The 144,179-nt window shown below is 38.8% G+C and overlaps 3 protein-coding genes across 22 annotated transcripts; 1 reads left to right on the forward strand and 2 right to left on the reverse strand.

Annotated features, from left to right (window-relative positions):
- The first annotated feature begins 49,885 nt into the window (after positions 1 to 49,885).
- On the forward strand, positions 49,886 to 88,095 carry PRP4K (pre-mRNA processing factor kinase PRP4K). 18 transcript variants are annotated; one of them, XR_013441368.1, is made up of 18 exons: positions 49,886 to 50,087; positions 58,434 to 59,633; positions 62,194 to 62,370; positions 66,060 to 66,215; positions 67,602 to 67,683; positions 69,020 to 69,230; positions 72,591 to 72,664; positions 74,241 to 74,331; positions 74,988 to 75,135; positions 76,070 to 76,207; positions 76,825 to 76,978; positions 80,031 to 80,145; positions 80,739 to 80,890; positions 82,221 to 82,307; positions 83,398 to 85,303; positions 85,561 to 85,633; positions 86,087 to 86,132; positions 87,915 to 88,095. XR_013441368.1 is itself a non-coding variant. In XM_078055640.1 (15 exons), the coding sequence occupies exons 1-15, from the start codon at positions 49,951 to 49,953 to the stop codon at positions 83,599 to 83,601; spliced, it is 3,126 nt and encodes a 1,041-aa protein (XP_077911766.1). In that variant the 5' UTR covers positions 49,886 to 49,950; the 3' UTR covers positions 83,602 to 88,095. The 18 variants fall into 18 exon arrangements, 3 of the variants coding, with proteins under 3 accessions (XP_077911766.1, XP_035937389.2, XP_035937390.2); XR_013441366.1 differs by having other exon boundaries at positions 83,398 to 85,633; XR_013441364.1 differs by having other exon boundaries at positions 86,087 to 88,095.
- Positions 88,096 to 91,738: 3,643 nt separating this feature from the next.
- FAM217A (family with sequence similarity 217 member A) lies at positions 91,739 to 100,586 on the reverse strand. Its single transcript, XM_078054371.1, has 7 exons — positions 100,111 to 100,586; positions 98,979 to 99,066; positions 96,832 to 96,916; positions 96,654 to 96,667; positions 95,948 to 96,022; positions 95,794 to 95,861; positions 91,739 to 93,337 (listed from the first exon to the last, which is right to left on the reverse strand). The coding sequence occupies exons 1-7, from the start codon at positions 100,584 to 100,586 to the stop codon at positions 92,119 to 92,121; spliced, it is 2,025 nt and encodes a 674-aa protein (XP_077910497.1). The 3' UTR covers positions 91,739 to 92,118.
- Positions 100,587 to 121,694: 21,108 nt separating this feature from the next.
- ECI2 (enoyl-CoA delta isomerase 2) lies at positions 121,695 to 143,498 on the reverse strand. 3 transcript variants are annotated; one of them, XM_078055642.1, is made up of 11 exons: positions 143,355 to 143,498; positions 142,350 to 142,493; positions 140,474 to 140,627; positions 138,502 to 138,600; positions 138,059 to 138,247; positions 135,506 to 135,575; positions 129,864 to 129,966; positions 128,670 to 128,790; positions 124,539 to 124,628; positions 122,624 to 122,767; positions 121,695 to 121,953 (listed from the first exon to the last, which is right to left on the reverse strand). In XM_078055642.1, exons 3-11 carry the CDS (start codon positions 140,579 to 140,581, stop codon positions 121,798 to 121,800), a joined length of 1,080 nt encoding a protein of 359 aa, XP_077911768.1. In that variant the 5' UTR covers positions 140,582 to 140,627; positions 142,350 to 142,493; positions 143,355 to 143,498; the 3' UTR covers positions 121,695 to 121,797. The 3 variants fall into 3 exon arrangements, with proteins under 3 accessions (XP_077911768.1, XP_077911769.1, XP_077911767.1); XM_078055643.1 differs by having other exon boundaries at positions 142,350 to 142,371; positions 143,355 to 143,441; XM_078055641.1 differs by lacking the exon at positions 142,350 to 142,493 and having other exon boundaries at positions 143,355 to 143,490.
- Between the last annotated feature and the right edge of the window lie 681 nt (positions 143,499 to 144,179).

Consider the following 144,179-nt stretch of genomic DNA (forward strand, 5'->3'; position numbering starts at 1 on the left):
GGACCCTGGGATCATGACCTGATCAAAGGCAGACGCTTAACCGACTGAGCCACCCAGGCACCCCTAAAAGTCATTTTAAATACTTGAAAATAAACCTCCAGCCAAGCTGTCTGCATACCAATAGTTAATATTCAAATTAAATTTTTCATGTACTCATTGAGAAATGTAGTATAAATTAATCACTACTTTCACTTTAAAAAAAAAAGCTGCACAACTTTTTTGTAATTTAAATTTGCTTTAATTCGGAGGAGGAGGTCCTTCTCTTGCTCCCCCATCTTACTCGAAATTATCTCATGAGTGTAAATTCAAACAAGTCTGTGCAAATGCTTTGCAGTGCTCTGAAAAGTGTTAGATTGTACATGTCATTAGACGAGGCTTCAGTGGAGTGGCAGTAAGCATACAAATTGTTCCCAGGAAAAGGGAGTGTTACTGCTCCTTATCAGTAAAAGTGCATATGTTTATTATAATAACTCCGACATGAAGCTTTACATTTAAAAAACCAAACACTATATTTGAACACAACAGTCTTTCTGACTATAGTATTGCATCTTCACACATGTGTGTGATTACTGCCCAAAGCTCCTATTTAGTCTGGCCCCTGACCCAGTCTCTCCCTTCAGATACTGTACCTCCAAACTCAGCTGACATGGAGTCCAAGCCATTAACATAACATAGGCCATACCCTGTTTAATTTGCCAATCCAAGTCATTTATTCCTAATCTTAAAACATGCTTCATTTTATAAAAGCGTTCAAGGGAATAAATGCACGGAAATGAAACTTGCCCAAGAGTTTCATATGCAGGCAGATACAAAAGACATCTGTGTAGTAATCCAGGAATCAGATTACTCTACTTGTCATCATTTTTTTTTTCAAGAATGGTAGAAGGAACGGGTGTAACCATGGAAATGTTCCTTCCAAAAACACAAATCTTAAACAAAACCTCAAAGCCTAGGAACATCAAGGAAACCAAGAGCCCTAGACTTTTCAACAGAGAATTCAACATTACCATGACACAGAGTAGCTAAAAAGAAATGCTTTCCAAAACAGAAAGAAAACGCTACAAAGACAAGTCCCTTTGCTTTTACTCCAGGCAAGATGCCTTTTATTCTGTAAAACAAAACACTTGTCAGCAACTACAGAAATAAAATACGTGTCTAAAATTTTCCTAAGAAGAACTATTATTCAGTAGCTAGACTCAGCCACTTTCCTTAGATAATTGTGGTACAGCATCTTAATCCTAAAGTAAAGCAGGATATTTATTCCTCACATCCTGCTTGAAAAGGGGCTAGTCTTTGGGGGGACACGGATACTTCTTGGCCTAAACTTAACTGGAAGCAACTTAAATTTGTACAAATTTGTATAAAGACAATAAACACTCGCTTGCCAAAGTGGCTGGAGCATAAACTAACAACACTGAAATTAATTCATTAATTCAACAAATATTTATCATACACCTATTGTATAGTAAACACGATCAAGTGCTAGGCAAACAGCTGCCAAGAAAAGTAGAAAATCTCTCTAATTTTATAGAACTTACATCTAATTTAGTGAACCATTATTAAATAAAGCAAAAGGGCAATTGTAATATAGTCTTAAGCAGTGAGAAGAAAATAAAACAGGGCAATTTGATGAAGAGGATTTCTGGGTTAGGGGTGGGAGGCTACTTGAAACTGAGAAGTCTTCGAAGGTGTGACCTTTGAGCTAAGACTTGAAAGCCAGGAAGACTGACCATGCACAGATGTAGAAAACAGAGTTAGAAGCAGAGGAATAGCACACAGAATGGTTTTGAGACGGGAAGAAGCTTGGAGGATTATCATAAAAGAAAAGAGGGTGTTGCTGGAGCTTAAAGAGCATAAGAAAGAATTTAGGGAAGGCCAGATCGTGTAGTGCCTTACAGACCAGACTGGTGGATTTTGGCTCTGGTTAATGTTCTAAAACATCGCTCTGCTGCTTTGGGGAAAAGGAATAGAAGCAGAGAGACTAGGTAAGACATTTTGGTGGCTTAGACTAGAGTGATAGAAATGGAAATGAAGATAAGAGGAAATCATGCAGTATAAACATATTTTATGGTAAAGTCAATAGGCAGGCACTTGCCTTTCTCTCATCTAAGTTAATTAACGGAGGGAAAGAACATCATTGCAGTAGTAGGAGCAGGCTGACCTAGACCCTAGAGTTATTTTAAACTGTGGCGGCAACAGATCTCACCTTGTAAGAATTGAAGAAAAATTATCCTCCTGGGGCCAAAAAGACGCAACTTGGAAATTTGCAATAAAAAGTTCACAGCCAGGGGTGCCTGGGTGTTCAACTCTTGATTTCAGCTCAGGTCTTGATCTCAGGGTGGTAAGTTCAAGCCCCACGTTGGGCTCCACGCTGGGCACGGAGCCTACTTAAAAAAAAAAAGTTCACAGCCATTTCATAAATATGTTAAAAGCAACCAAACAAAGAAACCAAGAACAAAGCCTGGAGATTAGGTTAATAAAATTTTGCAGGTTTCTTTCTTTCTTTCCTTAATAAACCTTAGAGCTAAGCTGCTTATTTAAAACAGATGAAAGCTGGTAGCTAGAATGAAGACAAATGTAAAAGGTTAGATTTTACAAAATTAACCATATAATGTGAAACATGAAATTCTAGTTGAGACTGGGAAAATATGAAAGACATAGCAGAAAAACACATGTGGGTGTATTAGAAAGAGGTAAGTGAGGAAAGAAAATAAAGAAGTATAAGATAAAGCTGTACTGGGGGATGGTGATCTGTAATTACTATTACAGCAAAAAAAAAAATCATATTTAAAGAGAAATTCATTGAATGTCTGAAATATAAAGTGACATAAAAACAGTCAATTCCACCCAAATGCCACAGTTTCTGCTCTACTGAGAAGGAAATAAATTTTATGTTCTAGTATAAACTGAATTTTATATGTCCAAACCACTGCTCCAAAAAGTTATATATTATTACGCTAATGGTGGTGATACTTTCAGAGAACAATTTTCCGTGAAAACACATGGATTCCTCAAGATATAAAATTTCAGAGAAGCCAGAAGAGACTTTTAAATATATATTTAATAGAAAAATACTTTCCAATAAACAGAAGAAATTTCACCAAAAACATGGTAAATTATGATTAATTCAAGGATGATATCCAAAACCCCTGGTATGGGCACTGACCCCTCAGAAAGCAGGCTGGCCATAGAACTAGAGCAGGTTCCAGGAGGCCCCTGACATAAGCTGGGCAAGGAAGGAAGGAAGAAAGGAAAAGTGGGGAGGGAGGAATAAATCAATTCTCCATTTTCAGGACTTTCCCTGAGTGACTTGTTTTTATCTATGTGTACTGTGAATCTTCATGCTGCCACCTCACCACCACCACTACAAGGGAGTTCTGACACAAATCTGAAGATTATCTGCAAATGCATTGCCTATACTTATTTATATCCTGTTGCTTTTCAAAAATGTAAGTGCCTGTCATATAATGAATATCAAGTATTTATTATTATTATGCAATTCTTAATTTAAAAAATTTTATAAGTATGTATTTCATAATTTATTCACTTCACAAATATTTACTAAGTATCTACTATGTGCCAGATACTCTTGAAGGCCCTGGAAATACATAAATAAACAAAAAAGATAAATCCCTCCCATCCATGAAGGGCAGGATAGATAATAGGCAGGCAGACAAGCTAAAAACAAATTGGCTTTCCAGGATACTGACAAACTGGAGACAGAGGTACTGTTTGGCAACACCTGAGCAATGATTCTCCTTCTTACCTTGATTAAGAAATGGCTTTCTATTCTGAATATGGCTTGAAAACTACAGAAGTCCCGAATCTTTGATAATATTTCTTATTAGAGACACAGCTTGTTTAAATTCTTGCTTAAAATAGTGCTGTAAGTCCCAAGAATAAAATATTTTACAAACTTTCATGATAAAGACACTTAAACTAGGAACAGAAGGAACTTTCCCCACCTAACAAAGGTCACATATGGAAAACCCAAAGCTAACAAATCAAGTAAAAATAGTTAATGGTGCAATACTGAAAACTTTGCCTCAAACATCAAGAGCAAGACAAGGATATCTGCTGCCACCACTTCTATTCAACATCCTACTGGAGGTTCTGGCCAGGGCATTTAAGCAAGAAAAATAAATAAATAAATAAATAAATAAATAAATAAAAGGCATCCAGATAGGAAAGAAAGAATTGAAACTGTATTTGTAGATAATATGATCTTGTATGTAGAAAATTCTGATGAACCCACAAGAGAATTATTAGAGCTAATAAGCAACTCCAGCAAGATTGCAGGATACATGATCAATATACAAAAATTAATTGTATTTCTATACACAAGCAATGAACAATCCAAAAATGAAATTTAGATACTATTCTACTTACAATAGCATCAAAAAGAATAAAATATTTAGGGAAAAATTTAACAAAATAAGTAGAAGACTTGTACACTGAAAACTACAAAACATTATTAAAGACCTAAGCAAAGGTGTAAATACAAGCATACCCCAGAGATATTGAGGCTTCAGTTCTAGATCATTGCAAAATAAAGCAAGTCAAATGAATGTTTTGGTTTCCCAGTGCATATAAAACTATGTTTATACTATACTGTAGTCTATTAACTGTGCAATAACATTAAGTTTAAAAAAAAACAATGTACATACATTAACTTAAAAATACTTTACTGATAAGAAATGCTAACCATCATTTCTTAACCATGGTTAAGAAATGTTAACCAAATGCTAACAATTGACCAACTTGCTTTAAGCAAGTTATAATCTTTTTGTTGGTGGAGAGTCCTGCCTCCATGTTGATGACTGCTGACTGATCAGGGTGGTAGTTGCTGAAGGCTGGGGTGGCTGTGGCAATTTCTTAAAATAACACAACAATGAAGTTGCCACATTGATTGACTCTTCCTTTCAAAAATGATTTCTCTGTAGCATGCAATGATGTTTGATAGCATTTTACCCACAGTAGAACTTCTTCCAAAATTGTAGTCAGTCTTCTCAAATCCTGCTGCTGCTTTATAAACTAAGTTTAGGTAACATTCTAAATCCTTTGTTGTCATTTCAACAGTCTTCACAACATCCTCACCAGGAATAGATTCCATCTCAAGAAACTACTTTCATTGATCATACCTAACAAGCAACTCTTTATCCATTTGTTTTATTATAAGATTGCAGTAATTCAACATAATAAAGAAAATGTTTGAAATCTTGTGAGAATTACCAAAATGTGACACAGAGATTCAAAATGAGCAAGTGCTATTGGAAAAATGGTGCCAATATCATTCAGCAACTATGCCCTGAGCTCTGACCCTACACCAAGTGCTTTGGCAGGCCCAAGTACAGTGCTGAAAATAACCAAGTGTTCCCTGCTACTCTGGAGGAGAAAAGAAAAGAAAAGAGAGGAAAAGAAAAGAGAGGGAAAGAGAGGAAAAGAAAGAAAAGGAGAAGGAAAGGAAAGGAAAGAAAAGGAGAAGAGAAGTAAAGAAAAGGAGAAGAGAAGAAAAGGAAAGAGAAGAGGAGAGGAGAGAAGAGAAGAGATGAGATGAAAGAGAAGAGAAGAGAAGAAAATGGTAACAATAGCCTTGCTCAATGTAGGATTGCCACAAACCTTCAATTTATAAAACACGCAGTATCTGTGAAGTGCAATAAAATGAGGTATGCTTGTAAAAAAAAGACATAAATAAATGAAAAGACATTCTGTTTCATAGATTAGATAACTTAATATTGTTAAGATGGGAACACTCCCAAATTGATCTATAGATTCAATGCAAACAAAATTCCATCTAGCTTCCTTGTAGAAACTGAGAAACTGATCTTAGAATTCATAGAGAAATGCAAGGAACCTAGAATAACCAAACCAGTGTTGAAAAGGAAGAACAAAGTTGGAGGACTCATACTTCCTGGTTTCAAAAATACTACAAAGCTACAGTAATCAAGACTGTGTGATACTAGCAAAAGGATAGATACATAGATCAATGATACAGAATTAAGAGTCCAGAAATAAACTCATACAATGGGAGAAAGAATAATCCTTTTAATAAATGGTGCTTGGAAAACTGGATATTCACATATAAACAAGTAAAGTTGGATGTATATAAAAAATTAATTCAAAGTGAATCAGACTTAAATTTAATAGCTAAAATTTATATATTTCATAACTTTGTGTTTTATGAATTTTGTAACTCCTAAAAAAGTGTAGGAATAAACCTTTATGACCTCAAATTAGGTAATGGTTTCTTAGATATGACACTGAAAGCACAAGCAACCAAAGGAAAAAATGGATAAATTGAACTTCATTAAAATTAAAAACTTTTATACATCAGAGGACACTATCAAGATAGTAAAAAGACAATCAATAAAATGCGAGAAAATATTTGCAAAGCACATATTTGATAAGGGGTTAATATGTAAAGAATCCCTACAACTCAACAACAACAAAAACCCAAGAACTCAACTCAAAACTGGGCAAAGGACCTGAATAGATATTTCTCTAAAGAAGATATATAAATGACCAATAAGCACACGATAAGATGCTCAACATCAACTACCCATTAGGGAAATGTAAATCAAAACCACAATGAGACGCCACCTCACACCCAACAGGATGGCTATTATCAATACAAGGAAAAATAACAAGTGTTGGTGAGGATGTAGACAAATTGGAACCTTCTATCGCCATTGGGAATGTAAATGGTTCAATTGCTGTAAGAAAGAGTTTGGTGGTGCCTCAAAAAGTTAAGCCATATGATACAGCAGTCCCATTTCCAGGTATATACCTGAACTGTTTTTACTCATAACACTTCTGACAGCAAATATTCCGTGTCTTTCCCAATACCATTTCTCTCTCAGGCATCAGCAGGGTGTCCTACAATTCAATTCAATTCTGACATTATCTACCTGGAGTTATCAGACTCCACAAGTTAAGGGTTCAGGCCCACAAGACTGTCCCCACTCCAGATGACAGTCACAAGTCCCAGGTTGTCGCCAGTACTTCTAAGGACTAGCTATAAATTTAGGGGGATTCTCACAACCTCCTCCTCAGGTTCTATCATTTGCTAGAACAAGTCACAAAACTCAGGAAAGCATTTTATTTACTATTACCAGTTCGTTATAAAGGGATGCATAGGCAAGGTATGGGGGGAGAGAAGCAGAGCTTCCATGCCCCTTCTGACTGCATCATCTTCCCAGTACCTGGATGTATGCATCCACCAATGGGAAGCTCTCTGAACGCTGTCATTTAGGAGTTTTTATGGAGGTTTCATTATGTAAACATGACTGATTAAATCATTGGCAACTGACTCAATCTCCAATTCCTACCCCTGCCTGAAGGATAAGGAGTGGGACTGAAAGTTCCAACCTCTAATCATAGCTAGTTCTTTCTAGTGACCAGTCCCAATCCTGAAGCTTTCTAGGGGCTCTCAGCGACCAGTCGCCTCATTACCATACAAGGACACACTTATCACTCAGCAGATTCCAAGAGTTTTAGGAGCTGTATGCCAGAAACTGAGGACAAAGACCAAATACTTACTTCTTAATACAACTGCCCTTCAACGAAGTGGAGGTTTAGAGACTCCCCACCCCTTAGGTGAAAAGCCACAAACAACTTTTGACTCCCCCAAAACTTAACTACTAATTGCCTACTATTGATTATAAACCTTACCCCTAACATGCTCAATTAACACTTATTTTGTATGTTATATGTATTACATACTATATTCTTACAATAAAGTAGGTTAGAGAAAAGAAAATGTTATTAAGAAAATCATAAAGAAGAGAAAATACATTTATAATACTGTACTATATTGAAAAAAATCCATGTATAAGTGGACTGATGCAGTTCAAACTCATATTGTTCAAAGGTCAACTATATTATCACAATACCCAAAATGTTGAAAGCAGAGACTGTCGGGTATTTGTAAGCCAATGCTCATAGCAGTATTATTCACAATAGCCAAAAGGTGGGAACAACCCAAGTGTCCACTGATGGATGAAAGGATAAACAAAATGTAATATACACACACAATGGAATATTATTTGGCCTTAAAAAGTAATGAAATTTTTATCCATGTTACAATAGGGAAGAACCTTGAAGACATATGCTAAGTGAAATAAGCTAGACCCCAAAGGACAAATATTATAGGATTCCACTTACATGAGGTAACTAGAGACAAAAAGTAGAATAGAAGTTCCCAGGAGCTCAGGGGAAAGGAGAAATATGGAGTCATTGTAATGAGTATGGAGTTTCTGTTTGGGGTGAAAAAAAAAAGTTCTGGCAATTAAAAGAGGTGATGGTTGTACAACATTGTGAATGTACAAAATGCCACTAATTACACACTTAAAATGGTAAGTTTTATGTTGTGTGTATTTCACCAATATTAAAAGATGTGGAGAATGTGGAACCCTCATATACTGCTGGTGGGAATGTAAAATAGTGCAGCCACTTTGGAAAACAGTCTGGCAGTTCCTCAAAATATTAAACATAGAATTGCTATATGATTCAGCAATTCCACCCCTAGGTTCCCAAGAGAAATGAAAACATATGCCCACCAAAAAATTTTACATCGATGTTCGTGGCAACATTATTCATAATAGACAAAAAGTGTAAACAACTTAAATGTTCATTAGCTGATGAACAAAGTGTGGTATGTCTATACAATGAAATAGTATAGTATTCTGCAATAAAAAGGAATGAAGTACAGACACCTGCTACAACATGGATGAACCTTGAAAACATTACACTAAGTGAAAGAAGCCAGTCACAAAGGGTCACATATTTCATGATTCCATTCATATGAAATGTCTAGAATAGACAAATATATTGACAAAAAGTAGATTCGTGGCTGCATGGGAGGGACGAGAGGGCTGGGGACAAATGGGGGGGTGATTGCTAATGAGTCCAAGGTTTCTTTGTGGGGTGATGGAAATGTGCTAAAATAGATTGTGAAGGTGTCTCAGTCGATTCAGACTGCTATCACAAAATACAATGGACTGGGTGGCTTATTAAAAACAGAAATTTATTTCTTATAGTTTTAAAAGCTGGAAGTCCAAGATCAGGGAGTCAGCATGGTCAAGTTCAAGCTCCAGAATGGAGAGGGTTGTTTTCTTGACCCCTCACATGGCAGAGATAGGAAGAAAGAGCTCTCTAGAGTCTCTTTTATAAGGGCACTAACTCCATTCTTGAGGGTTCCAGTCTCGTGACATGACCATCTCCTACAGGCCCCACCTCCTAACACCATCACAATGGGGGACTAGGGTTTCAACAAAAGAATTTTAGAAGGACATAAACATTCAGTCCATTTCATACAACCACTTTGGAAAATATTTGGTGCTATTTGTAGAGCTGAACATTCACAGCAATTTTACTCTTTGGCCCAAAGAAATTACTGTTTAAGTACAACAGAAAGTAGAAAAAACTTTGGAAAAAAAACACCTAAATGTCTATAAATAGAAGAATGGAATATCTATAAATAGAAGAATGGAAAATAAACTATGGTATATCCATACAATGGAATAGTGTCAGAAGATTCCATATAGTCCTGGAAGATTACATACAACACAATTCTTTTTTAAAAAATAAAATTAGAAACAACTATTTAAAATTATGTTTTAGGAAGCATAGAGATAAAATACAGCCATGTAAAGCAAAGGGAAAATGGACAAAATTTAAGAAACGAAGAGGCCCCAAATTCAGGTAGGCAAAGAATGAGAGGGGACTGCACCATATTGCTAGGTGTGGGTTAATATTAAGATCCAGGCTGTTGAATTGGATGGCAACTTCATGGATGCTTAATTGGTATTAAAAATAAGTAAAAAATAAATGAGGGCCTTGCATGGGCCAACGGGTGAGAATGTGTCAAGAACCAGATATTAATGATCTATTTCTGTGTACCACTTGAGGTCCATTTTAAAAATACACAAAAAACAAATAAAAAGTAACAATCACCTCAGGCTAAAATTTTCTATTATTTCCCAAAATATAGGCATGTCACAGGGGAAATTAAAAAAAAAGGTAGTCTAACTGTCTGACTTGAGAGTTGGAAGTTAGATACTCAATAATTCCCAACATTGATAAAAAGATATATGTCAAATATGGCTAGTAAAAATTTAAGTACAAGAGATAAAAAGAGAACCATAATTAGTGAAGTTTCACAGGCAAAGGGGAAAAAAAATAAATAAGCAAGAATGCTTAACAAATGAAAAACATGAAAAATGTCAGAAATAAGAGACATAATTATCACGATAAATTTGTGAGAATTAAATGAGGATGAAACAAGCTCACTTATTTATTCACTTAGAAAATAACTGGAGTAGCCAAATTAAGACATGCTATTGAAATAGCACAAGATTTTTAATTTATTTTTTTATTTTTAATTGAGGTATAGGCTGACTATATTAGTTTCAGGTGTACAACACAGGGATTCAGCAGTGTGATTCAGCACAGACCATGCGGTGCTCACCACGGTAAGTAGAGTTACATATCGGCCACCATACAAAGTTATTTCAGTATTATTGACTATGTTCCCTATACTGTGCTTTTCATCCTTGTGATTTATTTTATAACTGACAGTTTGTAAAAAATTAAATGTATTTAATTGGCTTTAGAAATTATATGAATAAATGATCATTGATACATAAATATATGTTGATTTAAAAATACAGAAGTAACTACCACAGTAATGGCCTCTACTTTCCTTCATCAGACCCTAAACAGGATTTTAAGCAAATAGCATACATTTGAGACTGGTAGGTTATCGGGTTAGTTTTTTCTGTCTCCATCTTTCAGCCTCTCCAGGATACAGAATTTCAACTGTATTTATTAAAACCATTTGAAGTAGACGCTGCTCTTCCCTAAAATTTCCCCTCTTTTTTTAACAGATGAAGAAGTTGAGGCTTAGAAAGGTGAAGTAGTCTTTCCAGGTTACGCGGCTGGTATGTCACCCTGCTAGCTTTCAAACTCCAACAACTGACCCCATGGCCAACATTCAATGACTGATACCACTGATACCACTGAATATCACTGATACCATAGTCCTTGTGAGATAATCTACTGTGTTGTACAAAAACCATATTACACCATAGAAAAGATAACCTAGAAACTAAGTAAAACTGTAACGATGCCCTCTGTTTTCCCTTACTCTTGGAAGATTTCCATTACTTAAGTTTTTTCTGTGAGCCAATCTCTTGCAAGGCTACACAACAAAATCATGCTGGTCCTTTGCTGCCCCCTTATGGGAGACGTACACAGATACATAAAAGTCCCCAGCCAATAACTAGTCTCATTTGTCACAACTATTTCAGATATACCTAGCTTTAAGTGATATTGTTCTGCTTCTAGAACAAAGCAACCAGTACATAAAAGGGACTCAATGAATGTTTGTAGAATTGAACTGATAGTTTATCCACAGAATCTCTGATATGTACTAGGAGATTGATTTATAAGAATCCTATAAAAAATAACTTATTTGGTCAAATGACTACACACCTTCCAATTTAATCTTTTGGGGTATACAGATTGGCTTATATCATGCTTATTTAAAATTATAAAATTGCATCATGTAACCAATTGATGCATAATAAATAAAATCCTGAAATTTACAAAATAAATAAAAATTATAATAAAAAATTTTCAGTTCAATCACTTGTTTCCAGTACTTTTGCTTCTTTTTAGAGCCCAAATTCAAAGCAAATAGTTCAAGTTTCTTTTTTTTTTTTTTTTTAAAGATTTTATTTATTTATTTGAGAGAGAGAGAATGGGAGAGAGAGAGAGAGAGCACAAGAGGGGGGAGGGTCAGAGGGAGAAGCAGACTCCCTGCTGAGCAGGGAGCCCGATGTGGGACTCGATCCCGGGACTCCAGGATCATGACCTGAGCTGAAGGCAGTTGCTTAACCAACTGAGCCACCCAGGCGCCCAAATAGTTCAAGTTTCTTATTTCCTGCTCTTGGTTTTGTCTCTGTTGGTTGTGACCATAGTCTATCTCAGAAGAAACAAAGGGTTTTGAACTCTGCAATAGGCCAATCAAACTTCAACAAAATCTATGAAGAACAGCAGTGCTTTAAGTTTTAATGTAGGTGGAGGCACCTGGGTGGCTCAGTTGGTTAAGCGTCTGCCTTCGGCTTGGGTCATGATCTCAGGGTCCTGGGATGGAGCCCCACATTGGGTTCCCTGCTCAGCAGAGAGTCTGCTTCTCTGCTTCTCCCTCTCTCTCTGATCCTTCTCCCTGCTTTTTTTCTCCCTTAAAAAAAAAGGTTTTAGTGTAGGTAAATAGTTATCTCCCTAGCTACTTCCTCAAACTGATAAGGCTATTAATGATTACACTAAACATTAAAGCCCATAATCTTATGACTTCAAAACAGTAAGAGATTTTTGTAGCTCAATGGTAAAGGTAATTATTTCACTAATTCATGGATAAGTGGCCTTCCAAAGTCATGGATGATTTTCTACAAGGAAACCTCTCCAGGCTTTCTACTAGAATGGGGTGTTTAAATCCTTAGAATTGACTTCACGTGGCTTTCTTCACAAGTACTGGGAAAGGCTATACACATCACTGAGATGTGTGATATATATTGTTCCTACATACTGGGCAGATTCCATAAGTATCATTCCTACATGTTGGGTAGCTACCACAAATTAAAACACACAAACACACATATACATATAACAACAACAACAACAGCTGCCAGTGTACTCACCAGAAATATTTCCTGGATCCTTCCAGTAGCTCTATCAAAACAACTTACTATGAGTTCATCAGGAGCTTTCCTACTCATATTTCCCTTCCCATTCTCAATGGTACCACACTAGTACAGGCTCTTATCTTCTTAACACCCACTCACCAAATACTGAATTTCTTGAGCACTATGTACAAACATTGTGCTTGGAGCTAGGTACAGAATGATAAGCCAAAGATACATGATCTGCTATCATGTAACTTACAGTCTAGAAAGAGAAAACAGACACCAAGCAAATAAACATACAAATAAATATACTGATAGTTTGATAAGGTTTGATTAAGGAAAATAACAGAATGTTTTAAGAAGAGTTAAAAGGAAGGTAGTTCCTATTATATTTCTATTCAGACCAGGCTGTCGTTCAGGGAAAGGCCCCTCTCTACAGAACTGACATTTAAGTCAACACCTGAAGAATAGGTTGTAGTAATGAAGGTAAAAAAAGAGAAAAGAGAAATCCAGGTAAAAAAAAAAATAGCAAAAAGCTTAAGCCTTAAGATAAGAAAAAGCATGGCATGTTTTAGGATGTATATAAGGCCAGTATGGCTGAAAAATGAGACTAGACAATACAGCCTAAATTATCAGGGCTTTACGGGCCATGTTAAGAAGTTTGACTTCAAACAACCAGGGTACCATTAGATGGTTTTAAGCAGTAAAGTGACATGATCTAATTCATGCTTTTAAAAGCTTACTTCATTTTCTGGGTAGAGAATGGTTTGGAGCACAGCAAAGGCAAAAGTAGAGAAATCATAATGGAGGCAACTGCGGGCATTCCAACAAGATGGAGGCTTGGGTTAAGAAAGTTAAAATGGAATAGAAAGGAAATAGCTGAATTTAATATGTTTTAAAGGTAAAATTAATAGAACATTGATGATGGACTAGATGTTGATTGGTTTGAGCAACTCATGAATGGAGGTATCTCATATATCGAGATAAGAAAGACAAAAGGAGCCTACATTTAGTAGGGAGGGGGAATGAGAATTCAGTTTTAGGCATGTTCATGTTCAGGTTTCTGTGACATATCCAAGTAAATATGTCAAGTATTTAGTACATAAATGACAAATGATGGCAAAGGATGAAATCACTTAAAAAGATCATAGAGTGAGAATAAAAGAGACTCAAGACTAAGCTGTAAGGGGAATGAGTATAAAGGAGTAAGAGCTCCAAAGACCCAGACAGGAGGAAAGTCAGGAGAATATTATGCCACATAAATTTATACTTAGAAATTAGAGCTGCTAAATGAATACACGAACGGCAGGTTAGTCCATCTGACCATTTCTTACAGAGATCTTATAAAAGAAGTGAATGCACAAAACTGGAATGTTTTAGTGGTTTGTCTGCTAGCATTATGATCTCATAAAATGAAATAAACTGTTTTGAGTGGGAAAACAAGCCTTCTTCCTGTCTTTTGAACACATCAAATGTATCTCCTTCTCAGGGTTTTTACACTTGCTGATGTTTGGAACATCCTTCTCCCTAATGACTCCCCATTTGTATTATTCAAGGCTCAGTTCAAATAACACTTCCTCAGAGAAGCATTGGAGAACCATCCTCTAAAATGGCTTTCTCCTGCTTCATCTTTTCACAGCACGTCCTATTGCATGTTTCCTACCAAATAGAATATAAGCTACATGAGAGCAAGGATCTTATATATCTTGAGTTCACCATCATTTTCCCAAAGCCTAAACAGTGCTTAAAACAGAGTAGGCACTCCATAAATGTATGAAGTAAATAAAATTAAAATATATAATATTTTCCAATAAGTATAGAAGATCATTGTTATTCATGGTTTGAAAAATATAATACTCAAGATAGACCTGCATTAGATAAAAGTAATATGTATATCTAGAATTGTGAATCTATTATTGGAGTCTTCATCTTTCTTCTCGTCAACAAGGACTCCACTAAACCTTCATACTGCACTCCTCCTACTGACTTCTCTGAGGTCACACTTGGCAATTCACTTCCTCTCCTGATGAGTATGTCTAGCATTTCCTGGGGCCCAAGTCTAGCCTACTTATGACACATAAACATGAAACTAAGCCACTGCCTCTTTATCCAAAATCACAGCCAATACTGTACCAAAGAACCCTGGACTCTTTCCAATCCTTCTGATGCCAAAGGCTGAGGGCTCATTTTCATCAAAGAAGTTTTGTAATAGGTGATTTACTAATTGAAATATCACTTAGAGATAAACAACCTGTTTCCCAAAGCAAGTTTTACTAAAAGTGAAATTTGTAACTGTATGTATATTGTTAGCAAAAACCATGTAAACTCTATATTTCTAATTTTTAAAAATTGGTACGCATTTATTCAGAAAACATTTCCTAAATACATTCTAGATGGTCAACCATGTATTTTCAGAATGCAGAAGTGCATAGTGGGAAACAAAGTAATTTTCATTAAAAATTGCAAGTTATACTAACATATAATGGGCTTATAATTGACATTTTAAATTAATTAATCAGTATTGTTAAATTTCTCTATTTTAATATCTATTACAGCAAATATCAATAGGTATAACCTGACTAAATAAAAGTTTTCCATTAATTTTTAGGGATATAAAGGGTTCCAAAGAACAAAATGTTTGAGATCCAGAGGGGGGCGGAGCAAGATGGCGGAGGAGTAGGAGACCTGGATTTCGTCTCCTCTCAGGAATTCAGCTGGATAGGGATCAAACCATTCTGAACACCTACAAACTCAACAGGAGATTGAAGAAAAGAAGAGCAACAACTCTCTGAACAGAAAAGCGACCACTTTCTGGAAGGTAGGACGTGCGGAGAAGTGAATCCGAGGCGATATTCGGGAGGATAGACGGCGGGGGAGGGGCCTCCGTCGGCCGCTTCTGGCAAGTGATAGAGCCACGGAGCACAAAGTCGGAACTTTTAGAAGTCTGCTCCGCTGAGGGACGTCACTCTGGTGGCGAAGTGGGGGGTGGAACCCTCACGGGACAGTGTGGTCTCAGGACCCTCGGGGTCACAGAAAGACCGGGGGTGCCTGAGTGCGGCAGAGCTCCCAGGTATCGGAGCAGGGAAGCCGGCTGCAGAGACGGAGCCCAGGCGCGGGCTCTCAGCTCGGGGTTGTCATAAACCGTGATCCGCGGCACAGTCGGGCCACTGCTCCTCCAGCAGGGACCCAACAAGCGGCAGATCCGGGGAGACTCACCTTCTTCCCCCGGGAGGAGAGGTGCGGGAGCGCACCGCGGGGATTTGCTGGGTTTGGAGACTCCACCCGGGGTCAGGTGCCAGATAGAAAGGCGCGGTCACAGGCCGGGTGAGCACGGAGTGTGGCCGGAGGCCGGGGAGAAGGGAGTGACTGACTGCTTTTCTCTGGGGGCTCGCTGAGGAGCGGGACCCCGAGTTCTCGGCTCCGCCGGGCGGAGACTGGGAGGCCGCCATTTTCACTCTCCGCCTCCAAAGCTGTACGGAAAGCTTGCAGGGAACAAAAGCTCCGGAGAGCAAACCCGAGCAGATTACTTAGCCCGGACCGGCAAGGGCGGGGCAATTTTGCCTCCGGCAGAGACATTTGGGAACCACGGCAACAGGCCCCTCCCCCAGAAGATCAGCGAGAACAGCCAGCCAAGACCAAGTTTACCGATCAATGAGAACGGCAGAACTCCAGCGCTAGGGGAATACTGCACATAGAATTCATGGCTTTTTTACCATGATTCTTTAGTCTTTCAAAGTTAATTATTATTTTTTTTTTAACTGTCTTTTTTTCTTTTTTCCTTTTTTCCTTTTTTTTGAATTTTTCTTTTTCCCTTTTTCAACCAACATCTTATCAATCCCTTTTTTAAAAAAAAAACATTTTTATTTTTCATTTTTAAAGTCATATTCTATCCCTTCATAGTAGTTACCCGTATTTTTGGCATATATATATAAGTTGTTCTCTCTTTAAAATCTTGAGATAGTTTCTTCTAACAGATCAAAATATACTCTAAATCTCTAGTGTATGGTTTTTTTCTACTCCCGTGCCTGATCACATTCTCTCCCTTTTTTCTTTTTTTTTTTTAATCCTCTTCTTTCTTTTTTCAAACAACTTATCAAATCCTTTTTTAAAAAATTTTTTATAATTTCCATCTTTACAGTCATATTCCATCCCTTCATCATATCAACCCTTATTTTTGTACATATATAAGTTTTTCTTTCTTTAAAATTTTGGGAGGGACTTTCTTTTAACAGACCAAAATACACCCAAAATCTAGTGTGTGGCACTGATCTATAATCCAGCCTGATCATATTTGATCACATTCTGTTTTTGTTTTGTTTTGTTTTGTTCTGCTTTTGTTTGTTTTTATCTTTATCTTTTTCTTTTTTCTTTTTTTCTTTCCTTTTCTTTTTTCTCTCTTTCCCTTTCTTTTCCCACTGCTTCAGGTCTTTTCTGATTTGTTTAGAGTATATTTTCTGGGGACGTTGTTACCCTGCTAGCATTTTGTTCTCTCATTAATCTATTCTCCTCTGCACAAAATGACAAGACGGAAAAAATCACCTCAACAAAAAGAACAAGAGGTAGTACCGACTGCCAGGGACCTACTCAATACGGACATTAGTACGATGTCAGATCTAGAGTTCAGAATCATCACTTTAAAGATACTAGCTGGGCTTGAAAAAAACATGGAAGTTATTAGAGAAACCCTTTCTGGAGAAGTAAAAGAACTAAAATCTAACCAAGTAGAAATCAAAAAGGCTATCAATGAGGTGCAATCAAATATGGGGGCGCTAACTGCTAGGATAAATGAGGCAGAAGAAAGAATCAGTGAGATAGAAGACCAAATGATGGAAAATAAAGAAGCTGAGAAAAAGAGAGATAAACAACTACTGGATCACGAGGGCAGAATTCGAGAGATAAACGATACCATAAGACGAAACAACATTAGAATAATTGGGATCCCAGAAGAAGAAGAAAGAGAGAGAGGGGCAGAAGGTATAATGGAGCAAATTATAGCAGAGAACTTCCCTAGTTTGGGGAAGGAAACAGGCATCAAAATCCAGGAAGCACAGAGAACCCCTCTCAAAATCAATAAAAATAGGTCAACACCCCGACATCTAATAGTAAAACTTACGAGTCTCAGAGACAAAGAGAAAATCCTGAAAGCAGCTCGGGAGAAGAGATATGTAACCTACAATGGTAGAAACATTAGATTGGCAACAGACTTATCCACAGAGACCTGGCAGGCCAGAAAGGACTGGCAGGACATATTCAGAGCACTAAATGAGAAAAATATGCAGCCAAGAATACTATATCCAGCTAGGCTGTCATTGAAAATTGAAGGAGAGATAAAAAGCTTCCAGGACAAACAAAAACTAAAGGAATTTGCAAACACGAAACCAGCCCTACAAGAAATATTGAAAGGGGTCCTCTAAGCAAAGAGAGAGCCTAAAAGCAACATAGACCAGAAAGGAACACAAACAATATACAGTAACAGTCACTTTACAGGCAATACAATGGCACTGAATTCCTATCTTTCAATAGTTACCCTGAATGTAAATGGGCTAAATGCCCCAATCAAAAGACACAGGCTATCAGATTGGATTAAAAAACAAGACCCATCCATATGCTGTCTGCAAGAGACTCATTTTAGACCCAAAGACACCCCCAGATTGAAAGTGAGGGGGTGGAAAACCATTTACCATGCTAATGGACACCAAAAGAAAGCTGGGGTGGCAATCCTTATATCAGACAAATTAGATTTTAAACCAAAGACTATAATAAGAGATGAGGAAGGACACTATATCCTACTTAAAGGGTCTATCCAACAAGAAGATCTAACAATTGTAAATATCTATGCCCCTAACATGGGAGCAGCCAATTATATAAGGCAATTAATAACAAAAGCAAAGAAACACATCGACAACAATACAATAATAGTGGGGGACTTTAACACCCCCCTCACTGAAATGGACAGATCGTCTAAGCAAAAGATCAACAAGGAAATAAAGACTTTAAATGACACACTGGACCAAATGGACTTCACAGACATATTCAGAACATTCCATCCCAAAGCAACGGAATACACATTCTTCTCTAGTGCCCATGGAACATTCTCCAGAATAGATCACATCCTAGGTCATAAATCAGGTCTCAACTGGTACCAGAAGATTGGGATCATTCCCTGCCTATTTTCAGACCACAATGCTTTGAAACTAGAACTCAATCACAAGAGGAAAGTCAGAAAGAACTCAAATACATGGAGGCTAAAGAGCATCCTACTGAAGAATGAATGGGTCAACCAGGAAATTAAAGAAGAATTAAAAAAATTCATGGAAACCAATGAAAATGAAAACACAACTATTCAAAATCTTTGGGATACAGCAAAGGCAGTCCTAAGAGGAAAGTATATAGCAATACAAGCCTTTCTCAAGAAACAAGAAAGGTCTCAAGTACACAACCTAACCGTACACCTAAAGGAGCTGGAGAAAGAACAGCAAATAAAGCCTAAACCCAGCAGGAGAAGAGAAATAATAAAGATCAGAGCACAAATCAATGAAATAGAAACCAAAAGAACAGTAGAACAGATCAACGAAACTAGGAGCTGGTTCTTTGAAAGAATTAACAAGATTGATAAGCCCCTGGCCAGACTTATCAAAAAGAAAAGAGAAATGACCCAAATCAACAAAATCATGAATGAAAGAGGAGAAATCACAACCAACACCAAAGAAATACAAACAATTATAAGAACATATTATGAGCAACTCTATGCCAGCAAATTAGATAACCTGGAAGTAATGGATGCATTCCTAGAGATGTATCAACTACCAAAACTGAACCAGGAAGAAATAGAACACCTGAACAGACCTATAACCACTAAAGAAATAGAAGCAGTCATCAAAAATCTCCCAAAACACAAAAGCCCAGGGCCAGATGGCTTCCCAGGGGAATTCTACCAAACATTTCAAGAAGAATTAATACCTATCCTTCTGAAACTGTTCCAAAAAATAGAAATGGAAGGAAAACTTCCAAACTCATTTTATGAGGCCAGCATTACCTTGATCCCAAAACCAGACAAAGACCCCATCAAAAAGGAGAATTACAGACCAATATCCCTGATGAACATGGATGCAAAAATTCTCACCAAAATACTAGCCAATAGGATCCAACAGTACATTAAAAGGATTATTCACCACGACCAAGTCGGATTTATCCCTGGGCTGCAAGGTTGGTTCAACATCCGCAAATCAATCAACGTGATACAATACATTAACAAAAGAAAGAACAAGAATCACATGATCCTCTCAATAGATGCAGAAAAAGCATTTGACAAAGTACAGCATCCTTTCTTGATCAAAACTCTTCAGAGTATAGGGATAGAGGGTACATACCTCAATATCATAAAAGCCATCTATGAAAAACCTACAGCGAATATCATTCTCAATGGGGAAAAACTGAGAGCTTTCCCCCTAAGGTCAGGAACGCGGCAGGGATGTCCACTATCACCACTGCTATTCAACATAGTATTGGAAGTCCTAGCCACAGCAATCAGACAACAAAAAGAAATCAAAGGCATCCAAATTGGCAAAGAAGAAGTCAAACTCTCACTCTTTGCAGATGATATGATACTTTATGTGGAAAATCCCAAAGACTCCACCCCAAAACTGCTAGAACTCATACAGGAATTCAGTCAAGTGGCAGGATATAAAATCAATGCACAGAAGTCAGTGGCATTCCTATACACCAACAACAAGTCAGAAGAAAGAGAAATTAAGGAGTCGATCCCATTTACAATTGCACCCAAAACCATAAGATACCTAGGAATAAATCTAACCAAAGAGGCAAAGGATCTGTACTCAGAAAACTATAAAATACTCATGAAAGAAATTGAGGAAGACACAAAGAAATGGAAAAACGTTCCATGCTCATGGATTGGAAGAACAAATATTGTGAAGATGTCAATGCTACCTAGAGCAATCTACACATTCAATGCAATCCCCATCAAAATACCATCCACTTTCTTCAAAGAAATGGAACAAATAATCCTAAAATTTGTATGGAACCAGAAAAGACCCCGCATAGCCAGAGGAATGTTGAAAAAGAAAAGCAAAGCTGGCGGCATCACAATTCCAGACTTCCAGCTCTACTACAAAGCTGTCATCATCAAGACAGTATGGTACTGGCACAAAAACAGACACATAGATCAATGGAACAGAATAGAGAGCCCAGAAATGGACCCTCAACTCTATGGTCAACTAATCTTTGACAAAGCAGGAAAGAATGTCCAATGGAAAAAAGACAGTCTCTTCAACAAATGGTGTTGGGAAAATTGGACAGCCACATGCAGAAGAATGAAACTGGACCATTTCCTTACACCACACACAAAAATAGACTCCAAATGGTTGAAAGACCTCAATATGAGACAGGAGTCCATCAAAATCCTAAAGGAGAACACAGGCAGCAACCTCTTCGACCTCAGCCGCAGCAACTTCTTCCTAGAAACATCGCCAAAGGCAAGGGAAGCAAGGGCAAAAATGAACTATTGGGACTTCATCAAGGTAAAAAGCTTTTGCAAAGCAAAGGAAACAGTCAACAAAACCAAAAGACAACTGACAGAATGGGAGAAGATATTTGCAAATGACATATCAGATAAAGGGCTAGTATCCAAAATCTATAAAGAACTCATCAAACTCAACACCAAAAGAACAAAGAATCCAATCAAGAAATGGGCAGAAGACATGAACAGACATTTTTCCAAAGAAGACATCCAAATGGCCAACAGACACATGAAAAAGTGTTCAATATCGCTCGGCATCAGGGAAATCCAAATCAAAACCTCAATGAGATATCACCTCACACCAGTCAGAATGGCTAAAATTAACAAGTCAGGAAATGACAGATGTTGGCAAGGATGTGGAGAAAGGGGAACCCTCCTACACTGTTGGTGGGAATGCAAGCTGGTGCAGCCACTCTGGAAAACAGTATGGAGGTTCCTAAAAAAGTTGAAAATAGAGCTACGTTATGACCCAGCAATTGCACTACTGGGTATTTACCCCAAAGATACAAAAGTAGGGACCCGAAAGGCTACGTGCACCCCGATGTTTATAGCAGCAATGTCCACAATAGCCAAACTGTGGAAAGAGCCAAGATGTCCATCAACAGATGAATGGATAAAGAAGATGTGGTATATATATACAATGGAATATTATGCAGCCATCAAAAGGAATAAGATCTTGCCATTTGCAACGACGTGGATGGAACTGGAGGGTATTATGCTGAGCGAAATAAGTCAAACAGAGAAAGACATGTATCATATGACCTCACTGATATGAGGAATTCTTAATCTCAGGAAACAAACTGAGGGTTGCTGGAGTGGGGGGTGGGGTGGGAGGGATGGGGTGACTGGGTGATGGACACTGGGGAGGGTATGTGTTCTGGTAAGCGCTGTGAATTGTGCAAGACTGTTGAATCTCAGATCTGTACCTCTGAAACAAATAATGCAATATATGTTAAGAAAGAAAAAAAGAAGAAGAAGAATGTAGCAGGAGGGGAAGAATGAAGGGGGGGGAAATCGGAGGGGGAGAAGAACCATGAGAGACAATGGACTCTGAAAAACAAACTGAGGGTTCTAGAGGGGAGGGGGTTGGGAGGATGGGTTAGCCTGGTGATGGGTATTGAGGAGGGCACGTTCTGCATGGAGCACTGGGTGTTATGCACAAACAATGAATCATGGAACACTATATCTAAAACTAATGATGTAATGTATGGGGATTAACATAACAATAAAAAAAATAAAAAAAAAAAAAGTTTGAGATCCACTATCATAGGTTCAGGAAGAGACTAAAAACAGGAAAGAAAACCAAAAGAATGGTTTTGTGAGCATGAATGCCTGATTTAGTGTGACTATAAAGAGAAAGAATAAAATCTGATATAATATGGATTAAGAACACTAGCAGCCCTAAAATCCTAAAGACTGATGGTGCTTCCCTCACCATATCAAAATAAAACAATATTAATGCATAGAATGAATGTAAGGAATTCAAACAAATATCTGAGATTTCCCTTGTATTTCTTTTTTTCCCAGCTTTATTGAGGTATGATTGGCAAATAAAAATGTTATATATTTCAGTTATACAATGTGACTTTTTAAAAGACATACAATGTGATGAGTTAATATATGCATACACTGTGAGATGGTTACCATAATCAAGTTAACAAACACATCCATCATCTTACATAGTCAGCTTTTTTTTTCTTTTTTGTGGTGGTGGTGGTGGTGTAAGAAAAATTAAGATCTACTGTCTTAGCAAATACAGTACTATTAACAATAATCACCATGCTATACATTAGAGCCCCATCTTTTAACTGGAAGTTTGTATCCTTTGACCACCCTTCCTCAGCCCTCAGTCCCTGGCAACCACCACTCTACTCTCTGGTTCTATGAATATGACTTTTTTAGATTTCACATATAAGTGAGCTCAAACTTGTTCTTCTGTGTCTAGCTTATTTCACTTAGGCATAATATCCTCCAGGTTCATCCATGTTGTCACAAATGACAAGACTTCCTTCTTTTATGGATGAATAATATTCTACTACACACACACACACACACACACACACACACACACACACACATTTTCTTTATCCATTCACCTGTTGATGGTGAAAGCTGAAAGTGATTCCTCTAAGATCAGGAAGAAAACAGGGATGCCTACTTTCACCATTTGATTCAACATAGTACTGGAAGTCCTAGCCAAAGCAATTAGGCAAGAAAAACAAATAAAAGGTATCCAGAAAGGCATCCACATCCCAGAAATAAAACATGCTTAACAATCAGCTCATCTTTGAGAAGGACTCCAAGAATATAGAATGTTGAAAAGATAGTCTCACCTGTTATTTCAATGATCTTTTTAAAGTTTCAAATAACAAAATCTTCTGTTCACCTTGTAAACTGGTACGCTTGCTTTGACAGACTCTAAACATGTTTCAGAGGGAATATGTCCTACATCATTCTATTATACATTATTACCCTTATACCAAAACTAGTTATACAATTTACAAGAAGAGAAAATTATAGACTAATATGACTCATGAACATAGATGTAAAATTCTAAAACAAAATATTAGCAAATCTAACCCAACAATGTGTAAAAAGAATTATAAACCATGACCAAGTAGAATTTATACCAGGAATGCAAAGCTGATTCAACATTTAAAAATCAGTTAATGTTATCCACCACATCACCACGGTAAAGAAAAAAATCATATCGAAGATTGATCAAAAGATCTGAACAGACACCTTATAAAAGAAGGCACATAGGTGGCAAATAATCACATGAAAAGATGCTTACTATCATATGTCATTAGGTAATTGCAAATTGAAACAACAATGAGATACCACTACACATCTATTAAAATGGCTAAAATCCAAAAACTAATAATAACTAAATCTGGTGACGATGTGGAGCAACAGGTATTCTCATTCATTGCTGGTAGAAATGCAAAATAGAACAGCCACTTCGAAAGACAGTTTGGCAGTTTCTTACAAAGATAAACATTGTCTTTTTTTCCCTTCCAGGTTTATTGAGATATAAGTAACATATAACATTGTGTAAGTTAAAGGTGTACAACATAATGATTTGATATATATTGCAAAATGATCACCACAATAAGGTTAGCTAATGCAACCATTACCTCATATAGTTACAAAATTTTTTGTGTAGTGAGAAGTTTAAAAAAAAACAAAATACAACAACAAAAAAATCTACTCTATTAGCAACTTTCAAATGTACAATACAGTATTGTCAACTATAGTCACCATGCTATACATTACATCCCAAAACTTATTCATCTTGTAACTGAAAGTCTGTACTCTTTGACCACCTCTGCCCATTTTCCCCACCTCCTACCCCCCACCCCAACAAACTCTTACTGTATGTTATAGACTGAACTGTGTCCTCCAAAAATTCATATGTTGAAGCCTTATCCCCCAGTTTGACTGCATTTGGAGATAGGGCCTTGGAGTGGGGGGGGGGGGGAGGTAATTAAGGTTAATTGAGGTCAGAAGGGTTGAGCTCTAATCTGGTAGGACTGTCTTTATAAAAAGAGGAAGAGACACCAGAGATCTCTCTCTGGATTAAGTGAGGACACATCAACAAAGCCAAACCAGGAGGAGAGGCCTCACCAAAAACTAAATTTTCCCACACTTTGATCTTAGACTTCTGGCCTCCCTGAACTCTAAGATACACTTCTGTTGTTTCAGTCACCCAGTCTGTAGTATCTTGCTATGGCAGCTGAGTAGATTAAGATACTGCATGATCCAGTGACTGTTTTCCTACATATTCACCCGGTTGAGTTGAAAAGTTATGATCATACAAAAATCTGCACATGGATATCTCATAGCAGCTTTATTCAGAACTCACTCAATAGGTGAAAGGATAAACTGTGGTATACCCAAAGAAATATTATTTAGCAATAAAAAGAATGAACTATATTAAGCCCCACACACACATACAAAAAGACATGTAAAAAATTTAAATATGTATTGCTAAATAAAAGCAAATCTGCAAATACTGTATGATTCTAAGTATATGATATTCTAGAAAATACAAAACTATGCAGACAATAAAAAGATCAATGGCTGCCAGGGGTTCAGTGGAAGGAAAGAAAGGATGAATAAGAAGAGCAGAGGAGATTTCTAGGGCAGTGAAACTAGTCTGTATAGTGGATACATGACATTAAACATTTGTCAAAACCCTTAGAACTATATGATGCAAATTGTGAACCCTAATGTAAACTATGTACTTCAGTTAATAATAATGTACCAATATTGATTCATTGATTGTAACAAGTGTACCACATTACTGCAAAATGTTAATAGCAGAAGTTGTGCAGGTGGGGGAAGAATATGGGAACTCTGTACTGTCTGCTCTATTTTTCTGTAAATTTAAAACTATTCTAAGCAATAACATCTGTTAATTTAAAAACCATATGACTTGGAAAGGAAGAAGTAGAAGTTTTTATTTGGAAAACAAGATGTTTATATATACAAAATCCTAATAGATCTAAAGTAAAACTACTAGAAATAATGATTTTACAAAGTTGCAAGACACACAGTCTATATACAAAAATCATTTATATTCTATACACAACAGTAAACAATTAAAAATTGATATTTAACAAATACCATGGCACCAATAAATGTGAAATATGTAAGGATAAAATTAACAAAGTGTATGTAAGACTTGTATACTGTAAACTAGAAAACACTGGTCAGAGAAATTTTAAAAGATCTAAATAAATGGAAATCTATACAATGTTCATGGACCAAAAGACTCAATATTGTTAACAGGTCAATTCTTTCCAATTTGAGCTATAGATTCAGCACAATTCCAATCAAAATCACAGCAAGATATTTTGAAAAATCAACAAGTACACTTCTGTAGTTTGTAGTCAGACATATAAAGTGCTTTGAAGTTTACTCCCATCCTCACAAGAAAAACAGTAAACTGAAAATCAAGAACTCTTCTTTGATACATCTGAGAATTGAGATCACAGGGTAAACTGCTGCCCCCAAAACTGAAGAAACAAACAAACAGATACAAAGAATCACAGCTTACTGGGAACAAAGGCCTAGCAGAAGCTGGCAGCTAGAGTCAACATTACAAGAATCACTTTAAACTGTAACTGATGAATTGCTGGAGGCTTAGTGTGGGGAAACTTGAAGGTTAAAATACCTAAAAGGGCCAATTGTTTTGGGGGGAGTTCCACATTTAAAAGAGGTTTACCTCCAGGAGTCCTACCACTGTGAAGGTCAGAGAAAAATTCCCCTGTGTTTATAGGAGTGGTACTGGAAAAGGAACCATATAAAAAATGTGCCCAGAGCATTTTGTTCTTTTTAACAAGTTCTGCCCTCAAGGGAAGCTATTTTATCAGAGCATAACTGACTTGGTGGAGGGGGGTAGGTTTACCTTAGCCTCCTAAGGGGAGGGAAATAACTCCATCCTCCTATAGCCTTCAATGTGGAGGAAGAGAAATACCTAAATCACGATCACTAAAAGACTGAGACCTAATCATAGGACTATAGAATGCTTTCCCCCTCCCCCCCCGATACTTTACCACCATATCAATAGAGCTCCTGTACAATCACAGGATATTACAGCTAAAATAACTGCAACTCTCAGGACTTATTTAGGGAATCTCTAAGGATACCCAAAGACAATAGGGAACACAAAAACAAAAGTACTGAAGTAAATTTTAACCTCTGACACCACTGCTACAGCAAACACAGCCTAACTCTCCGCCAAATAAACATAAAACCTCATAATAAAGGCTTATCTATCTCATTTCAAAACCTATGAATTTCAACAAAAAATTTCAAGTCATGCTAAAAGGCAAAAAAGCACAGTCTGAAGAGATAAAGCAAGCATCAGAAGTTGAGTTAGATATGCCAGGGATTTGGGGATAATTAGATCAGAAATTTTAAATAACTATAATTAATATGCTAAGAGCCATAACGGAAAAAGTAGATAACATGCAAGGGTAGATAACGTAAGTAGGTAGATGGAAATGCTAAGAAAGAATTTTATAAAATTCTAGAAATCAAAAACACTGTGAAAGAAACGAAGAAAAGGGGCGCCTGGGTGGCTCAGTTGGTTAAGTGTCTGCCTTCCGCTCAGGTCATGATCCCAAGGTCCTGGGATCAAGCTCCGCATCGGGCTCCCTGCTCAAAGGGGAGCCTGTTTCTCCTTCTCCTGGCCCCGCTCATACTCTCCCTCGCTATCTCTCTCTCATAAATAATAAAAAATAAAATCTTAAAAAAAAGAAAGAAAGAAATGAAGAATGAATGGGCTTGTCAGTAGAATGGACAAGGCCAAGGAAAGAATCAGGAGCTTGAAAACAGATCAATAGAAACTAACCAACTAAAATGCAAAGAGAAAAAAGGATTAAAAAAATGAAACAGATGGGGCACTTGAGTGGCTCGGTCATTAAGCGTCTGCCTTCGGCTCAGGTCATGATCCCAGGCTCCTGGGATCGAGCCCCGAATCATGCTCCCTGCTTGGCCGGGAAGCCTGCTTCTTCCTCTCCCACTCCCCCTGCTTGTATTCCCTCTCTCGCTGTGTCTTCTCTGTCAAATAAACAAATAAAATCTTTAAAAAAAAAAAAGGAAACAGAATGTCCAAAAACTATAAGACAATTACAGAAGGTATAATATATGTGTATTAGAACTGCTAAGAAGAGAAAAAAAAGAACAGAAGAAATATTTGAAGTGATAATAGCTGAGAATTTTCCAAAATTAATGACAGGAAATGCAGAGAATTAGAAGCAGGATAAATACTAAAAAATATATATATCTAGGCATGTCATATTCAAACTGCAGAAAATCAAGGATAAAGAGAATATTTGGAAGAAGCCAGAGAAAAAGAATACCTTACCTATAGCAAAACAAGGATATTAGTTATATCAGATTTTTCACCAAAAAACATGCAAGAATGAAGAGAGTAGAGTGACATACTTTAAATGTTGGGAGAATCAAAAATAAAAACACCAACCCAGAATTCCACGTCAAGTGAAATTATCCTTCAAAAGTGAGAAGGCTTGGGGTGCCTGGCTGACTCATTTGGAAGAGCATGTGACTCTTGATCCTGAGTTCAAGCCCCATGTTGGGTGTAGAGATTACCTAAATAAATAAACTTAATAAAAAAATTAAAAAACGAACAAATAAACAAAAGTTAGAAGGCTTATCCTCCTATGTCCAAACAGGGAAGGTAGGTAGCAGAGTTTACTCAGGGTGAGGATTTTAGGAGGGAGAAGCTATGAAAAGCAGATAGACAAGGGAGTTAAGCACATAATCAAGAAAGAATAAGTGAAATAATGTAACATGGAATCTAAACTAGGCAGAGAGAAGAGCAAAAAGAAAAGAGAACATGGAAGGGTCAAAGAATTTAGGGATCACAATGAGATTGAAATTCTTAATTGGACAGCTAACATCATAATCAATGGTGAAAAACTAAGAGCTTTTCCCCTAAGGTCAGGAATGAGACAAGGATGTCCACTCTCACCTTTTATTCAACATAGTACAGGAAGTCCTAGCCATAGTAATCAGAAAGGAAAAAGGAACAAAAGGCATCCAAATTGGTAAAGAAGAAGTAAAACACACTATTTGCAGATGAGATGATTCCATATATAGAAAACCAGGAAGATTCCACCAAAAAACTACTAGAACTGATAAATGAATTCAGTAAGGTCGCATGATACAAAATCAATGTGCAGAAAGCTGCTGCATTTCTATACACTACAAAGCAGAAGAAAGAGAAATTAAGAAAACAATCCCATTTACAACTGCACCAAAAATAGTCAAATACCTAGGAATAAACTTAACAAAGGAGGTGAAAGACCTGTGCTCTGAAGGCTATAAAACACTGATGAAAGAAACTGAAGACAGCACAAACAAATGGAAAGATATGCCATACTCATGGATTTGAAAAAACAGTGTTCACAGGTCCATACTACCCAAAGCAATCTATACATTTAATGTAGTCTTTATCAAAATACTAACAGCATTTTTCACACAACAAGAACAAATTTCCATGGAACTATGGAAGATCCCTCATAGCCAAAGCAATCTTTAAAGAGAAAAACAAAGCTGGAAGCATCACCGTTCCAGGTTTCAAGTCATATTACAAAACTGTAGCAATCAGGGGCGCCTGGTGGCTCAGTCGTTAAGCATCTGCCTTCGGCTTGGGTCATGTTCCCAGGTCTTGGGATTGAGCCCCGCATCGGGCTCTTCGCTCAGCGGGAAGCCTGCTTCTCCCTCTCCCACTCCCCCTGCTTGTGTTCCCTCTCCCGCTGTGTTTCTGTCAAATAAATAAATAAAATCTTAAAAAAAAAAAAAACTGTAGCAATCAAAACAGTATTGTACTGGAACAAAAATAGACACATAGTTCAACGGAACAGAATAAAAAGCCTAGAAACAAACCCACAATTATATGGTCAATTCATCTTCGACAAAGAAGGAAATAATATATGGTGGGAAAAAGACAGTCTCTTCAACAAATGGTGTTGGGAAAACTGGACAATTACATTCAAAAGAATGAAACTGGACCACTTTCTTACACCATACACAAACATAAACTCAAAATGGATTAAAGACCTAAATGTGAGACCTGAAGTCATAAAAATCCTAGAGGAGAACACAGGCAGTAATTTCTCTGACATTGGCCGTAACGTCTTTCTAGCTAAGTCTCCTGAGGCAAGGGAAACAAAAGCAAATATAAACCATTGGAACTACATCAAAATAAAAAGCTCCTGCTCAGCAAAGGGAACCATCAACTAAACAAAAAGACAACCCTCTGAATGGGAGAAAATATTTGCAAATGACATACCTGAGAAAGAGTTAGTGTCCAAAATATACAAAGAACTTAAACAGCTTAACACCAAAAAAAAAAAAAAAATCCAGTTTAAAAATGGGCAGAAGACATAAACAGATATTTCTCCAAAGAAGATATCCAGATAACTGACACATGAAAAGATGCTCAACATCACTCATCACAGGGAAATGCAAATGAAGACCACAATGAGATATCACCTCACACCTGTCAGAATAACTAAAATCAAAAACACAAGAGGGCGCCTGGGTGGCTCAGTCGTTAAGCAACTGCCTTCGGCTCAGGTCATGGTCCCAGGGTCCTGGGATCGAGTCCCACATCAGGTTCCCTGCTCCACGGGAAGACTGCTTCTCCCTCTCCCACTCCCCCTTGCTTGTGTTCCCTCTCTCACTGTCTCTCTGTGTCAAATAAATAAATAAAATCTTTAAAAAAAAAACAAAACTAAAAAAACCCCACAAGAAACAAGTGTTGGTGAGGATGTGGAGAAAAAGGACCCCTCTTGCACTTTTGGTGGGAATGAAAACTGGTGCAGCCACGGTGGAAGACATTATGCAGGCTCTTTAAAAAATTAAAAATAGAACTACCACATGATCCAGTAATTTCAGTACTGGGTAATTATTCAAAGAATACAAAAAACACTAATTCGAAAGGATATATGTGCCCCTATGTTTATTGCAGCATTATTTACAATAGTCAAATTATGGAAGCAGCCCAAGCATCCATCAATGAATAAATGGATAAATAAACTGTGGCGTATATACACACAAAGAAATACTCTTCATCCATAAAGGTGAATGAAAACATAGACAGACCTCAAAGATACTATGCTAACTAAAATAAACAAGACCCAGAAGGACAAATGTATGATTTTATGATTTGTATGATTTTACTTATTTGAGGTAGCTAGAATAAGCAAATCATAGAGACAAACAGCAGAATAAAGGTTACACTAAGGCATGGGTAAGGAGAAAAGGAAGAGTTATTGTTTAATGGGAATACAGTTTATGTTGACAATAAAAGGTTGGAGATGATGAAAAGCGTTTGTGTATAATTGGTAGTGATGAGTACACAGCACTGTGGATGCAATTAATGCCACTGAGTTGTACATTTACAAATGGTTAAGATGATAAATATCATGGTATGTATATATTACTAAAATTTTAAAAACTGTTAAAAAATAAAGGAGAAATAGTTACTCAGAAAACTAAAAATTGACAAATTCTAAAATTCATATGGAAATGGAAATGGAAAGGACCCAGAATAGTCAAGCAATTTGGAAAAAATACGAAGTTGAAGGACTTACACTACCTGGTTGCAAAACTTGCTATAAAGTGGGGCACCTGAGTGGCATAGTTGGTTAAGCATCCGACTCCTGGTTTCAGATCAGGTCGTGATCTCAAGGTCGTGATCTATCCTCCACACCCTCTGCCCCTCCCCCACTCTATCTCTAAAATAAAAATACATCTTTAAAAAAAACTTGCCATAAAGCTACAGTAATTAAGACTGTGAAGTTTTGGTGTAAAAACAGACACATTGATCACTGGAACAGAATGGATAGTCCAAAAACATACCCATACAAATATATCCATCTGATTTCTCAACACAAGGACCAAGGTAATTTAATAGTGTTGGAACAACTGGATAGTCATGAGAGAAAAAAATAAAAAGAATCTTATCTTGCACTGTAACAAAAAAATCACCTGGACAAGCTAAAATTACACTATGCCTAAAACAAAACATCAAAGAAAAAAGGTTTCCTTCACTGAAAATACATTTCTTGTGTAAGAAACTGTATGTGTTATAACAGATTTAAAAAAATGGAATTAGTCACATATAGTTAATATGACTTTAGAAGAGCATTGAAACAAAAGCTGTTTCAAGGCAGCCCAAAAAGCTAAAATAAAATACTCCCCCAAAAGCAGTCAACTGTTTTCAGTAAGGCTTTCTAAGTTCTCAAAGCACTTCATATTAGATTTATTTTTACAACAAGTTTAGAGAAGTTGTAATTTTAAAAGTCTCTGTTAGATATTTACCTAAAAGCTATTATCAGCCACTTTTCTTATCAAATATTATGTCTTAAATCACAGAGCTGAAAGTAACAAACTTCCCAAGAGTGATATTTAGACAGTGGTTAGCTAAACATTTCAAAGAACAGAAAGAGGATCAGTAAGAAAATCACATAACTAAGAAGATAAACGATCATACCAGTTTTTTCTTCCATAAATTACCAACTTAAGGATAGTACAAATTAATTAAAGAAGTGGGTAGTTGTGTTGCCTCTTCCATGTTTCTTTTTTAAAGATGTATTTATTTATTAGAGAGAGAAGGGAGAAGGGGCAAAGGGAGAGGGAGAGAGAGTTCTAAGCACACTCTGCTCTGAGCATGGAGCCGGACATGTGCTCGATCTCACAACCCTGAGATCATGACCTGAGCAAAAATCAAGAGTCAGATGCTAACTGACTGTGTCACCGAGACACCCCTAAATATATTTTTAAAATTTAGAGAGATATGTATAAAATCCTAACACACAGTGGAAAAGTGACAAAATTATAGCTGTGCTGGACCATTCAATAGGAATGGTACACTGCTAAGTTTTTCAATTACATAGTAGAATACAGGTTCCCTTGGAAGGGCATTTCCTAGGACCCAGAAATTGCTCTAATTCATACAGAAAAACTGGAAGTGATTCAAAACACCTCATTATTCTCAAAACTCTTTTAATTACCATGGAGTATCAGCAGCCACTGCAAAGGAGCAGAAAGAAAAGAGAATTAAAGACAGTATGTCTTAAACAACTTGTTTTTAAATCCTGTCTCTGCCAATTTACTGGCTATGTGAACTTGGAAAAATTACCTAACATCTCTGTTTTGCAGATTTTTAATCTGTAGAATGAAGATAATATTGCCTACTGCATAGATTTATTAAGAAGGTTAAATGAACTAATATGTTTAAAGCACTCATTACAGTGTCTAGTACATAGTAAGTGTGTTTGTTATCATCATTATTACATTATTATTATTCTGGAAAATGCTAGGAAAAAGAGATTTTTCAAAATTATTTACAAAAAGTGGTTAGGAAGATCAATTCAGCATATAGAGTCCGATGCCAATTTTGATGTTTGACTATTAATAGCTTTCAAGCCCAACATTCCCCTATCCTCCTTGTCCCACATCTGAGCAAGATGATAAAGTCCAAATGTCCCCCACTTTGGTGTAAATTCAGACCACACCAGCCTGGCCCCTGGCATGGGAACTCTACCCCTTAACCACGAGGATAGCCCCAAACCTGTCTTCTTTCCCTGCTCTCTCAAGCCATTTTCAAACCAGGTTAGGAGCCAGCTATGTTCTCCCCCAGAAAGCCTCATTGTGTACATAAACTTTTTCATACCTGCTTGGCGTATTTGTGGTGTCCTCAATCTCAACATCAGAACCAAATTCTGGGTGGGGTCTATCTTCCTTCTATGCAAGGTTTTCCAAAGAGAGAAGAACTAATCCAAACAAAAATTAATTATATAAAAAGGATTGAAGAATGTTATGAGAAAGCCGAGAAGTCAACTAAAAGATTCTGAGAGACACATATTATGGTGTCAAATGTATATATGAGTATCTAAAAAGTAACTATTATAAGAATTTCAAAACCTTCTAAAATATGTTAGTATCAATAAAGTGAAAAACAACAGGCCTTGAGTCTCATTTTCATAGGTCTCAGGATTATCAAATTATTCATAAAATATACTGATTAAAAGGCAAGAGAATATTTAATTGGGGAGGGGCTCTATACTCCTATTTCCAAATTCAAGTTCCATTTTTAAAACAGTAATACAGAATATTTTAATTAAAAAAAATTTTTTTTTTTAATTTCACCCATCAAGTTTTGCCCTCCTTCACTGGTTCTACCTAAGTTTTTGTTTGTTTGTTTTGTTTTGTTTTTAAGATTTATTTTAGGGGCTCCTGGGTGGTTCAGTTGGTTGGATGTCCAACTTTTGGTTTCAGCTCAGGTCATGATCTCATGGGTCATGAGATCTAGTCCTGCATCTAGCTCCACGCTCTGTGGAGAGTCTGCTTGAAAATTCTCTCTGCTCCTCCCCTCACTCATGCTCTCTCTCTCTCTAAAATAAATAAATCTTTATTTATTTTTAAAGATTTATAAATAGAGAGCATGTGCCCACGTGCGAGTGGGGGGAGGGTCAGAGGGAGAAGGAGAGAGAATCTCAAGCATATTCCCCGCTGAGCCCAGAGCTGGATGTGGGGCTTGATCTCATGACCCTGAGATCATGACCTGAGCCAAAATCAAGAGTCAGACGCTTAACTGACTGAACCACCCAGGCTCCCCAGGTTCTGCCTAAATTTTAAATGATGAAAAATAACCTACAAAAGTGTCACATTAGATCTAAAAAAAAAAAAGAAAAAAATTAAGGAAAATGCCAAAAAAAAAGGAACTGGAAGGAAATGTACCAAAATGTTAGTAGGACAATGTCTTGGTGGGAGAAATATAGATAACCTATTTTTCACTTTATAGTGTTCCATATTTCCTAGCTTATCTCCTAATAGCAAGCCACTTACATATGTTGCTGTTATTTTGTTTCCTTCACATTCAGTGTGCAAATGTGAATAGAAATTGTAGGCATGAGCACTGAAATGCTTGAGAATCTCAGGCAAAATTTTATCTGTCTAAAAAAAGCACAGGAGTATACAGATTATCTATAATCTTCAAAATGTTTGTGAAGACTAATCTGAAATGTTATTTTAATTCTATGAATTTTAGTGACTACAGATACCATTTAAACCTGCATCTATATACTTACAGATCAATATACACTGACGATAATAAGATCAATATATCAAACTAAGTCCTTTATAGATGAAAAAAAGCACAAGAATAAAGTTACAATTTATAAAAGGGTATAACACTGAAAGATGGAAATCCAGCCTCAAATATAAAAATCATCCTTTTCATATTCATACTGACCTCATATTTCTGTTTAAGGTAGCCTCCTCTTCATCCAAGTGTTTTACCCCTGCTCTCATCTGTTTCTCTTTTACTTTGGTAACTTTCAGTAACTAGTATTTGTATATACCCTTATAGATTACAATGTACTTTTCAATGTATTGTGTAATTAAGAGGAACCACTCAGAATATCCAAGTAAAACTGACATTTATAAATTTTGTTCCTGGAAAAATGAATGAACTTATGTGTACCTAAAAATTAGAAGTGATCTCACTGGCACCTACCGGTATATATCATTTTAGAGTTTACAAGCCATTCTTATACACTATATGCTTTTAAAAAAGTTTCTAGTATTGAAGTATAGTTGGCATACAATGTTCATTTCAGGTGCACAACATAGTGATTCAACAATTGTATACATTAACACAATGATCACCACAGTAAGTGTAGTTACCATCTGTCACCATACAACGTTATTACATTAATATTGGCTATACTCCCAATGCTGTACTTTTCATCTCTGTGACTTATTTATAACTGAAAGTTTGTACCTCTTAATCCCATTTACCTATTTAGCCCTTCCCTCAGTCCCCTCCCCTCTGGCAACCACTAGTTTGTTCTCTGCATTTATGAGTCTATTTCCATTTGTTTATTCATTTTTCAGATTCTACATATAAGGGAAATCCATATGGTATATGTTTTTCTCTGTCTGACTTATTTCACTTGCATAATAACTTCTAGGTCTACCCATCTTGTCACAATGGCAGGATCTCACTTTTTATGGTTGAGTAATATTGTGTATATACATTGTGTATATACATACCATACCATCTTCAGCCATTCATCTATTGATGGACACTTGGGTTGCTTCCATATCTTAGCTATTGTAAATAATGCTGCATTGAACATAAGGGTGCATATATCTTTTTGAATTAGTGGGGTTTTTTTTTCCTTTGGGTAAATACCCAGTAGTGGAATTATTAGATCATATGATATTTCTATTTTTAATTTTTAAGGAATCTTCATATTGTTTTCCACAGTGGTTGCACCAATTTACACTCCCATAAGCAGTGCACAAGGGTTCCTTTGTTTCTACTTCCTTGCCAAACTTACTTCTTGTCTTTTTTATAATACCTATTTTGACTGATGCGAGGTGATATCTCATTGTGGTTTTGATTTGCATTTCCTTGATGATTAGTGATGTTGAGCATGTTTTCATGTATCTCTTGGCCATCTGTATGTCTTCTTTGGAAAATGTCTATCCATGTCCTCTTACTACTTTTAATGGGATTATTTGATGCTGAGTTATAGCAGTTATTTATATATTTTGAATATTAACCCCTTATTGAATATATCATTTGCAAGTATCTTCTTATTCAGTAGGATGCCTTCTCGTTCTGTTGATGGTTTCCTTTACTGTGCAAAAGCTTTTTATTTTGGTGTCATCCCAATCTTTGGGTTAATCTCTGTACACATTAGGACATTTAATACAAAGCAATTCCAATTTCCCCCAAAATACTACCTAGGACTTAAAACGGGGCAGTGCCAATCAACCAACCAAAGGAAATAGTGGACTTCCTTCCAGAGAGAACACCAAAGTTGCTACCAAAAAAGGAAGGAGCTCTCAACTGAAAAAGCAGAGTCAGGTAGCCAGTATCTCTTTCAAGATACAGGGAAAGTACAGAAATAGTTCCCTTGTAGGACTAATCCAACTCTGTAGCAGATCTCTTCACCGATAATCTATCAGATTCTCTACTAATAAGAATCAGATTTTCGGGGCGCCTGGGTGGCTCGGTTGTTAAGCGTCTGCCTTCGGCTCAGGTCATGATCCCAGCGTCCTGGGATCGAGCCCCGCGTCAGGCTCCCTGCTCAGCGAGAAGCCTGCTTCTCCTTCTCCCACTCCCCCTGCTTGTGTTCCCTCTCTCACTGTCTCTCTATCAAATAAATAAAATCTTTAAAAAAAAAAATCAGATTTTCTACTAATAATCTACAACAGGATGTCAGTCATCAGTTTAATAAGCACCAAAAGGAGGCAGTATCTATTCCAAATAGTTTGTTTAAATGGCAGAAGACTATAAATAGATGGAAAATAACTGAGGAAGCAGTGACAGAAACTGACAACATGCTTCCCCAGTGTATAAAAATGGCATATGTCCCGGAAGCTTTGATTTTATGCTTTCTTTGGTCTCGAGGACATTCGTAGTACATAGCTATCTAGCATTTCCTCACTACTTTGGGTTCATGGCTATTAGGTTATAAATTTTAACTTATGCCTAGTTCCCTACTAATTTAAAAAGTTTAAAAGCAAACATCTATATAATTACATTTTATAATAATTTCAACAAGAAAACATTACAGAATACATTAAAACAAAACGATTTAACAGAAAAGAAAGTAAAGCACAGAGTGTAGGCTAGCTCAAGAGAAGCAGCAGGGAAGACATGACCGTTGGGAAGGCAGTCTCATGCCCACAGTCCTTCTACCCCACTCAGCCACATAAGAACAGGCCGTGGGCGGGAACACTTCCTTACCAAGGTAAAGAGTCCACACAGCCTGTGTTGATCTTATCACCTTGTGTAGGAAGATATATCCCTGTTTCAGGCTCATTGTGTGCTCCTTTGTTCTGCTGAAGTGGGTGCCTCAAAGGCCCTCAGACATGCCCCTAGCGTTCAGTATTTCAGTCTCCACAGGGGAGGTGTCGGCGTCCTTCTCCCACAGCATACGCGGGGTTGGTGCAGGCCATTTGTCCTGCACTGGCTGCCAGGGGACCTGCTGGCCAGGGGGGACCAAAGCACACTGTTAGAGCTGATCTTGTTCTGCCTCTTCTATACTTGAGTAAAAGCATTGTTTCATCTAGTGCTTGACTGTGTTCTGTTTTCCTTGGCGACTCTGACATGAAGATGCTGTAGACAGAAGTGTCTGGACTTCTGTTCCTGGGGGCTGGCACAATGATGAGCTTTGCTATCCTCCATATAGTTGGAGTCTTCTGGCATTGGTAACCGGTGCAGTGTTCGGCTTAACAGTAACGGCAAAAGTCATCCCTCCCTCTTTTGTCTATTTGATTAACTTTTCTAAGTATCATTGTAGTTCTCAAAGTATGGTCCATGAATCATTAGGGGTTCCCAAAACTTTTCTGTGGGGTCGACAATGTCAAAATGACTTTCATAATACAGGTATCCCTCATTATCTGAAAGCAGAGCGTTCCTATGAAACCTTCCATTAGGCAAAATGGGGTAAAGCGAAGAAACGATTACCATTAATTTATACAAAAAAGGTTTTAAGCGTTCCCAGACCCAATAAAACCCTCTTAGGCTTTCCTGATACCTTGCAACACATTTTGCTAATGGATGCACAAAATAAATTGAGATAAGGCACAAACGCTCACAGACACAGTTCAAAGCTATAGCGGCTCCGCACTGAGATGGCGACTATAGTTCCTGGGGAAAGCACCTGGCAGTGCCGCCCTCCCTACTTGGGAGTATAGCTGCTCGCTGCAAAACAGAGGCTGAACACTATTTTTGCTTTACGTAAAAGTGGAAATCCTCTATGGCTTTCTTTCAGTTAGTGAGGAAAGAATATAACGTAGGTCTTTCATAAATGCAAGGTGGCATAATGCAAACTTTCAAAAATCAAGGGATACCTGTAATACCAAGATGCTGTCTGCTTTTGGCTGTGCTGACATTGTACTGATGGCACAAAATCAAAGGTGGTAAAACTGCTGGCACCTTAGTATAAATCAAGTGGCACCAAACTGTACAAGCAATTCTTGTATTCTTCACCAGTTTTAATTCACAGTAAACAGACTGTAACTCTATTGAGATATGTCTTTAACTCTACAAAATTAGGGACATATATTCAAACACAGGTTAAAAGGAGACAATGTAATACATACACTAGAAAATCATTTTCTACTCCCACACACTTTGATTATACCTAATTGTATCAAACTGCCTGAAATTATGCAAACGACAAGATGCTAATCATACGGTTGCACTAAGACATGCAGGTGCCATTACTGTTCGTGTCTAAAATACAATTTGCCGAATATCCTCAAAGACGAATGAATAAGAACAGCAATAACAACCAAAAGAAATGCTCTAAACTTACCAGTGAAATTACTGTGCAGATTTAAATAAGTTATCATCATGAGAAGTCTCCTGTGATTACGTACATGTTCAGCTTCACAGAAAGCTAAACATTCTGGACACTAAAAAATACTATGATGACTGATTCCTTTTCTTGGTGACTGATTCCTATGCAGCCCCCCAAATCATTTTGTGTCAAGAAAACTTTTTCCATATCAAGCACTCCAACCAGCATGTGAAATTTTAAGTGTCTTCCCTTTGAGTTCTATTCAGTCATTTGTCAATTACAATAAAATGGACAAATCCAAAAAGTCTCTTTTGACATTCACAGTGTAAGTACACTTTGGTCTAAGATATCAGGCTATATAGAAGGCTTCTTTCATCATAACATTTTAACAGGTGAATTCTTGTCATTTCTTCCTTCTTTTCTGCCTTTTTCAATTCTCTGTTTGGAAACTACTTTGGACACTTACTTGTACCAAGGTTTTGAGATTATATACTATAAACTCTTTATAAACCAACAGTTGTAAAGCACTCAGACTAGGTCTTTTATCTTTCCAACCTGATTTTAGCTCAGAGGATATTAGCCACAGAGAGAAAAGCCCTTTAGCAGGAATTGTCCAGCTTCTTCAAAGAGTGTGCTTGCTTCATGTGTGTGGGGTACATGAGGACTGCTGTTTTGACCACCTGGGGTTAGAATCAGCACACAGAATTCAGGTTTGGGCGTACTCTACATTGATAACAGAAAAGGTATCTTTCTCAAATTTTCTTTGTTTTCTGACTAATCTACACTCTAAAATTGTTGATGCTTCATCTGAGTCAAAATTTATTTCTAGTTCAAAACTGTAATGCCACCTATCCTTTAGAAGAAAATTAAAATGTGGTTCTTGAGGTTTTTCTTTGTGCTGCTGGTAAACTAGCAAATCTTGCACCTTATATCTAATGAAAGTATTTCAACCAGTTGCAACCTGAGCTTCAAAGTCCTTCCCTACGGAAGAAAAAGGATTGGACATTATGCTTTCCTTTGATAATTGTCAGGATCACATGAAATTTACTTGAATTTAAATTCGAATTCATTAACAACACAGACCTACAAATAGAAAAAAAAAAAAAAACAGAGAAATGAATGTATGAGAAGGCATTTTAAATGACTGGTGTTAAATTCTTTTGTTCTCACAGTTTTATTGAGATATAAGTAACATACCGAAGGGCTAATGTTAAATCTTTACTACAAGGCATAAAATTTTAAAAATAATCTATCGTGTGCGGTGCCTGGGTTGCTCAGTTGGTTAAGTGTCCCAAATCTAGATTTCAGCTCAGGTCATGATCTCAGAGTCATGAGATTGAGCCCCCTGTTGGGCTCTGCACTCTGTGCAGAGTCTGCTTGAGATTCTCTCCTTCTCCCTCTGCCCCTCCCCTGCTCGTGTGCTCTCTCTCGCTCTCTCATAAATAAAAACTAACTAAATAAATAGATAAATAAATAAAAATCTTTTAAAAATAATCTATTATGAATGTGGAGGGAATAATGTTGCTGAAATGACATCTAGTTATCTCTGATTCCACCCAGTAACACAATGATACACTTAGAACATATACAGGTCTATCTCACAAATTTGCTAGCTGAGAGGTTTTTTTTATAGATTTATTTTTTAGAGCATTTTAGGGTTACAGAGAAACTGAACAGAAAGTACAGTATCAATATATACAGTAGTTTCTCCTTACCTGCAAAGAATACGTTCCAAGACCAACAGTGGATGCCTGTACCCTCAGATAGTACTGAACCCTGTAGATACTGTTTTTTCCTATACATACATACACCCCTATGATAAAACTTAATTCATAAATTAGACACAGTAAGAAATTAACAATTACAATATATTATAATAAAAGCTATGTGAATGTGGTCTCTCTCTCAAAATACCTTATTGTACTGTACTCACCCTTCTTCTTGTGATGATGTTTGATGATAAAATATCCATGTGATGAGATGAGGTGAAGTGAATGATGTAGGCATTGTGCCATAGTGCTAGGCTACACCTGACCTTCTGAAGATATATCAGAAGGAGGATCATCTGTTTCTGAACCATGGTTGACCACAGGTAACTGAAACTGTAGAAAGTGAAACCATGAATGAAGGGGTGGGGAGGACTACTGTACTCTCTCTCCCTCCCACCCTCAGTTTCCCCTATTATTAACATCTTGCATTGGTGTGGTACAGTCTTTATAATTAATGAACCAAAATTGATGAATTATTAACTAAAGTCCATAGTTTACATTAGGCTTCACTCTCAGTGTTGTACATTCTATAGGTATGGACAAATGTATAATGATGTGTATCCATCATTATAGTACCATACTATGCCATGACTTCTTTCATATACTAAGATTTCTTTCACTTAGCAATGTGCACGTAAGAGTCCTCCACGTCTTTTCATGGCTTGATAGTTCATTTCTTTCTATCACTGAATAGTATTCCAATAGTATCACATTCCATTGTATGGATGTACCACAGTTTATCCATTTACCTACTTAAAAACATAGCCAAAGAAGAACATAGCCTATTGAAGAGCATAGCATACGGTACATACAGATGTCTATTTCACAAATTGCTGCAATTAAAATTTTTTTAAATACAAAGTGCTTTAAATTCAAGGTAGATTTATTAAATTTTAAAAATTTTAGTGAAATGAAATTTCATGAATGAATGAAATGAATTTAATGAAAAATTAAATCTCAATGTATTGTTGAGCCTCTAACACATGGAAATATAACATATTTGCTAAAGGAGGTGGGTAGGAGAAAAGCTGTACTGGGCTAAAGAAATTACTCCGAATGGTAACACGAACTCACAAAGACAATAAATGAAGAGAACCAGAAATCATAAATAAGAAGGTCAAGGTCAGGGGTGCCTGGCTCCCTCAGTTGGTAGAGCATGTGACTCTTGATCTGAGGTTGTAAGTTTGAGCCCCACGTTGGGTGTAGAGGTTAAAAATAAAATCTTAAAAAAGAAAAAGTCAAGATCAATATAACAAAAGCTATAAATATGTATGTACTTGCTCTCTTTCTTTCAGCTTCTTTAAAAGATACAAAGTAATCATTGTAACAATATATTGTTGGGTTTGAAACATCTATATATACAATGTGTATAACAATTATACCACAAAAATGCAGAGAAATGGAATAAAACTACATTAGAGTGAGGTTTTTAATCTCATTGCAATTAAGTTAGCATAAAACTAAAGCTGAGTCTAGTAAATTAAGATGTTTATGGCAAGCCCTAAAGCAACCACTAAAAAAATGCTTTAAAAAAGTGAAAAAAAAAACACCTATGAATAAACTTAACCAAGGAGGTGAAAGACTTGTACTCTGAAAACTAAAAAACATTGATGAGAGAAATTAAAGATGACACAAATAAAAAGAAAGGTATTCTATGCTCATGCACTGTAAGAACCAATATTGTTAAAATGTCCATAACACCCAAAACAATCTATAGATTCAATGCAATCCCTACCAAAATACCAACAGCATTTTTCACAGAACTAGAACAAATAATACTAAAACTTGTATGGAAACGCAAATGGTCCTGAATAACCAGAGCAACCTTGAGAAAGAACAAAGCTGGAGGTATCATAATTCCAGATTTCAAGTTATACTACAAAGCTATGTAATCAAAACAGTATGGTACTATCACAAAAATAGACAAATAGATCAGTAAAACAAAATAAAGAGCCCAGAAATAAACCCATGCTTATATGGTAAATTAATCTATGACAAAGGAGACAAGAATATACAGCAGAGAAAAGACAGTCTCTTTAACAAATGGTGCTGGGAAAACTGGACATTCAAAAGAATGAAACTGGACCACTATCTTACACCATACACAAAAATAAACTCAAAATGGATTAAAGACCTAAATGTGAGACATGAAGCCATAAAACTCCTAAAAGAAAACACAGGCAGGAATTTCTTTGACATCAGCCATCACAAAATTTTGCTAAATATGTCTCTTTAGGCAACAGAAATAAAAGCAAAATTAAACTATTGAGACTATACCAAAAGAAACAGCTTTTACACAGCAAAGGAAACCATCAACAAAATCACAAGGCAACCTAGTGAATGGGAAAAGATATTTGCAAATGATATGTCTGATAAGGAGTTAATATCCAAAATATATAAAGAACTCAAACAACTCAACACCAAAACAAATGAACAAATAATCTGGTTAAAAACGGGCAGAGCACCTAAATAGATATTTTTCCAAAAAAGACACACAAATGGCCAATAGACACACGAAAAGATACTCAACATTACTAATCACTAGGAAAATGCAAATCAAAACCACAATGAGATATCACCTTACACTTGTTAGAATGGCTTGAATCAAATAGACAAGAAATAATAAGTGTTGGCAAGGATGTAGAGAAAAAGAAACCTTTGCACACTGATGGTGAAAATGTATATTGTTGCAGCCACTGTAGAAAACATTAAGGAGGTTCCTCTTAAGATTAAAAATTACAAATAGAATGATCCAGTAATTCCACTACTGAGTATTTATCCAAAGAAAATTAAAACACTAATTTAAAAAAGATACATGCAGGGACGCCTGGGTGGCTCAGTCAGTTAAGCATCCAACTCTTGGCTTCTGCTCAGGTCATGATCTCATGGGTGCTGAGATCAAGCCTAGCACCAGGCTCCACGCTCAGCGGGGAGTCTGCTTGAAGACTCTCTCCCTCTGCCCCTCCCACACATGTATGCTTTCTCTTTCTCTCTCTCTCTCTAAAATAAATATATCTTAAAAAAAAAGATACATGCACCCCTATCATTATTTACAATAGCTAAGATATGGAAGCAACACAAGTGTCCATCCGTAGATGAATAAAGACAATGTGGTACCCATATACAGTGGAATATTATTCAGCCATATAAAAGGATGAGATCTTGTCACTTGCAACAACATGAATGGACCTAGAGGGTATAATGTTAAGTGAAATAAGTCAGACAGACAAAGACAAATACCGTATGATTCCATTCATATGTGAAATATAAGAAACAAAACAAATAAAGAAAAAAAGAGACAAAAAAATAGACCCTTAAATACAGAGAAAAACTGGTGGTTGCCAGAAGGGATGTGGACGGATGGGTGAAATAGATCAAGGAGGTTAACAGTACACCTATCATGATGAACACTGAGTAATGTAGAGAATTGCTGAATCATTATATAGTATATCTGAAACAAATATAACACTATGTTAATTATACTTCAATTTAAAAAAAAAGGAGGAGAAAATGTGAACAAAAATCATTAAAGAAAGTAACTGCTCCATTAGGAAATAGTCACCTGATGCAAAATAAAGCAGTAAAAGAGGGATAGAGGAACAAAAAACACATTAGACCATAGGAAACAAAGGTAACATGGCAGACATAAATCCATCTTTACCAATAACATTGAATGCAAATGAATTAAGCATTCTAATCAAAAGGCAGAGGTCATTAGACTAGACTAAAAAGATCCAACTATGTGCTGTCTATAGGAGACACTACAACAATGATCTATCATGCAAGCATGAACCACTGGACAGCTGGAATTGTTGTATAATATGAGACAAAGTAAACTAAAATTTTTTAAAAAGTTACTAGAGGGACATTTGGTAATGATAAAGGTTTCAATCCAAATGGAAAAGGTTTGTAAACATGAATGCATCTAATGAGAGAAGTGAAAGGAGAAACAAGTAACTCAACAATAATTGAAGTTTTTAAGACCTCACTTCCAATTAGACATCAAACAGACTCCAAAGTATGATCTGACTAAAATAGAACTCTTCTTTCCCCCCACTTAAAATCTGTTCCTCCTTCAGTCTCTATCTCTGTAAGCAGCAACTGCATCCATCCAATTGCTCAAGCCACAAACCTATAAGTTGCTGTCTCTTGCACCCCACATCCAATGAATCATTGAATTCTATAGCTTGTCCTTTCAAAATATATTCAGGATCCAGCCACTTTTTCCATTTCCACCCTGGTTGAAACCACCACCATCACTCACGAGGATTACTGAATTACACTCCTAACTGGATTCCATCTTTCCTTTTCTGGTGCCCTGCTGTCTATCTCCATACATCAGCCAAATGAACCCTCCAAAACAAATTAAATCAGGTCATTCCTCAACAGTGAACTTATTCTATAAATTCGAAATGAAATCTAAATTCTACTACCTCCCTTTCCAGCTTTTTTCCTACTCCTTAATCACTGTACTCTCTTCACACTGAACACTTTATGATGCAATTCTTAAAAATTACAATGTATGTATCTATGTATAAAAGGTGAGAAAGAATAGGCCCTACCATAAAACATGAATATTTATAAATTATAGCCAAATATAACTTTTGTTGCAAAAAAAGTATTTCTAACTTATGTTTTTATGAATAATTTATATAGTAAAATATATAAAAAGCCTATGTATAAAACCCCTTAGACCCAGTGTGGTGATAGTATTTAACCATATACAAAATCTGGGAATAAACCATGCATGTTACCAAAAAAATCAGAACAAAAGAAATTTAAAAATACAAAAATCGAAAAAAACTTTACATGTAGAAATAGTTAGTTGGTATTTACTAATAAATGATCCAGGCATTTTCATTCATTATTTCAATTAATTCCCATAATAACCCTTGTGATGAGAACTATTACCCTCATGTTACTGATGTGTAAAATGAGGCTCAGAAAGGTTAAATAAGTTGCTTGGTAGAGTGGTGAAGCCCAAGTCAACGCCCCTTGAATGGTCACGTTCGAAATACTATTCTAAATATCGCTTCATCATAGTCATATACAATAGTGCAAAACTGAAATGACATACACATCCACCAACAAAGGAAAAAAGAGACATCACCTGGTTATAAAAATGTTTACTGAAACTAGAATTATGTAAAAATAGATGGGTGTGTTACATGAAAAAGCCAACTATCGCATTCCACTCATGAGTACAAGAAAACTTAGTATTTCATATGGAAATAAGTCAAACCAAGCCAATATATCAATGTTGGTTCAGTTTGGACAATAGAACTCTATCTAGGTGGTTTTGTTTGTTTTCTTTTGCTTTTTGTATTTTCCAGATTTTCGTGAATGCTTCAGAACTGGTTTTAAAACAACAAAAAACTACATTTCATGGAACAAAAGTCAAAGTTCTTGATTAGTAATAAAAGAAAATTCAGTCTCAATGTCTTCCAGCTACGGATTCGAAATCTAGATCTAAACTAGATAAACCTTAAGTATTATCTAAAAGGCGATCCACATTCTTTTAACTGACATCTGAGAACTCTCCATGCACCAGGAGTTTTTTTCAAAGGATTTTATGATACTCTTTATTTTGTTTGTAGCCTACGTTAAGATGAGCTAAATAAGAGCTTATCGGGATTGATGACTATGTAGCTTAGGTGGTCCAAACGTTAATAATCTCTTTCCATAGGAGGAACATAATTCAAAAGCACTTTCAAACTACCCCTGGAGTGTGTATCTTGCACGAAAGTAATAATACTTAAAAGGAAGCAAAGATGGTAAAAAAAAAAAAAAAAAAAAAAAGGTCAAAAATGCATGCTTGTTCTCAAAACCTTGTCTCCGGGCCAGAACTTTTTTGGTATTGTTTGGTAGTGAGGCTCCAAGCGTTGTGGGTTTTACGCTCCCTGTCTGCAAGAGAGTCAACGTCCGCTTTTTTTGAATTCGGCTTTTCGCGGCAGTCAGCAAAGCGTGCCAGGTCGCCCCGGCCGCAGGCCGCGGATCTAGGACCTACTTACTACTAGTCGGGCCGGCCCCGCGGCTCCGGAAAACCGCCTCAGCTCTAAAAGTGGCAAGAGCGGCGAGACTGACAGGGGCAAAAAAGCGCGTGCTCAGGGCCCGAAGGAGGAGCGCAAAGGCTGGGCGGCTCCGCCAGGCGCGACGGAAATGTACTGACCATAGAAAACCAGCTCTCAACCTACAACCGCAGCTAGAGAGAGGCTACCGCCGGGGACGGCGGCCGCTGCCTCCCTCAGGCACGCCCACCCCTTTCGCCAGACGCACGCATGCACGCACGTACGCACGCACGAGCGCGCTTCTCTGGGCGCGCGGACGGAGTGCCCACGGTCGGGAAGCGCGTGCTCGCCGAGGCCCCGCCTGTTCAGGGACTTCCGGCCGGCGGGTTCAGCCGCTATACTGTCCTTCCCGCGCGGGCCGGGTCTAGCTGTGTCTGCACGTTTTCGGTGCAGCGGTTCCCAAACTCTGGGAGGAAAAGCAGAAGAGTGAAAACCTGGACTTAAGTTTGTCCCTTAATAAACGTTTGCTGACTTATTTAAAGTAGTAAATGATGTTTGCCTTAATTTTAACTCCGCCTTCCCTAAACCCCATTCTTCCAAAACTACAACACAGTTTTGGGTGAATCCTTAACAAATCCCTCCTAGTGCGGTCCGAACTGGTAGTAACCGTGCAAGGGAAAGCGAATTGGTGAGAAAATCTTAAAGCAAATTTGCCAGCATCATTTTCTGAAATGTTTTGTTTTTGTTTTTACTATGCTCTTTTTAAAAAATTTGAAGGGTTTGTCCAAGTCTAAATTTGAGCCGGTCATAATGTGGCTTCAAACCTGAACAACTTAGCGTCTATTCTCCCCACCTATCCTGCCTTAACCACACTCGTACGGCATGGTGAGCATTGTCAAATCACTATGTATACATTTGAAACTAATAAAACATTACATGTCAATTACACTTAAGAAATTTTTTAGAATCAAACAGCAGAGGTGACAAAGGAGATAATACTGTGGTTGAGGAAACTGAGATTTGCCTATGAGCTTTCAGCAATAAGCTACTCAGCATTAAGGAAGAGACCCAGGGAAAATAAGGTATATCTGGATGCCCATCCATTGCTCTTTCCATTACCTTTAACTGAAAACACATTTGAATATCAAAGAGCTGTGTAGGTGGGTGCTCAATAAGTAGATGCTAAACAAATGACATTTCTGTGGGAAGCAGCAGAGTAAGGAAAGAGCACAGACAGGAGTTAGATTTCATTTCATATCCTGGCTTGGCAATTGGGAACTAAGTCATCATAAGTTACTTTACCTCCTGGTGCCAGTGTGCTAGGCTTCTTTTGCCCTAACGTATATTCTACTTTATATCCAAGATGAGATCTCTGGCAGGTTTGCACTTATTTCCAAGAATAAATCTGAAATAGGTTTGTACATACATAACTATGTTCATCTATTTTAATTTTAAATTTTATTTTAAATATTTTTTGTTATTTTAATAACATTTGAGCCAATCTGGATACAATGACACATGGCCTTGCCTTCATGGGGGCTGGGGCAGAGAATATAATAAACCATAAATATAAGAATAAATTCATGAATTCATACTACTTTTGAAAAGATACATAGGGGCACCTGGGTGGCTCAGTCGTTAAGCGTCTGCCTTCGGCTCAGGTCATGATCCCAGGGTCCTGGGATCAAGCCCCACATCCAGCTCTTGGCTCAGTGGGGAGGCTGCTTCTCCCTCTCCCTCTGCCTCTCCCACTGCTCATGCTCTCTCTCTCTCTGTATCTCTGTGTCTCAAATGAATAAATAAAATCTTTAAAAAAAAATACATAGAGATGAGAATCTAGAGGCAGAAACAATTAGAACTCTGAAATCCCAACCTACACACTATTAGTAAATAATAGATATAAACCATCTTTAACATACTTCTGAAAACTTTTTCCTATGAAAAAAGTCTTCCAAGTTATTATACCTGAATCTCATGGTTAAGGAGAAAGAGAAAAATCCTTCACACAGAAAGCAATGCAATTAAGGACCATATAAAGAAATGCTACAGTGGAGTCAGGGGAGGAGAGGGAATCCACAAAAATCAGTGTTAGTGTTCCATATTAATAGAGTCCACGAAGGTAAAACGTTTAACGTTTTAAACACGTTTAGGATTAAGCCAACGAGGGACTCATTTTGTAAGAATATTTGTATATCTTCCCCTCTGAAAACCAAGATATATAGCAAGCCCAGATATTCTGAGGTCAAATTTCTATGGTGAAACCAAACTCAGTTGATTACAAGAATGAAAGCGATCGTCACCCTGATTTCAGGTTCCAGAGTATAAAGAAAGATATTCTTGAAAGAGAACGAATATAGAAACCTACGTGGTGTTAAAAGCTCTCCAAGAACCAGTAAATATTTTCTCATAAAATATTTCATTTAATCGATTACTGTAGAATTCATTATAGAAAAACAAAATCACATAAAGTGATTTGGACCAAAAATATTACTGAACCAGCAAACCTAACGACTCCCGAATCGTTACCCCGAAGTTAAGCAAAAGCTGAAAGGAAATGCAAAAGTTTCAAATAAATGTATTAATAATAATTCCATATTAAAAGACATTTACGTTCTAGATACAGTCCTAACCTCCCAGTATGCTCAAAATGTCTATCTACAAACTTTCCCTTAATGCCACTTCAGATTGGGTTATCTATCCAGTAATAAGGCATTTACTATGTCTCCTACTCAGCCCAGCAGCAAAATCATCATCTTGTCCTCGTTTGAAAATTAACTCGACTTGTGGGCCCCTCAGTGAAACTAGTTCTCGGAACCGCACACAAAATACCGATATCTGACTCCCTCTGTCCCTTCTTTAGCAAGTTTTCAGAACCAAATGTTCGGTGCCAACATTCACTAGCGGGTAAGCCTAAATCACTCACCCCTAAACCCTTAGCAGGTGCCGTCTATGCCTCCTCACGCCCAACCCCCGCCCCGGAAGTTGCGTCATGGCGCTCGTGCGCCATGTCCCCGGATGCACTTCTATATCCGGATTCTTAGAGCGGACTCAGAGCTCCACGGTTCCCTACGCGGTCAGCACATGCGCGACGGCTCTGCTCCCTCTTCCTCCACTTCCACTACCTTATACCGTCCGGGAAGCCGCCGCCACCGCCGCCGAGGAGTCAGGAAGTTCAAGATGGCCGCCGCGGAGACTCTGTCGGTGCGGGAACAGCCAGAGTAAGTAGTCTCTGTGAGCGGTGCGGAAGGCCGGCGCCCAGGAGACCGCCGAGTGGGAAACCGCGGAGACCTGCACGGGCGGGCGGGAAAGTTCAGGCCTAACGGCGAGAGCCAAACTTTGTCTTTCCCCGCGCGATACGTTGTTGGGCGGGAGGCGTGGGGGGCGGGCGGGCGGGCGGCCTTCGAGCTTCGCTCTCCCGGAGGCCGCGGCTGTTGGGTCGAAGGCGGCCGCGGCCTGCCGCGCGTCGTTGCCCTGGGAGGCGTACGCGCGAGCGGCCTCTACAGGTCCCGTGCGCGAGGCGGCTGCCGCGACTGTGCGGTCGCGCCTTAGTATTTCTCCCTCTGGGACCGAGCCGAGCTCCCTGGCTGCAGCACTCAGTGGCATCGGTTTTGGGCACCCGAGGAGCAGTGGCGGGAGAGGGGCAAGCCATAAGACTTTCTGCCGTCGTCCTGCTGCTGGTGTCAGTTTTAGGACCTGAAAGCAGGGAGGAGAAGGGATGTAGGGCTAACCTCTTTGACCATCCCAGAGCTATATAATACTTTGTCGCTAACGGGGTACTTCATTTCCCCATCCCTGTGCTCTTAACTCCAGCATCATTCGATCTATTTTTTTCTCCCTCTGCCTGTTGGCAGCTTATTTGCCAACTTGCAAACTTGAGGCAAAGTAAGATCAAGTTCTTGGTTTTGAGGCCTGACATTTTTGGCCTGAGTTTGTAGGGCTTCTTTGGGAGTACAAGGGGAAGAAGTAGTAGCTACTTCCAAACCCAAGCACTTTATGTCTATAATTAAGCTAACGTAAGAATCTATGCGGCCAAGTGAAAACATAACTTGTATATGCTGCAAAGTCTAATCGTTGCTTAAAAGCAGTATTTTGTTCTCCTGTTCATGTTGGGAAAACTCAAACAAGAACCCAAAATAGAGAGTGAATTTCAAAACAGAATTCATAGAGCGATCGTTTTGTGCATCAGCATTATCTGATTTTTTTAAAAATCCGTTTTAGGAAAGAGATACAGTCTCCCAGCAACTAGGGACTGAGAGGAGAAATTTTTACTACCAGGCGCCCCAGCACTTCATTGCTATGCATTCAGTTCTGGACTCCTCAATCATTTGCTTTACTCAGAAAATTAAACTAAGTTGAAATTAAGGGCTTTTGAAGACTGCTCTGTTATCTTCACAAATTGACTTAGAAGAGAGCAGATGGATTCTAAAGTTTTAACTAGACTTCACCTCCTTTTGTTTCTCATCGAGTTCACAGTGTGGCACGTTCCAGTATTTATGCCAGTACAATACAAATGTTATGCAGCTGTTTTTTCTAGCAATCTCTTCAAAGTTCTGTAGTATCATGTCCATTTATTTGATTTCAGGGACCGTTCAGATTAATTTTGAGGAGTGCTGGGATCATATTTTATATGCATATTCAAATACTAGACTTGATAATTAGCATTTATTTATGCCTTTGCAACATGAATGCCCCTGAAATATAGTCTTTAATTCTACCTCGCCTCCTCACAGGACTCTTGGTATAAATGGAGTATTTGGTCTGTTAAGTGTCCCACTTAAAATGTTTAACAAAGATAAATTTTGTATGAAAGCAAGTACTGTGCGCTGCTCATAGTGAATGCTGGAATATAGTGTCTGAACAGTTCTTTAGAGGACACTGAGTAGTTTACAATTGTATGAACTCTATTCGAAGTGGAACATTTGGGACGAAATAAAAAGTTAAGTTCCCTGAAGGCTTTTTAGTGGCTTTTACGTTTGTCCTTTAGCTCTCTTTAGTTCAGCCTCTTTGATGGTTTTAAACATTTAAATTTTTATCAGCATTCACTTATTTGCACTTACCAAGTACCAGATACTGTTCAAAGCACTGAACAAATATTTTATCCTTATAACGACCCTATGGTAGATACTGTTATTTTCTATATTTTACAAATGGTTAAACTGAAGCACAGAGAAATTAACTTACCCAAGGTCACACTAAGTGACAAACCCAGGATTTAAACCCAGGTAGTCTAATTCTAGAGCCCTGCTCCTAACTATTGTACTGTGTACTCGCCCACTATACATTGTGGCTCCTTTTAAAAATAGCCTTTAAGGTTTGAAATCCTTTTTATTGACTTCCAGTGTCCCAGAAAGGTCCCTTTTTTTTGATGTGACAGTTCTAATTCTTTGAAGCTTAATTTTCCACACCCAATTTGGAAAAGGAGGGATGGAGGAGTTCATTTTAAGACTAGTTGGTCTTTTGAATCCATTCTTATTTTTACATCTACATTAATTCTGTATTAAAGTAGTTGAAGTTGTCAGAGAAACAGGCTTAATTACTTTCTTTGTAAAGAAGAGAATGCTCACCATTCTGTTTCCAGAGCATAAATTGAATGCCTCCCAGATAAAATGTCATTAAGAGTATTCTTTTTAAAAATTTGAAAGACGAAGTTAAAATAACACTAGTGGTTCGTAATCAGTCTTTATTTTAAAGTTGTTTCATTGTGCCAGATGCCCAGAGACCCTTCTTTGAAGGATGAAACTTATACGTTGCATTTAACAAAATAAATGATAAAAACACTCCTAGCACTTCCATATAGTCTGCACTTTAAATCAGCTTCATTTCCAAATAATGTGATTTGAAGGATATTACTCAATTCTCAGTAAGTACTGTTTTATGACAGTCTTGTTGTAGACGATTTTAAATGTTGGTTTAAACATAGACCTGCTAAATGTGTAAATTGTAAAGTGTTAAATTGCAGAACGTAAATGTTAAAATGTAAATTTACATATATGGAACTTAAATACCTGTATTTATTATAAACGTGAACTATGCAAGAAGACTATGAAGTTTCTTATCAGGGTAGCTTTCCATGAAGTTTTAGAAGAAAGTTGTTGATGATGAACCTAAATTAGCTGTTTTAGCACAAGCTTGTTATGTGTAATATGCCATCAATTCATTGAGTTCACGATTTCCTGATGTACCTAGTCAGACTTCAGTTGGTATTTTCTATGGAATTTGCATTGAGAGAGCAACTTGAGGAGGGTGAAGGTCTACTAACCCCAGTGTAGGAGAACTCTAGAATTATTAAGGTTAAACTACTAGGCCCTAAGTGCTTATAGCATCTTTATCAGTAGTGTAGTCATTTCTTTAGATAACATTCATTAAGTTACGTTAGAAACTAGGGACACTCATGGAAATAACTCAAGTGACACTGGACATCTTGATGTAGCTTCTAATTCTCAGAAGCTTTAGGAGCTAGGTTTTCTTTTGAAGGGAATTACTTCCTCTGTGGGTAAACTCTTAAGAATTTTGATTTGCAACTCCTTGAAGACTTGTAAATTGTAGAAAGCATTAGAAAAGAGTTCAAAGAGTAGATTTTTCTTGGGGAGGGAGGTAATTAAATTTAAATCATTTTGGGGCACTGCATTCACCAGATAGGTGTATGCACTGTATGAGGCAGTGGAGATAGAACCGAGCAAAAACAAAATGGTTCCTGTCAAGAGATGAGTGTAGTATAGCCAGTAAGCATAGCTGTAGTCTAATGAATACAATTTTTATGTGTTATTCTATATAAATCATTTATTGACACAACAAATTACTTATTGAGTACCTGCTTACTATAGGTTAGAAAGTTTACTAGGCCTTAGGGATAGAGCAGTGAACTAAATAAATTAAAATTCTGGTCTCATAGGGCATGTGTTACAATACGGAGAGACAAACAAGAATTAGGTGGTGGCAGTTACTTTAGAGAAAAAAAATAAGCAGAGAAAGGGGATATGTGTGTGGTAGGGTGAGGGTTGTGATTAAAATGAATTGGTGAGGAAAACTTGACTGAGAAAGTAATTTAAGCAAAGACCTGAGACTAGGCAAAGGAACCAGCAATGTATATGTTTGGGAAAAGCATTCCAGGTGGAGAAACAGCAAGTACAAGTACCAAGGCCCTGAAATAGGGTTTACCTATTATTTAAGGGGAGCGGTGTGGCTAAAGCATGGTAAGTGTGGGAGGAAAGTAGTAAGATCAGTGGGTTGGGGAGGTTGGGCAGATAGTATGGGGCCTTGTAAACAATTTTGGTTTTTATTCTCAATGTGATAGGAAGCAATAATCAAGTTTCACACAGAGTAGTGATATGATCTGACATTTTAAAGCATCTTCAATCAAATGGAAGAGCTCTTGACTGACTTGGAATGTAATACTAGCCTTCTCACTAGCTTGATGTGTGTTTGACCAAAGGCAGGACCCTTAAACTTCCTTGAAACTTAGTCTCCTCTGTCCTGGAGACTTAGTATTTCTTCAGTACTTTGTGTGGTAGCCTTTTATATATGAACTTATTGCTACAACAAGCCTGTGATTTATCAATACTGTTATTTCCCCAGTTTGTACAGTTGAGAAAACTGAAGCATGGAGGAGCGACTTGCTTAAGGTTAGACTAGGTGTGTCATGTTGGAAACACCATTTGAACAAGGTAGTTTGACTCAATCCATGCTCTTTGACCATATTACTGAAAATAACATTCTTAGTATCAGCCCTGACAGCTCCACAGTGTCATGGTGAGTAAATATTAATCCACTTTCTGAGGAAGAATACTCTGTTACTTTTGAGGCACTTGGTTTGTGCTAGGCACTATTATGAGCCTTAATAACATCTGTTAACAACCATGCAATCCTTACAGTTTGCTTTGAGGTAGGTACTATTTTCTCCAGTTTGTAGATGAGGTGCCTGCAGACTTGAGGCCACACAACTAGTATTGGAATCAGGATTTGAAACCAGATAGTCGGGCTATGGAGACTGGTTCCTAAAGACACATTAGAGGATCTTTAGATAGTTTGAGTTTTAGCTTATTGACTAGAATTTTGTACTTTGGGCACTGAGATTTTATATGCCTGAAAATCATTGTCAGCCTTTAAACAGGTTCTCCATACTTGTCTCCATATCTTGAATTAGCCTAATTCAGTTTTTTCTCACACATTTCCCCCTATAAGTCGAGTTTTGGGGGGGGGGGGAAACCTGTACTACCACTTTCTAGGTTGTGTGATGGGAGATTTCAGGGTAAGGGAAGTGGTTACCTATATGAGGATATAGCCTATATAAGGAACAAAGTTGAAAAGTCTTTGTATCGGGGCACCTGGGTGGTTCAGTCGGTTAAGCGTCCGACTCTTGGTTTCAGCTCAGGTCGTGATTTCAGGGTCCTGGAACGAGCCCCATGTAAGTCCCCATGCTCAGCGGGAAGTCTGCTTAAGGATTCTCTCTCTCTCTCCCCCCCCCTCCTGCTGCCTCTCCCTGCGGGTGCGCGCACACTCTCTCTCTGTCAAATAAAAACCTTAAAAAAAAAGAAAGAAAAAGAAATGTCTTTGTGTATTCTACTTAAATCTGTGGTTTCCCCCCTCTTCCCACCATAATAGAACCATGTTGTTTGTTTTTGTTTTTTTTTTTCACATAAAGATATTACACTTTCTTTTTCTAAGTCTTTGAGAAAATTTGATGATCCAGAGAACCCTGGAAAGCCTCTTTGCAAAGCCTCTTTTCTCCACCGGTGCCAAAAATTCAGTTGCAGCTTCTACAACCATTCGGTATGGTCAGGGGGGATTTATTTTTTCCCAACAGAGAAGAACAGCCATTAGCAGCCTTCTATTTTTGATGTCTCGCCCAACTGTGAGGAATGTGCTAGTTTTAATTCATGTTGATTCCTGTAAGCATTTGACTGTCTCAAGTATTTCCCCCAGAACTTTTTCAGGAAATGGAGGTCATTTGGCTGATATTTGCTTCGTGACTCCAGGTTCCTTAATTTATTGGACAGAGGTAGTAATTTATTTTAAGGACAAAGTGATGAAGTGGGGAAATTTATAAAGCTAAATATTATATATTTTATTTTTCATACGTGTTTGAAGTGCAAGTCTGTGGAAATTCCATTTGTAGGACCAAGTTGACATGCCCATCTTAACATTGTATGCTACAAGAAGTCTTCTGATGACGGAATTTTGATTAAAGTGCACTGGAAGATGCAAATATATATATATATATTCTGTCGTCTTTGTTATATATTTATTTTTTGTTTGTTTATTTATTCTGTCGTCTTTGTTCCCCATTAGAGAGAAGTCAGTCCAAACTAAAACCTCTCAACCAGAAGATACAGCTTTCTCTGCAGCTGTCTTCAATACTTTCCTCTTTCTCACAGTCCACAGTACCAAAATGGAGATTGGCAGTCTGACAAAAATTTAAATTTCCTGCCATGTGGTAGTTGTATGTTCTTCATGTTCTCCACACCACCTCATTGTTATCAACTAAGAACTTTTCAAAAATACCTCTAGTATGTCACCTCCCTCCTCAGCCCTTCCAACTTTACTGAAGACTGAGACCTGACTGGAGGGCCAGATTTTCCTCTGACTCCTGCCATAATGGCAGGGTCTTTACAGACCACTATCCAGCAACCTAATCCTGCAGTTCCTGGGCCTCTGACCCCAGTGAGCCTCTAACTCTATCTCAACCATTCACTCCCAGAATCTCCTGCAGTATCTTTTCATCTCCTGGAATTGGTCCATTTGAGATCTTAACCATTAGACCAGTTTCTTCACAAGTTTGATGCCTGGCAACACTGATCTGCTTATAGTTTGCTATTTATAACTGTACCTTTTGTCATCTTTTTTTTTTTCCTATCTAAAGTACTCTTTTCCCTTCTCATTAATTTCTTACTCATTCTCTAGGACATTTTTACTCAACCTTTATTTTATAATCTATGTACCTTCTCAATAAACATTCTTTCTCTCCTTTCAAAGTCTCTGCTTAACAAGTAGCTGGGGTTTTTCTGTGATCTCCTTGACCATTTTCAGAATGATTTTAGTTGATCCTTCAGTGTTCCCATAATGCCCTTATTTGTGTCTTTATCATTGCATTCTTCCAGTGTTTCATGTGACTTTCTTTTCCCCTGAACTATAATTTCCTTGAAGTGGCAGGTACAGGTCTTGTACATCTTTGTTTTCCTGCTACCTTTCTTAATGCCTGCGTTAAGTGTAGTGATTTAAAAAAATACATTAAAAGAAATTGAATTCTGAGGCACCTGGGTGGCTCAGTCAGTTAAGGATCTGACTCCTGATTTTGGCTCAGGTCATGATCTCAGGGTCATGAGATTGAGCCCCACATCTAGCTTCACGCTGGGTGTGGAACCTGCTTAAGATTCTCTCTCTCCCCCTCCCATTTCTCCCCTTCCTTCTCTTAAAAAAAAAAAAATTGAATTCCTTAGTTCTTAATTTTGGCACAAATAATAAATTTAGTAAAAGTACAGGAGTATATAACTTGAAGGACTTGGACAAAATAATCCATATCTTCCTCCAACAATAGTGTGTCTGAATCCAGATGATTTAAAGTCTTATGTTAGTCTCACATTCTGGGATGTGATGTTTTAGTATGGAATGATTTTAAAGGAGAAGGTTAAATAATACTATTGTAGTCTGTGTTTAACCTGGGATTAATGAACAGCAAGGATTTAGCAAAATAATTTAGAATCATAAACTCTTTCAGCATAGTCTAAACATTTAAGCACAAAAGCTACCCCTTTGATGTAATTAATTTTATTAATATTTTTTTTTTTGCATGGCACCAATCAATATGAGTGTATTTTGGGAAAGTAATCTTTCATTTGAAATTTAAAGAGATTAAATAGCCTGTTGAACAAATACTGGTTGAACTGTAGGCTTTTGCTGATATTGGACTATTGTTGACCTGCAGGAGACCCTTTGATGTGATTCAGTGGTTGCTCAGTGGCCACTACAGGCTGAGCATCCTAACTCCTTGTCAGCTCACTTTGAAATTTTAAACCTTTGGGGGGTTAAAACATCAGCCACCAGTGCACACTTAGAGAGTGTTTTTTTTGGATATAGCTGAATATTGGTTGTAAAGATTATAAAAAGAAAAAGTATACTTTTCAATATAAAGTGGAGAAAGAGATTAGTCTCCCAATATATGGCAGTATGTTTTCTGGAAAAAGAAAATAGGGGGTGGGGCATGCCTTTGGTGTTAAGTCTGTGTGGGAAATTATGGTTTAAAAACAAGTTACTGAGTGACTTTAAATCAGTATTAACATTTTACTGTACTGGTTTTGGATTTTCTTTTTATTAAGTGTGATTATTTTGACTTCCCTCATTATGTATGTATTCTGTGTATTTGAGTTCAACCGTTAGAAACAAATTGAAGTTAAATCACTAAGTCAGTTTTTGCCATATATCTTTGCAATTAAATGTCTGAAGCTGTTCTGAAGATATTTCAGTGACTAACTTCATGTATTACATTGAGATGTATTTTATCATTATTTTGTTATGACTAAATGCTTGATAAATGATAAAATTTTAAAATGTGTTTGATAAATTTATAGGATGGAAGATGCTGATAATTCTGAAAAGAGTGTAAATGAAGAAAATGGAGAAGTATCAGAAGACCAGTCTCAAAATAAGCACAGTCGTCACAAAAAAAAGAAGCATAAACACAGAAGTAAACATAAGAAACATAAACATTCCTCAGAAGAAGACAAGGATAAAAAACATAAACATAAGCATAAACATAAGAAACACAAAAGAAAAGAGGTTATTGATGCTTCTGACAAAGAAGGTATGTCTCCAGCAAAAAGAACTAAACTTGATGATTTAGCTTTGCTGGAAGACTTGGAAAAACAGAGAGCCTTGATTAAAGCTGAACTTGATAATGAGTTAATGGAAGGAAAGGTCCAATCTGGGATGGGGCTCATATTGCAAGGCTATGAGTCTGGCTCTGAAGAAGAGGGGGAGATTCATGAAAAAGCAAGAAATGGAAATAGGTCTAGTACCAGATCATCAAGTACAAAGGGGAAACTTGAACTAATGGACAATAAAAATAGTACGAAAAAGCGAAGTAAAAGCAGATCCAAAGAACGGACTAGACATAGGAGTGATAAAAAGAAAAGTAAGGGAGGTGTTGAAATAGTTAAAGAGAAGACAACTAGGAGCAAGTCAAAGGAGAGGAAAAAGTCCAAAAGTCCATCCAAGAGAAGTAAGTCTCAAGATCAAGCAAGGAAATCAAAATCTCCTACCCTTAGAAGGCGATCTCAAGAGAAAATTGGGAAGGCCAGATCTCCTACTGATGACAAGGTTAAAATTGAAGATAAAAGTAGGTCAAAAGATAGAAAAAAATCCCCAATTATAAATGAAAGTAGAAGTCGTGATCGAGGCAAAAAATCCAGATCCCCAGTTGACTTAAGAGGTAAATCCAAAGACAGAAGATCACGGTCCAAAGAGAGAAAATCAAAACGGTCTGACACGGATAAAGAAAAGAAGCCAATTAAATCTCCCTCTAAAGATGCTTCTTCTGGGAAAGAAAATCGGTCACCCAGTAGAAGACCGGGTCGAAGTCCTAAAAGAAGAAGTTTGTCTCCAAAACAACGGGATAAATCAAGGAGAAGTAGATCTCCACTTGTAAATGACAGAAGGTCTAAACAAAGCAAATCACCTTCCCGAACTCTGTCTCCTGGTAGAAGAGCCAAGAGCCGATCCTTGGAAAGAAAACGAAGAGAACCAGAAAGGAGACGACTTTCTTCTCCAAGGTAACTTGTTTTCAAAATGTTAATGCTTTTTACCAATGCACCGGATTTTAAAAAGGAGAAACTAGAACTTGTGGACAATAAAAAATGAGGTAGTGTGATCAGTCTTACAGTTTTAAGTAGATCCTGTCCACTAACTAAATTAATATTTGTGCTTTTTTCAGTGAGTAGCTTGACTGAAAGATTTACAAATACTGAACTTGGTGACAGAATCAGTTTTTTTCCCCCAGGTTCTTAATTTAGTATCAATTTTGCAGAATCAGTGCTTTAAATCCAAGTAATTTGGCTGATAAATCTATGTATACCCATTCATATATTCCCATTTATGGGAAGTGAGGGGAATTTCTAGAGTGGGGATTTTTCATTGAACGGTACAGGCTGAAATTTTTAACTTTAAAAAAGGAGGTGTCAATTTAAGGATTGTGATGTATCCATTCATTTGAATTGGCATGATTTTGAATTCCAACAATGTAAATTGGAACTACCAAATTTTTTTTTGCCCCAAAAATAAAATTAAATTGAAAGTGGACATTTTTTTGTTACTAATTCATATACCTATAATCTCATCTCATTGTTTAAAAAAAATAGTATGTCTTAAGTTTAGGAAGAAGAACAGTGTAAGAAATGATTTTATTTTTTTTACCAATAATAATGAAAATAATTCATATTTGTATAATGCTTTTAGCCCATCGGTTTTTTCCTCAAATTCTCCTGATTATCTCTCCTCATAAAGTGGAGTGACTCTCATATTCAATTTATAAATGAGAAAATAGATTGAGAGATTATTCCATTTACCTAGCATCATAGAACTAATAGGTAATTAAGGCACATGAAGGATTTTAGCAGAGTGGGTGGGGATTGTTTAGACTAAACTATTTTAGAAACTGATTTTTTTTAGTGTCCTTATGTTGAATAATTGGACATGTGAAATTATCAGCCAGGTTTAGCTTAAAAGAAGGTTGGCTTATACTATGTAAAGATATAAATTCCTAGCCACGTATTGTGTGTGAGTATAAATACAAGTTGACCTTGAGGTTTAAATCGTTTTTTCTGAAAAATTTCAAGAATGCTGTTTTCACAAAGTGCTGCATCTTAGATAACTCTTAATTCTTCTAAGTAGCATTGTAATTAAATGGCCCCCTTCTTCCTTTAGCTTTCTAAATTGAGACAGTTGTTAGTGTTGCTGATTATGTCCTCTAAAGTGTTTCTAAGTGATCTTTGTCTCTTTCAATTTGTCTTCCCTTTGAAAAGGAAATTCAGAGCAGTTTATTAAGGACTAGTGTTGAATATTTGAAACAATTTTTTTTAATTACAGACCAAGATACTAATTAGAAATTCAGATAAGGCAGAAGCCTGTAAAGTCTTTACCTTTTCATCCTTCCACTACCAGTCATAAAAATATGTCCTTCTAGTTCTTTTTTTATGCACGTACAATTATATGAATGTTCTTTCATACAGAAATGGAGTCCTACATGTTAAAATGTGATTTGCTTTTTTCATGAAACATTTCTGTGACAGCGAAGATCTTTTTTAGCTCTTTATATAGCAGCAGCATATTTCACAGTATAGATATACAAAGTTGAGTTTTGAACAACACAGGGGTTATGGGCACCAGTCGCCCACACAGTCAGAAATCGGCATATAACTTTTGACTCCTCCAAAACTTAATTACTAATAGCCCACTGCTAACTGGAATCCTTACCAATAACTTACCACGTATTTTGTATGCTCTAGTATCATATATACTGTATTGTTATAATAAAGTAAGTTAGAGGTAAGAAAATCCTAAGGAAGACTAAATACATTTACAGTACTGTACTGTAAAAACAATCTGCATGTGAGTGAACCTGTGCCGTTCAAACCCATGTTCAAGGGTCACCTCTAATCATTCCCTCACTGAAACATGAAAATTTTGGTTGGTTCCAGTTTTTCAGGATTGTATGCAAAGATGTCCATTGTTTATATGTGAAGTTTTTTGTAGAATAGATTCATAGAAGTGAAACTGCAAAGTCTAAGGTAACGTACATTTACATTTTATGAAGTATTATCGAATGTCTTTCCAGGAAAGTTACACCAATATGTATTTCCTTGACTAGATGGACTGTCCCTTTCTCTAAACCCTCACTTTGATTTTCTTTGTTGTAAGGGTAACAGTGATTGTAAGATGCTGTTGTATGTAATATATTAAAAATAAGACTATATTACAAAAATGTCAAAATTTAGGAAGAAAACAGTCTTCAAACTGAGGAAATGGAATACTGTTACTTAGACAAGTTTTATTTGAGTTGTTTATCTGGAATTAGAATCAGTGGTTTAACAACGTGAATAACCTTTATAATTTTTCAAATTGTGAGACCAGAGGAAGTAGACCTTCTACTGTGTGCATACCATAACACCAAAATGTCATTTGTGATTTTCTGAATTCAAGTTTTGTTGCAAAACATGTTAATCTGTGTGTTCTGTCTTCAGGTTAGTGTGCCCTTTCTTAAGATGTCTTTTATGTGCAAAACAAATTCATTAATTTAATGTATTTTTCTATTAACCTGTATTTGGTCCCCTTAAGAACTCGACCTCGAGATGATATCCTCAGTAGACGTGAAAGATCAAAAGATGCCAGCCCGATCAATAGGTGGTCTCCAACCCGAAGAAGAGCGAGTAGATCTCCCATCAGAAGACGGTCTCGTTCCCCACTCAGACGTAGTAGGTCACCCAGGAGAAGAAGCAGGTCTCCTCGGAGGAGGTAGAGATATGTTACATATGTTGACCTTTTTAATTCATTAAACTCTGTATGCTTCTGAAGCTTCATATCAGCTCATTGGGTGGGTTTCCTTAAAGACCATTTTTCTCTGTGAAAAATTGAAGCTGTGATCCCATATAGTTTCCTTTTTACCAACATGTGATATTTCACATACACTGATTTTTCTTTATCTTTTTTTCAAATTTAAATCAGTGGTTCATTAAAAACTCAATCTTTTGAAAGGGGAACACTTTTTTTTTCTACTTAAGAAAGAAATATTACGTGAGCTATGCTTACTGGTTTGTTTTGTTTTGTTTTAAGCAGGATAGATCATAAGGTAATAAGTAGCCCAGTTTCCAGTCATTATGTAATTGCAGGTCTCTATGTTTCTATTAACTTGTATTTGGTCCCCTTAGAACATGACCTCAAGATGATAGCCTCAGTAGTTGTGAAAGACTCTCTTGGCAAAAACCTCTTTAACTCACAGTAGTAGAAACCATTTTATGTAAAGCACATGTAGTGAATTGGTTAATCAAAATGTTGGTTTGTAAAGCAGGAATCATTTTAAAGTATATACATTAAATACTTTTTTAAAGGTGTATCTATTTTTAGAGCATGCATGCAAGTGGGGGGAAGGGCAGAGGGAAGGAATCTCAAGCAGACTCCCTGCTGAGCCCAGAGCCAGCCTCAGGCTCCATCTCACAACCCAGAGATCATGACCTGAGCTGAAACCAAGTCTACCACTTAACCGACTGAGCCACTCACGCAGCCCTGTGTGTTAAACATTTTAACTCAAACATAAGTGGACTTTTCATTTACCAATTTTTTAACATTTTTAATTGAACTAATACATGAATGTAGTTTAAAAAGACAGCACACCAATGGCTTATATTCCAACCAGTGGATACATCTTTACATTATCTCTGAGTATTTTTGTATACTAGATTTCTTGAAGTAGAAGTGCTTTGTCTGAGGTTGTGTATGTTTAAATTTTTGAAGTTATTGCCATGTTATCTATTGATTCAATCTTACTTTGGACAATTTCTTTTCTTTTCCTTTCTTAAGTAGACTCCGTGCTCATAGTGGAGCCCAGTATGGGGTTTAAACTCAAAACCCTGAGATCAACACCTGAGCTGAAATCAAGAGTTGGACGCTTAACAAACTGAGCCACCCATGCACCCCAACAATTACTTTTTTTAATTCCACCCATCACACTTTCTTTTCTACCTAATTGTATCACATTTCTCTATGTTGTTACAGTCATTATGCTCTTGTGCCTATTGCTCATTGCTGAGCAAGTAGTCAGGGGAAGGGGGCAAGGAAAGACCTTCCTCCTAATGCTTCTAGCCTTCTGTCTCCAAACTGACTAGTAGGTCTGCTTGTACAGTTATATTGTAGAATTTTTTTCCCTTTTCTGTCCTCTGGATATTCCCTTGTTTCTGTCTTATTTTGTGGTTCCCTTTCCTGTATCCAGCATCTTCAGGTTTTACTTCCTTGCTTTGTTAATGCATCTCCAACAGCTTCCTATGAAAAGGACATTTTTGGGGACTTTTGTTTCTTAAAAGCCCCCCCTTTTTTTTAAAATCCCCATTGCTGATTTGATTTGTCAAGGAGTAGAATTGCAAGTTGAAATAATTTTTTTCTTAAGAACTTTGAAATTGTTATTCCACAGATTTCTGGTTTCCAATATTGCTATTGAGAAGTCCTGTTCTGATGCCTGGGCATTTCTTAGAGGACTTGCTTTTTCTCTCTCCCTCTCTTTTTATAATAAATGTCCTGCATTCTGGAATTCCACCATAATGTGCCTTGGTGCATGTCTCTTCCCATTGATTTTGCTGGGCACTAAGTAGGCCCTTTAAAGCAGAAATATTATGGCTGCCTATTCTGGGAAGTTTTCTCTCTTTTGTTTTGGTTTTGGTTTCCTTCTTGCCCATTGTCTCTCCCCCCCCCCCCCCCCCACTGGACCTTCTGTATTGTTCCACTGATTTCCCCACACACACAGTCCTCTTTGATGTTTGTCCTTTTGTTCTAATTTCAGTCTAGGAGATTTTCCCATTCACCCTTCTTACCTTTCTATTGATTTTTTTCCCCTGTGCTCATGTATATTTATTTTTATTTCTCAGACTTGTTGGCTGTTTAATTTTTTTTATGACATTTTACTCATGTTTTATAGAAATAGCATCTTTTAGGTCAAAGATGATAATGAATTTATTTTATGGAGTTTTTGTTCTTGATAGTTTTCTTACCTATACTTTGTTTCTTCCCAGATTCCTTTTGTTGTTCCTTACCTTTTTTCATTTGAGGACTTTACTCATAAACAGCTGGATCCTTCTTGTTGCCTATTCTCATTTAAAACTTAGCCACTGTGAAAGCTGAATGGAAGCTTTCTTCCATTCTGGGAATGTAGAATTTGTGGATTAGTGGGTATCACTTCAGTGTAACTAAATCTTTTTAGCATATCAATGGCTATAGTCCTGTTCTTTTGGGCTAGCAGTTTTCCAGAATCCTCTCATCTGCTGGAGAATATTGTCATGTTTGCCTGGAGAGTTGTGGTTCTTCATAATGTAGACTTTCCCTTAATCCTTTAATGTTCAGTACTGTGCCTCCCTGCTACCTTGGGTCAGTTTTTATAACAACCAACACCTCTCTATAAAATAAATTTTAAGTATTATGCCAGAATGTGAAGGGGGATTTTTGGCATTTGAACTATACAGAGGCAAGCTGTTGCTAAGGCTTTCAACCAGTTCTTTCTAGCTTTTACCTCACACCACATCCAGCAGAATACAGTGTCTCCAGTTCGTGAGGCTTTCTTGGGTTTTGTGGCATGCATTTACTTGTTTCTTATTTACCTTGTCTGTTCCTGTTGGACTGATATTTAAATTTGATTTATTACTATTCTATCCAATTTGCACATCAAGATTTTGTTGACATTTCTGTTGTCATAGTTCTTCTCATTCTCTTTGCCTGAGGGTTTTCTTTTCAGTTGTTCCTTTCATGTTATTTTAGTAAGGTTTCTTGAGAAATGTGACAAGCATGGTAGTCAGATGTGACATTAACCAGAGTTTGCCAATTCTTTGTAGACTTAGCAGCCTTTTGTTTGGAGTTCCATAGCATCTTTCCAACATAAACTTCACCTTTAATGCTTGAGCTGTAATATCAGTTTCTGTTACACATGAGGCAAGATCTTTATGCACTTATAAAAATGTCTGAGGGGCATGTTAATTAGACTTGGAATTTTTGTCAGATTTGTCTTTTCTATACCTTATTAGCAGTGATCTCTTTTTAAACTCGGTTTTATTGAAACATATTCACATAAAATAAATTCACCCTTTTTGGTGTAAAGTTATATGAGTTTTGACAAACACATAATCACCATAATCAAGAACATTTCTGTTGCCCCCAGAGTTCTTTTGTGCCCCTTTGCAGTCCAGTAAGAACAATACCTGTATTTTAGTTATCTTCAATTAAGCTGATTAACCCAATCTTTCTGATCTGTTATTTTACTTTAAATTTTTAATTAACCCCTTTTTAAAAGATTTCATTTTTAGAACAGTTTTAGGTTCACAGCAAAATTGAGCTTTTGAAAAGTACAAAGAGTTCTGTATACTACTGCCCCCAACACACCCACAACTTCTCTACCTTTAATTGACCTTTAAAATGTGTGTATGTATGATCCTCCCCCCCCCCAATAGGGACAGAGGTCGGAGGAGCCGGTCACGCTTGAGAAGGCGGTCTCGATCACGGGGTGGTCGTAGACGTAGAAGCAGAAGCAAAATAAAGGAAGATAAATTTAAAGGAAGTCTTTCTGAAGGAATGAAAGTTGAACAAGAATCTTCATCTGATGATAAGTAAGAATGGACTTTCCCATAATTTCCTTTTTCCAATTTAGACAAGTACTGTTTGACCTGGAAATCTTTTAATTTCCACCTGGATATTGTAAGTGAATCTATTAATTAGGTCCTGAATTTAAAAGTTAATTTTTTGTGTATATTTTATAGGTTAAAATTATATGGCATAGGTCATGGTTTTCTGAATTTAGAGGTTCCAGTTTTGACTGGAGTGAATATCATGAGCCTTCCCTTTTTCATTTTTGTTAGAGACAACAGATCTATTAGATAGCCCTACCAATCTTGATTACCAGTTTTACAGTGGTTGGGGGTGGGGGGTATAGTAATTTTTAAACTTCTCAGTTCGTGTAAAATGACCCATCCTTTGCAGTTGAAGCTATCTGGTGTTAGGTATGCCTGTTACAGTGTGGAAAATACAGAAACATTTCACTGTCTAGTGGATAAAATTTTTTTAATGTGAATTCAGTTGTCTAGATAGAACATCTCAAAAAATAAGATAATTTAGAGCAGTGGTCCTCAGCTGGGGGTAATTTGCCTTTCTGAGGACATTTTGGCAATATCTAAAGGTATTTTTGGTTGTCATCTTGTGGCTAGAGACCGGAGATACTGTTCAACATCTGCTAATGCACAGGACAACGCCCTCTTCCATAACAAAGAATTGTCAAAATGTCAGTAGTGCTAAGGTCAAGAAAGCCCAATCAGAGCTAGGTGATATGCAAGTTAAGGGAAGGGTGTTAAACGTAGATCCTGATACCTTGAGAGTGCAGTTTGCTTACTGGTGTGGAGTGAACATTCAGCAGATCATAAAAGAGGCCGTTCGGGGAGGGATTGTAAAGATTCGGAGTTCTTCGGGAGGAAATTGGGACCAGTGGGGCAGTGTCTGCGGGTAGAGCCACATTCCTCGTCAGATTGTATGCGAATATTTACGTACATATTTTTGATAGGGAAAGGATCCATAGCTTTCCAAGGATCTATAGCTTTCTGTGACCCAGAGAAGGTACTAGTTTTCTTACGTGTCTCTTACTCTGTTAGGGGTTAAAACTGAGGCTGGCTAGGTGAAGTGACTTTAGTAATAGCAAGGTCATGGTAGAGCCAGGGGTCACTTTTTTGAACTTGAGGATCTTTTGTTCCCTAGTTTGGTGCCATGAAACAAGTGAGGAGGAAAATGAATACAGAGGGTTAAATTACTTGCCAGAATTCCAAACCAGGCAACTGAGAGTTTAGAAACAGGATAAAGAGAGTAAGATGGCTTAAGACTTTTGCTGGAACTTGCGGATGACCTATGTTTTCTAGCTTTTATTTTTAAACTGTGTAATAGTTATGGTTTGTGACTGTCTAAGGATGTTTGAAATTGTGTGTATATATGTGCAATTTTTTTTTTTTAAGCCTTGAAGACTTTGATGTAGAGGAAGAAGATGAAGAAGCCCTAATAGAACAGAGAAGAATACAGAGGCAGGCAATTGTTCAGGTATGTGATATTAGTAAAGTTTTGAGCAATCTTTTTAAATAATTACTCTCTTAGCAAAAGGGTTTTTACTTTAATAAAGAATCGATGGTAGTAGCAGTTGATTAAGTCTTAAGGAAATGTATATGTGAAATTATGAGATTTGAAAAGATGATTTCTTAAGTTGAAATGGTTGCCCTTTTTTTGTTATATATTAGGATTCAGATATAAACTATAAGGCAAAATTTGAAGTGGTTTTTTTTTTTTGGTTTGTTTTTGTTTTTTGGAATTTCATTTAGCAAAAAATTATGTAATTATACCTGTTTCTATGTCGGGGGGGAAACCATTTTAATGTCTAAAAAAATAACAGATTTTCTTGTGTAAATGTGATTGCTTAAATGGGACATCTCAAAAATAATTTAAAAGTAGTTTAGAGGTAGGTGATTAAGCAAATGGGGTGGGGAGAGGGTGTTGTATATAAGTCTTTGTGTAGTCATTTAAGATTACCTTCCTTGGAAGATTGTCTGTTATGCCTCGGGCATCCTGAGATAGAGCCATGGCCACTAGATCCTTTGTGGATGGCAGTCCCTGTAAAGTGTAATGCTTTCTCTTGATCATGGGAAGGTGAGTGATGGAGTAAAGAACACATTCTGGAAGAAGTGAAAAATGTTTAGATACTATAAGGAAGACAGCAGGCAAAAGGAAAGAATAGTTGTGCCAGCTTACACATACATAGCAAATCATAAATCTAGCACTGGAGGTCAGAGCAAAGGAAAGAACTTGAATCACCAGAGGATGTAGGGCAAAACTGGAATTCCAGAGAAACTTGCTTTTCTGGGACACTGATGAAATTGTTGTTATTAAACTGATATCCCTAGAGACTTGGTTGAATCTTTTTTTGTTCTTGCCCAGGTCCACAATCCCTTATCTCCAGCCCTTGGGGCCAGATGTGCTTCAGAACTCAGAACTATTTGAATTTTAGAAAGGTAATATGGTGCATCTATGTATATTATTTAGCCCCATCAGTGGGGTCTAGAACAGCACCCCACTATCAAACACATTAGTATTTCTGCAATGAGACATACTATGTTCACACTGGGGGAGATAAAAATAAGACTACAAATAGTATCGCATCTGTTCAGGTGAGGTTTTGTCACCTAATGAATGTGCACCAAACGTAGAAAAACTTTTTCAGAGTTTTGTGGATTTTGGAAATATATGTAAGGGATTGTGGATCTGATTCAATCAAGACATCAATACCTTTTTAAAGTTTTTAACATTGACAGTCTTTTCAGTGCAATACCTCTTAGCAGATATGCATCAGATTTTATGAAAATAATATGTTGTATTATTGTTACAGAAATACAAATATCTTGCTGAAGATAGCAATATGTCTGTGCCATCTGAACCAAGCAGCCCTCAGAGCAGTACCTGTACACGGTCACCTTCTCCGGATGACATTCTGGAAAGGGTAGCTGCTGATGTGAAAGAGTATGAACGGGAAAACGTTGATACATTTGAGGCCTCAGTAAAAGCCAAGCATAATCTAATGACTGTTGAACAGAATAATGGTAAGTTAGATTTTTGTTTTGACGTGCTTTTCTCTGAATTTTTAGCTCTGTAAATAATGAAAAAGATTGTTTTGAGATGGGTAAAAGTGAAAGGGATTAGAGATATTGCCCCTCCTAAATCTTAGGGTAATAACAATGTCAAATGTGTCCCAGTGAATGTCCTTTATAAATGTTATGATTAGTTCACATAACCTAAACAGTATTATACTGAATCTCATGTATTCATTACCTTCTGTTTGGGGCACCTGGCTGGTTCAGTCAGTAGAGCATGTGACTCTTGATCTCGGGTTTGTGAGTTCAAGCCCAGTGTTGGGCATAGAGCTTACTTTAAAAAAAAAAAAAAATGTTGTCATGACCTTCTATTTTGCTTGCTAGAGTCATTTAAAGCAAATCCCAGCCATGATTTCATTTCATAAATGAAATTGTGTAGCTCTTTTAGATAAGGACTTTAAAAAAAAAAAAAATTACTTGGGTACCTGGGTGCCTCAGTCAGTTAATCGTTCAACTCATGATTTCGGCTCAGGTCATGATCTCAGGGTCCTGGGATTGAGCCCCATTTTGGGCTCCATGCTGAGCAGGGAGTCTGCTTGAAGCTTCTCTCTCTTCTCCCCCCCCTCCCGCTCGCACTTTCTCTCTAAGTAAACAAATAAAATCTTTTAAAAATAAAAAACATTATACCTAAAGAATTGATCATTTTTAAATATCTTTCTAATTACAGTTGGTTGGTTTGAATCAAAATCCAAATAAGATGCACATCTTTTAATCTCCAAGTCTTTAGTAGTTATTCTCATCCTTCCCATTTTCTTGTGAGGATGCTGAGGCCATGTGTCCTATAAACTTTTCTTTCTTTTGTGATTTTGCCACATTCTTGTTTCATTTATCTTTATTTCTTCTATTCTCCAGGTTTCTTATAAACTAGTATAAGTGTAAGAGACCTGAGTAGATATATGTTAATTTTTTTTGGCAAGAATACTGCCTAAGTGGTGGTGTGTACTTGCATCGCATCAAGTGCTGTGTGCTTGTCCTATTTTTATTCATATTGAGATTGTGTGTTTAGATAAGATGATCACATCTGTCCAACATGAAGTTGCCCTTCAGCTGTTCACCTGGCAGTTTCAGCAGCCATTGGTCATCATTCCTTAGATCCACTATTTCATGAGGGGTGGGGGCAGGTGGGCACACTCCGAAGCCGTGATTCTTAAATTTCCATAATTCCTTTTGAATTATTAGCTATAATTCTGTAAAAGAAGAGGTTTCCATTCTTTCGTTAACCAAGAAATATAGTTTGTACAGGAAAATCAGGATAAGTGCTTGGTTATTTTCTTTTATTGACTGATAACTTAGGGTGGAATAGAACTGGTACATTAACAACCTCCAGAGATGACCAGTGAGATTTGGGTTGTTTCTGTTAGGTTTTTATTATTTGGTATCATTATGTACTAAAATTCTCTCTCCAACTGAGATGGGGAGGGAGGGAGCATTTTTAAGTTGGTTTCCAATGTCTTTTTGATCTAAACCCTACAGGATTTATTGGTATTAATATATTATGTTTCTTTCTAGGACGGGCTGGCAACTGTTTAAGGTCAGATAGTCAATATTTTAGGCTTTTGTAATTTATGCGTTTTTTTCTCTGTTCCAACTACTGAACTCTGCTGTTGTAATGCCAAAGCAGCTGTGTTCTGAAAAAAACTGTGTGGACACCAAAACTTAAATTTCATATAATTTTTACATGTCACAAAATATTCTTATGTTTTTCCCTAAAACCTTTAAAAATGTAAAAATGGGCCATATAAAAACAAGCAGGGGACCAAATTTGCCCCACTCTGTAGTTTGCAGACTCCCGTTCTACCACATTGTAAGATATCACAGGCTCACCTTGTGCATATCTTGTCCCAGAATAGAAGCAGCTATTGCTCCAAGGAACCCTGGTTCCATTTAATAGGAAATGCCATTTAGACTTCACAAAGCACTTAGGAGTGCCCATTATTCATGGGATTTTTCAGTGGACCAAGCTAGGACGTGCATTTCTGCATTTTTGGAAAGGGGAGGTTCATACTGAAAAATTGCCAATTCAAACTTGAGATTACAGGGTTTTTATTAACATCTTTGATTTTCGACTTGTTTGTTTTATAGTGAAAAACATGATTCCCAATAACATTGATTATTTAGGTTATTTTGAAGCTTTTATTTACAGTTATCAGTATGATCACCAATATTGAATGTAGTGAATGCAAATTGAAAATTTAATGATTCTTTTTATCCTTGGGATACATTCCAGGGTGTAAAGTCATTTGAAATACTTTGGTATGGTTATACCACCCATTTGATAGATTTGGGTTTATTTTAATTGCTTTTGATTTTTAGGAATTTTCTATTTGATTATTAAAATGTCTTTCACATGTGTATTTGTATTTTGCCTACACAAGCACACACAAAAATACACACACTCATCAGTATGAAAAGATCTTCATTCCTTTTTACAGCTCTGTGCTATTCCAGTGTAATGAATGTGCCAAGGCTTACTCACTGTGTCTTCTAATGGTGGATGTTTGGGTTGTATCCAGTTGTTATTATTCATTGGAGCATTAATTATAATGGCATTGTGCATTAAGTCATTTTTTTAATGCTAAAACTGTGTCTTTGAAATAATTTCCTAGAAGTGGGGTTGCTGGGTCAAAAGAGTATAATGTGCTATGTTTCCAAATTTCACTCTGTAAGGCTTGCACAGTTTTGCCTCCTGCAAGTAATGTTTGAGTACTTGCTTATCAGGGCCTTGTTACCAGGATGTTGTCATACTTTCAGGTTTTTTAGCCTATCTCAAAAGAGAAAGGGTATTTCTTTATAATTTTAATCTGCATTTCCCTTACTATAAGTGAGATTGGGTGTGTGTTCATATCCTTAAAGCCCTTGCATTCTTTCTTCCTTTCTTTTTTTAAGGAACTCCTTTTATTTTGCCCAGTTTTTCTTGGGGATTATTGGACTTTTTAGGGGAGAGATACATAGAGATCTAGATCTATAGTGGGGGTATTAACCTTCTGAGATTTTAAGTTGCAATTTGGAAATGGAATTTTTTAAAGAGGAACTTTGATTTTAATACATAATTATTATTTAGCTATTAGCATATTAATTTAACAGTCAAGAAAGTACTGACATTAGGTCTTTCAACTTTCTAAAATGCATCCTTTTAGTAAAAAATGGATAGCTTTCTAGATCTTAAGTGTTACAAAGTGACTTTAAGTTGGGTATTAGTGAAAAACTGATGTGCAGGTTTGAATTGCTAGTGATATTACATTGATGACTTATTTGTGTTTTAATTTGTATCCCTTCATTTTTCAAATATTACTGTTAATTTCCATTAAGGTTCATCTCAGAAAAAGCTCTTGGCACCTGATATGTTTACCGAATCTGATGATATGTTTGCTGCCTACTTTGATGTAAGTAATTTTAAGTCATAAAAACATAACTATTAAAATATATATATAGGGGTGCCTGGGTGGCTCAGTCGGTTAGGCGGCTGACTTTGGCTCAGGTCATGATCCTAGGGTCCTGGGATCAAGCCCCACATCGGGCTCCTTGCTCAATGGGGAGCTTGCTTCTCCCCTGCCTGCCTCTCCCTCTTGCTTGTGCTTGCTCGCCCCCTACTTCCCCCGTGTGTGTGTCAAATAAATAAAATCTTTATTAAAAAAAATAATTGTACATATATATATAATAAGTGTGTGTGTTATATATAGAGAGAGAAAAGGATAAAGCAAATTAATAAATGTTAACACTTGGACAGTCTGAATGAAGGGTATCTGGAAACTCTTTGTACTAGTGTTGCAGCATTTCTCTAAGTCTAAAATTAGGTTAAGATTTTTAAAAGTATGGCAGAACAATTTGAGAGCTTCCGAAAAGTTAAACACCAAATGACTTAAACGTGTAGTTATTTTTTTGAAACAACTTTTTTTTGGATTTACAAACCGGGGCAGGGGGGCGGGGGTACATAGTTAGCTGAGACAAGATGATGTCAGTAATTTCCAGGCCTGTATTAAAACAGAGTCCACTTTGGGTTTCTATATTGTGGGTGAATGAGAACTTAGGATTTGGATCCTAATACATTCACTGAAGAGTTGGGAATGTTATTACAAAGAAGGGGTTAAGAAATTTTGGTTTTTTAGCTATTAATGACTTTTCTTGAAAAAGTTTTAACATACTTAAAAGTATGAGACCATTTTCATTATAAATTCAAGAGAACATGAGAAATAAGGAGGCTTTGGCAAGGGAAAGTGGAGGGCCAAACATAAAATAGAGAAAAAAAGAGAGTAAGATTAAACAGTCTGTGTCCAGGACCCTGAAGACATTGGTCATTGGCTTAAGTAATGTATCTATTTTGCAACGGGAACACCAAAACAAAGCTAGGTTAAGAGAGGATGAAATGGTTAAGCCAGTGAAAGTATCCCCGCCCATCATTTACTTGGATGATAGTGAAGGGTCTTCCGGGTTTCACGGAAAGTGATGTGTCATACTCTTCAGAAGTTACACATACTCTTAATTTCTCACCCCAACTGTTAGTGCAGCATGTATGGGAAGAGAAATCAAGGGGTGTTTCGTGGACAAAGCAGTAAAAGAAATGTGAAAATTGGTAGGAGAGAGTTGAACACTGTTAACTGAGTGCCCATCTATAATTTTTGTCCTCCTCTGTCTATTAATAACTGTAAAAACCAGATCTGGTTTTGAGTTTTTATTTTCATTTATAATCCCCTAGTCATATTACTAAGAGTTTTTGAAGATAACTTTGTTAATTTTTTTCCTGAGCATTACTGTGATGTGAGACTTCGGTAATCAGTCATGTTTCCAGCTGTATTGCATTTACGTAGGTGACGGTAGGAGTTGACTTAATTTGGCTAAAATGTTTTTATTAAATTATAGCTGGTTTTCCCCATTTTGGTTTTAAAGGAAGTGCTTTAAGTATCTGCCTGATGAGTAGTAGCCGTTAGATAAATGGCTCTCTTGTTGCCTCCTCCATTTCAGAGTGCTCGTCTTCGGGCTGCTGGCATTGGAAAAGATTTCAAAGAGAATCCCAACCTCAGGGATAACTGGACAGATGCAGAAGGCTATTATCGTAAGTTCACAGTTCTGATTAGTTTTAGGGTTCGTTACAACATTTTGTAGAAGTATGTTGCTTGATGAAGTTACATGTTGGAGAACTCTGAAAGTCACGTCACAATGCCATCACTTAAAATGTGTGGCACATCTAATAGCTGCATGAACCCATGTTGTATTCTGGTAAGCAGCTCAGGAGCTTCATGAATAGAAGTGAGGTGAAGACTTGATGTGCAACTTAAATCTATTCAAAGTTGTTTTCAGCCATGAGATAATCCTCCAGGAGGAAGGGGGAACGTCACTTGCTCGTCTTGATCTGAAACCAAGAAAAACGACATACAGGAACTTGGGATGCCAGTCATGCAGTATTTGTCATGCAGGACTACAGTTGGAAACACTTCAGTGAGCACATTTCTTCCCTACTCAATGTTAAAATCCTTAGCAGTTGATAGGAAGTGGGCATGCAGCTTGAACCACATTATGAAAGAGTGACTGATGGAGGCTCGTCTTTGATTCTCCGTGGTGTCTAGGAAGCCAGGCACACAGTAGAGATTTGACACGTTTTTTTTTTTAAGTGACTGCACTGTGTTTCTTTTTGCTTTATTATATGTATCTCATAGTTTTGTTAAGTATTTACTATGGTCAAAATTCCCGTTTCTTAATTTACTTTTTCAGGTGTGAACATAGGTGAAGTCCTAGATAAGCGTTACAATGTGTATGGCTACACTGGCCAGGGTGTCTTCAGTAATGTCGTACGAGCCAGAGATAATGCAAGAGCCAACCAAGAAGTGGCAGTAAAAATCATCAGAAACAATGAGCTCATGTAAGTTCAGAAGACCTATGTAATGAAACCTAAAAACACAGGTAGTCACAAATGAACATTTTTAAAAAGTAACACAATCTGTAAAAGTATTGAAGTTATAAAATAACAGAAGTCTGGTAGTGAATCTGCTGCCTTTTTTTCTTTTATATAATAGAGGTAATTGCCATACCCATAGGTTTTAATAAGCACAGTCTATACCACACACTGAGCTGATGTTAAAGTCAACTTGCCATCGGCTTTAAAACACTGGGAATAACTGTTACAGATGTATATTAACATATTCAGCTGCCCTAGGCTTAGAGAATATTCTAAAGCCATTTTAAAAATATGGCCTATTGACAAATTAGAACTAGAATTTTAGAGGAAAACCAAATGTTAATATTTGGTAAGACATCCATTCTTAGTTTCTTATATAGTGTGGTTCCATTTTTGTTAAAATAGCATTTACATCAAGACATTTTTTAAATAAAAATATGCAGGATTGGGGGCACCTGCATGGCTCAGTCAGTTGAGCGTCCAACTCTTGATTTCAGCTCAGGTCATGATCTCAGGGTTGTGAGATTGAGCCCCACATCTGGCTCTGAGCTGGGCGTGGAACCTGCTTAGGATTCTCCCTCTCCCTCCACCCACACCCCCCCACCCCCAGAGAAAAAAGAAAATGTGGAAGATTGAATTCCCTTCAGGCAAGGTGGGTTTGTTCCTCCAGTGTTTTTTTCTGTTAATTATTGTGGAAATAAGCTCCGTGGAAACCATATTTCACTAAATATAAAGTATTGTGTGAGTGACATACAGACTTGTCATTCCTCAACAGATTTACTATTAGTACTTAAAAATCCAAACTACTTATCACCTATGGTAAATCAGACTGGAACTAGTAAATATTGTTTAGTTTTCTTAAATTCTGTATTCAGTTTTGAACTAATTTTCTTTTCAGGCAAAAAACTGGCTTAAAAGAACTAGAATTCCTGAAAAAACTTAATGATGCTGATCCTGATGACAAATTTCATTGTTTGCGACTCTTCAGACACTTTTATCACAAACAGCATCTCTGTCTCGTATTTGAGCCTCTAAGGTACACTGTCAAACCTGTACATTACTAAAAATTTAGATAAACACCATGACAGATTTCTGTATGTTTATTTTTTCCAGTTAGCTCTGGTTTTTTTTTTTTTTTACTTTTGGTTAAGAACTAGCTTCATGACAATCATTAATGTAGACCATAATTGACCACATATTATGTGTCACATACTAACCTTATGTAGCCTTCAGCTCAACAGATATTCTCTGAAAGTTAAATACTTCCAAGGAAGGATCACATGTAATAAAAAGAAATGGGAGTAGTGAAGTAGAAATAGTTTTGATCTTCAAAAGTATGGCTTCAGTTTTGGGCTTTCAAATGTAAACCCATTCTGAAATCAATAGGAATTTTACCATTGTGTGTCTTCCCTTCCATTTATTTTGAAAATTGAGTTTTATTGGAAAACTGTCTTATTTATATACAGGTTCATGTGCTCTCATTTTAGTGTAGAATAATTTTTTGAACATCTGGGCTCATGAACAGATACTTTCATTTTAGTTAATGTTTTGGATTTGATTTTACTTTATGCTTGAACATGGTTTTGCCTTTTTTATTTCCATTTTGCATTTTAAGCCCTAATTTTGTGGGTTTTTTTTTTTCTCTCCTAAAAGTATGAATTTACGAGAGGTGTTAAAAAAATATGGTAAGGATGTTGGTCTTCATATTAAAGCTGTAAGATCCTACAGTCAGCAGTTGTTCTTGGCATTAAAACTCCTTAAAAGATGCAATATCCTACATGCAGATATCAAGCCAGACAATATCCTGGTAAGTCAAACAATCAGGCTACCTTGTATATCCATATAGATTCTTGCCAGTAATGTGATAACCACTGTATTATTCTAGAAATGATGTCTTAATAACTCAACATATTACTCATTACAAAGGACTTAACCAGTGTTTACTTTTTTGGAAATTGGTCCATGAAATTTTATAGTAAAGTATAAAGAAAGAGGAAGTAGGCTATTGTCTCAATTTTTTCCCTTAGATTGATGGATTTAGAGTACACACAAATCCCAAAAGTGCCTTAATGTAGTAATGATAGGCTTCCTCTGGTATCTAAACACAAAAATGCACATGTTGCTGTTTTGAAATGGTGTTCACAGCTCTTTGTTCTCTAATTTGTGGTCTGACAGGCTTAGAGACATTTAAGGAATTATCTTTTAGATTTTTTTTTTTTTTTTTTTTTATTTGAGAGAGAGAGAATGAGAGAGAGAGCACATGAGAGGGGGGAGGGTCAGAGGGAGAAGCAGACTCCCCACCGAGCAGGGAGCCCGATGCGGGACTCGATCCAGGGACTCCAGGATCATGACCTGAGCCGAAGGCAGTCGTCTAACCAACTGAGCCACCCAGGCGCCCAGGAATTATCTTTTAAATAGAGGTATGGAGTAGTGTTTTATAGGTGCCCAGGAGGGGCCCAAAGACAGCAGAGCTAGGTTGTGATTAGATGTTACGTTGAAAGGCGTTCCTTTCACATTCTTCATCTCTTAACTAAAGACTTCTGGGATGGTAATATGCAGCTTTCACAGGGTTTGTGTTTTTTAAATTTAGAAGTAATACATTATCATAGGGGAGCAATGAATACACGCATACCACTTCCTTCCCTGGCGCCATTTCTTCACCCCTGTTCTGAGGTATTCAGAGTTGGGGGTGTGTTCACAACTTGGGGAATTCCTACCTTGTCTGCTAATAACATTCTACACTTTCTTTTTTTTTTTTTAAGATTTTATTTATTTAAGACAGCACAAGCAGGGGGGAGGGACAGCGGGAGAGGGAGAAGCAGAGTCTCCACTGAGCAGGGAGCCCAAAGTGGGGCTCTATCCCATGACCCTGAGATCATGACCTGAGCCAAAGGCAGGTGCTTAACTGACTTGAGCCACCCAGGTACCACTTTTAGAAGATTATGATTCCATTAAAGTTTGTTAAGGACTCCTCATCAGTAGCTTAGCTCTTAGTTCAGATTTTTCTTCTTTTTTAATATCTTAAAATATATCCTTCCAGACTACCACGTTAATAATGAGACATTCCATCTTAATAGGTTTTGTTTGACTTTACAGTGTGTTACACATCTAATATAACCTGGGGTTAGAGGAGCTAAGTAATTACAGTGAAATAAATGAATTGTAGACTTCATGTTAGGATTGAATTGTAGACTTTTCAACTTCATAGTTAATTTTTACCTCAGTTTTGTTTCTCTATTTTAAATTGTGAAGTATACCATCTGTATCAAAGGACGTATAAAATACGTAAAATTTAAAGGTAACTATGCAGTGAACATCTGTGTAACCACCGTAGGAGTTAAAGAGTAAGACATTTGCCAGTATCTTAGGAGCTCTTGTTTTTAAAACTTTATTTTCCTTGAGTTACTGCTACTCTAGTATAAGTTTACACATGGACTTCAGACATTGAATGTTGTCTCCTTCCTGAGAAAGGAGGAAGTAGACATCAGAAACTAGAGGGAGCTGTTTGTGAATGAAAACCCAAAGCTTTTAGCCCAGGATTTCAACCATCAGTGTGGTAGGAGCACCATGTTCCTCAGGGAGGATAAATGTTGTCTAGGAGGAGTGCGTATAAGTGTGGATACCCTGAGGTTGTTGAAGGCATTTTAGCCAGCCCAGGAGTCCTACTGATAGGTTTTAATTTTAAAATTGTCTTGGGATTTCTCTGGGTTTTAAACTGCATCCTTAAGTAGCTGAATGCAGTTTAGACTTTAAAAAGTTTCGGAAGTACTTGTGCATTTGAAGATACCGATTTTCTTGATTCCCCAGGTGAAGAGAATGGTTATGAATATGGCAGTGAAAAATAATCATTTCCATTAATAGCTTAATTCTGTGGATATCATCTGTAATGGGCCAATCTGTAACACTGACCAAGCTTTATGATATCCCAGTAGAAAGTGGCTAGGACTATTTATTTAAAGTGTTAAGTTTCTTTGGGGTGGGAACCGTAGGCCAAGTTCAAGTCCCAACTCGGAATTTGTGTGTGTCTCTTTTGAAGGGGGGAAGGGACTCTGGAATATGAATTACCTTCACTTGTTAATCCTGAACATGCTTCTGACTCATGAGTGGCAGCAGCCATGGGAGCAACTCCAGCCTTTCTCAGCAGATGTCACTGTTACTGTGTATGTTGAAGTATTTACAAAGGAAAAAAAGAAACAAATAACTAATATAGAGTTCATATTTATCAGTTGTGCCAAATATATTTAACATTTTCTTGACTAATACCTTCTTTATATTTAAGGGATTTAATATTTTTTAGACTTGAAGTGATTGCTAAATTTGGGATGGTCTAGCAGCTTCGGATGAAGAATGTTTTTATTCTGTTTTTGTCCAGATTTAATCTGAATCATCCTCTGCTTTCATTGCTATCGTAATTTTCTGGCAACTGAAAGTTACCTTCAATCAATTGAAAGTTAATCTAAGTCTGATCCCTTATTAATGAATTGTCTTCATGTTCCTTTAAATAGTAACTCAACTTTATTCAGGTATTCTGGGGATTTTTAGAAGATGCTTTACTTCAATGAGATTTTTCTCTTACTACCCCTCCCTTTTCAAAGTAGCATTGGTTAAAATTAAGTGTACTTGGTATTATCCCATATTTCCTCACTGAAAAAAGTTATTTTACTAATTATAATCAAATATTTGATAGCTCTTAATTTTTTATAATTAGGAAATTGAGTTATAATTAGAAAAGGAATTATAAACGGGTAACTTTGTTTTCAGTATTGGAAGTAACTTCTCAAAGCCAATTATTTTTATCTGATTACTTGTCTTAATTATTTCTGGCATGAATTAAACTTCCATGATAAAATGTTTTGCAGGTTAATGAATCAAAAACTATTTTAAAGCTCTGCGATTTTGGGTCGGCTTCACATGTTGCGGATAATGACATAACACCTTATCTTGTCAGTAGATTTTATCGTGCTCCTGAAATCAGTAAGTTTCTTCAAATGTTCTTTGACCTGGGCCATCATATGCAGTGGAAACAGCATATTTAATGTCTAAGTACTGTTTTCCATCGCACTTCAGCAGCTGCACGAGGTCATTGATGAGGAAGGGAACCGTAGCAAGTTCATCCTCCTCAGGTGGAATGGTGGTAGTTGTGACAGGAATCTTGATCATGTCTGACAAGAGTAGCAAAACAATTGTGGAAAATCCTCGGCTTTAGAAGACTGCTCTTGATTACTCAAGGTCTGATTATCAAATTTATGGATTGTATGGGACCTTTGTTTTTGCTCTTCCTGTTGCCTTGGTTGAGGCTGGTTAGCACCTCCACCAAAGGTGAAATGAGAAAAGAAATATACATTTCCTTCTGCCCCTCCCCCCATTCCTTCCGCATTCCCTCATTTTTTAAGGTTTTTAAGTTTAAGAGTCTGTTAAGAATTAGTGGGGAAAAAACATGAGGCTAATGCCAAAGCGAGGTATTAAGATTGCAGTTATGTAGGCCAAGCTAAATTAATCCCCTATTAATGAAAATAAATAGTTGATTATTTCTGACATCATGTATTAAACTTCCATTTTGTTTTCAGTTATAGGTAAAAGCTATGATTATGGTATAGATATGTGGTCTGTAGGTTGTACCTTATATGAACTCTACACTGGAAAAATTTTATTTCCTGGCAAAACCAATAACCATATGTTGAAGCTCGCCATGGATCTCAAAGGAAAGATGCCGAATAAGGTAGGACATTAGTGCGAGCTATTATTTTTTTTCCCCAAGGTCTTAGCAGTAGTTTACTGTAGACCAGTGGATTGCTGACACTTTACTCATCACTAGTGGCTGTAAAACCATTTCAGAAAGACAGATGTATGGCTACTGTAATTCCTTAGCTTTTTTTTATTTCTGCTGTTTAAAAAATAGTGGGTCTAATCAGCCAAGAGCTATCAAAAGTGAGTAAGAGAACTCCATTTTCCTGTTCCCCTCTAATGTCTCTCTGCTTTTCTTTACTCTCTTAAATTAAGCAGGAGGGTAGGGGGCCATAGTTTAGAGTTGGAATTGAGGAAGAGAGATTGATGAGCATAAATTTGTTAAGCAACATACATGTATATATGACTGTTTCATATCTTTGTTCTTCCCTTGTTCCATTTATTATCCTTTAATGATGGGCAGAGAAGCAGCCTTGGGAGCACACCGTTATTGGTAACAGCACCAAACATGCTTGAGAGGTGGAATGAAAAAAGATGCAGGTCAGGTTAGTTCAGATGTGAAGAAGGGCTCAGTTGTCAGAGAATGACGGGTGAATATTGCAAAAGGAACTTGATGGCAATCAGTTTATATTAAAGATTGGAAGTTATTTGGGAAAGGAAGGTACCAAGAAAAACTCACTTAAAATTGACATCTTTCTAACATAAAACTCACCCTTAATGCTTCAGCCACAATAATTAGTTTCAGAAATGAAGCAGAAACTTTAGGCATTTATAAACCTGTCTGAGGGGATGATTTCAGCTTATTTGCTGAATTTCTGAGAGATTATACAGATTTTTCCCCATATAGGTCAGAAGCCATTACGTTTTTTAGGTACTGTCCAAATTCTCTCATGTTGGACTTGTTTAGAATAAGTTACACAGAAATTAGTTATGTTGGTATTTGTTTTAATGAGGTCTGACCTATATCATTTCAGGGCTATTGGAACATAATTTGTAAAACGTCATCGGGTTTCTTAAGCTGCCAAGAAAAAAGGCCCCAACTGTGTAATATTTTTCCTAGGAACAAATGATTTTGTCTTTGTTTGAGTCCCAATTTTGAATAGTGAAAGCACAATGTGATATTATAATTGGTTTAAGTCACTGCCTGGGAAAATATAATTTCAAGTTACTGAGTAGTTTCAGGCACAGCATTTATATTAGCTTTTTCAAAGATGTTAGACTCTCCAGAGCAAGGAATCTAAGTGAATCCTTAAATGAGGAGACTAAATAAGTCCTATTTGTGACTTGTTATGTATCAAATTGTTGGTAGGCCAGACTGTTTCATAATAGTTCAAAACCCAAGTTTTATTTTGCTTTATTGCCAGATGATTCGGAAAGGTGTATTCAAAGACCAACATTTTGATCAAAACCTCAACTTCATGTATATAGAAGTTGATAAAGTAACAGAGAGGGTAAGTCTCTTTTAACTGTGCTACAGTAAATGATTGTCTTATTGTGAATGAGCTGAATACTGGGTGGTAGTAGGAGCTGTGAATATTTAAAACACTAAAAATAAATCCTTTTTGCTGGTGGCCAATTCCTGAATAAAACACAATGAGGTTATGAGAAAGAGGAAGGATTTAAAAATGTTTGTCTAGTATAATGAGTCTATTTTTATCATAGGTCATAATTAGACCCTCTTCCTCTGTTCTTTGGATCGTTTTCTTTCTCTGGCCTCCCATCCAGCTTCTGGACTGCTTACCAGAGTGATCTTTTTGAAAACAAATCTGATCATGTTATTCTCCGTGCTTAAAATCCCTTCATTGGGTTCCTCTCTGATGAACTCTGCCTCTGCTGTCCTGAGCAGTTTGCATACCCCCTCATGGTACTCTGTAAACCCCCCCGTTCCACACTTGGCAGGCAGCTGTGTCATACCTCTCTGCCTTTGTTCACAGACCATCCTGACCTTATTTGCCTCCTCTCCTTCCTCATCCCCTAAAAATAATTTATCCAACTTCAAGCCTCAGGGGAAATACACATTCTCTATGAGCCTTTCCAAATCCTCCAGGTTGAAGTAAGGACTTCTCTGTTTTTGCCCCGTTATATTGTCTGTTCCTAACTTTGTCAGGGCCCTTAACAACAAACACTTCCATGTCTGTCTGTCACCACTTCGGGGTAGGGAGAGGACAGTTAAAACAGGAAGTGCTTACTGTTAATTATTATTAATTACTTAACGGTGTGGGGATTTTCATAGACTTCTTTCTGTTAGCAGTTTGATCTTTTTACAAACTTGGAGTATGTTTTTTAAAAACTATCAGCTAACTTGGGGTTGATTTTTTTTTTCATTCAAGTTTTTCAGTTACTTCTTAAAAAGATGTAGGGAATAGAGGAGGTCACGTAGAAGTTTTAAATGAGTAGATAATATATATATATGATATATATATATACACACATACGTATATATATTAGAAGTTCTGATACACCCAAGCAGTCTGATTTAAATTAAGGTACATATGCTTAGTAACTCATGTAGACATACACATTTTTAAAAATTATTTTTAGGAGAAAGTTACTGTCATGAGCACCATTAATCCAACCAAGGACCTGTTGGCTGACTTGATTGGGTGCCAGCGACTTCCTGAAGACCAACGTAAAAAAGTACACCAGCTAAAGGACTTGTTGGACCAGATCCTAATGTTGGACCCTGCTAAACGAATTAGCATCAACCAGGCCCTACAGCATGCCTTCATCCAGGAAAAAATTTAAACGAGATGAAAGAAGCTCCAAGGGTTTGAGTAATTAAATACAAAGACTGAAGAAATTTCACAGCAGTTTATTAATGTATATAAACTTATAAATATTTCTCCAGCAAATTTGAGGAAGCATGATATATTTGAATTAACACCAAGGGTGATATTTCTTTTAGAAATGTTAGTTAATCTGTTTTGTGTCTTATGTGAAATTTCACTGTAGAACTGTTTTAATTGCCAAGACTGCACAAAATTACAGTGCTAATGTATATGGTTGCAGTTCACATAAAAGACAAAAGCATCTGTTATAAAATGAGTAGTAATACTGGGTGGTTGATTTATTTTTAGCAAACTTGGCTTCATATTGGTCTTCAGATAAAATGGCCAGCATAAATGCTGTTTATATTCACGTTTTCCTAGGTGTGTGTGTGCAGGCCACAGCAGCATGCCCTTGGTGTAGTCAGTGCCGAAAGGGGTCTGTTCCTTCTTGAGCCTGCCTGCAGGGATGGTCTCCTCTTTTAAAGCAGGTTGTGTACAACATTCAGTACACTGAAGGTAAGCTAAACCATCAACATCACTGGTGTTTTAAGATGTTATTTTATTGGAACAGTTGACAAATGAGGGATATTAGCTTTGTGGCGGAATTCCCTGCATGTGTGATAACTGATCTTGTTTTATTTTTTGGCATTGCAACTGTGGCATAGTTACAGTTTCTGTTCTGTTCATCACATTTAAAATTGGAAGAGTACGCGCTTGATGGATAGAGCGCCTTCAGTGTACTGTTTCTTATTAACTTTAATTTTTTTAAATCAACTTGCTATAGACTTTATATACATTTTGTTAAATACAGTTCGTAGTGACGTAGAAACAAGGCATAGTTTTCCTTTACTAATTACACATGTTGAGGCCTAATTCTGAAAGTCCTCATATTTAAAAGTTAGACAACATAATGAAATTTTTAACTATTTGTATGTCATTTTGAAAGTGTACTGCTTTATGGTAAAAGTGTTTTTCATTTGTTCATTGTTTTCATTATTTGTGATCATGTTGTCTTTCAATACAGGCATAAACCTTCCACTCTTGAACAAAGCAGCTGCTTTTTAAAAGCGGTAATTGCTTCTTTACCTTTTATTTCTTTTGTAAATGAAGCTTTTCTTTAAGAATGTGACTTTAAAGTGTTGTCTATTGCATAAAACAGTTGACACTCACTTATTGTAAAGTGAAGATTGTTCTCCTGCATGTGAAGTGGACCATGCAGATTTCTGTATGTTCTCAGTATGCATCACTAGATAATAAAGTCTTTTGTGAACAAGGCATTTGTAGCCATTTTTAAAAGTTTTTGTCTTCAGTGCTGGTAAGTCAGGTAAACCATACATAGTTAAAAAGCAATCTTTCATTTCTTCCTTTAAGTCTTTAAAAGATTTATTTGTTAAAGATATAAGCTTAGCCACAAGTTGATCATTTTATTAATAATCAGGATCCTAACTATTTCATCAAAAAAAAAAAAAAAATCCTACAGATATTGTCAGCTTTCAGTGTAGTGAGATAATTCCTGTAGGTTACAGGGTGTAATTCAGGATTTAACTAATGTTTCTGCTATTTTCTCACTTTTCCTTTTGATGGTGCGGAAAGAGAAAAGGAAAACGGGGCACAGGCCACTCACCGCCTTCTCCAAGGGGTCTGATTTGCTGAGACACCAGCTTCACCTTCTTAACAAGGTTATTTCTGACAGCATGTGTAGTTAAACATTTAGCAACGATTTAAAACAAAATCCTGTAAATCAGCTTGGTTTTGCAACACAAAGGAATTTGTATTTTTAACATGGTAGGAGAGCATTTTCAGAAATGTATGTACATCTTTTCTGTTTGGGTGGTAAAATTAATGCTTGTCTTCCTGAGCATTGTGGAAAATAACCAGATTTTGGGGGTTTAAATAATATTTTTAAATTGTAAATGGGATTTTTTTATTCACCCAGGCACCTAATTACAACAAGCATGCACATTTTGGTGCATTCAAGAATGGAAAATCAGAATAGCAGCATTCTTCTGGTGGGTTTTGCTCCATTTAAAGACATGAAATGAACTACAGCCAGGAAGGTGATAGATGATATAATAAGCCAACTTTGAATCTACACCCCGTCTCTTCATGGTTTAGACTTACTAAAAATAAATAAAAGGTGGTTTCCAACTTCAGGTAGAGTGAAGCCTTTTAAAGAAGGCATCACGGGTGCAGCTGTCTACCTTACCAAAATGGGTAGTGATTTTCCCACCATGACTTACTTTATTTTGGTGATAATATGCTGCATATTCAAGTCTTTGGTAGTTATTTTCACTCGAAATAGTTAACATTTTGATGCTTCTGGTGATTTTCATGACTTCATTTTATATAATTATTTAATAAGTAAGTTAACTTCCACTAGAAACAGTTCATCTTATGCCTTCAAAACTATTACCTATTCTTTAAAAAACAAAGTTGCTTGTTACTTGTTCTTTGTGTTTTAGGTGCAGTTCAGTGGAAGATGATGACAGCCAGAAGACATGAGCTAAGGTTTCTGTCCTATAAAAGATTTAAAAAAAAAAAAGAAAGAAAAAAAAAAGGAGCTCTCCATTTAATTTTTGTCTAATTTTTTAGTTTTCAGCATTATGATTTGGGTTTCATTAATGTTTGGCACTTAGAATAGTAGTGCTGTTGTGGTGTACATCTGTAAAGTGCTTGTTTTATCATGCTTCCTGCCTCCTTCCCCTCCCCCCCCAATAAAAACAGTAGTCAAATTTAGTGACTCTTTATGAAAGAGTCTTGAATGGTGAGATTCCACATAACACATGGCCATCAAAATTGGTTCCTAGGGGTTATTAGAAAAATAGAAACCACCAAAATCACATATATCAAAAAGTAGTCTTTAGCTTTAGGTGTCTTATCTCCTTGGCAGATGCAAAAGAATAGAAAGTGGAACTTTAAGACCACTGTTACTCAACTCCTTTAATACTCTAGTCCCCAACTTTCCCTTTTAGTAACTGTTTTTGCGAGTGCTCCAGTCACGGTCTTAAGATAGACAAAATATTTAGAACCACTGTCCGTTTTTCTTCTTAAGTGAGAGAAGTAGATCTTTGTTCCCAAATTTAGCATTCCTAGATTTGTCTATTCTAAAAACCCATAAACATTCTTTATGTACATATACATGATTTTATTAGAATTAATAAGTTTGCTGAGGCAGAGATTTGGAACTTTGTAAGACCTCTGTTAGATGATGGTCATAATTTAGTGAATTATCTTTAGCCTGCATTCATATTTCAGAGTAGCTGTATAGTTTTCAAATAAGTTAATCTCTGATGAAGCATTTGTTTTATTACACTTCACAGCAAAAATATCCCGTGATTGTCAGATGTCAGGGTTCCTAAGTCTTAGGATCTAACCCTCAAAAAGATCATAGTTTTTTCTGTAGTCAGGGGGCAGGTGAGATCCAGAATGCAGATACACTGTAGACCCTGTTCTCTGTGTGAACAGGGTCATAGTTTTCATTTCATTTCATTTCATTTCAACAGGGTCATTATTTTCAAAGTCATGGTTTAGAGTATCGAGGTTGGAGTATCAGGTTGGACTATCGAGGTTTTGAAGGAAGGGAACATCTTAATTTTAAAGACCTTCCCAGTATTCCCATTCACCCCTTAGTCCTTGTTAGTTGCATCCTGTTTATTCCCCAATGTATAACTCATTCCACTCTACTACTTTCAAAATAAGTTTGTTTTTAAGATACTGTAATTTTTTTCCCATTATAATAACCACCTTTTTTCTCCAAAACAAATACTCAGGATATTTCTACAATACAAAAATATGTATGTTTTATGGTATGTGGTAGAGGCAGAGAAACGTGTAATGTTCTCAGATCTGTTTCATATTTGCATTCCTCCTATATGCTTTACCTGTTCTTTATCATTTTGTAACGCTAGCTGGCTAGGTAGAAATAAATCTCTGGAGTAAAACAGAGGAATCACATATCTTCAAATTTAGGCCAAGTAGTTAAAGAATGCCCTTTTAAATGTTGGAGATAACTCAAGTAATTTCCTTTCATTAGTTATAATGACATTAGAAATTGGGCTTCATAAAAAGTGTTTCTTTCCTTGTAGTATCCTAGTTCAAGCATATATTCAACATGAGTTTATCATCCTCCTAGATGGAATATCTTCCTTATGGAAATGTTCACTACAAATTCATTTGTGTTTTTTTACATGTCGATAGTGTACACTAAATTGACTTTTAAAATGTTTTCCAGTTATTTGATAGATATCATCATGGCATCCTTAATTTTTTTTTTTCTCCTTCTGTATGTAGGGTAAGGGGCTATTCTTCTGAAGAATCTTTCCATTTAGTGATCAAGATATGGAAGCTGGTCTCTGAAAATACTCAATATGTATCCCAGTTACTCGTGGTATCATTTGAATTGTAACTTGCATTTTAGAAGCAATGTTTCCAATTATTGGGAAAACTTAATAAAATATGCCTCTTGTTACCATATTGTTTCCTGATTTTTCCTTTGCTGGAGTTTGCTATTTTACATTTAGTTTTAAGTTACACCATTTCCTACCTAAGGTTTCTTAGATGCTATTTCACTGGTGTTCATAGATGTGCTTTGAAGGGTATTCTGTGCCCAAATATGATTGGCAACTGCCAGATTAAAGTTAGATATTTATGTTAAAACTTCTCAGAAGATACCTGATTTGCATTGTGAACCTCAGTGAAGGAGAAAGGTGTGGAGAGAAGTTTACCAAACCACTTGGCAGGACCTGCTGCATGGAAACGGCCAGTTTAGTGTGATCTTCCTTACAAACATCAAAATCCTTCCTCGCAACTAAGTACAGAACACATGCCAAAGGGTGTGGTATTCATGCTCTTGTTACATACCTTTCTGATTTGGTTACCTAATAATGAGAAAACATCATAAGTAATGAGATAACACCCTTTTCTGTAATGATTTAAATCAATTGGTTCATTGTAGATGGGGAAGCCTGACAAATAATTGGACCGTATCCTTAGTCTATCCGCTCATTTTCTTTTAAGGAAACATTCTCAGCTTAGAACAAGCAAAAAACTGTAAAATACCTAAGAGGAATGGGGAGATTGAGTGAATCTTTAATGCAAAGCAGGACTGGAGGAGGCAGGGCCAAGGGTCTGGCTGTGGGGTACACCTGACCGAGCAGGTGCCACCTTCTCTACCTAGTTGTCGAGTCCTGGTTTTTGTAAGAGATGGGCTGTAAAGGCAGTGGCCCTGGACAGCCGCCTTGCAAAGGCCCCAGTTGTAGTTTTCTACTTGGGCTGGCAGAGGATTAAAAACTACATACTCCTCTGTCTAAAGCAACTGACAAGGGTCATGAGATCATTTTTTGTTAGGGAAGGTAGTATGCAGGGTGCATTGGGTTTGGGAGGCGGTTACGGCAAACTTTGAAGAGAACTTTTCTACATGTGCTTTCATTGACAAGAAAGTCAGAATCTGCCTCGGGTAAGATCCAAAAAGGAGCTAAGAAAAGGTGTCCGTACTGGACAGCCAAAACATGGGGAATGTACAAGCAAGCCAGAAAGCCAAATTCAACTAAAATTTCCTGAACAGAACTATTTCCGTTTATATGTGTCTGTTAGAAACTGCCAAGTGTTTCTTCAAAAATAGTGGTAGAAGTTGGCTTCCAACAGGTTTGAAAAATAGCCAAGTCTTTCAAGTTTGTTGGTAACTACAGTGCTCCCACCCCCAATGGTAAGTTTTTCTCTTGGCCAAATATTTCCTGTTTTACTCCCATCACTTCACAAGATAAACTGAAGATGGCTACATCTACTTCCTATGTATATGTCTCTTCTAGCCTCATTTTAGGGACTCCATTTAAAAAATTTCAATTATTTTTACTAATGATCATAACATTAAAATAAGTACCTTTGCCTCATAATTGAAGTCAGCATTGCTGCTAATGCATTTTTTACATAGTTGTATTTAAAGCAATTTGGGACTAATTGAAAACTGATAGGTGTGTCAGTAACTCCTTTTTTAGGTCTAATGGCATCCTAAATAAAGTAGCCTGGTTATGTTTCTAGTGAGAAATTTGCCCTACCTATCTCTTAAGACATCAAAGCCCAGAATCCATCTCCTCCCACCCCCCAAAGCAATCCTTCAGTGCAGGAATGTATTTTTGGGAACTGCTGACAGTGATCTATTACCTCTATCTCTATAGTACTCCTCCCTACCTCCTGTTTCCCGTCCCCCATGTCCACTCCCACTCCTGGTCTTCCTGGAAACCAGGGCTTGTGTCTTCATCACTCCACAGCACGTTCCTGACGCCGGACACATGCCTTGCAAGAAGCAGGACGTGAATAATCGGAGTTGTTACTCCAGTGAGAGTTAATTCAGTGCCGAGGCAGCTCGTTCCATCCAGTGTGCCCTCTGTCATTCCGGTTTTTCCCCCGATCTATTTTTTAATTTGTCAGGCACTTGATTCAATCCTCACATGATTATATGAGAGAAAAGGTCTGAGCCGAGGTTAAGGAACCTGCCCGAGGTGCAGATGTGTTAAGTGGCAGAGCCTGGCTGTGGAGCGGTGCTGCTGAGCCACATAACCAGCCTCAAGGCTGGGCCAAGTCCTTTCCTTAATCCAATACTTGGAAGGGATCTACAGGCCAGGCGATGGTTGTTCAGGATAAGAGTGGTGAACTGAACAGGCAGGTCCCTTTCCTGGCGCTTTTACAGATAAAAATTACATCATTACGAACCTAAAGGTGAGGGGATGAAATCCAAGCAAGTAAAGAAGGTAGAAATGAGAATGGGTAAGAGGTCTGCCAAATAAGGCTCGGGACTCAAGTTAGAGTTGTAACAATGAGAGGAAAGGGGGTTGACGGGAAACAAAGACCATTGCAAGCTGGGACGGAGTGAAAGCATGAGTCCGTTTTTACATTCCATTCTGTGAAAGGGATGTTCTACCTCTTTGGATAATGACACCAACTATGGGATTTAGGTAAAGTTCTGTTCTACGATAAGAACAGTTAAGTTTATTTTTCTATTGCCATGTTGATACAATTCCAGAAAATTCTTTGAAATTAATCTAAAAACTGCCTACTCTCTTTGACCTCTGCTTCTAATTCTTTGAGCCTTATTCTTTTACTAAGAATAGAGGGAACTGAAGCCACAGTTGCTCTCTTCAATATATATTTGAATTGTCTTTTAATTCATCTCCCCCATCCCTATCTCGAATATTTCATCTGGCTTGGCCAGGGCGGGGGGGTGGGGGGGCGCAGGGAAGATGATACACAATATTGACCATGCCTTGGCAGGGGGCTAGGGAGTAGGGAGCCTTTTACTTCTCAGTTTCCTTCGGGCAACGCTTGACGTTTTCATTGTGTTATTTTTTTTAATGTTTAAGAAAAACTCATTGGAATTCACCAAACATCCACTGAAACCAAAGCACACTATCCCTACCCCCGCCCGCCCAAACATCCAGACTCTGAGCTATGCATTTTACACCAACTTCTTCCTTTACAATGTTTTTCAAAGTGTGATCCAAGAACCACCCGCATTAAAATCACCTGGGATATTTGTTTACAATGCAGGTCCCCAAGCCCCACTCTCAGGTTCCGTGTCCTTGGGCCTGGGACAGAACCCCGGACTCAACTTTTTTGTTTCCCTGATTAGGTGCAGTAAGGTGTGTCAGTCACATAGTCTCCCCTACACAAACACACTTTCTATTAATGAGATAAGAAGCTTTAGCTGTTTGCTTTTCAACTAACTGGGGTTAAGACTTGCAGCAACAAAGAACTTTGGGAAAAAGTTCCATTAACATGAGATTTTTGGCTGCTCTGTGGACAGCAACCTTTTCTCATTTTTCCTTTGACATTCTAAAACTGTTAGGTCTGAGTGGAAGAGGGTTGTTTCATGCCTACAACTATCATTTGGCCCCAAGAAAACTGATCTCGCTTTCATGTATATGACAAAGGACCTGGGAAAGGAAAAATTTTTAAGATTCACTGGAGGATCTAGAGGATCTTGCATATTAATTCAACAAAATCACAAGTATCTTAGCTTTTAATGGCCAAAAAAATACTCAAAAGATAGGTCAAGATGATAGACAAAGGAGATTTTAGAGCTAGCAAAGGAAAGAAAAAAAGGTACCAGAGTGGGAAGAACTAAAAAAATTAATTTGCTAATAGAGGTAATGTACTCTTAAGACTATAATGGAACACAAAATACACCAGCAATCAGTCGATTACAGCATTTACTGATGATGGAATTCTACTGGGAAACACAACAAAAGAATAATCTTTTGAATAGTTTACAAAGTGAAACATTCCTTTGAAACATGACATGCAAAAGATTGTCAAATATGTCAGGATGGAAGCCCTTGGATTTATATATAGACATCTCAGCAGTGCTTCTCACAAGTTCCACTCCACATCACATCAAGTTATTCATGTGTGTAATACCTGTATCTCGGCGTGATGAACCGTATTTTAGCCAAGCTTCTTGGAAATAGATTTGCTCACATTGAGATGCAGGAGAGAAAAGTTATTTTTGGTCAATGGGTGAACACTTATCCTTACCTACAAAGGAAGGCGATAAACAGTTTAACTTCTGAATATAGAATGGTTTGTTCAATTCTATGTTTTTTTGATAAGGTTTCTTTTTGGTCCTTGGTGCCTTAATGTCTTCTCTGTGATTTTCGGGAAAAGAGAGAGGTATAGGTGAAACTGGTATTGGAGACCTTGGTGGCAGACATTTTGTTGAGACCATCTTAACCAACGATTGAGTTGTTTGGGAAGTAGTGGGCTTGGTTGAGAGTTCTTGGCATGGATTCAAAATGGAGCTTTTGAGATTCCTAATGTCATCACAAGTTGCCATCAACTGTTTGGTGGCAGATGAACTTTTTAGAGACGGTGGTCTAGAAGTCCATTTGTATGTATTGCCGGCATTGCTCCAATTCCATTTGGAAGCATTTTGTTCAAGCTTGCAAGATCCAGAACTGCTTTTTCTTTTTTCGTGACTTTTATCTACACAAGTTGTCTGAAGACTCAAAGAGTCCGAAAGTTTTGGTTGTCTCATTTTGGAGATAGCTTTGGAGGAAAAGGGTCGCTCAGTAGCTGCTGGAGCACAGAAGGTAGTTTGAAGTCTGGGCCTCTCTTTTTGTATAGTCATGTGTTGTAACCTTTCCATTTCCAGTAAACGAGTTATCAAATGTTCAATAGAGCTTTCGGGAGGTTCCACTGTCGCTTTCCAATTTTCAGATTTTGAGAGGGCTAATTTGTGCAAGTCCAGAGTATTGAAAGGAGAAGGGAGAAAATCAGGATATGGAAATACTTCATTTGGTTCCTCTGTGAAAGATTCCTCAACATTTTCTATTGTTTCTGGCTTTAAGTTCAGGTCCATCTTTTTAAAATAGCTGAGCAAACTATCATTTGCTTTTTCATTTTCTGATAAATCACTTTCATCTGTTAAGTTTTCTTCCACACTGCTGTTTCCATATTTCAAATTCCAATTTGGGGCAGATAAACTTTCACCATTATTGTTTTCCACAGTTGAACATAAATTAACATAAGGCTCATTTCTGTCCTTAAAAAAGTCTCCATCAGCATAGGGCCAGCAGAGACCCGACGGTATCTGGAGGCCAGAGTAAGAATCAACTTGCTTATCGACAGAAGCACTTGTCAGGGAGGGGTTCAGAGTGAAGAGCCTCATGGGATTATTGGCTACATTAAAGCCAGTTTCCACTGCAGACTTCTTGAAATCCCTTTAAAAAAATGATTTAAATAGTGAATGATGTGTTGACTAGAATTAAAATGCTGTTAAAATGATAATAAGCAAGATTATCAAAGACTGGATAATGTTTAGTTTCTAATGGCCTATGTGTACCTATCTGTAACAGAGATGTGTTCATTTCCAAATATGGTCAATTATATAAAACTACATACATTTTTTAAAGTATAGATTAGAATATTAACTGGACACCCCTTTCTGCATGCACAGGTGACAAGATCATTCTACCCACAAATGGGCTAGCTGTGTCTATGAATGGCCACTAGGTTAAAAATGGCTAATTATATCTATTTGCCTATGAACATATTGTACATGCAGTGATGATGTCTGAGAAGGGGGCTCTCCAACTCAAACTGAAATTATAGTGAAACATTTACGGACACAAGATTAGATAAAAGGAAACTCAAAGAATGTAATTAGGTTACTCAATAAAGCCTTCTACTTTAGCCATTGTGGTTTTAAAAATTATGCTAACATAAAAGGAAGCAAAACAATGTTTACCAAATCTTATCCCATAGTAAAAAAAAAAAAAAAGAAAGAAAGAAAGAAACTATATAATTTAAAAAATTATCCCATAGTAATTTTCATCTGAGGGTCTTTTATTTTATGAGTAATGCTTCTAGGTACTATATTAGAATGAAAACTGCAAAAGAGCCGTGTTGTAGAATACTGAGTTTATAGTTTGTTTCTTTTAAAAGCTTATTAGAAATTCTGACATTGGAAGAGTTGAAGCATTAATTGACATATATAGTCTCATTATCTTCTTGCTTCCTTTAATGCCAGTTTACAGTAAAGACAGCAAAGTGTTCTTGAAGGATTTTGAAAAATACTTTTATTTCTATAGAAAATGTAAAAATTTATTGATTTAGCTAAATATTAGTTAAACTCACTTGCTTTTGTAAAACCATGGGAAAGTCACTTTAAATCTACAATTGATAAGAGAAGAATCCATGTTGTTTAGTGAAAAGAGCATGGAATCTGGGGGTGAGGACCTAGGTTTGAACCCCTTTGCCACCAGTGAGCAGAATGGTAATGACAGTACCGACCTTGGGGTTGTCTGAGAAGCAAAACAATTGCATGAATGTACTTTGCAAAATGTTAAACACTAAATCAAAGGTATTTTATTCTTGATGGCATACTGAGGAGAAAAATTTCAGTGATAGAGTATTTCACTGATCCTGGACTTCTCACACTGCAACATACTTAGGCTTCCCCAGGATTAATAACAAATAAATACCTATCAAACACATGATTCTGTTTAGTCCTCACAACAACCCTATAAGATAGGCGCTTTTATTTTCTACCTTTTATGGGCAAGGGAACTGAGGCACAGTGGCTAAGGCCACACATCTGGTAAGTGGTGGAGCTGGGATTTAAACCTGAGTGGTGGCACCCATGTTGGTAATCCCAGCACTGCCCTCTACTGACTCAGTTTATGTTTGCTGTACGTTCGTATGATAAAATTCAATTTATTTCATTTGACCTCTTATCTTGAAATCCTTGTTCCCAGCAGAGTTCATTCTAGTAAAAGTAGCCTTTCCTATGCCCCTCACACTGACATTCCCTTGGGACATTAGTCACTACGGTCCCTTTAGCACTTCTTGGACTCATTTCAGCATTAGGTTGAGTTTTATGCTGAGCCTCACCGAGGTAAAGTCCTCTGACTGGGAGACTGCTACCAATGAGCCACCCTACTGTCAAAAGTGGGGACAAAACTGAGGAACTAATTCTAGTTCTGATCCAGAACTCAAGATCTCCATTAAACAACACAATGTATGTAAAAGTGAGCCAGTGTTCAATAAATGGAATCTCCACATAGTAGTAATCTGTGTTTGTGAGCAGCATTCCAGCTGGTTCTAACACACATTACGTTTAAGAACCAAAAAATAAGAATTCAAACCCAAGTAAATTCTGAGAAGCAATATACTGTAGTGCTTGAGAGCATGAATCTGGTTCTGCCATTCATTCATTGTATGACTTTGGGCAAGTAACATACCTTGTCACCCTGACTCAATGTCCTCATCTGTAAGATAGGGATGCTGACAATAGTGTCTTATAGGATTATTGTGACGGTTAAATGAATTAATATACGCAAGGGACAGAAATCATTCCTGTCCCATGGACTATTATTTTTCTATCACAGTTTTTATTACAGTTCCTCTTCCCTTCGACAAGAAGCCCCAGCTCTATCCATGGAAACTCTCATTGTTAAGGGCACAGGAAACTGAATTCTTCTTATACTGATGATCTCTGTGGTGTACGCCAGCCACTTCCTATTTTAGGGTGAGTTTCCATAACTTCCCACAAGTGGCACACAATACTTTTTCTTCTGGTTGTTTTTCTCTTTGTCTTTCAGATGAGTAGTTAACTCATTTGCATTTAAATGTATCTCACTAATTTAGGGGGTTATGAAAATAGATATTCTCTCACCTGTTCTCCATGGTACTTCCTTCGTTAAGAGGATAACTCCATAACTGAAATATCCCTTGTTTACTATTCTGGAAACAGAAAAACCATGGACAACATTTTAGTAACTGCATGCATTTAAAAAAAAATACTTTGATTATGATGAATAACATCTCACCTGTGTTCTTTTGTGAGCATGCTCTGACAAATTTACTTCTAGCATCAGTTGCTCTATTGGAATTTCCAGATGGTTCTATAAAGCAGCAGAAGACTTTTAAACACAATACATCTCTAGTCCCTGTTACTGTTCTAAGAATGTATAGTTCTTGTTCTAACCAACAAATATATTGTAAATATATTGTAAAGTCATAAAATACTCCCTTTTATACAAACAGATATCATTTGTTTTTACTGACTTCAGCAGGAACTAGTTACAAATACCAACAGTGTTAACTAATGAGCCTCGAATATCATTAAGATTATCTTTATTTTACTAACAGTTAAGTGTCTTATATTTTGATCCAAAAAAGTAGATGAAAGATAAATTTCCTCACTATTTCAAAACAAAATATTAACCATTTTAACTGCCTCAATATATCTTAAAAGCTGAGACTACTTCTCTTTTGGAAATGACTACAAAACACTATAGTCACTACAATGTTAATTTCCATTTCTGGTATTCTTATATTGAAAAAATATATTATAAAATATTAACTTAATGACCAGTTTGCAGCCCTGCAGAACAGAAAAGGCTTTGACTTGTTTGAAGAACTCTACAGAAATGAAATTGAAATTTTTAAAGAAAGAAATTTTTTTTAATGAACATACATATAATTTTAAAATAATGTTTTGTGAATTATTTAAAACCAAACATTTATCCTTACCTTGTTAATTTTGCCTGAAAGAATGTGTATGGAAAAAATGACAATTAATAGTTACATAAAACTGGTTGTATTAAAAACAAACCCCCTTTAATATGAGTGGTTATTCATATTATAAGTATGAATGAACATAAATTTGCAGTATTTATAAATATAAAGACACACATCTAGGATTTCTTACCACCTACTGCACTGTCCTTTCCAGGTGGAAGATTTTTATTTTCAGGAGCAGGTACTTCTGAATCCAAATTCCAGTGAGACAAGTTCTAAAACAATATTTGTTTTAGGATAAACTTAACGTTAAGAACACTTTAAAAGCTCAAGTACATAATTTTTCATGTCTGTGGCTAAAGTATGAGAAAGGCATAAAGTTTCATGACACATTCTCCTTCCTATAAGGACACTACCAGAATTTTTGAGAAGCATGCAGTGTTCTCTTATCAAACTTATTATCAGCTTGATAACACCTATTAGGAGATAGGCTTTTACAATAATTTATGGTTTCGTTCCCATTTTGTTAAAAATAATGACACACGGGTTTTCAACATTGATTTTAAAAATATAATAAAATATCCAGTTCAGTGTGTCCCTGGTACACAATGGCACATTCGCCAAATTTTCTGTATCTGAACACCAGATCTGATACTCCATAAAATCCTCCCAACCACCAAAGAAAATTCTCTAATCTTCACATTGTACTCAACACTGACCAGCCCACTACTCATTCTAGACTCCAGACATTGAAACACACTCAGGAAATATTCAAAAGCAAGCCAAAAAATGAATAGGGAAAGGCACTAATATGTACTATTTATGTTCCAGACATTGTGCTGAATGCTGTGAGGGAAAAATGTGGAGTGTGTGCAGGAGCGGATTATTAACAATGTATCCTGGAATAGGGAAAGTGAAGAGGTGAGGAGTTTATTAAAGAAAAAAAAAATAATTTTTTGAGAGCAAACTCAGTTGTTTTCTATCTCCAAAAGAGAAAATCCTTTGTAAATCACACAAGTAAAATGTTAGGTATCATTCGCAAACTAAAGGAGGAACAGGGAGAATAAGCTTAAATACAGTATGAGGATTTAATTGGCCCACAAGAAAATTATCTCCTGCTGGGAAGGGTAGCTGAACATTGGAAGGTAGGCTGCAGATTATCTTTCTCTGGAGGTTAATTCCCTGCTCCCCAAGATGACACATAATTAGGTCTAGTCTCTACGTGAGAATCACCTGGGGAGCGTTTTAAAAATGATACTTGAGGGGCACCTGGGTGGCTCAGTCGGTTAAGCATCTGACTCTTGATTTCAGCTCGGGTCATGATCTCAGGGTCGTGGGATCGAACCCCGGGTTGGGCTCCGTGCTGAGTGTGGAATCTGCTTAAGATTTTCTCTCTCTCTCTGCCCCTCCCCTTGCTTGCGCTCTCTCTAAAATAAAATAAATACATCTTTAAAAAATAAAAATACTTGAAAAAAATTACTACAAGGTCTGACTCAGTAGGATGAAGGTAAGTCTCAGTTATTTGTATTTTTAAAACCTCCCTGACAGATTATCAGGCTTCTTTCAGCTCTCTGATCCTGGCCCACTAATGTACAAAATAACATGTGACAGAAATACCCTTACAGTGACACGTAAAGGGAAGCTGATGAAAACTGCAGTTGAGATCATATAATAAGATTAATATAACCAAATCTGTCAACTGGTAAGGGAAGCTATCAACTACACACGAGGTCCGCTAGATTGCAAACTCCTTACAGGTTGGGAATTGATTATGCTTTCTGATATCACCTCCTGCCTTACCAACATTTCTCACAGAATATGTGTGAGAGAATAAAAAAAAAGGTGAGCGCAGCCTGAGGGAGCAAGGCAGCATCTTTCAGGAAATCCAGTTGCAATAAGAACCGGTTTGAGGGGCGCCTGGGTGGCTCAGTTGGTTGCGCGACTGCCTTCGGCTCAGGTCATGATCCTGGAGTCCTGGGATCGAGTCCCGCATCGGGCTCCCTGTTCAGCGGGGAGTCTGCTTCTCCGAGCTCTGACCCTCCCCACTCTCATGCTCTCTCTCTCTATCTCATTCTCTCTCTCAAATAAATAAATAAAATCTTTAAAAAAAAAAAAAAAAAAGAACCGGTTTGAGATTTGGAGAGAAGCTAGTTAATTTTTCCTTTGTTAAAAGAACGAAAAAAATTTCCCATTTGATATTCCAAATGTGCCAAGAGGAAAACTCAGTACAAAGTGCTCACAAAGAGAGAAAGCAGCAGGGATGTGGGCAGATTCAGCGGGAGTGAGGTCTTGACCAGGGGAGGTGCCCAAACGCTCAGGTTAAGCCATTAGCCTTACCTCCTGGGAGATGTTGGACCCACGCGGGTTGGTACCACTGTTCTCACCATTTCTTCTCCCCGTTTTGGTCCTCTGTTTCCTTAAAATCCTACACAGGTTGTGACAGGCACATTTATGGGTAAGGTAGAACGATTGTTTTAAAAGCTTGAGCTTTGGCTCCCTGTCTAAAGGAGGTCCAACAATGCTTCGAGTGCAGGAGAACGGGGACTATGAGGGCAGAGGAGGGCTAACAATATGAAATCAGCCAGAAACAAGGGGGACCAGACCCCCCCCCCAAAAAAACACGGAGAGAGCAAATTGTAAGATCCGACAGAAGATTAGGATATTAAGGTCTTAGGTGAGAACAGAGACATTATCAGACAGAAAGATAAAATACAAATCAGAAAAAAAAATGATGAATTATCTGGAACTTATAAAGCAGGGCCATGAACTCTTCTTTTAATTATTCAAAACAGGTGCTACGTTTGAAAGCAGGATTAACCTCGCGGGCAGAACAGGCGCCCCATGCGTGTTCCCGGGACACTAAAAGGCCCACAGGGCCAAGCATTACTTTGCACGCCCAACTGTCATGGTATCTAAGCCCGCTACTGTTTAAGGTAGAAGGATCAGAAAACTATCAGATAACAGGTAAAACAATCATTAAGGTAGGACTATCCGGAAAGAATCACAAATTAAAGCCACCGCGGTAATCAGTATATTTGCGAATCGTTTACAATTTATTGTCTCCTAGAGGGAAAGGTGTAACCTGAAGAAATAGAAAATACAGTTCAGGTAAGTTTTGAATCAGTAAGTATTGATCCACCTGCTCTATGCGGGCCCTGGGATGGAATGAAGGAAGAGGGGGTTTGCTGAAGAGGTGGCGCTGCGTGGGGACATCCGCGTGTGTGCCACGGAGTAGGGCACCGGGCGCCTGGACGAGGCCACCGCGCCTGGAGGAGGGGCCCGAGGACAAGGGGGCCTTCGTGACAAGGGGTCGGGAAAGGAGCCGCGGGGCAGGAGGGCAGGGGGTGCAGCTGGGAGGCCCAAAGCCCGCGGGCGAGCACCCCCTCCCGCCTTCCGTCCCGGGGTGGGGGGCGCAGCGCAGAGCAGGGGGACAGCAGGTGGGGCTCGCGGGGGCGCCCCGGGCTCTTACCCCACGGCGCCGCAGGCCCACGTGTCGTCCTCAGCGTCGTCTCCGAGGGCGCTGCCGCCCCGAGGCCCCGGCCCGTCCGCGTGCGGGGCGAGCGGCTTGACGGGCGCCCCCTCGGACCCGGCCTTCCTGCGGCGGGAGGACAGGGCGGGCAGCGGGCGGCGGCCGGCCGGGAGCACGGCCCCCTCGGCGCTGGACGGCCTGCGGGCCGCCGGGACCCAGGCGGGGCCCCGCGAGGCCAACCTCGGCCGGGGCTGCGGCTCCGCGGGCCTCCCCCGCGGCCGGGTCGCCCGGCAACTACCATCGAGCGCCCGCGCCCGCGACGGCGCCGCGTTCCACCGGGGCCACCGGTATTCGGGGGTCACCAGGCCGCCAGGCCCGCGGGACGGGCGACGCGACCGGGGGAGGGCGCTGAGCCGGAGCCCGGGCCCCTGCGCCCCTCCGCGCCTCCTCGGCGGCGGCCCGGCCCACTCGGCCATCGCGGGTGGAGGGGGCCGCCCGGGGGCTCCGCGCGGGCGGAGGTCACGGCCGCCGGGCCTTCCCCGGCCTTCTCCCGCCCTGGCCCTGACCCTGACCCCGAGCTGCGAGCTCTGCGTGGCGCCCAGTGGGTCCCCGGCCCCTGTTCGAATAGAGCCAGGAGCTCGGGCGTGTAGTGCGCTAGACGGAGCAAGCTGTGTGTATTCGCATGGATGTATGTACAGTCCTGTCTGGGCTTATAGTATATACTATTTAAATAATTAAATGGAAGAAGGAAGGTATCCCAGCTGAGAGCAAGCCCACCTCTGGTCGTTCCAGATCAGTCATTGGTGTTACAACAGGAAGAACAAAAGATGATTTTTTTTTTTTCCTACCTGGGATACATGTAGATGATAGGCCAGTTTTGCCCTCCAAATGCCTGTCTGTGACTTCAGTTCCCTGAAATAAGTGTGTGGGGTGGCAGAGGAAGGAGTATATATACACGTATATAATATGGATATATTATTATATATGCATTATTATGCACATACATATATAACATAAATATGTAAGTGAACACTTACATATTTCTGACTGATATATGTGTATAAGTAAGTAAACGAATACTAAAAATGTCAGAGATATTCTTTATAATAAAGCATTGACATTTGAGGAAGACATTTTTGCAATCCTTTGCTGATGATACTATTGCGTTCTGTTGGGTTGAACATCCAACTGTAGATTCAAGCCCCAAAATGTTTCATTAAGCATCTAAATGCACTGGTTCTTAACGTTTGGGGGAAAGAGAGGCCATCTCAGGTTCTCTTCTGAGAATCTTCCCAGGAAAATGCACATATAAACCAGATGTCCAACCCAATTTCAAGGGTGTGTCAGCTCTTGGATCTCCCATCTCTATCCCCTGCCCAGAGGTGTCTGTCTCCCTCCTCTGCGCGTCCATTTTCCTCTCAGAAAGGCCGGCTCTGACTCAACTTCAAAGACACCTTTCCACCCACATTACTCTATTTCATAACACCCTATTTTCTTCTCTATACTCCTCACAGTCTTGTTAATCATGTGTGCTTTTCTATCGCCTCTTCCCAGTAGAGAATGAGGGCAGAGGTCTTGCCTGTCTAGTTCATTGATACACCCTGTCACTTTAACTTTTTTCTTTTTAATTTTATTTTAGTATGTTATGTTAATCACCAGACAGTACATCATTAGTTTTTGATGTAGCGTTCCATGATTCATTGTTTGCGTATAACACCCAGTGCTCCATTCAGTATGTGCCCTCTTTAATACCCATCACCAGGCTAAAACTGTGCTAGGCATGGGACACTTGGGTGGCTCAGTCAGTTAAGCGTCTGCCTTCGGCTCAGGTCATGATCCCAGGGTCCTGGGATCGAGCCCCGCATCGGGCTCCCTGCTCAGTGGGAAGCCTGCTTCTCCCTCTGCCTGCCGCTCTCCCTGCTTGTGCTCTCTCTCTGACAAATAAATAAAATCTTTTTTAAAAAACTGTGCTAGGCACATAGCTGGAGCACAGTAAATATAGGAGAATGAATATAAGATTAGCATAGGCCTCCTTGGCGGGCTCCCCCCTGGGTTCCCTCCTCCTTCAGACTGTTTTCCATTCTGCTGATAAAAAGCACAGATCTGCTCTAATGCCCTCCTAATCCCAAAGAATGAGCCAGGCTTTAAGTATCTGCTTATCATTTTCAGGGCCTACATGTTCAACACCTCAGATATTTTGCAATTTTTCTAAACACTCTGTCTCCCTCAGGACATACATCATTTTTCTTTTCCTATAATAGCTTATCCTTTTTTTCCTCCTCCCTCCTTTTATCCACCTAGTTAAGTCCTATCCATAGAAATCTAGCTCACAAATCATTCTCCCTGACCCCTCAAGGAAGAATACATTGCTACCTCTTCCTTTTCCAAAATCCCTGTCAGGTTATTATGATTTATTTGCTTACAATTCCTTTCTCACTGTTACATTATAATTATTCATTTACAATATCTCACTCACCATCTTTTCCGATGCCTTAAAGGCAAGGCCTGGCCTTATTCTATCTGGCCTGGTACGTGGTGTATAGTAGGCATTCAGTAAATGTTCGAGTTAATTTAATTACTCCAAAAAATAACATTTGCAGTGATATGGTTACCATGTTGGTTTCCGCGTTTTCCTTTTGTTTCAGAACATGAACTGATCCTGATCCCTTAAAGTCCCTCTGAGATTTGTCCTCCATAAATACATCCTCTAAGATTCTCTCTCTCTCTTTTTATTTTTCCTTGATAAATGTTCAAGTTAATTTAACTACTCCAAAAAATAACATTTGCGGTGATATGGTTACCATGTTGGCTTCCGCGTTTTCCTTTTGTTTCAGAACATGAACTGATCCTGATCCCTTAAAGTCCCTCTGAGATTTGTCCTCCATGAATACATCCTCTAAGATTCTCTCTCTCTCTCTCTCTTTTTATTTTTCCTTGACAGAACATATTCCTAAAAACCTTCTTTATCAACTTGACTCTCCTTACTTTCCCTGGAGACTTTTTGAATGCTTTGACATCAGCATAAAAATCATGCCCCCCCCCACTTGTTGAATTGATAAAGTTGTTAGTATTACAGGTTTAAAACGATAGTGACAGCCTAGTCCCTGTAGAGAGTTCGGCAGGAGAGCATGCAGTCTAGGTGGTGAGGAGACAAGGCTGAGAGAGAGGAAAAGTAAGCGTGAGATGTTGTGGTCGTGGACAATATAAGGGCAACAACGAAGAGAATCACCCTCTCCACGGCTTTGAGTCTGGGTTGGCTGTCATCCAGCCTTGAGGGCAATCATTAGACAGTGAACTGTTCTCCACAGTAGCTCGGGGGCAGCCCTAACGTCAATCCTTAGCCCAACAGGATGCCCCTTCCTTTCAGGCCACCCCAAAACCCCTCCGGGAATTCAGATTTTAGGGGTAGCATCAGGCTTGCCTTACTTTAAACCTGTACCTCTTAGCTAATCTAGTGAGGTAAGGTGAGGCAGATGTTCTGTCTCAGCGTGGCATTTAACAGGCTCTTCCATTCATTACCATGGAGGTGGTCTGAATTGGTGGAAAGAAGGAAAGCCTTGGGCCAATCCCTCGGTAGGTAAGCATGCCTTGCTGCTCACCTCAGTTTCCCCTACTCTGAGAGAGGTGACAATTTGGGCCCACAGAAAACTCTTTTGGAAAGCACTTTGATAGACATTCCTTTTTTTTTTTAGCCCAGGGTGATGCAAAGAAATGTCAGTGACTACATTACTTAGCTTCTAATTACCCTGCAGGGAAATCCTTCTAGTTCAGTCCACCTCTTTCAAAACCTTTCATATCTTTTCTATCACCCATGTGTTTGCCCCCACTTCCCTTTATTTGTCCCTGCTGTATTGTCAACCTCACGGCTGGCTGTTTACTGCAATGGAATCTTGTTCGGTGTAATTAGGTAACTATTTTCAGAAAGTCAAGGTCATATTTTCTAATTAATAGCATGCATTTTTGTTCTCAAGTAAATAAGATGCTATTCAGTGGGAAACATTTCAGTTCAATTCTGCGTGATTTCAGTTCAATTTGTGTGTGGTTAGGTAACTAGTCCTATGCTTCCCCTGTTTGCAGCTTCAGCTTTCTCTTTCCCTCATGGCCAATTACCTTAATCCCCGACTTAGGTCTCCATTTCTGTAAGCGTTTACCTGAAATGTCCTAACTTGCTTGGGTGTGTACAGTTTCTTCTTAGGAAATATGTATAAAAATATTTTTTTAGTTAGAAGTTGTGTTTCTCTTTTAAAAATTAACCTTGAACTTTTTACTCCCTTGTTTGGGAGACCACCATTTTGTTGCAAAAATGTAACAGATCTTGTTTAAAATCTATTCATTCCTAGAACGAATGTGATAGTGATGCCCAGGAATATCTTTCCAAAAGATAAACAGACACATCAGCTGCAGAAGTTGTAGCCAGTACTTTTGGATAAATTCTCCATGGTATATGTCCACCTCTGTTTAGATTTTTCTTCAGGACCTGCTGCCTGCACTTGGAATAGCCTCATGGCTTCCTGTCCTTCAATGCCTATGCTCTGCAGTCGTGTTTTCTTAGTCTTACGTCACCAGTGTACTTGGAAGTTTTAAGTTTCAGGATCAAGACTTACTTTCTGGTGCCAGGAAAGGTGCAGCTTGGGTCCTCCTTACGGCGGCCGGAAGCCTCCCACCTCATCTGCTTTGAACGGAACACTCTCTTTAGAACGCTTTCTTTAAGAAACTTGGAGATGATCTTTTCCCTTTGAACATTACTGAATACTTTGCCTTCTGGAAGCCAGCTGGTCTTGTCACATCCACTGTGGCAGAGGGGAAGGGGAAGGTGCTCGGGAGACACAACAGCCCTCTTTGGAACAAAAAAAGGAATTGCCGTTTACCTAAAAGTCATGAATAAGAGATCAGCCTAACTAGATAAACAACCCAGTGTCCTGCAGGTGCTATGCTGTGGGATCAATTTAGTTAATAACACAGAGCTACTACCTGAGCGGCGTGGCTGGCCCTTCCTAGCAACTCGCTGTCACAATCAGAAAGGGAGTGCAGGCTTAGGAGGATTCTCTCTCATCTTTTCTTTGAGAAAATAATAATACGTTGCCACTGTGGTTGTGGAAATGGAAATGTATTGATCATGGAAGAACAGAATTGGAAATAAGCCGAATCGCAAACAAGATACAAAAGAGAAGGATCTGTTTTGTCAGAGCACATTCGTTTTGCAGGCTGAGACCTGGCTGGCTGAGATCAAGATCACACAGCTGGTTAGCCTCAGGGGTGTTAACTCTGGTCCTGAACAGTGTTCTTTCCAGCACGATTAGAGAAGATGAAGGAGATGGATTCCTTGGAGAAGTCTTATCCATTGCAAAAGACATTTATCCATCCATTAAATAAAGTTTATTTAAAAATAAAATATCATAATTGTGGTCTACTTCTGATTTCAGCCAAGGTCAATAAACCAGATAACTAGAAACATTCCATCAGTTGCTATTCAGAGCAATGATTAAGAACATATGGTGGGGATGAAGGGTACAGTATAGGGAATATAGTCAATGGTATTGTAATAGCATTATATATATATCATATATGTATCAATTTATATATATTGATATATCTATATATCAATTTACATGCAGTATAAAGAATCAATTTTAATATATCACTTCCTTGGCCTGTTGAATGGCTTAAAACATGGCTTGTTCTTTTCAATTTATATAAATATTTAGAGTAATACACTCAAGTTTGCCTGGAAGAAAGAAGTCTCTGTCTATCAAAATATTCTACCACCTTCACTTCCACCAGCTCCCTTCTCTTTCCAAAAACATCCACGACATTATGAGAATCACATTCTATTCGAGTGGCTCTGATTCTATATCATATTTTAAGTTTATTTAAAGTATACCTTTTTGTGTATGTTTAAAAGTCTTACTTTTTAAAGTTTGCAAATGGAAAATGAACTCGATAGTTAAGAAGTGAAAGTTGGTATCTTCCACTCTGGGCACTACGATATAATCCTGAAGTTTTTATAGTCTTGGTCAAGGGTTTTTAAGTTTGGTAAAAAGCTGGCAAACACTCCCAGCTCTTGCCCTGGCATGCCTGGCTTCCATGGCTCTCCCTGATCATTTTGAGGTGCGATTCCCAGCCAGTGCACGGGACAGGGTAATGACAGTGAACCTGGCTCCTTGGGTGGAGCATGCTGAGATTAAGGAGTAGCTAGAACAACCCTTATTATTTGCACGTTTGCCCCAAATCTGGGAGTAGCTCTTGGCACCTTCTATCTGGCTCAGGGCTGTGCCATCGAGTGTGGTGGCTTAAGATGATTTAGTACTTCTGCTCGGGGTCCACGGTGAAGAATGGCTTCTGCCGCTCAAGCTAGAATTGAACATTTTGTTTCCTTTGTCAGTTTGGATAAGAGAATACACAGCAGGTTGGCTTCTTACCTGTGTTAATCTGGACATTTCCGCAGTTTTGGGCGATGGAGCTCTTTTCAGTTCTGCTCGAGAACTGTGTGGATGTAAGCGCCCTCCCTCAGGGCCCCGTGGGTCTGTGGAGTCTGAATTACATGCGCCCAAGGTGCATGGCCCGCGCGGAGTGCCAGCCAGAGAAAGAGCACTGGAGGCACGCACACTGGCTTCCCCTCTTCCCTTCGGGAAAGCACCTGCTTTCCTCAGGTCTTGCTCTTGTTCAGACAGGAAACCGGAGTTTCTGCCTGAAATCCCTGTAAGACTTGGCAAGGTGTTTTTGACTGGCTGATTTCCTCTGGTTTGAAGATTGGATAGCCCTCAGGGTTCCAGGCGAAGGTCTGGGCCATTGTGACTCTCAGAACGCTAAGCGATCAGAGACCAGAAAAGGGATTCCATGGCATCTCCTCAGAGGTGTAGAAAAACATGGAGAAAGAACAACGGCAAGGGGCTCCACCCTTCCAATTCTTTATTTGTTCTCTCTAACTCCGGTGGGTGGTCATGGGGACAGCCAAGAACAACCACTTCACACTGAAACTTCCTCTCCTAGACAAACCGAAGACACCCAAAAACTACGCACAGCCTGAGGTTCTGCATCACACCTTTGAGACTCTGTCCAACCTTCACAGACTGCTGCCAAACCATCTGATGGAGACACTTTATTCTTACAAGAGGGAAGAGGACAAACAAAACTGTACGTGAGTAGAGGGTGGTGTGAGCTCTTTCAACAAGCACACACTTTATCTTGGCACAAACTGCTTCTTCTTTTAGCCGCAAGTAAGAACTGGTTTTTTGTTTTGTTTTGTTTTGTTTTTTTTGAGAGAGAGAGAGCAGGGAGAGGGGCAGAGGGAGAGAGAAAGAGAGAGAGAATCCCAAGCACACTCCCCGCAGAGTGCGGAGCCCCACAGGGGGCTCGATCTCATGACCTTGAGATCATGACCTGAGCTGAAATCAAGAGCTGGATGCTCAACTGACTGAGCCACCCAGGTGTCCCAAGAACTGCCTCTCTACATGGCGGGTGTGGTCTGTCCTTGAGACCCATGGCCCCGTGGATAGCGTGCCCATTGATGGACTCCACCATCACTCCTTCACATTCCTTTTTTCACTGGTCTTTTATGAACGGAGATAGGTCTGTCACTCCTCTTTCGGCAAAGCTTACCTGTGGAATGATGGAAACTGGACTAAGTGGGAAATTACCACTAAATTTACAGGTGTAAATGTGATTTTGAGATGAGTGAGAGAACTTCCAAGTTGAAGGTGGGGCTTTGACATTTATTCCTTTGCTCTCTTTCCCGCTGCTTCTTCCTCCATTTGTACCACCCCAGAGAGAAGCCAGATATTCCCCCCGAAGATTACAAATGACCTTCCCTTTCTGGAGTTTGGAGTGGCCCTCCACTTCTGGAATTCCATCAGGGCAGTTGATAACTGGACTGATTCGCAGAATTGGGTGGAGCCTGCCTCCTGAATTGTTTATGCTTCAGGGAAGGGCAAAGGTAGCTGGTAGCCACTTGTGCCCATGAACTTAGAAACAAAGTAGCAGCTACCACAGTGATGAAGACACAAGTCAGGGATAGGAAGTTTTGATGGCAAATTTGTCCATTTGTATTCTGGTTAGTCCCTGGTCCCTGAATGCACAGTATTATGAATTGACCCCAACATCCAGATTACACTAACAATTACATAAAAATAGTCAAGGAACATATAAGGAACCTACTACAAGTGATACATGTCATAGATAGGCAATTCACAAGATGAAATGCAAATTATCAATAAGCATCAAAGACGTTCAAACACTCTGGTAATCAAGGAAGCAGAAGATAAATCAAGGTGGCATTTTTTAGGCCATCATACTGGTCAAATCTTGAGAGATCAATAATGATGAACATGTGGGGAAATTAATACCCTCCCAATCATTATTAGCATGCTTACTGATTCAGGCTTTTTTGAAGATAATTTGAAAGTCTTTGTCAAAATTTGAAATGTATGTTACTGGCTTCTTAAATGAGTTGAACTGGGCAAAGAGTAAGTAGAAACTAATTTTCTTTTTTCTCTCAACTTCCCCCTTTGGCCCATTCTGTTGCTCTTTGCTCATCAGCTTTGGGTGAAACTACAAGCAGATCTCAGAGCTTTCCTGGTCGTATTCATTCAGATAACAAAATGTCCACTCTAATGCCCACATTCTAAACCCCCAACCAGAGTAAAGACCTCTCTGCTCCCCACCGCTCTGGCCTGACGTAGACTCAGAGACTGGGAGTCGGCCTGCGATGTGGTGGGGCTTTTTTGTTTTTTATCGTTCCATCCCCGCTCACTGGCTGCTCTTGGGTTGACAAGGGTGAGGGTGGGAAGAACTGAAAAGATTTCCTTGATGTGAAATATCAGATTGTCACCTGTCATTCGTGCCTTCTAAGGGTGGCAGCTTTCCAAAGCTGGCCTCTTCTTTCCTGGGCATTTGGTGGGTTCCCTTGCTGGAGATCTCTCATTCACTCAGCCTCCTGCTGACGTTTCCCCTCCCCCACCCCCACCCCTGGCCCAGCTTCTGTAGGCTGTGCTCCCAACGTGTTTCAGTGGAGACTGCCTCACTGGGTGACAGAAGCCCTCTTGAGAGCCTATTCAAGATGACTCAAAACTAACCCATTTCCAGGGGGTTCACATATAACATGTAGAAAACTTGACCCCCTGTCCTTCATACCTTCACCCAGCTGGTGAAAATACAAGTGACTCCCAACACTGTGGGAGTCTCTGTGTCTCTGTGGCCACAGGCAGCTGTGGTCCTAACCAATTATCTTATACTTTCTGAGGTATTAGGGCTGAACTATGTCCCCCAAAATGATATGTTGAAGTCTTAACCCCCCAGTATCCCAGGATGTGAATTTATTTGGAAATAGGGTCTTGAGAGAGGTGCAGATGTAATTAAGAGGAGGTCAACTGGAGTGGGGTGGGTTCCTAAACCAATATGACTCTCCTTGTAAGAGGACAGAGACACAGAGGGAGGAGATGGCCATATGACAACAAAGGCAAAGATTGGACTGATGCATCTGTAAGTCAGGGTAACACCAGGGATTGCCAGCAAATGTTAAAACCTAGGAAGAGGTAAGGAAGGATTTTCTCCTAGAGGTTTCAGAGGGAACACAGCCCTGATGACACCTTGGTTTCAGACTTCCAGCCTTCCGAACTGGGAGATAATACATTTTTTGTTTTAAGCCACCCAGACTGTGGCACTTTATTATGGTAGTCCTAGGAAATGAATACATCAGGTGTTAGGGGACACAGCCCAGTTCCCCAGGTAGTTCTCTTATTTATTTATTATTTTTTTAAATTTAAATTCAAGTTATTAAATATAGTGTAGTATTTCAGGAGTAGAATTTAGTGAATCATCACTTACATATAAAACCCAGTGCTCAACACCAGTGCCTTCTTTAATGCCCATCCCCCATCTAACCCATCCCCCCACCCACCTCCCCTCCAGCAACCCTCAGTTTGTTCTCTTAACTATAGTCTCCTATGGTTTGCCTCCCTCTCTGTTTTTTTTTGTTTTAAGATTTTATTTATTTTATAGAGAGAGATTGAGAGTAAGCAAGCAAGTGGAGGGGCCAAGGGGTAGGGACAGGGCAAGCAGACTCCACGCTGAGCAGGGAGCCTGATACGAGGCTTGATCCTGTGACCCTAAGATCGTGACCTGAGTTGAAATCAGGAGTCGGGTGCTCAACTGACTGAGCGACCCAGGTGCCCCTCCCTCTCTGTTTTTATCTTATTTTATTTTTCCTTCCCTTCCCCTATGTTCATCTGTTTTATTTCTTAAATTCCACATAAGAGTGAAATCATGTATTTGTCTTTCTCTGACTGACTTATTTCACTTAGCATTATACCCTCTAGTTCCATCCACATCATCGCTAATGGCAAGATTTCATTCTTTTTCCATTGTAAATATATGCCACCTCTTCTTTATCCATTGTTGATAGTGCTGCTATAAACACTGGGGTGCAGGTGTCCCTTCAAATCAGCACTTTTGTATCCTTTGGGTAAATACCTAGTAATGCAATTGCTGGGCTGTAGAGTAGTTCTATTTGTAACTTTTTAAGGAACCTCCATACTGTTCTCCAGAGTGGCTGCACCAGTTTGCATTCCTACCAACAGTGCAAGAGGTTTCCCCTTTCTCCACATTCTTGCCAACACCTGTTGTTTCTTGTGTTGTTGTTGTGTTGTGGTATCTCATTGTAGTTTTGATTTGTATTTCCCTGATGCTGAGTGATGTTGAGCTTTTTTTCATGTGTCTGTTGGTCATTTGTATGTCTTCTTTGGAGAAATGTTTGTTCATGTCTTCTGCCCATTTCTTGACTGGATTTTTTGTTTTTTTTCGGTATTGATTTTGATGAATTCTTTGTAGATTCTGGTTACTAGCCCTTTATCCGACATGTCATTTGCAAATATCTTTTCCCATTCCATAGGCTGCCTTTTAGTTTTATTGATTGTTTCCTTCATTGTACAAAAGCTTTTTATTTTGATGAAGTCCCAATAGTTCATTTTTGCTTTTGTTTCCCTTGCTTCCAGCGATGTGTCTAGCAAGAAGTTGTTATGGCCAAGGTCAAAGAGGTCGCTGTGTGTTTTTCACCTCTAGTATTATCAAAATGGGTTCCTGTCTTACATTTAGATCTTTCATCCATTTTGAGTTTATTTTTGTGTATGGTGTAAGAAAGTGGTCCAGTTTCATTCTGCATGTTGCCATCCAGTTTTCCCAATACCATTTGTTGAAGAGACTGTCTTTTTCCCTTGGATAGTCTTTCCTGCTTCTCAAAGATTAGTTGACCATAGAGTTGTGGATCTCAGGTAGTTCTCTTAAAGCACCTTCAGTTGCCAGGGGGAGCAGAGATGCTACAGTGCACAGTATTACAAACAACTCAGCCTAAAGTAATCTCCACATGCCTTAAAGAATGTTTAGCTTTTTCTTGTTTGTTTTTTTAAAAAGATTTTATTTATTTGTCAGAGAGAGAGAGTGTGTGCACACAAGCAGGGGGAGCGGCAGGCAGGGGGAGAAGAAGGCTCCCGCTGAGCAAGGAGCCTGATGTGGGGTTCGATCCCAGGACCCTGGGACCATGACCAGAGCTGAAGGCAGACGCTTAACCGACTGAGCCACCCAGGTGTCCCATGTTTAGCTTTTTCTTGTATACATAGGTATGTTGTGCATAGGTGGGGAACTGCCACCTACCAGATTTTTCTCATTTTAACATCCCATTACATACTCATGCCCTTTGACTTAGCAATTCCCCTTCTAGTTAGTGTCTTAGAGAAATTCTTGCACCCGTACACACAGATGCAGGAAGGAGTGTGTGCGCTGAAGCATTGTTTATCATGATGACAAATTGTAAACAGCCTCATGTCATTCAATAGCAGAACACTTAAATAAACGGATACATCCGTATTATGGAATACTATTAAAAAGGAAGCTGATGTTAAAATATTTATAAAATGCCCTGTAGAATATTAAAAAATACGCTGCAAAATAAGAAACACTGGTTCCATTTATACCAAAAGAAGACTGTATACCTGTACATACAGACATGTACGCACATGCAGAGGGAAGAGTTCTGGAAAGAGACACATCATATTCAGGCCGGTGGCTACCTCTAGAGAAAGAGGAATGAAGACGTTCCCTTTAACTATGTATACTACTTTAAGTTGTCTGATTTTATTTATTCCAATGGAAATCTTTTCATGTATTTTTGTAATGAAAACGCAATTTTACCATTGAAAATGCGTTCAGTGTTTATGTGAGGTTGGAGAAGTGGGTTTTGATTTTCTAGTGATATTCCAGTTATATGTTGATTTCAGTTTTGTTCCCTTAGCGTCCCAATGTAGACACGGATAGGTATTGATACCCCTTTAGCCACTGGTAGTGTTCCTGCCAGATAAAACCTCTGCTCATGATCACTGAGGTCCCTCTGTTTCAGAGGGGTTGGGCTGCAGGGGCTCTTCGCTGGTTGGAAGTCAGTTGAAAGTGCATGACATAGCTGACATGAACGGCATTCGGAGGAAGAAATGTTTCCTCAGAGTCCTGGGTCTGAGGCAGAATCCAGTCATTGAGGGGACATTAGCCTCCGAGACCCTGAATTCTTCACTGGAAGGCTGCTTCATTTCCAGAATGCCATTTCCAGTGATAGCCTTGAAGGTGCATCTGCAAGAGATTACCCTATTTCTCACACTTTCATCGTCAGATTATGAATTCAATAATGGATACCAATGGCTCACTGCTACATGTCTAAAGCCTTCCGTCTAGTTGAAATTTCACCTGACCTTAAAAATGGGTTTTATTTCTTCTCGCGCCCCCCCCCATCTGCACCTGCAGGGAAGCTTTGCCTGCATTAAACTATATTTGTTACCCAGAGCCATCAGAAGAAGAAAGAAATAGAAAAAAAAACTGAAGATTTGTAGTTAGAAACACAGGGTCTTTAAAAAAAAAAAGAAACACAGGGTCCTTTTTTCTGGATTTTAAATAATAGGAACTTAAATCATACGAACAATGTAAAATGAAGAATGAGGATCCATTACACTATATGCATTTAGATCTACTGTGCCCACTTAACTGTCCCCCAAACATCACAAGCCTCTGTGAGTGACCCTCTTCCTCCTCTTCCTCCTCCCCCACTACATCCCAGCACAGCAGTGTAAGGAGCTATCCTGAGATCACTTTAGGATTGGTTTGATGATGTTTAATACATTCTCCAAACCAGTCCTTTCAATGACTGGTACCAAACCAAAAAGTAGGACATGGGAGGAAGTTTAAAGCTTTTGTATGTTGTTTTTAATGCTTAAGAAGATGCCTCTCTTGGTTAATTCCCTGCTCCCCCTCTCCAGATACTTTGGGAGGTTGCATAATTGGATGCAGGGAGAGATGACGCAGGCGGGAAGAGTGGTTTCCACAGAGTGAGTGGGCTCAGGCGGAGACACCAGTGGGGCAACTCTCAAAGCAGTGTGTGTGTGTGTGTGTGTGTGTATGCGCGCATGCTGTTCATGTGCCAGCCGACCACTGATGGCCACCAAATCCATGACTTCCGTGTGCAAATTAGAGAAGACATTTATGAAGTGTGAAAGCAACAAATCATTTTAAAACCTGGAGTTCTAAGTTACCTATTTTTACTGCCTCTGGTAAACACACACACACACACACACTGGCTTGTGTACTTGGCTCAGGTACTTGTGTACCTGATCTATGCTGAATTGTTTTGTGATTACTAATTCATCCACCCACCCATTCTTCCATCCATCCCTCTACCCATCTAACATGTATTACATTCCATACATTAAAATAAGAAATACAAAACCATCCAAGCAGCTCACAGTCCAATATAGCTAAAATTTCATCTATAAATTGATAATCCATATTATTATACTTCCAATAATTTTTTTAAAATTTTTTTATTTATTTAAGTAATCTCTACACCCAGCGTGGGGCTCAAATTTACGACCCCGAGATCAAGAGTCACATGCTCTTCTGACTGAGCCACCCAGGTGCCTCTCCTTCCAATAATGTCTTGAGGCATCCTTATAATTTTTGTACTTTCTTTCAAAACCAGGAAACTTGCTTATAATTTCAAGAAGGCCAGCAATAAGATCTAATTAAATATTGAAAGTGAGTTCTGAGTTTTTATCTCATTTTGGTGTGCAGTAATAAATACTGGAGGATAAGATAATTTGTAATATTTGTGAAATACTAGTCTCTCTAATTTATTCCTGTTTCCTTACATAAAGGATTTGAAGCAGTTTACAATACCAAAGTATGTGTATACAACAAGACAATAAAAAACAATTCATTTGAGGCAAAAAAATAATATTTTTAGCTGGATGTCATCCAATACCTGAATTGGGTTAATTAATTCAGTTTAATATTATATTAACTTTAGCTGTGGGGTCTGACAACCAAAGCAAACCATATGCTATTCCTAACATTCCAGTGCCAGGGAGAGCTTCTGGATGCCCCACTGTGGGATCCTGAGCTAATAAACTGTCTGTAAGAGCAGTATGTGGAAGCTGTTTGGGCCAGGCCTGAGACCACCGGGCAGGAGCCCCAGATTCCAGCCCTGTTTCTGACTCATTGGAAGGATTTTCAGGCCTCTAAGGATCAATCTATTAATCATTATATCATTTAGTCAGATTGCCAAGCTATGGCCCGTTGGGCCAATTCTTGGTTCTTTGGGGTCTGTGCCAATTACCTTGTCTGGGAGGGACCTTCAGGCGTTCAGTCTGAGAAACAAGGGAGGCTGGATGAGTTCTGACCTAATTTCTGTGCAGGGTCATGCTGAATCACTGGGGCTCAGCTCCTCTTCCTGCATTAGGTTGATGACAGTGTCTTAGTTTCTCATACACCCAGATGGATCTCAGAGCCACGCATAGAGCAGCCTGCACGCTGGCTTTTGATTCTCAAATTGTTACCAGTTGGCAAAGAGAGAAGCTTATACCACAGTGTAAGACAGTCATGTCACTAAATCCACGATGTAGTTTTACTGACTCCCTTTCCTTCCCTCCCTCTGTCCCCCTCTTCCTTCCTTTTGGTAGCAGGACTGTTTTGATGAAGGATGCAGTGTATTGAATTACATTCTGGCCCAAGCTCTTTGTCCCATTAAGATGAGCCATTTGGTTTGGGGCCAAACGAGGTCCACGTGAAGCAGTGCATGTGACATAAATGCAGAGTGTGGTTAACATCTCCGGAGATAAAAATAATTGTGCATTCAATTGCCATTGATTTGAGAATCAGGCACGGATTGCTTAAATATACTTCAGTATTCGTGGTGGTGCCAGCACATTGGTTTGCATGTTCATTCACTCATTCATTTGCTGTGCGTCTATCGGATGTCCAGGACCAGGCTAGGGTCTCAGTGTTGCTCAGTAATATTTTTGCAGGGAAGGGATGGCAGAGCTCAATAGCAATTACGTAGTGGCATAAATATTCTTTCTCAAATGAGTGCCATGTTACTCTTGCTGTGCAAAGATGAAAAGGCATGTCGGATTGCATTAATGTTTCTTCTATTACCAGGTCAGAATTCTGAATTCTCTGGCTTAGAAAGGATCTTAGCAAGACATGAGTTTCCAAAAGAGATTAACATGACCCCAAAGCCAAGTAGCATGTCCCTGTGGAAAAGAAAATCCATCAATAATGCAAATCGTGGGTGGAAGAAATGCCTCTTGTGGAATAAAAACGTGGCGGAACCTCCGATGTCAACCATAGTTGTCAGGTAGGTGTCTAATTTTTGTCTGCTGCCAACATATTTAGAGATATCCAGGATGACCACAAACTCTCTTTATGCCTTAGCTAAAAAATGACTTAATGTGGTCTTTGAGATACATGGTAAGCCTGAAAACAAGGATGGCTATGTATTAAAGCACATAAGCCCCATTTTCACACACCCAAGTGTCTGGAGGAGCCCTCACTGAGAGAAAACTCAGGGAGACAGGAGCAGGTGTATGGGTCCCCCGGGAGCCATTGCATTGCAGGCTGGTGAGCAGAGATCTAGCAGGGCTGCAATGGGATTCTTGGAGAGGGAGCCAACCACTGAACTGTAGCTCTTTTACGCTGCATGAGTCAGGAAACACCAGCTCACCTCCAAGATGACCAGCAGCCTAGGGCCCAACAGCATAAACAGTAGAAATTTGGCTTGATCTGTAGTCTGCCAGATTTTACCCGGACAGAAATGGGAGCCATTTCAGGGTCTTAATGAGAGTGGTGACGCGATCTGATCTGAACCCTCCCTGGCCTGTAGGGGGACAAGGGTGGACTCAGGAGAGGGGTGGTGGGCCTCAGACCAGGTGGTAACAGTGGGGATGTGGAATTGCCTGGATTCTGGCACCTGAAGTTGTAAGCTTTGGGGGCGCCTGGGTGGCTCAGCTAGTTAAGCGTCTGACTCTTGACTTCGGCTGGGGTCATGATCTCAGGGCCCTGGGATCGAGCCCCGTGTCTGGCTCCACGCTGGCTGCGGAGCCCGCTTGGGATTCTCGCATCCTCTCCCTCTGCCCCTCCCCGCTCTTGCGCACGCACTCTCTCTAAAAAAAAAAAAAAAAAAAAAGAAGCAAGTTATAAGCTTTGGTTCCTTGGCAAATTATCTTTGTCGGTTGGTCTTCCTTCCCTAATTATGCCAGACAGATGATGTCTTCATATTTGTTTCTTTAGTATTGCTGCACAATACCTAATGAAGAATTTCTGCTCAGTACTTAGTAGGTATTCCAAAAATGTTGCCAAGCTGACAGGAGAAATGTATACTTTGCTATAAAGACAGAGTTCTCTCTGCTTTGAAGGTAGCAGACACAGGGAGAGACTTCCAGCTCATGAATTTGCCTGTACGGGACGCTCCCACGGGGACCATTGTTCTATGGAAGTAATGTCCCTGTCTACTTTTTTCCCCCCAGTGTCCTCAGTGGCATAACTTGACAATTTGACTTAAAAGTCCATATTCGAAGAAGGCAAAGATATGTTATAAAAGAATTAGAATGGTGGTATTTTCTTCTTGGACAATACACGGCACTAAATTTGCATCCAGATTAAGGGTATAAGTTATTTTAAGTGATGATTCCTGATTACTTGAGTTAAAATTATTTGACCATACTTTGGAGGCCTATAAAAAAAAAAAAAGAAAAAAACAACTTCACAATCACGGAAAGTTTATATACCTCAATTTCAGGCCATAATGTCTTGACATGAACTAATATATTTTAATTTACATCTTAGTTTGTGTGGTTTCTGAAAAGATAGCTCCATTGTTAGAACGTAAGAAATGATCTATTTATTCACATTTTCCTCTATGAATATTCATTTGCTTTCCTTAAAAGCTAGGACTGGTAAAAGCAGGCATCCTGTACTTGTTCTTAATGTCAGGGGAAAATAATTCAGTATTTTGTTGGCTATTGGTTTTTGCAGGTTACTTTTATCAGTTTGAAGAAGTTCATGACTGTGGCTGCTTTGCTTAGTTTTTATCATAATGGATACTGAATTTTGTCAAATGCTTTCTCTGTATCCATCAAGTTGATCATATTTATCTTTTCTACTAATATGGTGAATTGTATTATTTTTTAAAAATATTTTTATCATGGTAGAATGTACATAACATAAAATTTCCTATTTTTCCCATTTTTTTTAAGTGTACAGTTTGGGGGCATTAAGTACATGCACATTGCTGTTTACACCATCATCACCATCCATCTCCAAAACTTTTTCATCTTCCCAGACTGAAACTCTGTCCCCATTGAACACTAACTCCCTATTCCCTCATCTCTCCAGCACCTGGCAAACACTGTTTTACTTTCTGTCTCTATGGATTTGCCTAATTTAGACACAGATAAGTGAAACCATACAGTATTTGTCCTTTGGTGTCTGGCTTATTTCACTGGGCAGATTTTCAAGGTTCATCCATATTGTAGCCTGTGTCAGAAATTCCTTCCTTCTAAAGGCTGAATAACATTCCATTGTCTGTATATAACACATTTTGTTTTATCCAAACAAAAGTTCCTCACCATTTACTGAAAAGATCATCCTTTCCCTATTGAATGGTCTTGGCACCCTTGTCAAATCATTTGATCATTAAAAACAACAACAACATTTGATCACATATGCAAAGGTTTATTCTGAGTTCTCTATTCTATTCCATTGTTTATAAGCCTGCCCTTATGCCATACCACACATTGTGTGTGTGGGTATATATACAATTATATATTATTATTACATATTGAGGGTCTAATATTTGGCATGTAAATGTTTATGATTGTTATATCTTCTTGCTGTATTGACCCTTTTACCATTATATTATGTCTTTATCTCTTGTAAGAGTTTTTTAGTCTTCTTTGATATTAGTATAGCCATCCCTGTTCTCCTTTGCTTACTATTTGTGAGGAATATTTTTTTTTCACCCTTTCATTTCTTTTTTTTTTTTTTTAAAGATTTATTTATTTATTTGAGAGAGCGAGAATGAGAGAGAGAAAGAGAGAGAGAGAGTATACATGAGAGGGGGGAGGGTCAGAGGGAGAAGCAGACTCCCCACGGAGCAGGGAGCCCGATGCGGGACTCGATCCCCGGACTCCAGGATCATGACCTGAGCTGAAGGCGGTTGCTTAACCAACTGAGCCACCCAGGCACCCCTCACCCTTTCATTTCTAACCCATGCATGTCCCTAAATCTAAAGTGAGACTCTTGTAGGCAGTGTATAATTGAATCCTGACTCGTTTTATTATCCATTTTATCAGTCTATGGTTTTTGGAGAGTTTAATCCATTTACATTTGAAGTAATTACTAATAGGGAAACACTTGCTTTTGCCATGTTTTCTGTATGTTTTACCTATTTTTTTGTCCCTCGTTTCCTCCATTACTGCTTCCCTTTGTGCTTAGTTGATTTCTTGTACTCACACATTTTGATTCTCTTTTCATTTCTTTCTGTGTATCTTCTATGGGTATTTTTTGTGTGTGTGGTTACCATGGGGATTACATAATAACATCCTAAAGTTATAACAATCTATACTATAGATTATTAACTATATCGTATATGTAGTTACAACAATCTATAACAATATATCTTTAACTGTTACCAACTTAACTTCAATTGCTGCTCTGTCCCTCCACTTACATTATTGATGTCACATATTACTTTTATATATTGCATTCCCATTAACATAGATATACAATTACATCTTAGGCATTTGTCTTCTAAATCCTATAGAAAATAAAAAGCAGAGAGGCAAACCAAAATTATAAAAACACTATTTTTATATTTGTGCATATATTTACCTTTACTGGAGAACTTTATATTTTCATGTGGCTTTGAGTTACTATCTAGCATCCTTTCATTTCAGTTTGGATGCCATTTAATATTTCTGGTGGGGGCAGATCTAGTGGTAATGAACATCCCCAGTTTTTGTATAGGAATGTCTTAAATTTCTTCCTCATCTTTGAAGATGTAGAGTTTGCCAGATGTAGAGTTATCAGTTGACAATTGTTTTTTTTTTCTTTCAGCATTTTAAAATATGTCATTCTAACTGCCTTCTGGACTGCAAGGTTTCTGGTGAGAAATCTGCTAAGCTTATTGGAGATCACTTTATGTGATGAGTGGCTTTTCTCTTGCTGCTTTCAAGATTCACTCCTTGTCTTTGACAGATCTGATTATAACGTGTCTCACTGTAGGTCTCTTTGTGTTTATCCTACTTAAGTTCATTGAACTTCTTGGATTTGTATATTCACATCTTCCCTCAAATTTAGCCCTTCTTTTTTTCAAATAATCACCCTGTCCCTCTCTCTCCTCCTCTCTCACCTCACTCCCCTCCTTCTCTGTCTAGGACTCCCATTGTATATACATTGGTTGGCTTGATGGAGTCTGTCCCGTAAGTCTTTTAGGCTCTATTCACTTTTCTTCATTCTTTCTTCTTTTTGCTACTCGAACGTGATCATTTCAAACAACTTCTTTTTAAGTTTGCTGCTTTTTTTTCTACTTGTTTGAATCTGCTGTTGAACCCCTCTAGTGAATTTGTCCATTCAGTTATTATAATTTTCAGCCCCAGGATTTGTTTGGTTTAAAAAAATAATAATGTGCACCTCTTTGTCGAGACTCTTATTTTCTTCACATACTGTTTTCCTGATATCCTTTAGTTCTTTGGCCATGTTTGTCTTTAGCTCTTTTGAGGTACTCAACATTTGTTTTAAAGTCCTTGTCTAGTAAATCTGATGACTTTTTTTTTTTTTTTTTGGAATTTTTTCTGGAATTTTTCCTCCTTTGAGTGGGCTATGTTTTTCTGTTTCTTTGCAGACCTATGACCCTTTGTTGAAAATTGAGCACTTTTGCAAAAACGAGCCCCTCTTACACTGATGGGGAAGACCCTCTCTCACTGTGAGTCTTCAGATCAGCCCAGGAATTCTCAGATCTTTTCTGGGTATGCTTCCTGTCTAGGCCTGTGTTTGTTTCTTTTTTTTTTTTTCTTTTTAATTTTCCCTCAGCTGCTTTTAAATGTCTTAATTTCCTGAAGAGTCTCCAGCTTCTTCTCAGGGCCTTAAGTGCTCTGTTGGATTCCTTTTTTGTGATCTCCTTCCTGGCCCCCGAGCGGCTGTAGTCAGCCTGTACCTTTTAAGTGTTTGTGTGCCCCTGCCTCTTGGGGTTTCTTATCTCACATCCAAACTATGCCAGCATCTCCCTCCTGAACTGTGAGTCAGGCAAGACAGCAACCAGTCCCTCAGACGGCCTGCACATGGCCAGAAGGTTGCAAACAAGTTCCGCTCTGCTCCTTCTATCCCAAGGGAGGGAGCTGGGAATTAGGCGAATTTCTTCCAACCCCACCATGCAGGGTAGCGGTGGGGCGGGGGATGGGGGGTGGGGAGGGGGGTAGGGGTAAGAACACCACACAATTTCCTACAAGTTTCAATGTGATTTTTCTTTGTTGGACATTCACTTGTTTGCTGTAGATGTTTAGTTTCTGTAGTTTGATGTTTCTATGGAGAAATGAGGGTATTTAGAAGAGCAAACTATTCCATGCCAGTTTGGTAGCCGCTGAAATTATGCCCTCGTCCTTGTCACTAGATATGGCTCTAATCAAAACCCAAAGTTGCAAGGACTGTTAAGGCGGCTTGTGGGTATGCCTTTTATAACATACCACGTTACACAAGAACAAAGACTACGTAGTAAATAATTATGTGAAAACTGATCCAGAACACTGCTTTTATTTCCAGTGAAATAACCCAGTTTTCCCTTCATGGCTTTTTTATTAAATTATAGGGTTTAGTGGAACTAAGATTGTTGTTTCTTTTCTTTTTTGTGTGTGTTTCTTTTTTAATACTACTACTGTTCCATCTGCTTGCTTGCTAGGTGGTTGAAAAAGAACATGCAACCCACCGAAGACCTTCAGTCAGTGATCCAGAGGCTGTCGGTGTTTGGGCCTATTAAGTCCGTCACCCTCTGTGGACGGCAAAGTGCTATCGTGGTGTTCAAAAATATGACTTCAGCTTGCAATGCTGTGAATGCTTTTCAAAGCAGGACCCCGGGCACAATGTTTCAGTGCTCCTGGCAACAGAGATTCATGTCGAAAGACGTAAGACTCCCTGTGACCCAAATCCTATGTAAATTCTTAAAGCTTGTTGTATGTAACTGGTTTGTCATCGGGGCTCTAGTGAAATATGATAACCATAAATGGTATGTTAGCACTGAGAAAAGGCACAATTTATTTAGTCCGAGTACTGGATCAGAAATGACAGCACATCCCTTCCTTTGAAATGCGTAACTCTGCTGTAACAGCATCACAGCTTGGCTTTTTGGGATAAGAAGTTCATGACTGCATTCACGCATTCGTCTGACAGCCATCTTTCCTGGAGGATGCTGCTTTCTTCAGCATTAATAGCGTGCAGCTTCTCCTTCTCGTGATTTCTGATGATCTGTTTTGAAATACGCATGGCCTGAAAACACAAAACCAACAATAAGGTTAAGGGCATTCTAGAGGGAATGGGATTATTCTATAGTGCTGATTTTTGTTTCTCCATGGTTCATGGAATCCTGTCACACCTTCAGATGTATGTGTATGTGTAACATAGGACAGTGCTTCTCAAACTTTAATGTGCATATGATTCATCTTGGTAGACATGGGAGAGGGTCTGGGAGCACACATTTCTAAAAAGCCCCAGAGAGACTAAAGCTTCTGGTTCCAGGACCACATTTTGAGCAGAAAGAATATAAGAGCAGTCAGTCACGAGTTACCACATATAAAAACCAAAGTGCTACACAGTAAGAATCTCCTAAAAATCAACCTATCTGGCTTCTCACCTGGATTCAAGAATAATAGTGCTCAGCAAATACTGCCCATCCTCCTCCTCAAAGTTATCCCCAGAAAGAACTGTCCCTCTCCCTTCATATGTATCATAGCAATAAAATGCCTATCTGAGAAGTTTTTTAAAAAATCAGTACTTCTAACATTATTATGGTTATTTTTAATCTCAAATTTAGATGTGCTTACAGCCAACCAAGGTGTACCTTGTTTTTTAAAATGCTTATTATCTCTTAAGGCAAATAAATTATTTCCATGGTTTCTACTAGGAAACCCCCCCCCCCAAAAAAAAAGACAACACTAACATTCCTGGGGAGCTTTGAATATGCTTTCAGCCTGGTCCAAACTTCTTTCTCAAAGGTGCTATCAGGAAAAACTTCAGTAACAAGTCCTTGAGCATAGGCTTCTCCAGCGGTTAACTTCTTCCCAAAAATGAGCATCTCTACTGCCTGAAACGAAAAGCAAGATTAAGACATTAACTCAATGAAACACAGGTCAGTTAACCTCAGAACTGTTTTCAGGAGACAGAGGGCAGTTCCCTAACGGTCTTCTGAGGTTGCCAGTATTTCTTGTTAAGGGAGAAACTGAAGACCTCAATAGGCAATGTTTTGCAAACTGTGCTGAGAGCATCTCAGGCTCTCTGGAAGGTTTGCAAGGATTTTTGCTTCTCTATGTGTCTGTGCTGGGAAGGCAAAAGCAGGGAGCCACAGGTCCGCAGAAAGGACCTGAAGCAGATGCTGATCCGGTAACCCACACAGCTAGAAATTTCTGTTTTATACACTATAAACAATTACAAAAGAAAACAGAACTAAAAAAAATAAGGAAAATCCAGGTCACAGTGAATGCCAACCAAACTTTAGACACCCTAACTTTCAAACTTCCCTTCCTTGGAAACTGTATGCAGTGGTCCAGCTCTGACAGTTTTCTTTACCTGCACAGGTACTACTAATTAGTTCTACCTGACCAAAAGAAAGGGAGGAAGGACTAATATTCAGCTTCTAACAAAACTGAGCTCACTAAGCAGATATCCTCTGTATTTCCAGTTGTGCTTCTGGAAAAATATTATTTCATAGTCAAATGCCCTAAGCCTTAGAGTTGGTTCTGCCCACCTTTTCAAAGTTAAAATCTGTAATAATGACTCAGGGCATGTGACAGAATAATGAGCTTTAAAAACTATATATTTGCGGGGCGCCTGGGTGGCTCAGTCGTTAAGTGTCTGCCTTCAGCTCAGGTCATGATCCCAGGGTCCTGGGATCGAGCCCTGCATCGGGCTCCCTGCTCCGCGGGAAGCCTGCTTCTCCCTCTCCCACTCCCTGTGCTTGTGTTCCCTCTCTCGCTGTGTCTCTCTCTGTCAAATAAATAAATAAAATTAAAAAAAAAAACAACAAAACTATATATTTGCAACAAAAACCTAGCAGTCAATGAAAACAGGCTCCGTTCCAACCCCACCACGTTCAGACCTCCAAGAATTGGCTAAGCCTTCCCTTATCCCCGGCTACCCACTGTTCGGTCTCATCATGATTACCCCGGAGTCATGCACACTGAGCCTGGGCACCCAGTCTTCCGTAGACACGGGGACAGACCTGGGCAGCCACAGAACCTGTCTGGGAGCCTGAACACACGGCTAAACTTACTGAATGAAGAGGCTGCTATGACTGGAAGCAGCTCTGGAAGGCATAAACCCCCAGGAGGACTCGCATCTGCTGGTACCTCCCGTGACTCTAAAAGTCAAGATGTCATCTTATGGCTTCCAGAGGATGCTGCTCATCCACACAGAAATCAAGTGGGGCCACGAGGTGGCACAGCCCTGGTCCTCTAATGACTCATGCCACATAGCAGTGGAGGACAAGGCACCGGGCACCCAGCTGCAAGAGCAGATCCTAGTCTGCAGAGTCATGGAGAGTTTCTGATTTTCCCTCACACCAGACATTTCCCATAGCCTAGCTCTTCTACATTTGAAAGTTTTAGAGTGGAGGAGCAAATAACTCACTTTTCTTCTGTCTATATTATCGAGGAAAAGAAAAGAGTATAGAATTACTTTTCGAACAGAGGTTACTTTTTTTTTTTAAAGATTTATTTATTTATTTGAGAGAGAGAGAGAGAGAGTGCAAGTGGGGGAAAACATCTGAAATCAAGAGTCGGATGTTTAACTGACTGAACCACGCAGGTTCCCCCAGAGGTTACTTATTACAACTTATTCTTAAGGTTTCCAAGAGTTACCTTGGCTAGGCCCATTATCTTCGGAAAAGTGTAAGAGGAACATCCTTCTGGAGTTTGGCCAAGGTGACTAAAAGGAGTGTGAAATGTTGCCTATTTGGAGAAAAAAGAAAAGAAAGACAATTACTTTTTGTATGTGATTTTTAAAAATCACTATTTGTATATATCCTCACAATACTTGAGTAAGTTTCTTTAAAAATTAGGATTGCTGTGGTATCATATACACACCAAGTTCACTCTCAGATAGGCAGCTTGGTGAGTTTTAATGAAGGTACACAGTTACGTAGCCACCACGTCAAGACGTAGAATATCTCCATCACCCCAAAGGGCTCCTTGTGCCCTCTGCAGTCAATCCATTCCTGTCACTACCAAACCACCACCGATCTGTTTTCTGTCCCTTGTTTTGCCTTCTCTAGAATGTAATATAAATGGAATCATACATTCTGTAGCCTTTGGTCCTTAGCATAAGACTTTTTGAGAGTCACCATGCTATTGTATTGGTAGCTTGTTCCTTGTCATTTCTGGGTAGAATTCCATTGTATGGACGTTGCAGTTCCTGTATCCATTCACCAGTTGAAGCCACTGGTGATATTTCTAGTACTTTGGCTATGATGAGTAAGACTGTTAATGAAAATTTGTACACAGGTCTCTGCATGAACGTGTTTTCAGTTCTCTTGGGTAAATACTTAGTGGTAGAATTGCTGGGTTGTGTGGTAAATTGTGGTTTAAGACCAAAAGAATTTCCAACGTGGTGTATCATGTAGCACTCCCCCCAGCTGCTCCAAACCCTTGCTAAACCATGTTACTGTCAGTTGTTTTAACTCGAACCATCCTGGTAGGTGTATAATAGTGTGTTGTGGTTTTAATTTACATTCTGTAATGACTAATGATGTTGAGCATCTTTTCATGTGCTTACTAGCTCTTTTTATATCTTCTTTGGTGAAGTAACCATTATAATATTTGCCCACTATTTTTAAGTTAGATTGGTTGTGTTTTTATTATCATGACGTGGCTGGGGGGAGTGGTACATGATACACCTCTAGAGCCAGCCCTAGTTTTTGTTTTTGTTTTTAAATAGACTCCATGCCCAGCATGGAGCCCAATGCGGGGCTTGAACTCATAACCCTGAGATCAAGACCTGAGCTGAGATCAAGGGCTGGATGCTTAACTGACTGAGCTACCCAGGCACCCCTTGTTTTTTTTATTTTTTAAAGATTTATTCACCTATTTTAGAGAGAGAAAGGGAGGGAGGGCAGAGGGGCAGAGGCAGGGGAACAGAGAATCTCAAGCAGACTCCCTGCTGATCATGGATGCAGGGATGGATCTCACGACCCCAAGATCATAACCTAAGCTGAAACCAAGAGTCAGAAGCTCAACCGATTGTGCCACCTAGGTGCCCCCCTTTTTTTGATTTAAGAAATATTTTTGTGTATTTCTTGATAAATGAGAAGTCCTTATGAAAGGAAATTAATTTATACTTGACAATATGTATACAGAACATTTAGACTTCACTTCCCATTATCAGATCTGGTGCTATTTCTTAATGAATATTGTTAGAAGACATAAATATATAATATACGCAGTATATAAGTGAAAAGAAAAATATAAAATAAAAACTTACTAATGTCACCTATCACCCCCTCCCCCCAAAAGCAAGTTTATTCAAGAAGATGTACTGAGAAGTCACAGCCTAAGGAGGATAAGTGGGAAAGCGAAAGAAAACGCCAACCATAGCTAAAGGGCCACTAACAGGTATGTGAAGAACTGACAGTAAGCAGCATTTAACTTATTTTCAGAAATAGAGCAGTAAATGTAATTACGGGCCAGCCTCTGGCATCTGACTCCTTGGTGACTCTGGGAGCTTCTTAACCTCTTTGTGCCACAGTGAACTCTTCTGTAAAATGGAGACAAAAATACCTATCTCACAGGGCTGCTGTGTGCATTAAGTATGTATCACGTGCATCAACAGAGTGCCTAGGATGTGGTGAGTACGCAAATATTATTTTTATGATTTCTACCCTTTTAGTACCTCATAGGGGAAATGTATAATTTGCTGACAAAGAAGCTAATGGGCATTGTTAACTCTTGCCCACAATAAAGGATAATTTGGTTGTATGAGTGTTAAACCCACATTTAATATGGTATTTGTTTATGAAGCCAATAATGATAAATCCTATAAAATGCATTCCTCTTCACAGATTCTTTCTTCTGTGTCTTTCTCTGATTTTAAATTGAACCTTGGTTTAATTCAGTTGGGTGAACTCTTAGTAGTGGTCACTACTTGTCAAATATTTTACTCTGGGCCAAATGTTTTAGCATTTGAAGTATCTATGTATGTTTTCTTTCTATTTCAATTCCAATTTGTATCATAGAACCGAAATCCTAGAAACCTTGAAAATACGATGGATGTGACAGTCGTTTTGAATTCTGAGGGAGAACCGGGAGAATATTCAAATAGGATGATATATTTGCCCTCTAAGTCCTGAAGAATGAGATCCCTAAGTTCAGGTCAGGAACTCTTGACCCACCCCTGGTCAAGACCGGCTGATCAATCAGTCCTCTCACACATGATGTGACCACAGCCTATTGATTTCTGCCTTTGAGCAGAAGCTTCCACCTATGAAGGTTTGGCAGCCTAGCACTTAGAATCTCATTGGCTATTTTCATGGGATAATTATTAAAAACATTTAGGTCTGACAACATGCCCAATCCAATCAAACTGAATCCAGTAAAAAAAAAATGAACTCAAGGGCGCCTGGGTGGCTCAGTTGGTTAAGCGACTGCCTTCGGCTCAGGTCATGATCCTGGAGTCCCGGGATCGAGTCCCGCATCGGGCTCCCTGTTCAGCAGGGAGTCTGCTTCTCCCTCTGACCCTCCCCCCTCTCATGCTCTCTCTATCTCATTCTCTCTCTCAAATAAATAAATAAAATCTTTAAAAAAAAAAAAAATGAACTCAAGAGATAAGGGTCTTAAAATATGGTCATGTCTATTGGTAGGGAAAACACCTCCAAACAAAGCTAGGAATCTCTTCAGGGGTAAAAACCAAACGTTTCCACAAGGTTGTAGAGCAGGATATTGTACGACTGCATAAGAAAAAATTACTCTAAGAATCTGATAACCTTATAAGGGGTTATTAGTTCTACAACAGAAGTTCTAAAACAAACGGTCATCACATCTTTGTTCATAATGACAGAACTGGAGACAGCCTAGGGTTCCAGCAGTCAGGGACTGGTTATCTGTGAGTGGTAAGATAAGAAGTGATTTTTAATTGAACCCTTTATGCTTTTCCACATTTTTCAAAATTTTATTCTACTACAGTATATATTAATACTGTAGTGAGAACAGAAATTAAAAATCAATGCAATGCAATGGCGAACACAAGGCTAAACTGTTTTGGCAAGTAACTTGAACTTCAATTTATTTATCTGCAAAAAAGGGAGCGAGGGTAGTTAGTGCTTCAAAGTCCCTTCTTATTCAAAAATTCTAATAGTCTTTTTTTTTTTTTTTAAAGATTTTATTTATTTGACAGAGAGAGACACAGCAAGAGAGGGAACACAAGCAGGGGGAGTGGGAGGGAGAAGCAGGCTTCCCACTGAGCAGGGAGCCCGATGCGGGGCTCGATCCCAGGACCCTGGGATCATGACCTGAGCTGAAGGCAGACGCTTAACGACTGAGCCACCCAGGCGCCCCAAAAATTCTAATATTCTAAAATTCTAAATTCCAGAATTTGTTTACTTGGAAAAAAGTATCAAATTATCCACTTGCAGAACATGCAAAAATGCTGTTCCCCCTGCCCCCCCCCCGCCCTGATAGCAAGCTTTCAAGATCTCCTATTTTAGATTAATTGGAAAATCAAAATTTGAGTAACTGTTACGTAATTTGATTAGAATATAGAACCGTAATAGTTGAGACAATGTTCACAACAATACTGGTGTTTAGGAAAACCAAAGTTAATAATGAAGGACAAATAAAACAAGTCGAATTAAATTAAGAGTAATTCTTTGGGAAAAAGGGAAATTTAGTCCATTCTACCATAAATCATGTGATCCATTTACTACCAGCCAACAATTAAAGAGAATTCAGAGGACCTCATTTTTACTTCATGACTTTCTACGTTTCTGGGGGCTGACTTACCCTGTCGGACGCATACACAAGATCAAATAGCCCGAGAACGGTGACGGATATTCCCACAGCTGGACCATTGACCACTGCAACCAGAGGCTTAGGAAAATCTATGAAACAGTCTACAAAATTCCTACAGAAATGGAAATACAAAAGCATAGTTAAATGAGCTGGAGGGGATTATGCTAAGTGAAATAAATCAAGCAGAGAAAGACAATTATCATATGGTTTCACTCATATATGGAACATAAGGAATAGCGTGGAGGACCACAGGGAAAGGGAGGGAAAACTGAAGGAGGAGAAATCAGAGAGGGAGACAAACCATGAGAGACTCTGGACTCTGGGAACCAAACTGAGGGTCACAGAGGGGAGGGGGGTGGGGAGATGGGGTAACTGGTGATGGGTATTAAGGAGGGCACGTGTGGTGATGAGCACTGGGTGTTATATGCAACTAATGAATCATTGAATGCTACATCAAAAACTAATGATGATAATAACATGCTGGCTAGTTTAACATAATAATAATAATAAAAAAAAGTCCCAACGTGGCATGACTGAAGTACAATAAGGAAGACAGCATGAGTCTGAAATGAACTCTGGCCAGCCTGGATATCCATCTGGATGGCATTTGATGGAAACTCATAGACTGAATCCTCTAAGCTTGACCTTGGTTCAACCGTGTATTCTGGGTAGCCAGGCCAGGGCTATATGTCAGCTGCAGACTTGGGAGATTAGGAAGGCTGGCTGAGCATATACAAGAGCTGCAATATTACAGCTTTGTGGGAATCAGGAACCCGGTAGCGATACATGAGTTAGGAGGAGAGAGGCCTTCATGTCCTCTGTGCTGAAACTACTTCACACGTCCCATTACTAGCAATCATGGAAATCATGCATTCCTCTGGCCGAATGAGAATTGGCTAAATCTCTCTGCTTCGATAGGAGAGAACTTTTTTTTTTTCAACTGTAGTTGACTTTTATGCTTTCTGATCGAATCTCATGTAGAGCAGCAGGATGAATGGGTAGCAGAAGTTAAAGTGATAGAATAAATGCCCACATATTGATAGAGGTGGTCTGGAGAAATATGCTTGTCCAAAGCCACATTAATGACACTGACACAAAGAAGCATTTATCTTACTTCTGCTGCACTAAATACCACTTTGAGGAATATGAACGAGTCCGCTGGGATCAGACAAATGTCACTCTTACCTCAGTAAAATGGCACCATTTTTAGCTTTCTCCTCTATTCCACCAGGGGGAATATCAGTGAAATTGGTCAGATCATTTCCACTAGAGTAATAATCACCACTTCCTGTAAATAAAATCAACAGATTCACCATTCATTCATTCTGTCCATTACTGAGTATCTGCTATGTGCCAGGCTCTCTAGCAAGCACTGGAAATACACTGGTGAACCAGCCATGGCTCTTGCCCTAATTTACAGACAGGTGAGTAAGCTGGACATTGATTTAAAAACATACAAACAAATGTAGGTAATGCAACTCTGATACAAAGGGAAAGTACTCGATGATGATATGAGAGTGTGTAACAGGGGATTTGTTCTAACCTGGAGGTTTAGGGAGGGATGTTTCTAAGGAAGGAACAACTGAACTGAGATATGAAGGACAGGCAAAGTTAGCTAGAAGAAGAAGGGTAGGAAGAATTCATGCAGAGGGAACAGCATGTGCAAAGGTCCTGTGAAGGGGGGTAACTCTGGCCACTGTGCCAGAGCAGAAAAAGCCAGAGGGGAAACTGGTGTAGGATGAGGACAGGCAGGATGGACCATGTAGGGCTTTGCTGATCCATTAAGAAGTTTTGGCTTTTATTCTAAGAGCCACTGAAAGTGTTTTGTGTTAAAGCATAATTTACAAGAACACCAATTTTAAACACTCAGTTCAATGATTTTTGATGATGGCAAATACCTGCGTGATCACCATCTGAAACAAGATATAGGAACATTCTACCATCCCAGGAAGTTCCCTTAAGCTCCTTTCTAGCCATCCCACCCCACCCTGCCCTGACACAACCACTTTCTGACTTCAATCACCACAGAATATTTTTGCCTATTTTAGAAATTTTATAAATGGAATTCTATAGTATGTACTCTTGTGTCTGTATTCTCTTTGCTGAACTGTGTCTTAAAGATTTACCTATATTCTCATATCAGTTCTTCATTCCTTTATATTGCTGAGTAATATTCCATTGTATGACTAGTCAACAATTTGTTTATTCACCTGTTGGTGGACATGAGTTGTTTTTGGCTCCTATGAATTGGATTACAAATCATTCTGTGGATACATGCTTAATTTATCTGAAGTAATTGCTTAGGAGTGGATTGATATGCCACTGAGCCAGTATATGTTTCACTCCATAAAAAGCTGCCAAACAGTTTTCTGAAGCGATCTCATATTAGAAATGTGTAGAGGTTCTAATTGCTCTGCATCATCACCAATATTTTGTATTGTCTGTCTTTTACACTTGATCTTAGCCAAAAGGCCGAGAAGCGATGTATTGACTGTTTTTTAGATTTTAGTCATTCCAGTGGGTGAAATATCTCATTGTGATTTTAATTTGCATTTCTTTGAAGCCTAATAATTTTGAGCACCTTTTCATGTACTTATTGGCAATCTGTGTTATCTTCTTTTATGAGGTGTCCAAGTCCTTTATCTAGTTTTTAAATCTGGTTGTTGTTGTTATTAATTTCTAAGGAGTTCTTTATATATTCTGAATAATAATCCTTAATCAGATTTATGTAAAACAAATATTCCTCCTACCCCAGCCTGTAATACCTATATATTCATTTTCTTACTATTGTCTTTGATAAGCAGATATTTTAAATTCTGATGAAGTCCAAGTTGTAAATTGTTTCTTTTATGGTTAATGCTTTTTGTGTCCTGTCCAAGAAATCTCTGCCCACCTCCAGGTCACAAAGATATTGTTTTCTTCTAGAAGCTTTATGTTTCTGAGTTTTATGCTTACATAACTTTCAAATTAATTTTTGTATAGGGTGTAAGATGGGGTTGAAGTTCATTTCCCCCATATGAATATTTAGTTGCTCTGGCATCATTTGTCACAAGATTTTTCTTTTTCCACTGAATTATCTTGGTGCCACTGAAGAAGTTTTAAATGGAGGAGGAATGAGATTTTTATTTGGAAAAAGATTCTATTGGATGTAGTGAGATTGGATAAGGCAAGGGAGAGAGGAGGACAAAAGGGAATCAGAAAGATGAGAAAGGGTTTATTTCATTTCAGACAAGAGTCCACGGCGGCTTGGACTAGTGCAAAGGAGACAGAAAAAATGGCTGACTCCAGAGCTACTGATGAAGTGAAGTGGGACATGGGAGGTGAGAGAGGGACAAGAGCAATCATGAATGTTAGGATTCTGGTCTACATCACAGGGCAGATGTGAAACCACCCACTGTCATCTGGAACACTGATAAAGCTCCAGAGAGAAAGATGTGGGAGGTGATACCTATGAGGAAGTGCCAGGTGGGCACATGGGTCGGGAGCCCTGGGGAGTGTCCTGACCAAAGATACCAAGGGAGGAAGCACCAGCATATGGACTTTAGTTGGAGAGTGGGCATGGATGCGGGGTCCAGGGAAAGAGAACAGTGCCCAGAACTAAGCCTTCAGGAACCCTCCCTTTGGATGGCCACGCAGAGGATGAATCTACAAAGGAGATCGGAGACAGCAGATCAGAGGGGCAGGCTGGAAGGGAAGGCAGGGAAGGCAGGGAAGACACAGGTTTAAGATGGGGGAAGAGTCAGATGAAGCCTAAGCAATGTCCCTGGATTTAATGATACAAAGGTCAGGGTGGGGATCTAAGCAAAAGATAGAGACCACACTGGAATGGGCTCAAGGGCAAGTTTTAAAGGAAAAATTCAGAAGACATGTTTGTTTTGTAGTAGGGCTTTAGACAGTTATATCTAGGGAACTGAGAAACAAAGAGCTATATTTGTTATCGGCAGTATTTTAACATAATAAATTTGTTCTTTAATTTTTTCTTACATTACTATCAGGAGCAAATGGTATCATAAATAGTATTTTCGATAATTTCATGAGTAATAAAACTTCTTTTCCAAACACACTCTTATGCTGGTCCTCAACGTATATATAAAAAATTAACAGCTGAGCTTTTCTATGGACTCAAAACGGAAGTGATAGATGAGAGAAAAAAAAGAAAAGTACCTGGGAGCATTCAGGAAAAGAGGTAGAGAGAAAACCACAATCACTAAAGAATGATGTCATTAGAGGCCGTAAAAAGGACAGACACTGTTAAAAATGCAACCAGAGGGGCGTCTGGGTGGCTCAGTCGTTAGGTGTCTGCCTTCGGCTCAGGTCATGATCCCAGGGTCCTGGGATCGAGCCCCACATCGGGCTCCCTGCTCTGCGGGGAGCCTGCTTCTCCCTCACCCTCTGCTTGCCTCTCTGCCTACTTGTGCTCTCCCTCTCTCTCTCTTTGTCAAATAAATAAAGAAAATCTTTAAAAAAAAAAAATGCAACCAGAGTACAGGATTGAGACTAGTGAGCAAAACAATGGAAGACAAGAGTTAAGAACTCGGAGAAAATAAAAGATAATAGTCCCAACAGTCCAGACATTCTCTTCTATAACTTTCAAAAAGAACAGTCCAATTGAAACAAAAACATTCAGAGATATTATCAAAGAAAACTTAAAACAAGGCCTTACTAATCAGTTTTAACAGGATACATATGTTCTATGAAAAAGTGATAAAGAACGGAAAGTATCCCCTGGTCTTCTAAGGGGAAAAAAAGATCTTATAAAAACAAAATTAATGGTAGCCTCAAACTTCTCCGGGGCGACATCCTATGCTAGAGGACAATGGAGCACTACTTAACAGACCATATACTCGGAAAAGAGGTCTGTGGGGTGTCGGGAAATGCATGCTCCCTTCCTCGACTCTCATAGGGGCAACCAACAGACCCTGTCCAAGGGGAATAATACAAGCTAGAGTTATTGATGGGTACCACACAAAGCTATGAAAGCAATTACTAAAAGCAGGGAAAAAACCTTTCAAACCATGAGAAGTAAAACACACACTAAGGAAAAAACAGACCATGAAGTAAAAAACAGTCAAAGGAAGTATTCTAAGTAGTAACCATGTAAGATGCCAGAGCTAAAAGGTAACAGATCTGTCATATACATAAATCTAAACAGGTAAAGGGGCCTTTACAAAAAAAAAAAAAAAAAATTCAGACTGGATCAAAGAGGGAAAATCTAACAATGTGTTCTATGAGACACAGACTGTAAAAAGTAATTCGGAAAGATAGAAAGCTAAAAGGGTGGTAAAGGTTTGCCAGGCAAGTGCAAAGAGTACTGAGGCAGGTGTTATGGCATTAATATTTGACAAGGTTGACTTCAAGACAAAAAGCATTAAGTGAGACAAAAGATGACCATTTTATAATAACGGATAACCATTCACAAGTCTTTTAGTGTCAATAAGATAAAAAGTTGCTTTAAAGCAATTTGTTTTTTTGACATGAAGGAGAAACTGAAAGAAACATAATAGCAATAAATGCCTTTACGTTACTTTTTTCAGTCTAAGATTAGAAGACAAAAGCAGAAATGGGGGAATCTTAACATAAATTCGAAAGGTCAGTCTAACTGATATATTTTTAACTCTATACCTTAAAAGAATGAACTTATTTTTTGAATAGTTCCTGGATGATATAAAAAATTGGCCACTTTCCAGTTCTTTATCTTCAAGGTAGAGAGTTCAATATGGAGCAATATACATAAAACTTAATAGATTTTTTTTAAAAGATTTTTTATTTATTTATTTGACAGAGACACAGCGAGAGAGGGAACACAAGCAGGGGGAGTGGGAGAGGGAGAAGCAGGCTTCCCGTGGAGTAGGGAGCCCGATGCGGGGCTCCATCCCAGGACCCTGGGATCATGACCCGAGCCGAAGGCAGACGCCCAAGGACAGAGCCACCCAGGCGCCCCACTAAACTTAATAGATTTTTTAAAAAGTAAATCTAGTGGGGCACCTGGGTGGCTCAGTCAGTTAATCATCCAACTCTTGATTTCAGCTCAGGTTATGCTCTCAGGGTTCTGAGATCAAGCCCCACATCGAGCTCCGCCCTGGCTTTGGGAGCCTGCTTAAGATTCGCTCTTTCCCTCCTCCTCTACCCGCCCCCCAAATAAATAAATAAATAAATAGTAAATCTAGTAAAACTGATCATCTCTGATTATAATTCAGTGAAGCCAGGAATCAATAACAGAAATGGAAAACCAAAAACCAACCAAATAAACAACAACAACAAAAACCTTTGTAGAAATTAAAGGAACCATCATTATTGGGGCGCCCAGGCGGCTCAGTTGTTAAGCATCTGCCTTCGGCTCAGGTCATGATCCCAGAGTCCTGGGATGGAGTCCCGCATCGGGCTCCCTGCTCAGCAGGAAGCCTTCTCTCCCTCTCCCACTCCCCCTTCTTGTGTTCCCTCTCTCGCTGTGTCTCTCTCTGTCAAATAAATAAATAAAATCTTAAAAAAAAAAAAAGGGAATTATCATTATCATGTAAAGCTTGGATCAAAGAGGAAATAGAAACCAAAAGTGAAGAATATATAGAAAATAACTATAGTAAAAGCACTATTTATCAAAACTTAACCTTTCAGTGTTCCCATCTATAAAGCAAGAGTAATTATAGGGCCTATCTTCACTGGGTTTGTTGAAAGCAAGCTTAGAAAAAAATAAAAATTAAAAAAAATATTTAAAAAGAATAGAGTATCTCAGTACTGGAAAATATCTCAGAGCTACTCAATTTCCTATCTGGTAGGAAATCCCCCAAAATAGAAATTTAATTATTAAGAAATCCAAGAAAATGTCTCACCTGTAAAAACAGTTATGGTAGAATCATCCTTGCTTGCGGCTTCAAGTGCAAGCATGATTTCCTGATACATCTATGTGAAAGGGGGAAACGAGAAAAAGAAAGGAACTCTGAAAATGACAACCATTGCGTGGGATTCACCAAAAGTCAGTCTGTAAGCCTGTCCTCTGCAAAGCACTAACTGTTCATGTTGGTTGCATTACATAACCAAAAAGGCAGCCCAAGTTGAAAGGACTTTCATTCGTTTTACAGTTACTTGGTGTGTATCATGTGCCATGTGCACTTGTGGACACTGGGGGATATATCCACCTTTCCCCAAAAGTGAACAAATAAGACCTAGTCCTTGAGCCTTTGGAATTACTAGAGAGGGGGAGCTCTAAAGTGGGTGGAAAGTATGACACGGCAGGCAGACTGGAGGAAGCACTGATGTCTAGCATGGGTAGGACGGGAGGTGGCCAGAGGAAGATTTCCATGAAGCAGTTTGTCAGTTGGGACCTCAAAAAAGAGCACGTGTGTCCCAGGCACTCTGGAAAGTGTTAAAGGCTGGGATTTCAAGACACTCTAATGGTAGCCAAAGACAATAGGTCCAATATTTTAAATCAGCAACGTCTCTGAAAATCTTGGAGGTGTCGTTGTTATAGCTTTTAACACCCTGGTGCCGTTTCTACCTCAGATAAGACATCAGTGTGGGAGAGGATGATGAAGAGGGTTATTTATGGATACACAGACACTGAAAAAAAATATGGACTTGACATAATATGTGAGTAAAGGTGAAATCGTATTCACTGAGGGAGGGAACGAGGAAATAACTCCATTATTATTATGGTTATGATGACGCAGCATGACAGGGTACTTGGCCAGAGCTGGGATTAGGAGATGGATATATTAGGGTTTCGATTTAGGTTTTCCAGCTTATTAGTTATGTGAATTTGAGCAAGTTACTACTTAACCTAATTATTTTATTGTTAGTATTAAAAGTAGGCTCCTTGTGGGATTTAAAGAAACCTCTGTGTGGAAAGGGCTGACACACACTAGGCACTCTGTAAAGCGTAGATGCTATTACTGTCCTCCTCCTCATCACCATCATCACCATCATCACCACCACCATCATCACCACCATCATCACCATCATCACCATCACCATCACCACCACCATCATCACCATCATAACCATCATCATCATCACCATCACCACCACCATCACCACCACCATCATCACTACCACCATCACCACCATCATCATCACCACCACCATCATCACCACCACCATCGTCATCACCACCACCATCACCATCATCACCACCATCATCACCAACATCACCACCACCATCATCATCACCATCATCACCACCACCATCATCACCACCATCATCATCACCATCACCACCACCATCATCATCACCACCATCACCACCACCATCATCATCACCATCACCACCACCATCATCATCACCACCACCATCATCACCACCATCATCATCATCATCACCATCATCACCACCACCATCATCACCATCATAACCATCATCATCATCACCACCACCACCATCATCACCACCACCATCACCACCATCATCATCACCACCACCATCATCACCACCATCATCACCACCACCATCACCATCATCACCATCATCACCACCACCATCATCATCACCATCATCACCACCACCATCATCACCATCATCATCACCACCACCATCATCACCACCATCATCCCACCATCATCCCACCATCATCATCATCATCACCATCATCATCATCATCACCATGATTACACAGAAATGAGGCAAGGGCAATGAAATTTTGAGGATCAAATGTTTTACTAAGTCAATGGCACATATCCAACTCCATGGAATTCTTATTTAACACCATTTTAAGTGATCACGCTCTTTCTGCTACAATGTAGATGATAAACCCAATGGAAAGGGTTTTAGCCCCTCAAATTTTACTTGCAGTTCAGCACCAAGCAGCCAATTAATTCCCTATATTTTTTTCAAGGGGAAGAGGTAGAAGTGGTTATTTTTATTATCATTCTAGTTCAATGAAAGACTCAAAGGTCAAAGGAGCTCTTGTCAGGCGGCTCATTTGAAGCAGAGCTGGGTTATGCTATATTTAAGATGAAGGTCTTCTTTCCTTTCTCCCTCTACTTATATAAATAAAGGCCCATGCAACTTGAACAGTACTCACTCTCAAGTCTAAGTGACATGAGCAAAGTCTGGGGATGGTTTATATCAACCTTGGAGAACCTCTACACCTATTCTCTTATATCAATGTATGTTTCATTTGTATTAATTTAATTTATTTGTGCTTCCATCATTAGGAAAGTTGCAGTGCTTTTTTGGACACACAGAACCTACCCAAAGCCAACAAATTCTAAATAACAAATGCCCAACTCAGTTGTATAAAGAAGTAGGCACCATTACTAATCCTCTTGCACAAATCAAACAAGAGATCACAAAAATAGCAATGATGCTGAAACATTCTAGCTGTTCAGTGAAACAGACAGAGGGAGGAAAGAAAAGCAGGACAAACTCCCAGGGCAGGTCATGTTACCTGTGTGTTCAGTGCATTCTTTTTGGCGGGACGGTTCAACATGATCTTTGTGATGTGGTCTTCAGAGGTGATCACCAGCGTTTCATACCCAGCTTGTTTTTTGTCTGCTTCAGGCTTCACTTGGCTAGAGGAGTCAGACGAAGACCTCAAGCCAGACACCAAATCCACATAGTTCTGCCTAGCAGTTTCCTGAAGAGAAGATGACAAATAACTGCAGCCCATAGTCAACAAATAAGCACTTCGTGAAACTTACGACGCTAAGAAATGGCGCCTTGCAATGAAGAAAGTAGAGAGGTCTGATTCAACAGAATCCAACCAGATCTCACAGGTTCCATCTACAATGGTTTAATAATGAGAAGCACTCATCTTCCTTCAGGAATATAGCAAGTAAAATAAAAGCAAAGTAGTAACTAAAATAAAAGCAAAGTAGCAAGTAAATTTACCTTGGGCAGATTGCCAAGAGCATTCCATGCATCCCATTTGGCCTTATTGATCAAGTCGAACAGACCTGGTTTAGGTGTATTACAAGGCCCTTCAGTGGCCTGTGAAAAGGAGAGGGGCAATTATCAGTCAAATGTCCATGCAAATTGGAGTGTCAAATATTTAAGATCCATAAAATGGACAACTAGTGTGAATGCGCCTTCCCCTCCCAAACACTTTTAGAAGATATATAAATTCATCTTAACCTTCCCCTTGCACTGTCTTTGATGCTGCAGGTAAAAATACACAACAGAAAAAAGACTGGAGAAACAAAATGTGCCATCAACTATCAGTCCCTAAAGTAAGTTATAAAAGCCTGCTTATGAAAACAATACAAGGCAAGGGTTTTGGCAAAGTACTTTTTAAAAACTTCTAATAGTTCATTAGTTTTATACTGATGATCCCATTTTTCACACACAATCAAAATATTCACGCAAACCATCTTCAAAAGTAACCAGCCAACAAACATTTGGAAACCTCCCGTATATTCTGAAAGCCCACTCAAAGATACAAAAAATACCACTTAATTCAGTGGTGGATTTCTGCCAACTGAACAGAGTCCTACTTGGGGTAGCAGGGATAGGAGGGTGTCAAAGCCACTGGCCTTCTGGAAACTTAAATGAAGGCCATGTAAATAGGAACCATAAAAACAACTAAATTTTACTTGTTTGAGAGTAGGTGGAGTGAGTGTTTTGAGATGAGTATCCCATGCCACTTACATAGCCACATGTAAAAACTTCAAATCCTATAATTAGCTAAAAGAGGAAAGAAGAGGCTTTGAGAAACAAAGGCAGTGGAGGAGGCTTAGACTTTCCAAAGACAAAGAGACACCAGTCACCCTGCAAGAGGGAAGTGAGAGGCAATACGGTCCACAAGCCTCCTTCCCCAACCCAGCCTGGAGTCAGGAAACAATACTTCTCCCAGAATAGATGTGTAATAATGCACAGGGAGTACTGCCCACCGGGGAAGCTCACTCAAGCCCTGGTGTTCAGAGTTTTCGTATGGGGCTCCATGGCGTAGGCAAGACTGAATACGCAGCCAGGAGCCCCGACTCGAAATCACATTGTTAGACTCTCAGGCCGACAAAGACACTCCTTAGCAGGCATGATCTTTTGAGGGCTTAGGGATTACCTCCCAGAAGTCAAGGGCAAAGTCCTGGCCTCTTTCTGAGCAATGTCAAATTCTTCACTATACACACCCATAGGAACTAAGGGAGGCTGGTACTGATCACGGGAAGAGGAAAATAGATCACACACAGGAGCCCAAAACCAGCTGACTTCCCAAGGTTGTCTTTAGACATCACAACTTAAAAATTTTAGTTTTAAATTTTTGTTATACAAATTTTCAAACATGTAGAAAAGTAGAATATTATAATGAATTCCCAATACTCGACCTAACTCAATAACTATCATTTTTTGGACATACTTGCTTTGTCCATTCCTTCCCTTCCCCTTCCTTCCTCCCTTCCTTCTTTTTTTTTTTTTTTTTTGCTCATTTTGGTGAACCCCAAACGCCATGCTATTTCACCCCTACATATTTAGTGTGCATTCCTAAAGAACATCAACATTTTCTTATATAACCATGGTGCCATTAATAATAACTCCTAGGTATCACCTAATACTCAGTCCACATTCAAATTTCCCCAGTGGTCTCAAAAAATTTTTTTCAGTTGATTTTTTCTAATCAGAAGCCTTTGGTGGTTATCTCTTTCAAGTCTCTCTGACTCCAGAGTGATCCTGATATGTTACTTTTTGCCTTAACGGTACTACAAAGACTAATGTACAAAAACTCTCATGTAGACACTCTTCAGAGGAAAGGCACTAATACAAACCCTAAAAATATGAAAGCTGCATTTCAGTAAAACACACGGCAGATCTGTCTGAGGAGGCTTCTGCTCAAAATGTCTCTAAATTACGTCAGACCTCAGGCATTTACCTGCTTATAGAGTGCATAGAGTTTGAGCTTCACTTCATTTCCTGGGTCCTTCTTCAACAGCTTCACCTGATTCATTGCACTCTCAAAATCCTTCTGACTGGCTCCCATTGCTGTTTTGCTCACGTGCAGCTGAAGTGCTGGGACCTGCAGGGAACTGCAAACAGGCAGACTGATTTCTAATTGCTGCCAGTCCTTACATACCAAAATGCTCTGTTTCTCCTGAAATATGTTCTCTATACTTGCCCTTATACAAGCTGGCTGCAAATGGTTAGTGGTGTGGGGGCCAAGGGCAAACAGCCCCAAGATGGGCCACGTTGGCATGAGCAATATTTTGAGTTAAAAGCAAGCAAAGCCCAGCAGATGCAGGAAAAGCTCTCTGACTCCCCACCAACTGCTTAGGTTTACATTGGAAAGAAGAGCCTGTACCAGGAACAGTGCCATTTACAGAGATTCCCCTTTATCCAAGAAACTTATTTGTGTAATGGGACAATCTTTGTTTTCCCAAGATCTCCTCTCACCTTCCTGCTAATGGTCTTCCTCCACTTTGTATCCTCAGACTCCTAACCCTTCTCCTTAGCTCAGCATATAAGCTTCAAAATATAAGTCATGTAAGCCACCTGCTGCCCATCTTTGGAATTTCATGTCTATGTGGATTCCCCATATGTATGAAACTAAATTTGATTTTCTCCCGTTGATCTGTCTCTGTCAATTTGATTCTTAATCCAGCTAGAAGGACCTTGGAGGGCAGAATAAATCTCTTCCTTCCCAACAGTGGTTTTCAAAATGATCCCCCCCCCTCAAAAAAAAATCAATACAGAGGCTAACTGTAGTAATCTTAAAATAAAGGAAAAGGAAGTTACAATCCAGCACAGGATTCGTAGCAATTCAAATTACTGATAAAAGCAGGGAGAACCTGAATGGCCATGTAAATTTTGCCACAGGCAAGAAAGTAAATGAAAGGCACTGCGAAATGGACGTGAGCAGGAGACTGAGCCTGAAGAGGTCAGCTGTACAGAATTTGGTCCTTTGTGTCCTAAGGGCCAGAAATCCTGTCTGCCCTCACTGATTGTTAACAAAGTATAAACTATTATCAGGTCAATTCTTTCTGTTCAGCAAAATGTGTGTCCCAACATACAGGTGGAAGTGATGTAGGAAAGAAGGTGGGATTCAGGGCCTACAGCCAAGAAAGAATTCTTGAGATGTCTTTGGTGCATAAAGGTGGTTTTATTAAGGCATGGGGACACGACCCGTGGGTCATGAGGATGGCTGATTATACACTTTCAAGTTGGGAGGGGGTTAGGGGTAGCCTAAGTCTCTAAGGAATTTTGGAAGCAAGGTTTCCAGGACCTTGAAGGGGCTAGCTATTGTTGGGAAAAGGTCATTTATTACTGTCTAATAAAACCTTAGACATGAGACCCTTCAGATGTATATCTGTGAGTCATAAGCTTGGGGGGTGATTGTCAACACGTATCTTGGGGGGTAGAGATAAAGGACATTTCCAAAGGAATTTTTATATGTGAAAGTAGACTAACAGGACCCTGGGGGTGGGGCTAAGGTTGCCTTTTGCCCTTAGCAAAGTATTAACATCCAGGCAGCTGAGTCCCTAGAGGAAGGTCACTCCACCAGTTTCAAGGACTTGTCAGTGGGCTGTAAGTGGTAAGGAAATTTAATTTTTCTTCTGCCTCTGTTTCCCACATCAGAAGGAGGGGAGAATGGGTTAGGATACAAGAAATGTTCAAAAAGACGGATGAGCTGTTGTTGGCATTCCAGACAAAGAGCCACTTCCTAGTAGGTGGGGGACCTACCCAGGCGAAATCTAACCCCTGTGGCTGCTAGTCTGTGAAGCTGCCCTGAACAGACACAACTAAATACTCACCCCAGGAAGCTGAACCAGCCAGCTAGGAGGAGACCAGAAACAGCAAGCACAACCAGGTACAGTGTTTAGTAGGCAGAGGAAGAGAAAATTTCAGTGCACACTACTGGGGCCACAAGCAAAAAACTGATGTTCACAATGATGACCCTGGCATACAAAGTTAAAGTTAATGGGATCAAAGATGATTAAAATAATACAGTTTTAATAACGCCCACACCTGATGTATCACTTCCTCTGCAATAATGTGCCTTTCAAAGACTATAAAGAACCCTAGGTTCAAACTCTGAAATACTAGTAATTCAATAAAGTCTTCAATCATTTTTATATTAAGTAACTGAATTCGTTTCTTTCCAAAAAGGGAAAAACTCTGCATCCTACGTGATGCATGTGAAGTTCCAAACAGAAAACGAAAGGAAAACAAAATGTCTATTAGAAGGCCTCAATGTGCAAGTTCTCACAAAAGTAAAGTGAGTTTTAAAAAAAATGACAGAACACTACCGTTTAATATATAAAATCGGGAAAATCATTCATAACTCCACCACCTCAATTTTTACACAGATTGCGTGTGCCGTCACTTAACATTACAGAAGTGTTCCCCAGGAAGCAGTTTAACCCCACCGTGACGATAACGGCTTGCGTTTCTACAGCATTCAGCAGAGAAGCCAAGCGTGCTTAGATGTTCTACCGCATTTTAGCAAACTACGGTGGCAACCTCGCGGCAGCCAGGGTGGCGACGTGCACCCGAGGGCTGGGTGGCGTGTGGCCCGAGGTGAGGGCTGAGGGCAGCTCAGGCCCCCCCGCGCGTCCATCCGGACAGTTTCGGGCCCAGCCGAAGAAGAGGGCGCGCGTTTAAGGACACTTGCCTTCACTCTCTCCCGGGAAAACCGTAAAAGCAAAGCCCTGTTGCTACCGGGACAAGATACGAGAGAGGGCACCTCCCACGGATGGCGACCGCCTCTGGACGCCGGGGTCCCACGGGCGACCTTGGACCCCTGGCTCAGCACTTACCTCCTGACCGCTCTCAGGCAATAGCACCGGGCCAGTCGGCCGCTTAGCCCCACCACGGCCATGGCTAACCCGAAAGCTGGGGCGGGGACAGCATTCGGGGGCGGTATTTAGAACCTGGATGGCCCGGAGGCAGTGGGGCGGGGAGCGGAGCGGGACACGATAGGTCACAATGGGGGACGGGGCGGGACGGGGGCGGTACCAGCGCCCAGGGTGACGCCAGGACCGGGGGCGGGGGGAGGGGAAGAGAGAGAGGAGGAGGAGGAGAAGGAGGGGGAGGAGGAGGAGGGGGGGGAGGAGGGGGGAGGAGGGAGAGGGGGAGGAGGGGGGGAGGAGGGGGGAGGAGGGAGAGGGGGAGGAGGAAGAGGAGGGGGAGGAGGAGGAGGGGGGAGGAGGAGGAGGGGGGGGAGGAGTGGGGAGGAGGAAGAGGAATTGGGAGCGTCGCAGGGATTAAGGTGGGCTGTATGGACGCGCATCCACTCCGAGCGGGAATCGGAAAAACAGAGCTTGGAGGCGCGGGCCGTCCGAGCTCCTCGGGGTGCGTTCGGAGCAGCGAAGGTGTGTAATGGGAACACTGGAACTCTGCCAGCGCTGGGGCCGTCGCTTTCTGCGCCCCCCCCCCCCCCAGTGCCCCAGCCACCTAAAATGGGCTGTGCGTTAAGGGGGGGAAACAGTGAGGGTGTGTAACACACACACACACACACACACACACACACACCTGATTTACCGCCAAAGATGAGAGGTGTACCGACCTGGTAGAACGCCTGGGGATCAGAAATGGTCTGCTGAGTATTTTTAAACCCGTCTTTTCATGTCAGTAACTCTCTC

This window comes from Halichoerus grypus, chromosome 9 (genome assembly GCF_964656455.1).
Source record: "Halichoerus grypus chromosome 9, mHalGry1.hap1.1, whole genome shotgun sequence".
NCBI classification, from domain to species: Eukaryota; Metazoa; Chordata; class Mammalia; order Carnivora; family Phocidae; genus Halichoerus; species Halichoerus grypus.

Excerpts from the sequence above, each read along its gene's own strand:
- PRP4K (XM_078055640.1), top strand. The coding sequence starts at position 49,951 with ATGCGCGACGGCTCTGCTCCCTCTTCCTCCACTTCCACTACCTTATAC. Across the intron at positions 67,684-69,019 it reads AGAGGCAGGCAATTGTTCAG|AAATACAAATATCTTGCTGA; the intron begins GTATGTGATATT and ends TTATTGTTACAG. Across the intron at positions 80,891-82,220 it reads AAGGAAAGATGCCGAATAAG|ATGATTCGGAAAGGTGTATT; the intron begins GTAGGACATTAG and ends CTTTATTGCCAG.
- FAM217A (XM_078054371.1), bottom strand. The coding sequence starts at position 100,586 with ATGGCCGAGTGGGCCGGGCCGCCGCCGAGGAGGCGCGGAGGGGCGCAG. Across the intron at positions 96,917-98,978 it reads GGTCCAACATCTCCCAGGAG|AACTTGTCTCACTGGAATTT; the intron begins GTAAGGCTAATG and ends ATATTGTTTTAG. Across the intron at positions 93,338-95,793 it reads GGAAGTACCATGGAGAACAG|GGATTTCAAGAAGTCTGCAG; the intron begins GTGAGAGAATAT and ends ATTTTTTTAAAG.
- ECI2 (XM_078055641.1), bottom strand. The coding sequence starts at position 143,416 with ATGGCCGTGGTGGGGCTAAGCGGCCGACTGGCCCGGTGCTATTGCCTG. Across the intron at positions 135,576-138,058 it reads AGAATGCACTGAACACACAG|ATGTATCAGGAAATCATGCT; the intron begins GTAACATGACCT and ends CCTTTCACATAG. Across the intron at positions 124,629-128,669 it reads TTGTGTATGCGTCCGACAGG|GCAACATTTCACACTCCTTT; the intron begins GTAAGTCAGCCC and ends TTCTCCAAATAG.